Source organism: Cyclopterus lumpus, chromosome 3 (genome assembly GCF_009769545.1).
Source record: "Cyclopterus lumpus isolate fCycLum1 chromosome 3, fCycLum1.pri, whole genome shotgun sequence".
NCBI classification, from domain to species: domain Eukaryota; kingdom Metazoa; phylum Chordata; class Actinopteri; order Perciformes; family Cyclopteridae; genus Cyclopterus; species Cyclopterus lumpus.
In genome coordinates this window covers 20803679-20947857 of record NC_046968.1, presented here as the reverse complement: position 1 = coordinate 20947857, position 144179 = coordinate 20803679, and the positions used below count along the sequence as shown (strand labels likewise).

The window sequence follows — 144179 nt, the reverse complement described above, 5'->3', positions numbered from 1 at the left end:
GGCATCAGGTGTTTGTGTTCTGCTTTGGGAGGCATTATGCCAAAGGGTGAGGTTTTCTTTCATCCTAGTGGCGTAGCTGTTTGAATGGTAATGTTGGTCTGTCTAGCATTCGGTCCATCACGTATCACAACAACTTTTTAATGTATTAAAACCAAATTTTGTGCACACGTTCATGAACCCCAGAGGGTTACGCATGATGACTTTTGAGTTGTCGGAGTGGAAGCCGATGGTAGACAAGAAGCACACTGTGCTGCTTCTGCAATATAAAGAAGCAAAGTATAAATGAAATTGGTAAAAGAAATTCGCAAAGACTGTTATCAATATGGTGATTTTTTTTGGGGGTGGGGGGGGAAACATGAGTAATGTTTTTCGAAGGGAGTATTGATCTTTTATTTACAACACTGGAAATAATGAGCCAGCACGCATAGCTGATATGGGACTTTTTTTCTTCTTCTTTATAACCAGATGGAAGTGGTGCTGAGCAACAAATATTGTTATAGTTACCATATTTTCGGTTTATGGTTTGTTTCACCACTACGTTCCCTTGGCTGCCCCGAGCTGCAGTGGAACACGAGGGAGATTGAGCAGTTCCGCTTTGGCTACTGTGTTGAAAACTTAGCAGGCAGCATTGCCTCCGGAAAGGAAGTACAGTGGTTCATTTGCATTTCCTTAATATCCTTATTGGCATAACTTCAGAGATCTGTGAAAGGCTGCGATCTGGGAGATTGAATGACTAGTCAGACAGATAAGACCTCATCTTAACCGTAATCTTTGTCTGTCGAGGATTCTCAAATCAGGTGCAGCATTTCATATTTTGAACAAAGCTATGGCAATTGTTTTTATCAATATTGTGACCTATTTCTCTTATCAACACACTGTACTTAATAGACTTCGGGCATGATGGATCATGGGATGAAAAGGCAGATGACTGAAGATCTAATCTTTTTCCATGTTTTATATGAACTATAAGAATTACCAAAGATAACAAGCATTGCATTGCTTTTGCCACAGTGTAATTGTTTGGGAGTCTCAAGCATTTTTAAAGGCTTCTGACTAATATGCTTAGTTTGCAGATCTGATGTGTGACCCAGTTATGAGGGAAATTCTTCTTCTGGATTTACAGTGGAGTTTAATGCATCACAAAGTGAGCACAGTAGGTATTTACTACTCACTAAGATCATCATTTTAATATTCTCTGCTGTAAGATGCTGAAAAAAATTAATTAGTTTCACAGCAGCTTTCATCACATGAAACCTCTGATTCTTAATGTTCCCTTTTCTTCTGGCAGTCTTCATAGTGATCTTTAAGTTGTGTCTCCTAATGTCAAGTTGTGTAACAATGATAATTTTAAGGCACTTTAGATGCAAACACCTTTCAGGGGGTAAAATGAGAGGAGATTGTAATGGAGTCTGTCCCTTTCCCCAGGGACAGTAAATCCATGCGGAACGTACTTGTCTGAAGCTCCCTTTGAATACAATTGAAGTGTTCAGAATAGTTTCATCTCATCTCCATGTCTGTATCTGTGATGCTTAATATATTATCATCTTCATTAAAATGAAGATGGCGTTTAGCAAAAAGTGTTTGCATGAGTCTGAGGTATAAATGAAAAAGTAAACTATTAACATGTTTTTATTTCTCAAGGCCTGACCACAATTAAAAGTGCATTTCAAAGGATTCAATGTATTTTTATGTTCAGAATTACACGAGGGAGAAGCTTCTTTCACACTACACACAATTTGTCAAGGTGTGATAACTCCGTTTTGTTATCTGTGTGTCAGAGTATTCATTTTGAGTCTCTAGGCCAAAAGCTGTGTGAGACTGTACTTAGGCACAATAGTCATAACCTAAATGCTAAGACTAGCATGACAACATGCGGGTATAATGTTCACTATACTGTGTATACAACGTACTGGACAAATCATTCTGACCACTAAAATTGATCACCAAAATGATTGCAATTCATCCTAAGGAGGTCATGACTGATTGTGTCAAAGGGCAATCCATTGGAATAGTTGCTTAGACATTTCACTCAAAATGAAGTCATTCAGATTGATGAGTGGGAAGAGGAAAAAAAAAGTCAATACACTTTCTCCTACATTGCCATGTATAAAACCGCTTTGCAGGCAAGACTAAAAACACATTTAGTAACATGTATATCTTTATAATTTACCATGTTACCATTTAATTGGGAAGTTCCAATGAAGCTTGAATATATTTACTTTCAGATACCTTTTAATTCTAATGTGCTTGCACATTTTCCTTTTAATCAATCCATCAATTGATTTTATGGTTTCTCTGCATCAGAGCCTCCATGACTTATATTATAAAAGCAATGTCAGCCGCTGTGTCTAAAACTTCTCCAAATAAGTAATTAGCTAGAGAACCCCACTACAGCCCAATTATCTCATCAATTAACGTTCTAAAAGCAAGTGAGGATTTAATTAGGGAAGTGTCTATATTGGTAAGATGTTCTAACCCAAAGCTGTCATCCCCACAAGTGATGATGCATTCCAGTGTGCTTTTCACCATTTCGGTCTGGACCACCATCGAGTCTATCTCGCCCTAATGCAATTCCTCTGTTGATCCACTGCTGTCACCTTGCTCCTCAGGTAAGCCTCTCTACCTGGCTACCAATACTAGTGATGCACTGGAAATCTCTTCAATTTCAGCAGGGCTTTTGTTGTTAAATCTCCAGGGTCCAAGAAGTGTCTCTCTGATTCTACGCTGTAGTGTTGGAATTCCAAACTATGAATTAGATAGAGGGCCAAAACAAATCACAAGTAATGAGCTCATGGTTAGTATGCAAAAGTGAGAAGCATATAGTACTTTATAGTATCCATGTAGTCACATGTAGTCTCTATTTGAAAGTAAAATGGCCTTAGAATCCATATGTGTCCACATTAAAGTGGATTTGCCCAGAACACACACTCATGAAGAAGTGCTGTGCTTTATTAAAAATGCAACTGCATAGCCATATTTATTGATTTGCACTTTACAACCCTATTGACCTTTAATCAGTGTAAGCTTTACCCGACTCAATTCTCAGCTGATACCATATGCAGGTTTTAATTTTGGCATGATTTGAATGTTGAGTTGCTGGCTGGATCAATAAGTCCTGAATAAATCAGGGATTTATTCACCGAGCAATAAACTGATTCAGGACTGAAATAAGGAATAATAAGTGAAACATGTTGAAAGGTTTGGAGATAAACACATTTGATGCTGATTGATTTCTTGTTTTTAAACAGAAATCTGGACTCGAGGTTTCAAAAAAATTAATTCTGCTCATTCCACTGGGCTTTATAAAGAGTTGACCCTTTCTCTTGGCCAAAGAAGAGTGTGATACAGCTATTATGTATGCAAACATTATTCATGTTATGTTTCATCTGGGGTTTTTTTAGGCTCGAATCAAATTGACTTTAAAGCTGCCACGAGTAACTTTAATTTTGTGTTGATTTTTTGTGGTCCCTGTGGACTACTGCCTTTTTAGATTTTGCAATTTTACTGCAGCAGCGTCCGACAGTCTGCCCGTGCAGTTCTGGTTCATGCACACCACCTTTCCCCTCAGCAGGGCCCAGCAATATGGCATTGTCTTCCAGCAAGGTGGTGTCAGTGTTGGCTTCAACGGAAGGCGAGCTGGAGTCTGAGCTGAAGGAGTGAACCTGAATGACTCTCTGTGTTTACGTGAAATCCAACCAGGTAGCACTAATGACATTACCTTGCACGGCAGCTGGATTTTCGAGATTTTCCGGAGGTTACTCAGTGACTGAAGCACTTATAGCGTATAACAGAATACATTCATCAACATCAGAAAGGGAAGCGTGGGGAGTGGACGATCACAGCCCACCACCACCCAGCCAGAAAAAAAGGGAAGTTGAGCTGAGATGGAAGCTAAGCTAACTGACCTCGGACTTACCGCTATACTCCATTACCCAGCCGACCCCTGGCATTCTGAGGTTTGGTCGTAGGAAAATGAAATGGGTGAAATAAGACTTTAGGCTAATCCAGCAACGGGTAGAGGTTGACTGTTGTGCCCACATCTTTCCAGAGAGCTGGCCATTAACGGAGGGGGGACAGCAGGACAGAGAGCAGGACTCTGTTTACATCAACGATGCATGGTCGATACATGAGTTGATGGACAATGTTTTCCTGATGTTCAAAGTTTAATGATAAAATGTCGGCCATGTCATCTGCCTAGAGAACTGTTTTTGTTTCTGCTGTGTGCAATTGCAAGTGCTATTGCAAGTGTTAAGAACAAATGCACTCCAGGATTTGTTTTTGCTTTTGTTTTGTCTTGTCTCTTAATTTTCGTGTGTTGTAACTGGGCCACAAATGCGTTGTGCATCCGTGTGTTGCATAGTGGTGATACATTATCTTTGAATGCCTGAATCAGAGTGTCAGATGAAAACACATCTTGTTGGGCTTCAAGCCATGCATATGTGTCCGGCAAGCCAGTGCACGGACCAATCAGTGTCCTGTGAGGGCCTGGTTCACGTGTGTGAGAGATGGCAGAAGAGAATATTCTTTCTAAAATACAATGGTGGCTCCTAAAGAGGATAGCATAACTGCTGTGATAACATCAGGTAAATCAGATGTGTAAAAAAATGTATGCATAAAAAAAAAAAGAGCAAAGAATGGCCCTATAAGCTTTTCTTGATTGGAAAAGGTTTGGTTCATTCAAATCACCAATAATTCCCAAGAATGGCTTTTCAAATAGTTATGAAACAAACCATCTGGCAGGTCAGGTTAACGATGCATTAAGAATAACTTAAAACAAATAAACAATCTTCTTGCTAATGGCCTTGTGTACTTCTGTAGGTCTGATAATCAATTTGGTTTTAAAAGTAAACATAGCACAGACTTATGTATATATGCACTGAAAGAAGTTGTTAGTAAGTACAGGAGACATAACACCACAATATTTATGTGTTTCCTAGATGCATCTAAAGCTTTTGATCGAATTAATCATTCCAAATTGTTTATCAAATTGCAAGAGCGAGGGGTCCCTCCATATTTGATTAGAATGTTGCACTTTTGCTATTCACGTCAAACCATGCGAGCTAGATGGGGTAAGAGTGTATCTGCACCCTTCCTAGTGACCAATGGGGTCCGACAAGGTGGAATACTGTCACCTGCTCTTTTTAATCTATATATGGACGACCTTTCTAAAGAGTTAAAAGAGTGTAAGACAGGATGTATGGTGGGGGAAAGTCTTATTAACCATCTGATCTACGCTGACGACTTAGTGGTCCTGTCCCCTTACAGCGCTGGTTTACAACAATTGCTCAGAGTCTGCTCAAGATATGGGGTGCACTATGATATCAAGTTCAACTCTAAAAAGAGTGTTATCATGATAGCTAAAACCAAGGAGGATCAGAAGCTACATTTTCCTTCCTTTTTTTTGGGAGACCAGGAGCTAAATGTGGTGCAGAAAGTCAGATATTTGGGTCACATCATCAGGAACGACCTCAGTGATGATGACGATGTGCAGCGGCAGTGTTGTAAACTTTATGCACAAGCCAACATGCTGGCACGTAAATTTCATATGTGTACAGAAGATGTTAAAACTGCTCTCTTCAGAGCCTACTGTACTCCTCTCTACACAGCCCACCTGTGGTGCAGTTATAGTAAAGCGAAAATGAAAAAGATTCAGGTGGCATTTAATGATGCTTTCAGAATCTTGCTCAAGCTTCCCAGATGGACAAGTGCAAGTCAGATGTTTGTGACTCGTAATGTTCCCACTTTCCATGCTGTGTTGAGGAATTTTATATACAAATTTAAATGTTGATTAAATGACTCAGAAAATGTAATTATAAAAGTCTTAACTGAGCCAACACAGAGTGATACAAGGTATTTTTCCCGTTTCTGGAAACTTTGGAACAAGTGTTTGTATGTTTTTAAACCACAAGTGACTTTTTAACTGCAGTAATTGTACCTATGTCCCTGTATTGTATTGTATTGTATATATTGTTTTTGTGTTTGTTGCTTTATGGACTCATGAGTCTGGAATAAAACATATATATATATATATATATATATATATATAGAGAGAGAGAGAGGCATCAGTTTTAAATTGGGAATTGGTTCAAAGTTCCTCAAACTGTACTGGATGACACAATTACTAAAGCAGGTAGCAATGGTTGTGTTCCTGTTTGACCCATGACTCAGGAATTCAGAAGCAGGATTTATTACTTTTTTTTTTCTTTCTGAGTGATATGCTTGCACAATCTCATACATAAATAATAATTAGGATTAAAGAACAACAACAAAAACAGATTTTTAAAGATTTATGACCACCGAGTTAAGATTTCCACTGAAACAGACATCCACTTCTTTAAAAGTTCAAGATGACGTTATCTATGTGTCTACTATTCTCTAAGAAAAACATGCCTATGTATTTGAGTCGTCAAGATCATGATACTGATGATATTCCTTGACCACAGTACTGCAGTAAGCATACTAGAATGTCAACAGACATGTGCAAGCCTTCATCAAGGTGCTACACATTTTTCATTTACAGCACACAGGGAATCAGAGAACCCACCATTCGAAACTCCAGTTACACAATGTCTTCTGCTGCCCCCACTTCACTGTCTGCGTGCCTTTCATCCCATCATCTTGGAGAGGGACAGCGGATTCTCTTTCTTCTGCTCCTCGGCCCCTCTGTTTGATCTCTGTAATTCAGCTAATGAGGCTGGGCCTCTGGCAGGCAGCTGGCACACACTAAAGGCAGCAGCACTGAGATGTGCCCCTAGATCTCAGTTAGCCGCATAGCGCCACCCCATCTGACTCAGCAGCCAACTCTGAAACATCCTGGGCGCCGTTGAACAAGGTGGAAGAATCACACTTAATTACCTGCCACTGGAAATTCTGCAGAATTTAGAAATAATGGAATCTAGGTCAGCTTGATCTCAGCAGTAAAATTACAGAGAGCTGCAAGTTGAACCTGTCGAGGAGATGCCAGCAAATGCATTCCACTCTTAATTTTTTACATGTTTTAGAGTTCATAGTGATTCATCTTATTTTGCCAACAAAATAGAGAACTGGGCAATTTGTTCCACTTTATGAAGTAGTGCTCAAATGTACTCCTGTGAAGAATGAAAATAAATGAATGAAAATTATGTTTAAATTTGAAATGCACAGTCAAGTGTCCCATCGGTCACGCCCCTGTTATCAAATAGGTGGTGTCCTCATCAATTATATTTTGGCTTATGTCAGCAGCAACCTACATTTTCTGAAAAAAGATATTTAGTGTGGAATATGAAATGTGCCAGACAGATTTGTCTCCGGAGTGCTGTGGAGAGCTGGGGAACATCTGAGTCAGCGGTCTTTGAGGCAAATGCAAACCTCTCAAATGTAAATCTTTGATTTCTTCCAGATTAGTGGGTCTCAAGCTGAGCTGTAGATGCAGAAACACAAGTAGCTGGCAGCCATCCTGCTATGTCTCCTAAGCATCTGATTAAATGTGAACCTGATAATGTATCCTCTTATTAATGGTTTTGAGAGGACACCTCTTGCTGATGTTACGATATATGTTTTTCTCAGCTTGTTTTATCAACCAGTTTTTATGTTGATGTTATCTACATGCAGAAATTCTGCATCGCTTTCTGAGCTGATCATGTCAGATGGAGGCACATATGCAATCTGCCCCCTGATTTAACAATGTGCACAGATGTCTTGAACACTACCCAGAGATATGTTGTTGGCACTCCATAGTTCATATTGGCAGTCTCCTCACAGTGGCCCCCTTACAAATAACTGCAATGGTGTCGCTAACAGCAATGAAAACAAATAGCATATCCGGGACTGGGTAGAGGATGACGTCCTCATTGTTAATATGAATGCCATGTCTACTTGCTGTGGTAGCCATCTGACCTGAGGTGTGTTCACTCAAAGTGAAAGCTTCCAGCTTTTTTGGAGTGAGAGTATAGGAGCCACGCCTGCTCTGTGCCCTGCTTGAATGCCATGTCCCAGAGCCAGGCGCAGATGGCATGAAAGAAACCCTGAACTGCAGAGAAAAACCTAAGGCATCCACCTGGGGCTTCACAGGGTGGCCTCATGGTGGAACAAACTCAATGTTTCACACCACCAGGATCCAGCTCTGCCACAACTCGGGGCTTTTTTGAGCTCTCGTATTATAGCAATCTCAGCTTCACTTTCTCTTCAGCAAATGGGGAATGTGATGCACATGGGTGGTATGGGAAATTCCATAGTTTACAGTAGCATTCACAGGTGCAGCAAACAAGTACAGCTATCCCTCAATTAGAGCACAATGTTCTCACATGAATTCATTAAAAAGTACACAAAGTTGGCAAAAAAAAACACAAGTTTTAATGAATTAAGTAGTTCATTTGTTTAATCAGACATGACACGGTGATCTTTATTTACATATTTATTCGACTGAGAAAACATTATGTCAGAGCCCTCAGCACAAATGTCATCAGGGGTAGAAATTTGAAATTCCAATTCTCTGCATGAGAGACATCACCAAAGGGAGTAAAATGGGAGAGAGGAGGAATGAGTAGATAATCTGATAAAGCATTTACTCAGCTCCTCGCTACAAGTCTCAGGTGACATATCAATCTTGTTAGGTGGAAATTTCTCCCAGGTGTGTGATTTTGTAAAGTCCCCCCAAGTACAGAACAGACAGAAAACATGGAGTGTTTGATGACAAAGAGGAATACAGCTCAAGAGTCATTCATGCTTGTTTGTGCTATCATGCTATGTAGTTTAAATACCAGAAGTTGTTCAACTGTCCTATAGTTTGCATATGATTGAGTACCAGTAGGACAATCCAGCTCTATACAAATATCAGCTATGTTCTTGAAAGTAACTTTCATATGAATTACGTGAAGATGATCGTGAAGGGCCAAAAGAATTTGCTTCACTCTAACATATTGTAACACGTCAAAGTGTTTTACTGTTTACAATTGTCATGTCAAGTCCCCTCATCGTCTTAATCTCTAAATTACAAATACATACTTTTTTTTTTACATGCCAGACGATGCAATGTTGAATAGGGAACCAAAATGATGTCATCTTAAATCCTACATCCAAACCATCACGCAAAAAAAATGGAAAAATCTATTTAAAATGTGTCAAAATCAAACACTTTCCCAGTGTCTTTTGCTTTGGGCGAATCTGGGAAAGGAGGTGGTTCAGTTCCCATATCCAAGGTTCAGTAATCTGTATATTTATCAGGTTCAGTTGTGACGATCTCTTGAATGCAAATTCTGCAGTTTAATTACATTAAACTGATGAAGTTCGGGGTGGCAGAAGAGGCAGCAGTTGTGGGTATGTAGGCGTGAAGACTTAACCATACATGGCTCCACAATAATGAGTTGGAGCGGGCCATCAGTGGGTGTGGTATAAAAGTGCTGAGCAGGGAAATTGAAGGTGAGCCCCACAGGACTCATTTGAGAGGAACATGATGCTGAGAGCAGCTCAGAAGCCACACACACACACACACACACACAAAGCACAATTGCACGTAATTACAGCTTGAACACTGTGGGCAAAGGGGCTCTTTATCTGCCTATTGGCTCAGCACTCCACAGTGCCTCTAATTGCTACTCTCCTACTTGTGCATATCGCTTTCTGCGCCAGTTGCCATATAATGGTGCGACGTGCAGAAGGCATACCTTTTAGTATTCTCCACTGTTTGAAAAGCTTTGAAACTGAAACGCGTTGTTATGTTTTCCCACAACTGATGTTTGTGGGTTCTCCATATCTGTCTTATTTGTACAAGGGGCATGCATACTGCAGTGTACGCACCTGCAACAATCTCAATAGGCCTAATATTGGCTTGTCTAGAAATCTGTCCTGATGTTTTTTTTGTGCACATCTAGAGTATAGATGTGTGTGCTAACACAGCGATGGCAAGGGCTTTGAGTCCTAGTGCAAGCAAGCATATACTGAACATGTCCATTGATACAATCTCAAAAGAGATCTAGAAGGGAGACAACCATTTGTCAAGATTGAAAAAGTCAATGTTAACATGAAGCAGGAGATGAAACCCTTTGACTTTTTAAGTATTGAACTAAAACAAAAAAATGTTCCTCACCCAATATCTAGTTGCCTTAGCATCCTAAATTTAATGTGGATGCACTTTAAGCGTCCATCCATCTCTCCTCACCGTTGTCCTTAAACCTCTCTATTATAAATATATTCACTTCACTTGTTTGCGATGCTTCACATGTTATACCTGACAAATGTTTTAACCTACAGTATGTCATGTGTGCAGGTTTGATTCTTTTCTCTAAACTAGACTCCTAATATAGTTAGTTTCATCCTTCAGCATGACCTACATATATCAGTACATTATCACAACTCTTTGGCAATAGTTAACAGTTTCTAGTTTTCATACAAGTGACAGCTGTGTGATACTACAGTGTCTAGTTTGAACAAGCTACACAAGCCCATATAATGTGGTACTTTTTTTATCATCTCTATTAATACCTGACTTATTGGTTTTCTTATTTATCTGATTTTTCTTCCATTTGGTCTTGCGTTGTCATTGTTTTCCCTGTGTCTCGTATTACCCTGACACATTTGCTCCCTTCACAGCAAAATCCAATATTTGCAGATACGCTCCCTGCCTCAGCCTCTGTAAATATGTTTTCAAAATCCCATTGATGTTTTTTTTCTCTCTGCGCAAATGGAAGGCTTGTAATTAGATTGATTGTTTTTATACATCCAGACAGAATTAAACCCTCCTGCAAAAGAAACTAAAATGTAGTAGTCATGAACTATATAGTAAAGAGTTTCCTATTTCTGTGCCATGGATGCAGCCCTCCATGACAATATTGTTATCGAATACAGACTTAGCATTATGCATGCAGCAGTGTTGAATGAATAATGTGCGTGCCTTTGGTCTCTGATCTGAGGCGTTAGTGACATAAATCCATCTGTCGCTTGATGGAAGAAAATGTAAATCTTGGAGGCCTTTGCATATCATGTCTAATTGGTTTCAGTCTTCAAACAACCTTTTAGATAAATCTTTATCAGATTCATAGTCTGGCCCTCTCGTTTAATAACCCACTATCAGATCCCAATTGAACAGCAATATCTTAGAAGACATCCCCAATAAATGTGCATCTAAAAAAATAAATGCTGTCACTGTCCAGTTGGGTCTACCCAAATACCATATACCCCTTTTCCAAATGCATACAATGTAGATCGTCTATATGAATAGGAGAACAAATAAATAGTTGTCAATTGTATCACTTTTAGATTCCTGAAGGAACATTTCGGCAAACTAAAAGTAACCAAATTTATCAACAATATTAGTTTTGATGTTTTGACCAGTTAAATGTAAAGGAAATCATATTGCAATAAATGGCACCATATTAACCTATGACCACCGAATGATGCCTTTTTTCAAACGCTTGTCTCTGTCTTTGCTGTGGCAATCATATTTTGAAGGGACGGAATAAACATAAAAAAGGCATACTTAAATTTGTTATGTTTATGTCTGCTGATTTTTGATATTATAACTTGAATTTCTGCAGTGTTTTCTTTTTATTCTTTGTTGCCATTTTGTTGTGAATTAAACTTGAATGGAACAGGTACCCTTTGATGGCAATCTTAGTCATAATAATGATGTAATCTCACAGACTCGCACCATCTCATGAACAGGTATCATTCATTTGGCTGAAACGAACAATATACAACCCATTTACTCTGTTGAGAGAGTTTGGTGAATTCGACTTGGAACAAGAGTAAATCTCACAAAACAAAGGATTGTTTAGCATGACAATTTTAATATATTCTTGAATGAGGGCCTACCTTTAATCCAGTCTCAATCAAGGCCTGTGGTCCACGCCTTAAACACCAAGGTCACCAGGGCAGCCCTTAGTTGCCGGATTCAACCAAACTGTAAATGTTCTCTATATTACTTTCAGAGCATTAATATAGCAGTAAATAACTTTATTCTGTAATGATATCGTTGAGTAATGTTTACCTGAGTAGAGAATGAAGTCACTCACCTGCTCCATTCATTGTTTACATAGCTGAGCTGGCCATGGTGCCTTTTAGTGCATATTAGCATACCCTGTTGGCTAGCTCATAGCCGACGCTCTGCATTTCACTCATATGGCAGTTACCACTCATAACGAGGTCCCAACTAATGGCGTCTTTGTGGAAGCGTAGCATACAACCTTTGGGTTACCAGGTAAACACTGTTTGCAATATCAGCACTCTGGCAGATCAGAAAATGCTCTTATGAGTCGTATACGGACCTCTAAGACATAGGTAAGGGCCAATCACAGTCTCTTCCCTAATTTAATTTTTCAGAGTTTGGAATTTGAGAATAATTAAATGTAAATTCTAATGTCAGCCATAACATTTTAATTATTTCCAGTCTTGGTCCTTAGACCAGGCTGGGTACATACTGTTCTTGAGGTCTCCTGCAGGGAGTTCCCCATCTCCTTATCACTTTCACAGTGCTCAAGCAGGGGGAGCTGGGAAATCTAATATTCCGCTTCATGGTTATGGAATAGACCGGGCCACTGCTCATGGTTTAGCAGTCTTTAATTGCATCAGGGAAAACCATGAAATGTACATTTTGCTCCCTAACTCCAACTTATCGAGTGTAATATATATATTAGTGTAGGCAGGTGGGGGAGTCAGTGCAGCTACAGCTGTCAGCATTACTACAAGGTATGAGAGATTGGAGCAGGGGGTCCCCACAGGTATTTAGATCTCATGTAAACGGCTGCATGTTTTATTGCAAAGCCTCTCCAGCTTTGCCCATGATACATTTGCTTTAGTCTACAGTAAATAACATGCAGTGGTTTCATATCTAAACCCAAAAGTGGTAGTGACAATTAGATAATAAGCAGCATTATCAGCAACCGTGTGAATTGAATATGTGATTAAAATAAAGTGCTCTGTGTTAAAGCACCGCTGCTTCTGCTCTGTGTGAGCCCTCATGTTTTTAAATTTGTTTTCAGCATATTCCATTGACTAACAGCTGGGCCCTCCTCACCATTTCACAGAATGCACAGCAAAAGGGTGACCTAGTGTGCACCCACAGATCATGAAACGGCATTATGGCCCTTAAGAGGTTACAGGCCTGCTTTCTTGGCCAAGTATCGCTTTGAATGTATTCATAACCTCTACTTAACGGTATTCACCCAGGTCTAGTGCACATTTAGAAAGGGGCGATGACACAATACATAACTGAATTGGAATTTTAACATTGGTTAAAGAGGATTTGGTGAGTGATAATCTGGAATGGTTGATAACTGGCTGCATTCTGCATCACCTTTATTCACTTTGTCCACAAGATGGTCAGAATGGTACATTTGAGAGAAATGCTAGTTTAGCTGCAGGATCTGCACTTGCACCTTAAAGAAACAACCTGCACACTCAATCGTGATGGAAGGTTGAGAACCTCACACTACTGGCATAGGTTCTTGCATAATTTCCCCATTTCTCTTTGTCTGCTAAATCCACAGTAAGCCTGTGTGGTGCTGTGGTCTGTCTGCTTCTTATAAACAACTTAAGTGGGTAATGAGTAGAAACCTCACCTGACTGGCCACCAGTGAACAAGAACATGTTGTAGGTTTTGGAGCCCATATCTATAATATCCTCTCTGCGTTGGTGGAAGAAAACTTGCTTTATCTTCTTTTATTGTTTTTCTGGACTATTTTGCTGAGGAGAGGGACTCGAAATAAAAAAGCTGTCCGACAGAATGGACAGCCCTCAGTTCCAGAACTATGGGTATGCCTGCAGCATTTGCTTACGCCTGCTTGAGCCCTCAGGGATGTATCTTTTGCCACAATGGTGATGCAAAGGGTCATTTTCTTGGTTCTCCCACCCGAGGAACACTAACTGTAACCACCTGGAGATGAACACCATGATTTGAAGGGGATTCATCAGACTTCCAACACATTTGCATGAGGGCAAGTAGAACCACCTGGACTAATATTTACAAACCATGTAATAACAATTCACAGAATTCAGTAGTTTCTGTTGTCACTGTGTTACTTTTGGTCTTTCATAGGGCACACTTCGGGGGTCACAGGGCTACCAAACCCGGAACCCATTGGCTATCAGTCATTTAATCTCTGCGGGCAATGTTTCGGCCGTGAAGCCAGCAGATATCTGGATAACGGATAAACTTCCTTCCATGAAGCAGTCATTGTTTTCAGTCTGATTAGTAACTTGAGACACGAGAATGGAGTTTGAGTTGAGAAAAGAGGCCTACGATTCATATGCAGATTTATGTTAATAGAGATGATTAAAAAGCTAAATCATCGTCAAGTTATAGCCAATGGGTTCCGATACTGTAAGGAATGTTTACCTTCATGCAACCAAAGCCTGCTCAAACATGATTGGTCATTACTACTCAGACTACAAATGGAAACCAAAAGGCTTCTGATACCAGACTCTCTTGTCTTCAGATACGCATTTATATGCAGATATCTCTTTATAGAGATTACAGGGTCCCTAATGGCTGGACTGCAGACACGTTACCCGTGCTTTGCAGGGTGAACAGAAATGGGCCGATATTCATAGTAACAGGCAATTTCGAGACTCTTAATGATACACAAGATCATTTCAAAGCATTAACATAATAAAATTAATCAGATCCGTACAGCAAATGAGGGACTCTTGAATAAAACTATCTCTCCCAGACTTCATATGGCCAGAAGTAGACATTGGGTGTTGTGGGCTGCTCCCAGGGATAGATATGGTTGACAGTAAGAATATGAAACGGAGTAATAAAAAGCATTAAAATAATAAGCATATTCAGCAAAATGTCACTGAATGTTGTAAATTAAACCTCTTTGTTCAGTTGCTACTTTGTGCACTGGCTCTGTTTGTTGTATCTGTATGACTACAGATTTTTTTAAAGAACACAGGGCCGTAAAAAGAGGTGCCCTTTTAAAATGTGCATATAAAACATGTATATTACTAGCGATTTCAATCAAACAATACATAAGTAGAAAGTCTTACCTTTAGAATAACATACTGCGAAACAAAAAAGTTGGACCTAGATATGTTGTTTGCATAGCTAGAAAAATAATGCAACAGAATATTGCCAATGCTGTATGTTTACTCCCAACTTGCTTTTTGCCTGTGTGTGTGTGTGCATGCATTCTACCGTTTTACATATATTACAAAGATTCAGATAAGAGTAGATGTGTTGTATGCAGTTTTGTATTTAATTTGGTGAATCCTGTTTTGTATCTGGAGAGGGTGCAGTTTTATAATCCAATTTACTGCATTCGGCATTGGCATCCCTTCAATAAATAGATTATGGTTTATTAAATGATGTGAGGAAGAAGCCTCTGAACATCAAGAGACAATAAAGTTTGGATGGTGTGTCCTGCTACAGTAGCATGATAACTGTTGATGGTGAATAGGTGTCTTCCCATGCATGTGCATATTTGTGTGTAAGCTAACACTTGCATTGGTTGTAGATGACCCAGATCTCCTCCAAGTAGCTGCATCTTTCATTGTGTCATATGGTCTACACTCGTGGGGCAAATTGCAAGCAAATGAGGTGACTAATAAGTGCTTTTCACTCCAGCTAGTACTTCCCTACTGATAAGTAAAGGCATTAGGCCCTACTCTGGTCTTCTCTAAGTGTAATCAGCCATTTGGAAAAGCCCTGTGTTTAGATGGGCCCTATACCAGCACTGTGACAATCCTATTAGGAAAACACAGTGTGTTGTTAGTTTGATGCAAACTGGCTACAAGTAGGCTGGCTGCTCTCCAAGCATGACTCAAGGTGACGGCAGCAGCCCAAAGGCGCAAAGTTACTGTCCAGATCAATACAGGCATATTGGAGGCATAGGGCACGTAGCCACTTGTTTAATGTGGTACTCTGTAATGAAACTAAATAGGAGTAGAAGCCAGACCAACAATGTTTGATGTTCCCATGCTGCTCAGTCAAGAACAAAAGAAGCAGATCACTATCGAGTCTGTTCCCATCCTTTAGCCAGACATGAGATCCCCAGCAGACATAATCACTTCTCAGATATGTCATGAGAGAAGGGCTCAGTGGGCAACAATAAAACACTGAAACGCACAAGGCGGCACACACAAACTCGCCCTCCTTCTGAACAACTGCAGAATAGAGATCGCAAGTGCAGATACACTTGTATGCAGTGTGTTAAGGGAGAACAATGACAGAATAGACATACTGTACTCTTAAATTGCAAGGACTTTTGAGGCATTTCCTGTGCTGCATGACCATCTTGGAGCCAACAGAGAAAGACCCCAGACGCCACAACAGAAAGAGACAGAGTGCAGGGTGAAGAATGGTATTGCAGGTCAATGCTTGCGTCATGAAAAGAATTATAGTTCATATCTCTGCAGCTACGCTTGTGTTCCCCTTTGTATTCAGTTCTTCTTCCTCTTTCTTTTATCTTTTAATGCAACCATTCGTCTCATTGTCTCACATTGTGGCAGAAATAAATAAGACAACATCCCATTTCCTCGCAAGGGCAAATAAATCATAGATTCTCCTTCACCATGCCTTCGTTTAATCTATTCTAAATTCACGTGTGTTTTGCACTTGAATGTCATGCCTGCTCAGGCTGGGTCAGAAGTGGAATGGCAAAAACATGTCTGATGTCGTCAGTACTTTGTACTTGACATGTTGGGCATGAGGTCAGCTTCCACACACAGAAAAACACACAAGCTTATTTTCTTCTACACATGTGACTATGGAATTAATGAATGGTCACCATTTGTTTTTTTTCGGAGGGAAGCACTTGTCCTGCAATTGTCAATCTCCTTTTTTGTTTTTTTGCTAAATCTGCTACTTTGGTTCTCCGAGGACCAAAGCAGGAGGACTGTTATGACTCTCATCCAATATCATTTGCCTTCATTATCATTTTCTGTATTATTTTTAATTTAATTTGAACAACACTACTGTTGTGGTTCATTCTTATGGCTTTGTTTGCATTGTTTTGCAGGGAGAAAAAGTTAGCAAGATGGTGCCCATGGTGTTGTGTGTTAATTTTACATAATTGTGTTTTGCTAATAGTACTTCAATATTGTAAATGAGTATATTTAGTGTTACTTCTTAAGTAAAGGATTTGAATAGTTTTCTACTATTGGCATGCGCACTGTTAGCTGTTTTGTTGAATTGTTGTAAAACATAAAACATAAAATTCCTGCAGGATTTTAATACTTTTAGGACTATTAGAAAATGTGACCATGCATCAATGCATGGTCACTGTAATGCCATTGATTTCATCAGTATGAATGAGTAAGTTTGCAATAAATAGATATGGAAGGAGACAACGATCAAGTAAAAATAATTAAAGAGATAACTTTCAGTCGCCATATGCTCAGTGTATATCCCTCAGGTGCATACAGTGCAGCGCTAATACTGGTTTTCTAGGACAATGGTGTTGAAACATTTATATGCATGTGTCTTGTTACAAGGATGTGTGATTTAAGTCAATGAATATGCATGTCAATGTGTCCTTTACATCATTCATGTGTGTGTCAAAAGGCTGTCAACAAAATTGTAGATACTTGTAAACCATGTCTTATTGATATTGAACCTTGAATATTCTAAAGATGGAGTGGAGTGCCTTCTGAAATATTAAAATACAATTCAAGGAAAAGTAGAGTGGTACCTTCAAGGCATCGACGCAATTTTATTCATAAAGACATTTTTTTTTTTACTTCCTGGGGATACAGGAATATATAAGTGTGTGTTCTTGCCTGGTAAGGGCTACAAATACATTACAAATACAAGATCATTTAAAAAGTACATTAGCAAATTATTAAAGGTAAAACAAATTAGACTCTTGAGCAGAAGCTATACTTCATTTCTTCACAAAATCTTTACCTCAAAAGTGCCCTGAGCCAAACTACTGACAATTCTACAAAATCATTATTTAAATCTGTTGTTGCGTTATCATTAGATGATACCAAAAGCTGCTATAATATATGTTTGTATCACAATGGATCACATGCTTACTTGTATGTGAAATTATGACTGCAGATATCCTCAGCTCAATAGAGCTTTATAGCACATTTCAGTTGATGGTTTTGTATTTCTGGCCCACAGGCTACTGTTGTGGTTCATTCGTTTTGCAGAGAGAAAAAGTTAGCAAGATGGTGTTGTGTGTTATACTCTAAATGGAACTCTAAAAAATAGATGTAATGCTTTGTTATTATTATCATCAGTATTGTTTTCTTATTGTTGTAGTAGTTATGTATATTATTCTTATGAGTTAGTGTAGAGTGAAACTGGAGCAAAAAGTAGATTGAATATTGGACTTGATTTCATCAGGTGACCAGAAACACAACTCCAAATGAAAGCTAACCTTGCTCCGAATCTGCCGGATGTGTTGTTCACCATTTCAAAAAGGTATAATAATAATAATATGTCACCTTTTTCTTTTTTATTATAATGCCACAATGAATCATACAGCATACAGTATTTGGCAATGTGTGGAAAGGAAAATGTTTGAAGTCCTCCACCATTCACGTCTCACACAAGGATTGTTGTTGTTGTGTTTTGTTTTTTTAATTAAGCCGCAGCTTCATTTAGGCCTGTTTTGATGAGTGGGCTGTCATTGTATGAGTAATCACTTTCGTTAACACTTTTGTTATTGACCTGGCGAATGCAAAAAGGGGGACTTAGTTCTTTGTTTGTGTAATCTGGAATGAATAGGCTTACTGTTTTTGCCATTTCTCAGTGTTATGTGTAATATTAAAAACAGATGTCGTCTTGATGTTAAGCTAGGTATCAAGAGAATGCTTTTAAGCGCACACATTATTTAGGGGAAGCCAGTGATGGAGAAACAGATGAGGCACTCCTGAGACCAGGATCTTTGGAAATCCAGGGGTTTACCAGAGGTAAGTTCTAACTCCGGGGCTTCGGCTTACTCCACTTTAATTTAGCAAAGAAAGACAGAGAATATGGTGGGAAGAACTAGGGCAACAGAGTAAGAAGGAGTAAAGTGAGGAAAAGAGGAGGTCGGAAGAGGAAGATGTCTGGGTAAACTGCTTGGACATAGCTGGTTTACTTGATGATCTATGATCATAAAGTCATTTATTTTGTCTGTGTTTTGATGTAATTTCTTACCTTGATAAATACAAATTATTTACATATAATTGAGTAGGTTTAGAATCTGGAACATGAAATGCCTTCTTATTGAACACAAAGATGACACCTGGTAATTTAAGTTTGCAGATGCAGCATCTGATTTACTTCAGACTAATGGGAATTAAATTCCCCTAGTTAAGTACTGCCATTCCGTAAAATGACCAAATCAACATTTTTCAGACGGTTGACTTTGTTCTCATCTTAAATTGTCAATATTTTACCATTTCTTCAGGCCCGTCTACGCAACAGTTAAAAGGGGAATTATTGTATTTGGAGCCAGTCCATAAGGCCATGTTTTTTTTTTCCAATCCAAAAGGACTGTTAAATCCATCATATTGAAACCAGTCTAATATTGAGGACTAATTGATCAAAACAATGTCATAATTACAATCATTGCGGTGATGGAGGCTCATTACCCCTTCTGCATGCAGGAATTTGTCCTAATGAGTGGGTGCTGACAGAGCCATGCTCTGCCTTTCTAGACTGCCACGTGTACATCATTTGTCTAAGACAGAAATCTATTCTGAATGGAAGGCTTTCATTAAGTCATCCAATAATGAGCCTGTTTGTCAAGAACAAATGCCAGGGTGCAGTGTGAAGTCATTGAAGGGCACATTTTCCATGGGGCGTCAATATGGTGCTCTGTTCACCCAATATAAAAAAAGAAGTATCCAATATCTGTCTTTCTGTTTACCTGAAACTAAGAAGATGTGTATGTACTGTATATAGGTGAAATTATGCCTCTTATGCTGCAATTTTGATTGTTTGTCTTTTTCATTTTCTCACACAGTATACATTTTTAATTGACCCCCCGGGTCTGCTCACATGTTAACAGTCTATTTCCACTCTGATGGTACTACCTGTTAGGATGGCCATATAGCGGCTGAATTGTGGAAGCAGGAAGCTTGACACAGGTTTACGAGGTGGCCAACCAGGTGTTTATTTCACCAACATTAACATAAACAGGGCAGTCAAACTGTACCACGGCAGCACTTGGTCCCCAGCAGCAATGAACCCACGGTCGATGGCATGAGGCAGCTTATATAGCCTGCTACTATAGGCCCTCGACCCCACCACAGTACAGGTAACACACATTTACCTATACCCTAATACATACATTTATATACACTCCTATCCCCTAATATCAATAACCTGCATGATCTCTATTGTCAGCCTAGAGATCATATAAAGCCCAAAAGAGGGAAATCAACTTTACATCAGAACAAAACCCCCCCTCTACTAAATACCACATGGTCTCTCCCGGAACCATAAATTGGTGCTCAGGTACCCAAGGGACTCTTTAGATGAAACACCCTGGAGAGGAGACACAAGAGGTACATTACTTGAACATATTGCATCTTATTTGGCTGCACGAGGAAACGGTTTATACACATTCATTTGCGTAATGGGTCTCCATTACACTAGCCCATCTGATCAATACACCAATCCCAGTAGGGTGCCTGCCAGTAGCTGTCAGCAGGTCATCTTGCAGCAGTGATAACACAGCTCTGATTTTCTCTCTCTGTATTGGAAAGGCCACATGCCAGAGAAATAATTAGCCTGTTGGACAGTTGTATTTCTGCAAGAAGAGGTGTTCAAGACAAGACCTGCTGATGAAGGCTTTGTGAACGTGCAAACCTTCTGCTGCATCAATACAAAAAAGACCATGGAGTCAGCCATTAAGAAAAAGCTTGAAGTCATTTCCCATTAACTTTAACTGACAGTCCACTCACTCCCTTTACATTACGTATTGAATTCTGTTTACAGCAGTTCTATAAATCGCATTGCCATTTTCTGCTTTCCTATAAAATTAGAATAGTATTGTAGAATACTGCAAGGAATGATGTACAACAGTATAGTAGTTTCCCCACATCAACCAAACCACACCCTTGGGCAGGTTAGGCTGACATATTACATACAGTATGTGCATCAGTCTCCAATGCATCATGGGTCTATGTAATATATTACACCTCTGAAACACAAGGGAGACAGCAAGCACATACGTGATGTGCATGCTGTCGAAGTTTGCAACAGAGCACGTTCTGAATTATTTAACACCAAACAAGGCCTGGATGAGCGCTGAGGATAGCAGTTCGATTAGATAATACATGTTGAGAGCACTGTCAAATGTTCTCCGAGATTCCTTCTCAACACATCCAAAAAAATAGAAGTATAAAGCCACATTGTATGCTCTTGGGAAATATTGCAAAAGCCATTAGTTGGGAAGGCTCTTAAAAATAGCCTAGTTTAGGAAAAATTACGTGTGAAGATCCTAAACTCTTCCTTGATGGACATTTGTTTTTATTAGTGTGGTTTTAATACACACAACTGCATCATGATAGCCTGATTTACAAGAATGGGTGTATACAACTTGTATATCTTTGCTTTTCTAGATGGAAGTGAAGGCCATTTGTGGCAAGGTCTAAATCTCCTGCAGCCTCAGGTGGAGTCCGGTATCCCTGACAAGCATGTGACTGAATGAAAAAGCTATTGAGTACCATTCCTGTGCAATATACTGTATGTCCAACAGGGCATCCCTAACTAAAATAAACAATGTTTCATGTCTGGGGCTACGCTTGCTAAGCTAGCCATGCTTTGCACCGTAAACAAGTCGCCAGGCGCAATAAATCCCAGACTAAGATGTATTTCCTGCGCAGACAGCACAATCCTAATCTATCCTAATACGCTATCACAGGGTATCGGCTCTGTGTGGTTCCTGATGAATCACCACACTGTAGTGAACAGAGTAAAGAGATGCAGTCTGAAATTAAATAGATAAGCGTGTGTATGTGTGCATGTCTGCATGTCTGCCTGAGCGGTGTCCCTGTTGGTTTTTTAAATGACAGCGGGCACTGTTGCCCAGCGGAGATGAGTTTGCTTTGGAGGATTTTTGCATCTCGGGCCTTTCATGTGCAAGTACAGCGTAGGCCTACCCGGTGTGTGCAGTGTTGTCTCAGCTTAATGCTCGCTCCCAGTGTAACCACATCTCTAAGGTCTGCTGTAAAACACCAGGGGCTCCACAAAGTCATTTTACTTTGCTTATGGTGCAAATTTGCAAGCGTGAGCATATTGTCTTGCTACATAAGACAGCAGTCAACCCGCATTTTCCAAGTGTCAGTAAAATAATTCACTCATTAGGCTTCCAATTCTTATCAGTTGTTTATGAGATCACAAGAACCAGAACTTTATTGGTGGGTGATTCCCACAGGCAGTCCCTGGCTTTTATCGGGGCCTGTATCTCTGTATCTTGTGTTACACTTACTGTCATCAAGGAGCCCTTTCTCATCTCCATCCACAGTAGTTATCACTGTCTCTATTAACACGGAGCACCAGTGAAAAAAAGCCAGCAGCCTCCAACGGATCTTATCAAGGTCATCCTCTGGATAGCGTCGAGGAAAATAAAGCAGATAAGAGATCTTCCATAACTTAATTAGCTTTTTATCACACAATGCAATTACAAAATTGTCAAGCCGTTTGTGTAAGAGGCCAGGAACACTTTGAAGGAACTAACAATAACAAAGTGGTCAATGCCACTGGGAGAGCGATGGCCCTTTTTGGTCTCTTCAGCTATAGGCTGTACATTAGTACTGAGGGTAAATCAGAGGAAGCAACGTGGTTTATTTAGTGTCCATTGGTAGCCCAATGCAGAACATACCATTCCGGGGACCAGAGCACCCACTGAGATGCTGATAAGAGAGATTAATGGTGTTGTCTGAGTGGCTGGCATAAGATCAGTGCTTGAGCAACCCAAATGTGTCTGCTATCTACAGCATCTGTATCCCTGAAAAGCACTGAGCTGGATGAGGCAAAAGGACAGGGTGTCACATGAATAAATAAAGCGACAAGAACAGGAGGGTAAAACAGCCCTGTGCCCGTACATTCTGGTCAATGCACAAAACCTGCATTAAGCCAAGTCATAAGAAGAGATGGAGGGATGGAGCAAAAAGGGGAAATAAAAAAATACAAATGTATAAATAAATCAAAAGGTTAAGCAGAGTAAACAGAGACTTTGAGTCACAATCACACAGAATATGGAAATCTTTTTGTAAGGGTGCTTAAAAATTTGCATGGAAATTGCATTTTGGTCCCATGCTCTATTGTGTGATTGTGTGTATGTGGCAAGAGGGTGGTCTATTATCAGAGTTGTAATCTCACCACTGCAGAGAATCACTGGGTTGTGGATGTGATCTAATTTTTCTTACACGGTCCATTCAAGTTTTACCAACTGTGCCCAGTGCGTTGCATTGGCAAAACACAGTACCAAGCAATCAATAATGAAATGTTGTCATTTGCAGAGGAAATCACATTGCGCATGTTCTTTCTTGCATGTCATGTTATATTATTTCAGCAATAGTTGAATGCATAAGAAGGAATATCATTTCAATACAACCAATGTAAAATACAGAGACAACTCCACAAGATGTATTCCTGATAATGCAGTTTATCCTTCAACCAGTCACTATTGCAAAAGGCATTCTGTGTTAAAAAAAACATATTAAAGTTTCAGTGGCTGAATTAAAAAAAAAACAGAAGATCTAGAAACCGAAACATCTACATTGTTTAGTAACTAAAGAGAGAAAGAAAACTAGTATGTTTGTTGGTCTCAATAGCTGAATAACTGAGTTTCCATGGTGACTAAAATGTCCAGTCAAACCTAAAAAATCCTCACACTGTGTGCAATAAAGAGCCCCTATGATTTCCTCGAGATTGGGAGCAAACACTGACTGCTGGGAAGAGTGGCCAGCTCAACAACATCTGGGCTGGCTTGAGAGCCATGATTCTTGTCCCACAACAATGAATTAGAAAATGTCAGCAAAATCAACTGAACTTTTTCTCAATCCGACTTATTGGACTGAGACCGCTACATTATGCAGAAAACAACATCCCACAGTAGTGTGTTTTTATTTCTATTATAATTATACAGGCATAACAGGCCCGGGGCCAAAGCCCTGTCACCAGATTATCAAGGTTGTAGATTGATTTATTCCCTAAAAGACCACTAAACTGTCTTCTTATTGTCCCACTGCCAAATTCCAAATGGGTGAAGCTTTGAGTTGATCAGATGCTCATCTGAGTCGCCTTCAGTTATTCATGTGCACTCTAAACATTTAAACTTTACAAGCAGTAGCAAGATTCCATCTCTCAGCCAACCTACAAGCTGCCCTGCATACTTGGTGGAGGTCGTATGTGCTGTAAGTAGCCGGTGTGGAAGGCCCACAATTGTTCTGCTTTTTATTGACAGATAATTCTGCATCTATCTAAGATGATAATTCAGTAAATGAAACATTGTGTATTGACTTTAAAACGTTAATGTTGAAATGGCAGTTTGAATTTGAGCTCCATCCATCCATCCATCCATTTTCAATACCGCTTATCCTCATTAGGGTCGCGGGGGCGCTGGAGCCTATCCCAGCTGACATAGGGCGAAGGCAGGGGACACCCTGGACAGGCCGCCAGTCCATCGAGGGCACATGTAGGGACATACAACCATTCACTCTCACATTCACACCTATGGGCAATTTAGAGATCAATTAACCTGCAGCATGTCTTTGGACTGTGGGAGGAAGCTGGAGAGCCCGGAGAGAACCCACGCTGCCACGGGGAGAACATGCAAACTCCACACAGAAGGACCGCTCCGACCGGGAATCGAACCCGCGGCCCTCTTGCTGTGAGGCGACAGTGCTAGCCACTACACCACCGTGCAGCCCTGAATTTGAGCTCGCTGTATGCAAAACTAAGATCTCTCACTGGTGAAGCAATGCCTCTTGTGGCTCAAATCAGAAATCAACTCAGCAGGAATTCATATACAACCACGGAAATAGTGCTCCTATACAAAAATACTATCCATAATAATCATAATTATCACACATCATGTGACCACTCTTTGCTGTTTCGTGAGGGCTACCGGTCTGTTGCTATAGTGTGACAAGTTCTGACACAAGCCCTCACTGCCAATGAGGAATTAGCCTGGAGACAGACTGTCATGGCTTGTAAACAAGATGGGTGATGTGAGCTCACTGAGGATGCACTATTTGGCATGAGATTAATCTATTTGATAAACTATTGAACAAGTAAATGTAGGAACTTCAAATACTAATATGTCATCGATCTCACACTGGTTGCTGCTTTTAAAGTGTGCTGTGTCATTGTAGAAATATGTGACCAAATGTGTTGACCTCTTAAATGCAAAACGTTCAGAGGGAATCTGTTCATACTAAATCTTCCATGACGATGTAATAGACCACTTACCTGCTTTAAAATTGCAATATGAAGTTGACTTTCAGTGAGTCCCTTTGCAGTGTGTAGAATATGTATAAGACACTTTCCATCAAAGACCAAAACACTAGTGCATGTCTGTGAGTGCCTGTTGTGTTTTGTTTGTTTCATCCTTATTTCGAATGGTCTTATCTGTGCTGCCCAGCCAAAGAGGTTGGAGCGTGTGTCCAATGGGTATCACTTTCTTCTTTTCAAACTACTAACTTTCGATAGATGCAAGTGGGGAAAAAATGTCAGAGCTACTGTTGTTGTTACGTGAACATTCAAAGCATTAGATCCTCTTTTAAAAACGTTCATATTTTTAAATTGGACAAGTGATTCGACCAGTGGGGACAAAAAGGGATGTGTTTCCACATATAGGGCAGCTCAGCAATTATAAGAGTTGATAGTACCTTCTAGTTGGTTTCAGAGTGTACAGTTTTCCCTCCAGAGTCAGTTCATTTGATGTGCAGCAGGTATCACTGGCTTTATTTACGAAGGGAACCTGCGAGAAACACCGGTGCTCCGTGGCAAATCCCTTCCTTTTTGTCTCTACCATAATCTTGGATCTAAACGTTGCTACTGTAATAATTGAAGTGCTAGTTGCACTGATAACAGTCTGCCCCACTGCAACTGCTCTTTACAGTATGGAGGCCTGTGGCGTGAGGTTGGCACCCCTTGAATGCTCCTGATTGATCACTCCCCAATGATAACAATATATTCTCTTCAGCACTGTAATTTCCAGTAGTATTGGTGGGGCGAAGATTTAGTGTACATTAAGAGCTCAGCCATGTTCTTGACAATCTGCATCCTGCTGGTTAGCTGATCATTCAAATCCATAAAATAGTATGCTATTGCTTTGAGGGAAGTCTGTAAGTGTCCTCATCAATACTTAAGTGTTGTGCTGCATTCAGGATGCTTTACAATGGTGTTTAGATTATGCTTTACGCATACAGTATGCGGTTGCAGATTTATGAATCCCTTCCATGCTCCGCACATCCATTGAGAGTCCCTGATTACCCTGATGCATTATTCATAGTCGGTCGGTTCACATTGTGAAGAAACAGGGTGTAATTTAAAGGGTGGGAAATGGAGGCTTGGCCTGTCTTGGAGTGTATCCTAAGGAGCATGTTCAAATGAAACCACCCTTTTTGTGATCTGTCTGGCATTTATCAGCAGCATTGCTCTAATGGGAATGTCTTTGGAGGAGGAGAGAAACCGTCTCACTGGGTTTCAGAAGAGGCACCATGATGGAGATGGAGAGCCGTTTAAAGATTAGCCATATCTCCAAATGAGACCTCCAGTCATATTAGAAGTGAAATTGTGTTTCTTAATCTGGGTCCTATTTATCATATTACACTAATGACTGTATCCAGGCCGTACAGGCTGATGGTTTATTGGCTTCACTAAGTAACTGATGCAGGATCAGTCATCCTGAGTGTCCAGTGACTCACTTTAGGATCACAGCTGGTAGGTTGCATGATGATGATGATGATGACAAATTGATTTGTCATGGTGGTACATCGGCAACACACTGACAGGATGGTTGTAAAGAGCAGTGTGACCATTTCTGTCTGACAGAACGTTCCTGCTTACTGGCAGTACCCTGTGCATTTGGAGACATTACAACATCTGGTCAATCAGTGTGAATGACTGATTATCTGACATTAACTATGTAGTTTCCCATGCTGTGACAAGAGTGTGTAGATGAAACTTGCACTGGCTGAATTTGAGTTGCTACAGTGTCTTCAGTCCGTCTCCAGAGCTGACGGCCACTCACGGCAGAGTAGTTTACCACCAGTGGGGAGTGAGGTGAAGAGACCGTGGGGTGCACTAGCTTGCTAATTATTGTCTCATTTGTGGTCTGATGAACATTTAATTAATTAAATTCAGTGCCACATATTGCTATTTTCCAATTTTTCATCTCTCAGCCCTATGCCCACACATTTTCAAAATGATGCAGTGGGTGGACTTAGACTTAAAGTCGCACCTAAAGGGAAAGATCTAATCATCCCTTTTCACTGCAGACATTTTTACTTATAGCAGTCAGAGCACGGGTGTTAGAAATAAACTTCAAGATGGCTGTGTTCTCTTCCCAGTGTCCCAATAATTTAATGGTAAAAAATAATTTAATTGTGTACACCACATGTCAAAATGACTACTGTGGAAACGGCCTTTTAGACAAATACAATCACGTTTAAAATGTCAGCTTGACTTCTGGAAACTGAATTTGTAAATGCACAGAGACTGGATGAAAAAAAAGTCCAATTGAAAATCACGTGTTGTTAATTTGAAAACACAGCAGCCGAGATCACATGAATTAATCAAGGCAAACCTTCACTTAGTCTGAATACACCTCTAGGCACTTAGGCATCAGCGTCACCACTCAGAAACAAGTTGGTTGCTTGATACAGAACAAGAAAACACACACACACACACATTAACACACAGAATCATACTCCACACATACAGTATAATTTATATATGCTATTTCTTTTCAATTGACAGAAACACTTTGACTCCATGGAAAAAGAACTATAGTTATGGATAAGGAGATTAAAATTACTACTTTTGTGTCTTTTTCATCTTCTGCTGAAGCACATGAAAATTAGAATATTCTAAGGTGTGTTTTAAAGACATCAGGGCTGGCGTGTCGTTGACGCAGTCAAGGGCAATCTTGTGTAACCAACAGACGGCTCAGTCCCTGGCTAGGGGCTGGTGACAAAAGTCTCGACATTGTCGGCTTGCATCTGGATGGTGAGCAGGATGCGCTTAGGCTCAAAGAGAAAATTAATAGAAATCACTCAAAGCAGGGATCTGGATGCAACAGCAGACAAGCTCATACTGAAAGGTGCTTCAGCAGAGCGGATGCTCGATGCACACACTTGTTGTCTTTTGCTTTATACTCCCACGTCAGTCAATTGGATTGGGCCTATTATAGTAAATAAGAAAAACAACAAATCCTTGTGATAGTATTCAAAGTCATGAAGAGTTGTTGACGTTATTTGTATTATTATTTATAATGCCATCCCCCTGTTGGGATCTGGCAGGAACAAAAGACCTGTTTCATGGTCTTTTGTGTAATCTTTGATAACTCAGGTTTGCGATTACTAGAAGAAAATTAAACAAGACTCATAGTTTTGATAGTCCTTTTTTACGATCGTCATCAGTAAATTGGGTTACAGAGGATGAGCTTCTCTTTTTAAAAGAAATGAAAGAAAGAAATGTACACTTGTATTTATCCCCATGGAGCTTCTCTGCATTTGACCCATCCTTGGTTATTAAGGAGCAGTGGGCTGCAGTGAAGCGCCCGGGGAGCAACAGGGGGTTCAGTGTCTTGCTCAAGGACACTTCAACATGCAACTATGGGGAGAGCGGGGGTAGAACCGGGTACCTTGTGGAAAAAGGTTCCCTCCCTGGGGTCTAGTTGAGAATATAAGTAGGCACATGTCATTAACACACATGTATTGGGCTGTGAAATGACAGTTGCTGAATAAATGACCTGCTTGTTGTCATTCTTCTCATATCTGGTCTTATTACCCCCAGACATGGTTGTCTTCTTCTATTGTAATAATCTTATTACAGCTGTATATTCTGTAGAGTTGTAATGGTTTTTTACATATACTTGCACATGTAAATAGGAAAGACCAATGGTTTAAATTAATACATAAGAAAGATGTGATAATCAATAAGGGATATTATGAAGAATATTATGAAGGAATGTGTTAGGGAAACATTGGAGAGAAGTCACTGTATAAGTATGTTACTGTATAAGTGTAATCACTGAATAAGTATTATTGTAACTGTATGCTGATTTATTTTATGTTTTATGGTTATCATAACTATAAAGATGACTCAGGTATGAATGGAATGTATTGATCCAAGGAGGCGTAGTCAAAGTAGTGGTCTCCATAAGTGACCGGAAGATAGGCATTTATTTTGAAGGAGCCCGTCTTACTGTTTAGGGCCAAAAGGGAAGAGATAAGGGAAGTAGCATTGTGGTTTATTGCTTAGATAAGTCCGCCTCCTTGTACTGATAGGCAAATAGCATGCTGTGTAGTTGAGGTATAAGCATGCATACCTAATACTAACCAATAGAGAAGCTTTATGCTCAGTGTATGGATTGTACTTAACCTTTCGAAACTCTGTAAGGCGTGGCACGTGAAGGCGGTGGACAGTTAACTATTTTAACAGATTTTTATTCATATAAATCGTTATTATAGCCTGTGGAAACAACGACACGTGAGCGCGCCCGGCTGGGACAGAAATATATGCTTATGATCCTTATTCTTTTATTAAATACTTTATATTTTAAATTACTGGTCTCAGGACATCTTTCAAAGCGCGGGAATTTCGGTTGAACTTAACAGTTCCATAGTCATAATCTACGAGAATAAATTCTCAAAGTTTAAAAAGTAAACTATCCTATAGATGGTGTCTTGTATCGGCCATTTCACTGAAAGACATATTCCTGATTGACTTAGAAGAAAAGTGTCTTCATTCATGATTCTAGATTCAAAAGGTATTTTGTGAGGGACCTGGGGTCTACATTTTATGTCAAATTCAAACTATCTGAAAAAATGATGAGCAGTCAAAGGTCATTGATTGACATCCAACACCTCATACACTTCAGCTTTTCAGTCACTGAATAGCTCAATCCCCCAAAAAAGTAATTATTTACTTAACTTTTCAGGGTGTATGTGGACCGTTTAATCTTTTTTGAGTGCTAAAATCTTGGCAAACCGTGAAACAGATTTGCCGTGCACATCACTTTAACATGGTGACAGATTAGTAAATGATGTCGCAGTCCAGAGTCTGACAATTGCTACTTAAGTCGGCCAACCTGACCCAAGAAGCAACTTCTTAACTACCCATCACTGCCAAGCGAGACGGATGGGCTACAAGAAGCTGAAGCGTAGAAAATAGCATCTTAACAAAATGGCTTGGCAGAGTAATGGAAACTAATTTCACAAAAACCAACAGCTGTTTGCCAAATCATCTGTTAAAGAAATCATGGAGCCACAATTCGAATTTAAAACGAACACGTTAATGCCTCTCATATATAACCGCTCACTGAACAGATGCTGGCTTCTTTTAATTAAGCAACCTCTGAGTTGTGTTACTTCATGGTAAGAGCTAATGCAATCTGCTTCACAAACCTGTAACTACAAACGCTGAACATCCCATTTTCCACGTTTCTGAACTGGTTCTAATGGTCATCGATAATGGCCTATAACCATATAACGAAGTTGTGAGGCGGTGAAGCCAGCAGTCAACAGGTTTAATCTAAGTTGTACACTCAAACTTTATTGTTTGACTTTAAAAAGTTATTATTATAAAGTATGCAGTCAAAAAAATATACATTGTTGCTGCTGTTATTATACATTACGGAGAGACGTTTGATCTCTTCTGCATTCCAGTTTCAAATGTTTAGGGTACTAAATGAATATAAAAGACCTAATTAGTGGCCACTAAATAGTGATGATTGTCAGCTCAAGGTACATAGCCATGAGCAATGTGTTTGTAAAGTAACTTTAGATAATGGCATTTCTCTCTCATTTTGAGGTCGGGCAAGGCAGCAGTGCCAGCCCCTGTGGTCTGTGACATTGTTTGCAAGGCTTAATTAAGTCACAGCCCTTCTTGATAGAGTTAGTTAAAGTCACAAGCTCCTGTTGACTTTGGAATGGCTGAGTGAAGCACATTCCTGGTGTTGCTTTGATTTGTTTTCAGTCTTTAATGGATCAGGACCCTGGAGAAGTTAAGGAAAGGGTACGGGCAATTCTACCGCATCCAAAGGAGACCATTATCCATGGGGGCCTGAGTAAATCCATTGGATTACTGGAGGCTTGGTCCCATTCTTCAAAATATAACCTGATTGTTGTTAATAAGTTACTGTACCAAGCTTAATATTAATCAAAAGGGAAAATCATGTTTATGATTGGATTTGTGGGAGTTTTCAGTCAATAAAGGTGTTAAAGATATCATATTTTATACATATATTTGCACACTAGTCCTGTCAATAATCAGATTTGTTTTAATCAAAATATCCGCTAATTAAATTTCTACAAATAATCAATCATAGCATTAGGCTTATCTAAGTGTATGGTGACTTTCTGCAAGGTGCACACATCTTTTATGGACTCCTCAGCTTTCCAGCATCTTCGTCATTTTGAACAAACAAATTATTCAACAGACAAGACATAATAAATAGCATTTTCTTAAGCCTTGAGACCAGCTTTTTGTCACAAAGTTGATCCATGCACACATTTAAACACAATTAAACTCTAGCTCAACTTCAACACATTTGACTTATTTGAAGACAGTAAACTCCCATTAATAATTTGTTCATGCATTTACGACAAGCTTTAATCACAGCATTGACATATTATCACTTTATAAAGCTGCTCTGGGAGACTTCCAAGGGACCTGTATCAGAGTTTGTTGGTTATGTATATTTAGATCATCCTTTTGATCACATCAAAAACATTTCAGTCACAGACTTTCTGGTTCACAGGTATCAATTATCAAAGTGGTAACACTGAATATAAATGTTATTTTCTCTGGTAGCACAAGATGAAAGATGCCTCTTGAGGACCATGGAATAGGGCAAATGGGGACAGTAAGCCCGTGGGCTGCGTCTTAGCAGGCGGGTAGACCACTCGTGTCTCAGTTTCTTGGCCTCGGGTCAGATCCTCCTGCACAACTCCTCAGCTACAAAAGAAAGCTACCACACTTACCCATGCAAATCTGCCCAGATAATGGTATTAATGGCTGCACCTACAGGCACAACAGTTTCTGTACGACCTTGATAACCCTGAAAACTCTGTACGCCATCGTAGTAGGAGTAAGGAGATAAAAGATTAAAAGACTAAAAGGTTTAAGATGAACACGCGTGGTTGGAAGGATTACATTCATAAATGAAGAAGCCAACACTTTAAATCCTGGAAGTAACAGTATCGTAATGCTTTGGTATACATGTCTTCTATACAGTAACTGAAAATTGTGCCGGACACATATTTAATAGAGGAAGCCAGTTGGCGGCCATAAGTCTGTGTTCAAACAAGAAGGGAAAATAAAGTGGTGAGCATCATTCTGCCTCTCTCATGCGCTCTTGATCTCTCCCTGTCTATATGTTCTGGTAAAGCCGAGGCCGGTTTGGCTTCATTTGCAGTACAAGCCTCTTAATCCCTGGAGTATCCCGAGTAGAAAGGGGCTTGAGGAGCATATGGAGGGCCTCTGATCCTTATTAGTACATGGCGCAGACAGACGGAAAAATCCAGGTAATTTTAGTAAGTTGGAATTTGTTTTTGCATTATTTCTCCTCACGTCATGGCCAATGAAGCTTCCTTTCTTTCTTTTGTAAAATATTTCTTCAATGAAATGTGTTCAGATTTTACCGAGAAGATTAAAGGTGAGATAACACATATATATATATATATATATATATATATATATATATATATATATATATATATATATATATATTTACCTCACGTCTACCCTAATATTTAAAGTTAACAATTAACTTTCAGATTTTTTTCTGTGCATGTGTTCCTTTCTGCAGAAATGGCCTACTTTACGCTCACTGCTCATTCATGTATTAGAGCTGCCCACTAACACCACAGTCTTCCACTGCAGGTCTCTAAATAGCTCCACTTAAGCTTTTGGGGTTAGGCAGAAGGGATTATTCATTCACTTTCAAAGCCAACTTTGCTGGATTTTTGACCCATCAACCTTCTAGTCACACATTGCTACCATTGGCTTTCATTTGACTTCCTCTGGCATATCATGACATAGCTGTAAAAATTGGAAACAAGAGACCATCCAGCTTAGTGAAACCGTTTTCACAAATCACAAATTACTCCATCGTGTGGAATAAATCCTTCCACTCTGTCTGAGTGGATGCGATATAGCAACCCAAACACCACCTATATTTCTGTGTACCGGCAACATCACATGTTTAGCTATTAATAACATTTGTACCCAGAGTAGTTCAGCCTTAACTTCCCCCCGACTGCTCAAAACAATGAACTATGATTTACTGTCCTGGATGAATACACCTCTCCCAATCACAGGCTGAATATCTAGGACCACATCTCTAAAAATAAACCGTAAAGCTGTTTGCAATAATCGCAACCAAAACCCTTTCTCCTTGATTCAAATACAGAAATGCCAATATCTAAGCATTTTAACCTATTAACCAAATTAAACTATCTATATGAAGTATTGAATCCCCAGATTGATGTAAATGTGTCAGAGTGGATCCATCTAAGTTAGTCAAATACCATTTACTTAATGGTCAGACTATTCTCAAACACCGCTCATGGGGGTGACGGTCAATACCCATAAAGAGTTCATCCAGGTCAAAGTCCTGTTTGTTTGACCTAACTAATCTTCACAGACTTGTTTGCTCTTTTTGACTGTCTAATAATGAAGCGGATGGGTTTTCATTGGAGTTAGTTGAAACAGTGCCTATAGGTGCGTCTCTCATAGTTTGGTGTGAGAACTCGGTGCATTGTCAGGTCAAAAATTATGATATGTACATTAATTTGGATTTCGGCCAAATACCTCCAAAGTACGAATTAGCAAATCAAAGCTTGCTCGCATGGCTGTAGACTCTTTTTCCATTTGTCTCCACAAAAAACGGACACATACATTCATATAGACAGTCGCATACATTTGCAATATTTGACATGCACATGTCTGCACAAACAAAATACATAACTTTAGATTATTCTCCTACTTCTCTTGTTAACATGACCACATCATATCTCCTATGTTCTGTGCCGCCTCATATACCTTCGATCACATTTTCATTTTGTTGTTACTTCTCTGGTCTGTGATTTAAATAATTAAATTGTACTTGTATGTCGTATATACATTATTGTACAGTGTGGTATGTGCATCACTCCTCACACTGAGTTGGACATGTCACTAAATGTCGTGGCTATCACGAGTGCCGATCTACAGCACTAACTCTTTCGCCTAATACAGGACTGCAAATGGTTTCATTACACAGTTAGAAAACGGAACGGAGAGCAAGGGCAAAGCCCCTCATCATGCATCGTCATTCAGAACACTCTTGCCCTAACACTCCTCTGCCACAGTCTATAATCCACAGCGTTATTTTTGTTTATCTGTATTTTCTTTAAATTTATCATGAACAAGATCTTGTCTCATGCATTCATAATTTCTGTGCCCTCAGAACTTCCTAACGGGGGCAATGTATTATTATTTTTTTCTGTGGTGTGATCATTTGCATAACTAATCTGGTATTTACATTCATCAATTGCTTCATTAATTAGGTCAGTGATCAAAGCAGGGTTTCTCTATCACTCTGGAGGGGAGCAAAAAACACATTTTGATAGCTCTCTGCTGTAGCTATGCGCAGTAACAAAAAGAAATAAAAGCAGGGAGTTTGGGTTGAGATCTAACGCATCATTTCTTATGGAGAGCCTGCTGAGAGATACTGCACTCTTATGTAACTCAGCAACATCATTATGAAGACAGTCAGAGAGACGGCAGAGAGCCTCCATCTTTAGCAACTACCTCTGGCAGAACAGTCAGATCGCCCACGCCATCTACTGGTGGATAGGTGGAGGGATTTTAACCACCTCTAATGACCACCCAGGGGGAACGGCCAGGGGCCGAGGAAAACTAACAGTCCTTTCAGGGACTAGATTTGAGGCTTTGAACACTGATGTCATGTATGATACACCAACGGCCAGTATCATTAGTCATGTGAGACAAATCCAGGTTCTGGGACTGGCAGTGCTGCTCTCTGGCTCCTTTGTCCGTGGTGATGTGTAATTTGTCTACTTTCCACATTTATCTGACCTTCCTCTTGACAAGACATCGTCTAAAAGACAGGTTTGTGTGTGCTGGGCATTTGTGGTATCTTGCTGACACATACAATGTAACCATTGAGCAGCACTGCTGAGGGCCCTGCTCCACTTCTCCAATCCTTCATCTGCTGGCAGCACTACATCATAATCTGGAAACACTAAGTATTAAACAGGAAAAGTACGGAAATAGAAACTGCTGACCCTTCTGTTTTATATACAGTATGTGTAAAAAAAGACTTAAAATATATACAAAATGGAAAAAGGCGTGATGAATTTGATTGGCATGGTTTCATTGCCCATATTGAAGTTGTTGCGCCTCTCTGAGTTAAGCATCCTATTATGTCGAGTTCACTCATTCTGTACAACCTGCTTACGATAAACCTTCTGCAAAATATATACGATAAACCTTCTGCAAAAAAAAATAAAAAATAATACACACACATGGTAACTGTAGTTATTTAGGTCATTAAAGTCCTAAACATGATACCCAGTCTCTCTTTGTTCTTTGTTTGCAGAAGATTTATATATATATATATATATATATATATATATATATATATATATATATATATATATATGGCATTTACAGTTATCAGCATGACCAATAGATTAGCAGCACTCTTTTGTTTTCATTTGAGCTTTATCAACAATGGAAATTGATCATCATGTCTTGCACAGCTTTGTACATAACTATTACCTAATTTTGTTCTTTCTTATCAGAAAAACAACAAAACTCCCTTAAGGAAGCTGTTTCAGTAATTAGAGGGAGCAGAACCCCACCCCGACCCCCATATTTTTCTCCTGCCCCTTCGCTTTCACCTCACCCTCCACAGTATACAGACCCTAGATACTAACGCAAGTTCTTCAGCAGGCTGCCAATTAATCCATTTCGACCCCATTGAGTCACACAGGTCTGCGTCTGCTCCTCAAATACCCAGCAGCCATCAGCGACTTCTTGAGGTCTTAACCTTTTTATAGAACAGAACCATTTTTGACCATGCAGATTCATTTGTTTGTGGTTCGATGAACAGCTTGCTGTCAGCCATGGCTCACTGACCTGTTCTCCTTTGTAACATCAAGAGAGGCTTTGCAGATACTCCTGTCACCATCATATTTATGTTTTTAAAACCTTTGCTGCATAATGTTGGTTATAGTCCCACATAAATTAACTCAGTTTCCATGCATATACTTTTTAGAGGTAAACTTTTGGTGCACCTATTGTGAAATAAGGAACAGAAAGCGCTGTCTTTTTTGGTAAAGATTAAAAAAACAAATGTGTAGAATATCTTCTGTTCACTCAGTGTTGCGGCATCTTGCAGCAACAACAGCCACAACTAATCTAAAATCCAATGAGTTGGAGGGAGCTTGGGCTGTAGTAACTACAAATGAAGAGGGAAGATGGTCGGATGAAATGCCATTAGATTACCATGCCGTTAAGTAAAATGGGAACAAGTGTGGTGATTGCACATCCCGATAAATCTATGAACATTGTGATGACATATATTGCAGATATAGTTGCACGCTAGAAATGCTAGGTAGAAAGGACTTGAGTACTGGGGTTGCTATGGTGTTTGGAGAGACTGGAGAAAAACAGATCTATATTCCAGGTTGTGAAAATTTGAAGGTAAAAGTAAGAGAAACATCAAAGATCAGGCAGCATTGTCCGTTGCCACCGATTTTAGTGATGGCTCTGTCCCAACAACAGGTTACACCCTACAATTCTCTGGTGAGCTGCTGAACTGTAATTGCCTTCTGTTGCTCTTATCAAACTCCTGCCACTTTCATGTCGAGCTTCCTTTCGCTGCCCTACTCTCACCCCTGGGAACCTTTTTTAGAGTCAACAGAAACAATGCAGTTCTTCCTACCCGAGCAAAGACTTTGCAAAGCACCACTGATATGTTTACAAAGCCAGAAACACTATTGCAAACATCCTTCTCTTAACTTTGACCACTGAGAACCTTCAGCGATGCGAGAGGAGGGTAGATGCTTTGCGTAAATAGGAGAGGGTAATGTATTATTTCACCTTATGCAGTGTGGGATAACTAGTGCAGTGAGACTAATAAGAAACTGAGGAACATGTCTTTGTCACTGATGTTAAATGTGGCTTTGTGCTCATTACTACCAATGTGGTTTGTGTTCCTCTGACAGGACCTTCTATCTCAAGAGAAAAAGAGGCTTCTTTATTCTCTCTCTACAGTGAATTGGTTTTGGTGTCGGGTTACACAGCGACTGCACTTCTCTTTGGGGTAGGGTAGGTACAGGCTTTCAATTTTAGTGTCTTTTAGTGTTGAAAGGTCATGGCTTGATGCAACTTTTTCAGACAGAATAGTGTGCCGTGTGTGTGATTTTTAAACACATGCTTGTGATTATTTGTTGGGATCGATTCACACGTACCATTTGCAATGAATGAGAGAGACACCAAGAGAGGAAAGATGAGGTAGAAGAGGGGGAGGGCGATGGAGCAGAAATTGAAGTGTTTTTGGGGGGCGTGGAGAGGGCTAGGGGAGTAAATAGGAGTGTGGATGACACCGATGCACCTCACTGTATTAAGTAAACACATCACAACCCCATGTGATTTATTGCAGGGCCAGGATGACATTTTCAGCTGCAGGACAAGGAGCCAGGGTCCTGTTTTTTTATTTATTGTTTTTGGGTGTTTTTTAACTCGGAGGACAAATCCTGCATTCTTATTCTCGGATTTCCCCGGTGAAGAAAAGACAGTCTGCTTATCGGGCATAAAGAGGAGAGTCCAGCCACTTGGGCTGAAAGGTGTGAGTGGTACGGCATTGGGAAATATGGAAGGGATGATGCAGGTTGATAGAGAACCAAGAAGTGCACCATGAAAAGAATCATAAGTTGTTCCTGTCATTAGTTCCTTTGCATGTATATTTATTATTTGGTTAAGAAATACCACCACCTGCAAAAAGAGCACATTGAAGAACAAAAATATTCCAGATTTATCACAAAACACTTGCAGTCTGTCTTTTTTTTTTTTTTTACGACTACTCACTTTTAATTTGTTTTTTTAAGACTGAGATTATGGATCATTAAGTCCACAGTGTGTCTAAATGTTCATGCACATTTTGTGCTTCAAGAAATGTTCTAAAATGCAAATCGCAAAAAAAAAGGCAAACTAATTATTCCTTATGTGATTCATATGAGCTGTTGCTTCGACAGAGCAGGCGTTGCTTTTAAAATAAAGTACAGAAACTGCTATTTGATTCAGACCTGGACTCAAAATAGTTAAGAGAGGAGAGGTCTTGCAAAGCAGACCTCAAGCCAGCATTCCAGAGCAATTATGCCTGCTCATACGCAATAAAACTAGAAACAGAACGGTGTTAACAAGTGCTTAAGTAGTTGAATGCACCCATGCTGAAATGTGTACATTAAATAATATACTGTAAACTATATTTAGTAGCTATCACATACATGCAGAGGGTGGTGTGACACTACACAGCCTCACTGTGCACAGTCATCCTTGGACATCCTTGGCATGCTATCACCTCATCAGTGCTATGTGCTTATCGCTCACCAACAAAAGCACAATGTGGGCTCATTGTCTTCATCCATAGAGTGCAATTCATCACATCTAGCGACAGATAAGACTTCTGCATTTTGGGGATTTTAAAGTGTGAATAATGCTAGTTATTCTATCGCTTATTTGAGATTATCTTCATGATGACAAAGAGGATTTTCCTTTTCATGACTACAGTTGACACAAGCAAGATAAATAAAAGTGTGAAAGGATTATGAGGGGATGTGTGTTGAAGGTACAATTCTGGGGACCAATAAAACGCCATTCTGCTCTGTAAAAAAAACTGTATAAATCATTGTTATTCAGATAACTTTTTTGTGACAAACATTTATTGACGATGTGAAGGGGGCATTAGGGTCGAAGAACTCTTTTAACCATAAATAGACCCACAAGGGGGCAGTAATTTGTTGATGTCCATGTCAGTTTAGATGTGGCTGTAAGGGAAGGTTGAGGAGCATTCCACTGCACCAGTAATGGGTTGAAACAAGAAACCTTGTCAGACCATTAAACTCTGACCATTAAGCTGAGCATGTTATTTGTCATCCTCCTTTTCCATCAATAGGGTTTTATCTTAAGCTCATTTTATAGAGTTGTTTTTTTGGTAACTCAAAAGAGCTGTTTCAATTAATCACATATGGGAAAAATAACATACTTACTTTAACAACTTCTCAGACCCTGTTTAGAATACCCCACCTAACTAATCCTTCAAGCATTCCCACTGAAAATGACTTGTATGTGATCCAATTTCAGTTAGAGGAAATGAATGGGACCCGACACAGGGAAGAGAGGGAGGAGAGACCATGACCTCACATCTTCATTTCTTTCAGGTCTTGTGCATAGATGTGTCTGCCAACATGTATCCGCCTACAATGTGATCATCAGGAAATGCCTGGGAAGTGTTTTAACCTGCCCATCTTAATCCAAAATGCCAGAACACTAAATCAGGCAGCCCAGAGCAAATATTCCAGTTGTGTTTTTGGCTTGGCCTCTGCAGTGGGTTTGCACAGCACTCTCGCTGTCTTTCTTTTCTCTTAAGCACTTTAGCATTGATCCCGCATAGCAGCATACATTACAGAAATACTCTGCCATCCCACTGGGCCAAGGCAACATGTGTTAGTGAAATATGTATTACACACCCCTGCTTTCCTGCAACTGTAGTGCTCAAGAGCAAGGCACCAAACCCCTCCGTGGAGCTGCACAAGGGCCAACAGTAGAAGACTGTGTGGACTTAGCAGCTTTTAGGTATGACTGCATGTGACTGTGAAGCAGGACATTATTGCAACAGAGCACATGTTCTCAGCACAACCCTCCCAGGATAAATAAATGTTTAAAAAAACACACAAGCGTTGGCTGACTGTATTATGTGTAGCAGAGAAATGCCGTCATCCTGACTATCCAGCATCTATTAGTTTAAGATTGATTTCACATGTCTTGAATCAATGTGAAATTAGATTTTTAAATATTGTTTAGTAATTGCACTACACAGTACATTGGGGCTTGTATTTGTGGAGAACTTTATTTCTTTGCTGTAATCGTTGTGAATAATAAACATCACGTCGTCAACCCCTCTGGGGAGTGTAAGTTTAATCATATGGGTTCTTCCCAAAGAGGAATACAGTTAAGATTTCCACATCGATTGTCCTAACCCCTGACTTTAAGGAAGACAAGGTTTCAAAGGTGGAATTTCAGAAAGAAGCTCCACATTCAACACCTGAGAGAAATGACTAAGATGCTTCACATTTCTGAGCAGATTCTCTCCTTTGGATTTTAGACTCACTGCTGACCATTGGTGTGGAATTTCCGAGCCTATAAGCTGTAATCAGGCCTCAGATCAAAATGAATAATGATATCTGGCCAGGGAGGCTAGTTCTTCTTTTAGAAACACAGCCTCCTGGAAGAGATAAGGGGAAAGAAAATAGTTGTTTCGCTATTCTCTTATCAGTGAGAACTGCATAATGTAATCTGACTCAATGGCGTATCAGATCAATCACTCTGTCTGGGTGAGAGGGGGAGAGAGAAACAAAGAAAGAAAGAAGGTGAAGACACTTTACAGATGTATGAAGTTGCTACATTTACCTTCTCTTTATTACCATTTGATATAACACAATACAGGGATTTAACTTATAAATATTGAGATACTATGGAGATGTTAGTGATAACCATTAGTATACATACCTACAGATTATTTGAATTACCATTTGTTAAAAACTCACTGGGAATTATCAGTGGTTATCATTCTCATAGAGATGGGTCAGAAGAAGTCTGCTACCCTTACTAGTAGGTTCAGAAGACCGTGATCATCTCTTCACACGGTTGATCACCAATACAAATACAAGATGACGCTAACCAACCAAAATAAAGCTATGTTGGTAGTTTATTTTAAAAAGAGACTATGCATGGAATGAACCGAAAATGTACATTTCCTGCGAACACAGAAGTTTATTTTGAAAAGACACTATGGTGGAAACATGCCCTCCCTGAGTACCTCCAGTGTCACAGTTTGAAGCGTAGGGACTACACTGTTATTTGACCAGTTGGTAGTGACAATGTGTTGCATATCACGTCAATCTGTCACGAATCAGTCACATCCGTCAGCGGGGGTTTCTGTTAATCACTATGAAACAGGTCGGAGGTATTTAGGTTGAAAAGTTTTACAATACAAATAGTTCCAATGGCATGAAGAGTACAAATGCGTATATCCTTAACTGGTGTTACGGTTATTAGAATCATTGGAAACATTGCTCTTTTCTGTCAATGTTTTAAGTCAAAACACGGTTAAAATAAAATAAGTCAACTAGAAATCGTAAAAGTCACCAGGAGACAATGTTTTCACCATGAAGGTAATGTTTGCGTCGTTAGCTAGCTAACTACAGCTGATAAAAACGGACAGAAACCAACCAGCTAAATCAACGGTTGCACGCTGGAAATGAGGAGCTTCAGTTTGTCCACCACTTTCTGAAATCAAGCACACCAAAGGATCATTATCCAGTTGTTAATCTGCTCCCAGCCCAGGCATTGCATCACACAAATGGCATAATAACATTACCCTGCCCTCTAAGTGATGATTCACTCCACACCTTCACAAATCCACTGAGCGAAGGCTTTTCCATTCTTTTTGTACATTATTCTGAATGTGGGTGTGTTTGAGTGTGCCGGCCTTTGTGTCTGTACAGAGGAGGGCCTTTGATGACACTTTCTCCTTGAACAATATCAAGCGGAGGTGTGAGATGATTTCAGATTCAGCCCGTTGTCTGTCTCTGTGCTCTGTAACCCGGCTCAGCCAGGATCTTATTACGAGGACCTTGTTGTGTTGTCTATAGAATGTAACAAAGAGGGGACATGAGAGTTGAGAAAAGAGAGAGAGAGAGAGAGAACAGAGGAAGCGTAGTTATGTGGGATGTGGAGACTCCAGCACACAACACATCTGTGGAGATGACTCTCTGGGGACCAGCTGTGGATATCTCGAGCTAATTGAATAGGCTGCTCTAACAAATTTCCAGGCTCCTCTTTCTTTGCGAAACGCATGACAATGGATTTCTCTCTCTTGCATCCCTTTCCCCCCGTCTACACCACCGTACCCATCTTGACTTTGTTTTCCCTCTTTTCCTTTTTGCTCGATATCTCCCAGCAGTCATCACGGTGCATAGCGTGTGCGAGAGGTGCCCACAGACAAGAGGTAGGTGCTTACTATGCCAGTCACTTCCTTCCATCCCCACGTCCCTGAGAGACCTAATTGATATTCCGAAAGCAGGATTGAAGCTGCATCTCAGGCTCACCTTAGTCATTAGTGAGCCCCACAGGGCTGTTTGCATTATAATCTCTGATTTAGATTGTGAGTTGCCTCCATGTCCTTCCCGCTAGGTTGAGCTGTGTGTGCAAAAGGCCACCGTCATTGGGGATCCAAGCTCAAATTAGCCCCTGCCTCTGAAGTTTGTAACTAAGGTGAGGTTTACAGGTTGTGAACTCACACTTTACGAGATCAGATGAGCAGATTAATATCCCCTCCATTTCTGAACAGCATCTAAAAAGGTCCTTTGAGATGTTCGTATGGTCAAGAGGGAAGTAAAAGTGCTCATAACACAAATCTGATGATTTGTTGAGGGAACACAAGAGGAATGATGAAGCTTTGGGATATACTGTACTATCTGTGTTTGGATGTGTGAGCCAGCTATACGTGTGTGAATGCACATCTGTGCATTGCTCAACTGCATGTTGTTCTCGTCAACATGCAACACTCTGTTGGGTTGTTCATCAGTGTAGCACACCTATCAGCACCAAACTAGCACAGATATCACCCACAGCTCTGGGTTCCCTTGGCTAACCTCAGAGTTTAACATCAATCACATCACTCCTTCCCTCCCTGGACTCAGCTTGTAGTCACACTCACAGCTGAATTAAACACCCATTTTTAAGGTTTTGGGTATCAATACAGCGGGACAAACTTCCCTCTCTCCGGCAAGGAAACTTTAAATAAATATCAGAACCAAAAATATTTATTGATCCCCCAGGGGGGGGGAATTTGGGTTACAATTGCACCCATTCAGAACCGAAATATGCCATAGAGGAATTATAAGAAGGTATAAATCAGTAGGTGCAAAGTATTTGCATTATATCACAATATAACAACAGTACATATACAAAATATGAATAAGAAAAAAGTAGATATGTATTACTGCAATATTTAACAAAAGTGCAAAGAATAATACAGAACAATTGGATATATAATTAGGTGTAAATACAAGTTTAACAGTATAAATAAACTGTAAATAATTAAACAGTGTTAATTACAGAGTAAATTAGCATTGAGACTAAACATGTTAACTGAAGATATAAATGGAGTTATAGCTGCTTATTGGGATAAGCAATAATAAATATATGTTGTATGCATCTTGAACATGTGGTCATCAAACCATTTGTACAGAGCGTGTTCCATGATGAACACAAACCATCCTTGCACATGGTCAGTAAGGGCAGCTGGTTAAGTCGGCCTCAATTTAGACTTGTTAGAGGGTTTTATAGCATGCAGTGTGGAGGCGGTAGGAGACGGTGTATGAGCTGGATTGGATTGGCCTCTGTGTTTTCCCTCCTCTATCCTTACCCCCTGATTTCCACTGCATCAGGTCAGTATCATCTGGGGACTGAATCATCTCACTTTCTTGGCACACTGTATTTTGAAGGCCCTGTGAACTTGATGCCCTAATTACAGATGCAATTAGGTCATTTGTTTTCCTTCAACCAAATGTGTTCCCTATTTCTGAAGAATAGTAGAGACTGATCCAATTGATTACCAGAATAATCTAAACAACGTAAGCAGCACTAATGTGTCCAAAATGATCCAACTGGGAACAATCAAGACATTCTTGGCGCTTCCCTCCACAGTCATACACAGGGAGGAAATTTGAGACCCAATTTAACTCAACTCATGACTCAAACATGAGAATACCACATACAACATGAGGAGTTTTCAGACTGACACGTGCAACGTTATATGTTGCTTTAATGTGTACTATAAAGCAAGTGTTACTGTCGAACAATATCTTAATCTGCCTAGCTGCAGGGGTATTATATTACACATATTCACACCAAGTATTTAGGACCTCATAACACAGTCCTATAGTTGTGTGATAATAATTTAAGACCTTATAAATATTCAGGGTGAAACAAATAATCCTTCTTAGTGTCTTTTTTTCTTCAAAGTTTATTTGAGTATTTTCTACCTTTCTTTGACAACGATCTTGGGGAGTGTCAGGAATTGTGTTAAAGAGACTTGTATAACATGCAGAAAACGGCCCGGCAATTTGGGTTTTCGAATCGGGATTTGTTTCTCAAGGTGTTTTAGCCCATGTGATATGTGCACTAACTACTTGCCTCTCTGCATTTTGTTGAGTGCAAGTGCCTGATGACTCTCCTTGAATGAAAATTGAATTAATGGAAAGCAGGTGGGTACATCAAAGGCTGGCTGCTCCAGCGGTATGACCAAATGTGCTTGCAAGCGCCAAACTTCAGCTGTTGTCTCTGCAATGGTGAAGTGGAAGTAAGGATTGTGAATGGGAGTCATTAGTTGATATTGGAGACAGTGGAGAGTAAGCCAGATGAAAGACAATTGGGATCTGATGTGTTCCTCTGGAGCCAACAGTTATTACAGGTTCTAACTACAGATACCGTTTCTATTGTTACATTTACTGCTTTCACTGCACTAATAAACTCATTTTAGTGCGGCCGTGTTTGAATAATTCAACTGACCTATTTTAACACTTACATAAAATCAATGCTTCTTAACAGCTCAGGCACTTTCCTAAATGTTTAGATGTAATAATCATAATGAAAAGAATCCCCTCCCATGACCCAAAACATTCTTTACAAAATAGCTGGAAATGTTCCACAGAAAATGCAGCCACAGCAAACTTTTAATGTTTTTCCAGCAGATTACCGATGGGAAGGAAAGCTGTAGGACAACTAAATGCTGAACATGTCAAATTCCTAACCAACTTTAGGAAGTGGTTTATCATCATGTCTGACATTGAATACACAAACTTTGCCATCATATAACTCTTCGGTTTTTAACAGGTTTACTGAACCGTAGCTGCATTGTTCCATTCTAAATCCTACAGTATGTGGATTTGGTATGTGCAGGATAGGAGCTGTTCTACACAGGCAGCAAGTCTAACTGTTGTTTGTCATCTATCTTTCATTTTGTAGATCAGACTATTTCCTCTTGGAATAAGGAAGGATCAAATAAGTATATTGCAAAGTGCAACTCTTGCAACATCTGACAGCTGCAAAGTTGAAAGATTGTCACATAAGAAAGAGATATTTTCCCTAATTATGAGATCCCTTCTCTTTATTTAATATTGTGTTGTCAGCTGTCAAAATTAGCATCAGATCTGCACCGCTCCAAACCCATTTCCATGGAGAACAGGCATCTCTTTTGACAGAAAAAAAGAAGAAATGTGGTATCTGGCCTGATTAAAAAAGGTAAAAACCTTTGTCAGTTTGATCACAAAACTATGATTGGTCGGTGTTTGAGGCAATCCTTCTTTAATTTCCTTTTATCCATCCATCCATCCATTTTCAATACCGCTTATCCTCATTAGGGTCGCGGGGGCGCTGGAGCCTATCCCAGCTGACATAGGGCGAAGGCAGGGGACACCCTGGACAGGCCGCCAGTCCATCGAGGGCACATGTAGGGACATACAACCATTCACTCTCACATTCACACCTATGGGACATTTAGAGATCAATTAACCTGCAGCATGTCTTTGGACTGTGGGAGGAAGCCGGAGAGCCCGGAGAGAACCCACGCTGCCACGGGGAGAACATGCAAACTCCACACAGAAGGACCGCTCCGACCGGGAATTGAACCCGCGGCCCTCTTGCTGTGAGGCGACAGTGCTAGCCACTACACCACCGTGCAGCCGAGGGCACAAAACCAGGACATAGCTTGATACATATTGTATTAGTTTGTACTTCTATTATATTATCGTCCAACATTCTTAGTTCACTAGAATACTGAACTAAAAACACTCAGAAATGTGTTGTCACATATGAGAACTTCCATCTACTATCTTGATTCAGAGAATGAATGTAGTTCCAAGTATATAATATATTCTCTACAGCTCTGAGACTGTGCTGCTGAAGGTGGCTCTCAGCAGGATGCCGACTCCCTGGGCTTTCCTCCTGTGCTGCATAGTCACTCAGATCAATGCCTTCTTTCACCCAACTTCACAGAGTACATGGTGTTTCCAGCAGACAGGAGACGCACACAGCAGTCACACAAAAACAACCCACCTTGCCTCACAACTTAGACTAATCTCTGTGGAATGTTTCAGTGAAAGGGTTTCAAGGCTCTCTGTTGGTCTGCCTCTTTAAAGAAGCAATTTCTGTCTCTTGAGGAAAATCCCCTGGGATCAATCTGTAATGAAGAAGGAAAAAAAGCCCGAAAGGGGATGTATTACTAATGCAGGAGCCAGAGGTCAAAACGAGATTGATCCAAAAGATGGCAAGAATCCTGTCTTTAAAAAAGTACTGAACAAAGTGGGACAGTGTAAGCCCAAAAGAATATGATAATGTCCTTCCTCGAGGAATTTCTCCATTTTGTGTCACTTTCAAGCTAGATCCCCTCCATAACAAAAAGTGAAAAAATAAGAAGATACTTCACCTATCACATGGCAATAGAATAGATGTTAGTGGTGGTGTTTGTAAAATCTGAATATAGACCACAAGCATAAAAGTTGTTTAAAAAAAAGAACGTTATTCTTAGTAGCAACAGGCTGATTTCGTAGAACTAATTGTGTTTAAGTTGAAGAATAAACACAATGTAAAGTGAATAACATTTGATCAGTCATGAGTGTCAACTTTTAAGTTGTTGCATAGCTGTATGAGAAAGCAGCTCATGTCTGTACACTCGGATGTATTACATATATAGTAATGAGATCATATCCATATTGATGCTCTCTGCTCTGCTCGGCCAACTATTTTCCCTGAAGACTTCTCCCTTCATTCCATTTTGCAGGAATGATCCTGATGGAGCTTCTCTTGTGCATTTGTGGGAGAGGACTGAAATTGAAATCAGCATGTGAGCATCGGGTGTTTTTTCCTGTTTCAGAGAGGCAACATGGATGTTGACTGCCTACAGCCCTAAAGAGATGTTGTCCTCTATTTGGACTGTGGCACATTGTGGCCATTGCCCATGCAATCCATGCCAAGGAAAATACCATGCAAACTGCTGACTTTGATAATGGAGGTTAATCAGATTGTGTCTGCATCCACTCACTCTATCAAGGCAAATGGTAACCAAGCGGTTTTAAATCCCACATGAAAATGTTTATTAATGACTTTTCTCAGAACATTTGTGTAAGTGAGGGTCTCGGAGTGCAACAGGGCTTTTATAGTATCCACAGACAACAGCACACACAGTGTTGTCTTTCCACGGAGCTCTGCATGTATGAATGTCTTTTGTCCATTCAGTTTGCTACAAGCAGCAATGGGAGTGAGGGTTGGAGGTGTGTGTGTGTGTGTGTGTGTGTGTGTGTGTGTGTGTGTGTGTGTGTGTGTGTGTGTGTGTGTGTGTGTGTGTGTGTGTGTGTGTGTATGTGTGTGTGTGTGTGTGTGTGTGTGTGTGTGTGTGTGTGTGTGTGTGGTGGGAGGAGGGTTTTCTACCTTCATAATTGACCTCACTTTGATATTTCCTAGGGTGTAGGATACAGACCACATACATATTGACCAATTGTGACTCATTTTTATTGGTCATATAAAGTCACATTACGGATTACCAGAAAATATATGAGAGATGCTCATTGTTTGTGCTAATGTTGCCTTGTTGTACATCAACATCGCTTAATGAAAGGTTTTACTTGAGGGTCAAGTAAAAACTACCTATTGTTTGAACTGCATCAGTATGGTTCTCTGTGACAGTGCCCCTGTTACCAGCTATTTCCCAGCTGCACATGGTCATTGGATTTCTTTGAGGTTTAAAGGCAAAGCAAAAACACAACAAGCCTTTGAAACACCTTTAGAAAAATCACGGTCATGTTCTGAGTATCTCTGCTTGTAGTGTACAGGATGAGAAGAGAAAGCAAAACCCTTGAAAGTGAGATGTGTTATATGTCTGAATGCCTTTGCAGATGGTAATGTTGACTGTGGAAGCCTCACAGAGCCCTGGCTGCTGCAGGCCAGGAAACATCACTAGCACTAGGGCCATGTGGGACCTCTGCTTAAAAAAGTTTGAGATTTTTTCACAGCCCATTGTAAGCAATCAGGCAAATAGAAGCTTGCAGTCGTGCAGTGCACTGACAATTCTTTCCAGAAGGCAGAAAGCAATGTTCAGTTTACTGACAGACAAGCTAACAGACCGACAAGAAGTCAGGACATATTCTCACAGCAACAGACGGTAACACCACCAGTTGGTCTTCTGAAGCTCACTTTCACTCTCCTGGGCGTGATTGCTACTTAAGACAATTTCAACCTCCTCTACTGCTGGCAGTGAAGACCTGCAGATGCACTCAACCACAGGCTTACTTTTTAACCCTGTGTCTATCTCAACGCTCTCACCAAAGCTGTACCAGCGGGAAGAAGATACACATGCTTTATTGACATAGCTACAGGTGGTTTGAGTTTGAGCTGCTGGTGGACTGGAGGGCTTTTTTTACCGTGTGGGGAGCTGTGGCATCTTTAGAGCCAGTATGTCATCTATTGTTGTGGCATGTTTGGTATGTGTCCTGCTGGGCTCAGGGCAGGCTCAGGTTGCCACACAGACTCAGGAGCAGAGACAGAGTCGGGGCCAGGGGCAGGATGCCTCTGCCACCCCTTGGAGGCAGGTGATACAATGGGAGAACAATGGCCGGCTGTTTAGAATGCTGAATAGTGGAGCTGAATATGTCCCTGCTGGAGCAGGGGCCCAGGACAGAGGTCCCAGGGTAGTTGTGGCAGACACTCGTCCACGTTCTTCACATAGACCCCAGGGAGGCAATGTCCGCCGACAGGCTCCCCCAAGAGGATCCTCTGAAACTGTCCGTGGGCAGGCAAGACATCCTTTTGGATTTGGGCAAGTGCCTGACAACTGGAGACAGACTGCAAGCAGCACAGGGGGTAGTCAGTTCCAAGGATCCTCTAGTACTCGCTTTAGGCCCTCCACAGGATCTTCGTCATCGTCATCATCATCATCCTTTTCTTCATCCTCATATATACCATCCTACCCACAGAACCCATTTCCTCAACAGCCTCCCTTCCAACAAGTACCTTACGACCCTAGTTTTGGAGAAGGAGCCGTCAGGAACTATGAGCCACCTTTTCAGCCAGTTGCAGGTGGAGGATATGGCGGTGGGGGATATGGTGGTGGAGGATATGGTGGTGGAGGGTATGGCACTGGACAGGGTTATACTGGTGGAGTGTATGGAGGTCTGGCCCCAGTGCACCCAGGTCTGGCCCCAGTGCTCCCAGGTTCTCCCACTGATTTTACTGACGATAGCTACCGTTACTACCAGTCTTATGGCTATGGGCCCAATCCTGTGGTGCCTGCACGTGCTGCCCAACCACCAGTTGCAGATGGTCTGGACCACAGATACACCCACAGTATCTTCAATGGGGAGACTGGTCCTGCTGTCCCTGCTTTCCCTGCTGTCTCTGCCCCTGATGCCAACCAGGCAGCTCCAGTAATGGTGGACAGGACAGGAACAGCTGGTCAACCACAAGTCAGGAGCCCACAGTATGAACAGTTTCCTCCATTCGGAAGACCCCAGCCTCCTTTCCTGCAGCCCGTTTCAACAGGCAGAAATTCTCCAAACTCTGGCCTCGAGAACCCCAGCATGAATGTCGGGAGTGTGTACAGGACAGAACAGACAGGTACGGTAAGCTTTTTGTTTTTGTTTTTGTGAGCTAACACAATCCTTTCAAAATGTCAAATCTTGATCATATTAGGAGAGGCACGTGGGTGGGAAGTCTGATTTGAAGCCAAATACCAATGCACTTCAAATGTTTCACATTTTCAGTGGAAACAGGGAAGGTATTCACTTGTGAGCATTCACCCTAAATGTATTTGTCTTTGATTTGATTTCTGTAGTTGGTGGACACATGCATTTGAAATACCTAGGGGAGTGGAGAGCTCACCACCCCTCAAGCATGTAGTCATGTTTTAACAATATTCTTCTTCATGTTTGTCAGATATTTGGAGTAATCAGAATAAAATGTCCACTCAAAGTTCGGCCTATTTTTCAGTTTACAAAAAGAGCACAGTGGACACAAGGTTCATCTTTTCCCACTTGTATAGTTATTGAAACCAGGTGTTGTGCAAACCCTGCCAATGTACAGAGAGCACACAAGAACCACTGTGTTTTTTGTGTGGGGAGGTCTGTGCTACACAAAAATAGACTGGTTCACGCGGCGTGTGGAATTGGGTAATGGCAGTGGTGACCTCATAGGGGGTCTGGTGACAGGGGGTGTTGGTGGGCCATGTCTGCCTCCTGGGCTTGAGGACAGGATAGGGGAAACAAGGAAGGGGGATACAGTAATTCACCACTCCCTAAGGGGGAGGGAGAGTATGGAAAGTCCCTGTTACACATGGGGTCCATTGCTTCAGCTACAGGAAATTTAAAAAATCAGAGTTTTGGGGGGAAGAGTGAATATTACAACTGCAATACCCTGGCTTAAATAATATAGCTACATGACGTGTTGTTAAGTTTCTTGAGCTAATTATCAATGCTGGAGGAAAACATGACTCAATTAAATACAAAACAAAGGTTTTCTATGCTCTGACCACCAGAGGCTGCGTCTGGTCTGAGCTGACAGGAGATGAGGACCTCCAATGAATTTCTCAGACTCTTAATAATGTAGATGTACCTTTTGTGTTACTCAATGATCTGCCTAACTGTGCTGCAGTCTCTCTAGTGTACTGTGTGTGTTGCAACCATCATTCATTAGCCACTCCATTGCTGGGAGCCATTTCTACAGCACAAAAAGCCAACATGTGTGCAGATGCCTGAGTGCTCCCAGTAATCACTGTGATAACGATTCCACCATTGGGAGCTGTTGGGAAACTGACATTTTTATTGCACTGCTTCATGGCACATAATTAAGCTGTTACAGTACCATAACTATTGTGATCTACAAGTTTTAGATCTACCTTTAGTCAACAGACGAGTATATTTTTTTATCGTATTAATGCATATTCGAAGGACAATGTTGTGTCCTATTAGAGGTAGTAAAGTACATAAGATACACTGCTAAAAATAAGCAGAAATAAGTTTCAATGAACACGATGCTCCAAAAAGTATATAAATAAATTCTGAACAAATGTAATATATTGTATGGCCATATGTGTTCAATGCATGCAAATACAAGAAAACCGGTTTAGCCTTGGTGCGCTAGTTAGCAAGTTTTACCATTCACAACCAACGAGATAACTGATTACTTAGTTTAGGGCCATTAAACTAGTTTCAGTAACCATAACCACTTTCCAGTCATTGCTTTTAACTGTCAAATGGTTGGACATACAAGTTGTTCCTAGAATCACACACAAGGAATAGGGCTTGACCCACAGCCATTAGCAGAGTGTGGCATAAAGAAAGCAAGAACATTACACAGTACACTGTATGCACTCTGTGTTCAAAGTGTTAAAGAGAGGGTTTTTTCTCAATACACATTGGCTTTCACATCAGTCAGCAAGGTCCTTTTACAAAGTTCTAATCCTAAGGTTAAATAAATAGATGGTGTCCTCCATTCTCTTTTTGTTCCCCAGATAAATCCCTGTATTGTGGTATCAGGCAAACTGACAAAGAACAGACTCTGATCAACAATGAGTTCAATTTGAGAATACATTCAGATGAATCAAATCTATTCACATGTGTAGTTTTCTCTGTTGGTAGTACTCTAGCCCAGTTGCTGAATTGGATTGTGCAGGCTTTTGAGTGTAGCTTCGAAAGGTTTGGTTTTGTAATTAAGTATAATGGCAAAGATCAGTTAAAAAGGTTTGCATATTGTCCCCACATCATTTCAACTCACCATTAATTGCTCTCATATTCTGTGATAAAGCCACAAGCAGTCATACATGAGAATAATTAGACTGTAAGATTAATTAATTAGGCAGCTGAAAGGCAGAGCTGCTGTTATTTCAATCATTAGCTTAAACATCATATCTTCAAATTAAGAAAAACAATTTTAGCATCTCACTATTGCTGAACTGAATCTATAATCTACAGACCAAAAATAATTATGATAGGATGCACACTGTATTAACAACTGGGCATGGACTGTAAAGTAAACTACCTAAAATAATCTGAGATATACTTTATACTTAATCATGAAACGCTATTCTGAGTTTTCATTTTTAAATTACCTCAATGAAATTCAAGTATTCCAATTTGTCCGTCCCCTGCAGCTAATAGCCAGACGCTTAAAGCAGGAGTATCTAGAGCGGGAGTCCTCATGTATTTTATTACGCTATATTAGATGGTATATAAAGCTTGGCAAGATTGAGTTTCTTTCCTCCGTGCCCCACTTAGAGTGTAATGTGTGGCTTTGTCACATGCTGTCGAGAGCTGATCAGCTCTGGCTCCTCAATACACTGTATCCCTCTGAAAGACACCCAATTTCACATTTCAAAAGATTAGGAGGCAGAGAACAAAGCCTTTCTAGGGTGAGGAGGGAAAACAAATAGCTTGAGAGTGCTGCTGGAAAAACTCTGCATTCACACTGGTCTCACAGTGTTTACATCATGGTCTGCCCCAGGAGGCTTCCCCTGTTCTTTAGGTCTGCCTCTGAGAGAGCTGTCATATAGGATGTTTACAATATGTTTTCAAAGGCAAGGCCCTTTTTCAACTTGGAGCTGAGGGAGGACTTGAGCAGGATTTGAAACTGGGCAAATGTCAAATCTAAAATGTCCTGTTGCTTAAACCCTTTGTATTAATCCAAAATCCAAAGACGGTGTGTTTATTTCACCATCTATTTTCTTTGCCATGGTTTAAGAAGGCTGCAACAGAAATTCAAGTTGTACATAATTGTGATTTTATTAACACTTCAAGGCTGAGAGGTTGGATGGTCTGACTTTCAATTGCTTGTACAAGCTCACATTAAAGTGTGGCTGGCCTTTGTATGCTAAACAGAGAGGGGTGATACATTTCTCCAGAGACCCTTTCTGGCATGGCCTTTACTGGGAAGACAGACAGACATTCACTCTGACAAGTGAGGCCTGCTTTTTTTAACTTATTCCTCAGGTTTTCTGACAGACTTGGTCAGTCGCCCACTTTCAAAACAGCCGTGGTGTGAGATCACTGTTGTTTTTGCCCTGGCGCGCACATTCTCCCTCTGTGTCTCTGTCTGGCTCTCTTGCTGTATCTATATGCGGCTGTGCTTTCCCTCATCTCTTCATCTCTGTCACTTGTTTGCAGAATCCAAAGTATGAAACACACAGGGTGCATTGCAACAAGCCCTCCTGTGATACTGCAACTCAGATACTTACACGTTATAGCCTTATCCCAAACAGATATGACTCGTCATTCCATGTTTATTATATTAAAGGTTTAGTTCAAGTGAAACATTCATATTAAGACATGTGCACATTGAAGATCAAATGACTTTAGCCAAGAAATTATTGGTATAAAAAAGGTTCCCTTTTGCAAAATCTCAAAACTCAAAATAAAGCTGTGGTGTGGTCTGACTGGTTTACGGAGAATAAGTGTCTCATTAGAAAACCATGATAATAATCTGGAATTCACAGTAATCGCTAGCGTGACCTAGTCTTGAACTGTGGGCCCATCGTATCTGCCGATCAGCATTCCCATAAATACCAGGTAATAAAAGGTTGATGACAAATATGTGAATTTGCTGGCAGTGACAGGCTGGAATTCAAAGAGATCAAAAGGTAACCTGTCACAGCTTACTAATCATTGAATCAAGTCAAATCACAGTGAAATACCAGTGTTGTAAATGTAGTTTCTCAGCATTAACTATAATTTATAACATTGTTTAAATATGGCATATACTATCATGTTAGAGTCTAAAATATCCGTTTGACTAATAAGTGCTCTTTTTTTGTTTTCAGTATTTGGAGCAGATTTATATGATTTCAGATTTGTGGGGTTTGTGAGCAAATAACTTTCACTTGTTGAAGCAAGGTTGTGTGTTATGAATTACCATATAGGTTGAGCAGTCTGTCTATCATTTTAGGTTTGCCTGACCTGGTTCCTGATCCCAACTATGTCCAGGCTTCCACATATATCCAGAAAGCCCACATGTACTCTCTCCGCTGTGCTGCTGAAGAAAAATGTCTTTCAAGGTAAGCCCAATTATGGATGTCCTTTGCTGGCTTAGTTTTATTAATTTCTCTATATATTTCTTTACTTTTCCTAAGGGTTCATTCTACACAGTAGTCTCACAGTATCAAAGATCTCTGTCCCTATAGATTCTGTTTCCATGTTAATATTTTCATGTTAGGATCAAATGTTCTAATTGTTATAGTTTCTGAAATGTCATAAGGTCAGAACCACTGAGATTGGTGGCTCAGTGGTTTGCACCCCTGGAAAACAATCAATTGAAGTATGCAAGAAACAATGAATTATTTCATTTTTCAATGTAGCCCTCTGATGTCCTGTCCAGGTTGTATCCTGCTGCAGATCATGCATTAACAGCAAAGTGCATTTGTTTCGTGAAACAATATTCTATATAAGCTGCTCCACCTTTGGGCAACATTAACCAGCCAGTGAACCAACCATATGTCTAAGGGAGCCTTCAGGATCACACCAGTCCTGTGCAACAATATCTGAAAAAAATAATGAAAAAAGTTGACCAACAGCACAATTTAAGTCAACCGAATCCTGCTCACCTTCTGGGATAGAGAATGTTAGTTTAATGTATCTGTGTTGTGGATAGCATCCCCTGAGCCCCGGGCCTGGGCCCTTTGACTGTCTCTGTACTAAAGACACTATTGAAATGATGGAAGTGTGCTGTCCCCATGGCTGCTCTATTTGCCCTCTTCCCATCACAAGCACAGCCATCCCTCAAAGCTCTTTCATATCCTGTCTGAGTTTGCAGCAATCACCGACAGATGGGCTGTTGTAATTTGCCATACACTCCAATGTCAACAACAGCCACAAGATGGATGGCTTAGATCTTCAGTGGCATTGTGAACTCTAGGTTGTTCCTCCTCTTTCACACAAAGTGAATCGTGCAACGGCATGTTCCCTCTCTCCGTGTTGAAACTGTGTATGTGGAGAGATGGTTGTAATCTGTAGAGTGAATTATTTAGTAGATATGCTCCTACCTCCGAGCCTTTCCGGTCCTGCTCTTTTTTTTTCTTTCCTTCTCTATGTTTTAAGAAAACAGACTTGCGGACATTCTTTCTGCAGCCAGTTGTACAGTTGTTTTCCTCTGTGTTTTTGTTCCTGATATATGTGTCCGCCATTCAGCTCTGCATATGGCCCTGAGACCACAGACTACGATGTAAGGGTCCTGCTTCGATTCCCTCAGAGGGTGAAGAATAAGGGGACTGCCGACTTCATGCCCAACAGGCCACATCATACCTGGGAGTGGCATAGTTGTCACCAGTAAGTACTTCATACTAAACAGATTTCACTACATCAGATAATGCTTTACTGGCTATATTGTTGTCTGTTGTGGTAACCAGGGAGATAGCTGGCAGCCATCTTTATCTGATTTTATTCTTACAGACTGTAATTATTTATGTAACTAATATCTGTAAACATAAGCTGGTCAATGTTGATCACCTCACATATTCATGCTCAACACTCAACACGTTGCAGTATTTTCCATAAAAACTAAATATACTGTGAAGAAGGAAAATGGTGTTACGAGCAGAACGGCGTAAACCAACCTCCTCAATGTTGAAGAGAAATTATAACTAACTGTAAACTCATATTCATGGGCATACTTAATCGCATTCATATAATAGCTGTAAAGCTGTGATGACATCATCTTCTGTCTGCCACGTGTACTTTGTGCCTGCATCACTGCAGCAGGCTCAAACCAAGCATGAACGCTGGTAGCACCATGCGCTGCGAGCTGTCGGATCAGCCGCTGCCATATTGAGAGCCTTTGAGAGGAAATAGAAATGCTCCCAATCTTATATGTAACACCTTAAATGAATGTACCGAACCATGATGGATGATGTTTTGCATTTCCTGTGTCAATCAATATGAGCCGAGACACAAAGGGAAAGGAAGTCAATTTTATTTATATCACAAATTTGCCTCAAGGGGGTTTGACACCCTCGGTCCTTGGACCCTCGCTTTGGATAAGGAAAACCCACACTAAAGGGTAAACAAATGGAGGGAACATCTGCAATCGAGGAGGTATCAGTTCATGTCCACTAAGTTGATTAAGCACATGTCAATGGAAGGTAAATGCAGATTGGGTGTCACAGTGCCCCAATTAGATCCATAGTGTACATACAATAGAAAAGCCAAGACTTGCCCAGGTTGGTCTAAAGAGGAGATTGAGGTGCCAAACTGACAGTATGGAGTCCATTAGAAATTAAACAGGATACTCTGTACTCAACATGGATACTCGACATTAAATGAAAAATAATGGTATGTAGTTGTGTAGGTTGGATCACTTTAGAAAGCAAATGTCTCATGTGTCTTTCTCAGAGAACAGATTATAGTTGATTTAGAAAGCCAGTCGTGGCTCTAGGGGACTACTGATGAGGTGATTTGGGGGGTTTCGTCAGTGTTTTATGACAATATATTCCATAGACTGGCTTTTATCTCAATTTCAACAAGTCCGCCCACTGACATTGGTGCCAGGCCCTGCTTTACTATTCTCATCTTGGAAGAATGTCGACTGCCCGTCAGGAGATTGGCAGTGTTGTTTCTGTCTGACATCAGTCTGCATTTACACATTGGTTCCCAGGAGGCAGAAAGCCAAGACAATCATTCCACTGGCTGTGTGATTGGAATGACAAATCAGTCCATTTTTCCTGTCGATCTGTGACACCAGATCACACAGCTGCTAAAGTATGATGGCATGGATATGGGTTACTGGGACACAGTGTTTGTTAACAAAGAATTCTCTTTAGGGGAAGAAAAGCTCTAGCCCAGATTCTCACAATAAACTTTTATGCCCTACCTACATTCCTGTTGAATAAGCTGTGTAGTTGACAGTTTTGCTTTTCATTACACTCACCCCCATCTTTTTCACTGGAATATTAGAAGCGGGGAAGGGAACGGCATCCTCTTGAGTATCATGGTGCTGTGAAAATGTTGGAATTCTGTATGTTTTGTTTTACACAAACGAGGACAAAGAATTCCATTAGAAAGTATTTGTGTATGCCAATCATTGTGGGAGACAAGTAGAAGTCATTAGAATGCCCTGCTTATTTGGGAGAACATTTTTGTCCCTTATGGTCCAACTTTATTTACGTTTGTGACCTTAGTGGTGAAAGATCATTGCTGCTATTTGTGCATGGGCTTGGAAGCATTTGTCTTCATATCCTGGTTGCTGTTTGTAGAGTGCAAATGCCAGGCCACTGCTAAATAGTTCTCACAGAACCGACTATATTTCTGTGTTTTACAACTTGTGCTACAATTTGGGAAACCCTCAAAGTCTTGTTTTTTGCAACACAATTGGCAAATGACTCGCAACTTTAAAGAAGGAATTGCATGTTTTGTATTGTATTTGTTACAATTACAAACTTCTCTTGTTAAATCCTCTGTGTCCTTCCCACTACATTCTCTATAGCTGACATAGTCAGTGAGGTGATCCAGGCAAGGGACCCTTCCAGGAACCTCAGAATCCAGCACCTCCCACTCTGAATCTTTTTATTTGCATCCCGCACTCTTTCTTTCTATTTCACACACACAAATGTACTGTTGATTATCATCTCAAGACTGCCACTGAAATGAACGTCAGTTCCGAGAAAACTTCAACCTTCGAGGCTCTCCTGCCCTGATTCAGGGTTTGTACACACACATATGATATGAACAGTGTGACTCACACATGTATTGCACATAATGCACATTTGCCCCTGTGCCCCATATAGAATAAGCCTGGAAACACACTCAGTCTTGTGCATTAGCATGTTAGTCAGAATTCAGATAGTGTTTACCTGCAGATAAAAACTGACAGGTTTCTACCTGAGAAGTTCATAATTGGTTGCCTCTCCTGTGGAAAAAATGAGTCCTTGAATGGTCACTTACTCCATTACTGTAAAGTACCCATGTTTCCTTCCAAGCCATCCTTCAATCTCTAATGAGTGTTGCAGTAAAAGCTGTTGCTATGTTGTAACATGGGCTATGAAGTAAGGCGAAAGGGCAATATGTATATAGAGTGTGTGTGTGACTGTACGAGATCCAGCGCTTACCTCACCTGCTTCAGCAACTAAAGTCAACACCACTTACATTTACTTATGGAGTAATTTAAAAATCAAAGGATAACGGAAATACATACTTGCAATAGCTGCTAGAAGGTGTATTTAGATCCTGTAATGTATTACATTACATTATTGGTGTCCCCTTTAGGAACATTGTCATATTGTTGTTGGCCATGTTGTATCTAAACAACTCAAAGTGCAGCTAATGGGATCATGACTACATGTCTTCATTCCACACTGAATGAAACATGTATTCAGGTCCACACAAAAACCAGGGCATATTTGTGTTGTTGTTGCTTTTTATATACTCCTTGGATTGCACTTAGTTATTTGTGGTTTTATCAGAAATATGTCCAAATATGTCGTTAGGTGATGATATATGTCATAGACATAAATAGTATACATTTTGTCAATATGGGTTGAAGAAAATCTAAGAACACATGATACAATGCAATACTATATAGTACAACATTCTGTAAACTGAACACAGAGTTAGATAAACAAAGACGAAGGAAAGCAGGGGTGTATATATATGAGGGGAAACCACAGTGTAGGGCATGAACAATCAGGAGACACAGGTGGGAGGCAGGGGCGTGGCTGAGGGCAAGTGAAAGGAATGAACAATCAGGAGATACTGGGGAGACACACACGAGAAGCACACCGGGTGTTGCATAAACAGCAGTTCAAAAACCAATGGGTTACGTCTCGGAGGCTACGTCCACTTCTCTCATACACTCTATGATTCAACTGGAATAGATTTAGCTCATATTTGCTTCACCAACAGCATACCAGTTAGCTTAAAGTTGATTGTCGGAACCTTTTATAAGCTACTGTATGGAAAGGCAAAGGTTGCTCATGTCGTCGGAAGGGTATTCTTTGCCATTATGTTGACTTTTTCACTTTGCGACTGCACAACATGGTTCACCTTTGGTGTTTTGACGTGTACACACAGCCTGCTCAAAGGCCTCCACCGTCATCCCTGTCCCCCCAAAACCAAAGATCACAGAACATAATGACTACATTTAGCCCTGACCTCTGTGGTTGTGAAGTCTTTTGAGCGCCTTGTCCTGTCCCACCTCAAAACCCTCACCAACCCACTCCTGGACCCCCTGCAGTTTACCTCCAGAGCCAAAAGGTCTGAAGACGACACAGTCATCATGGCCCTCCACTTCATCCTCCAGCATCTGGACTCCTCAGGAATGCCAGGATCCTGTTTGTAGACTTCAACTCTGCCTTCAATACCATCATCCCTTCTCTGCTGCAGGACAAGCTCTCCCAGCTGCACGTGCCCGACTCCACCAGCAACTGGATCACAGACTTCCTGTCTGACAGGAAGCAGCATGTGAAGCGCTGCAAACATGTCTAAGCCTCTCATACCATCATTACCGGATTCCCCCAAGGCGCCATTCTTCCCCCCTCTGCTCTTTTCCCTGCTGCACCTCAAGTCATCAGTCCGTCAATATCCGGAAGTTCGCGGATGACACCACCCTCATTGGACTCATCTCTGGTGAGGATGAGTCCTCCTACATGTGGGAGACTGACCATCTGGTGACCTGGTGTAGACTTATCAACTTAGAATGCAACACTCTAAAGACGATGGAGATGGTTGTGGATTTCTGTGGAGTCCTTCTGCTTCCTGCGCTCCACCATAACAGAGTGACCTCAGAACATCAGCTACATCACCAAGAAGGCTCAGCAGAGGATGCTCTTAATGAGGCAGCTGAAGCAATTCAACCTGCCAAAGACAATGATGCTGCACTTCTACATTGCCATCATTGAGTGCATCCTCTCCACCTCCATCACTATCTTGTACGTGTTAATCACTCTGCTTCACAACTTGTTTTCCTCCAGGGCCCTGCAGCGGGCAGGAAAGATTGTAGCCGACCGCTAAAAACTAAATGGCATCCCGGGTCACTTGGATATTTGGGAGAGGTGCTAGCCATACAGCTGTTAATATTGCAAATGATTTCAAATGGACCGGCTCTTTGTCGGAGTCACTTGGTTCATATTCCGGATCAGTTGAGATGATCAGTGGCCATGGGCATCCAAGCATTCCTAAGCCGCTACAGCTGTGCAAACAAACACACATGCACAGATATGTGCACGTACACATGAAAATAGCCACAAGTGCACACACGCACAGGCTTAAATGTGTACACTCTCTGACACACAAACACTTCTGATCTTGCCGACTGATACATGCTAATTAACAACATGTCATACATCATTAGGGTGTTAATGTCCTGCTTCAGCAGTACTTTATTGTTGCTATTAATTAGTATCCATTGTCCTTTGATACTTCGTGATGTGTTCAGTCAAGGTGCAACATCACTTGTTAGCAGATGAGGTCAACAGGTCAGTCAATTCACTGATGGCCTAAATTGGCTAAATTGAAACTAAATGACAATGTAATGAACAAACTTAACAAACTGATTATATGTTCTGCCCAGATACTGGCATGCTTAACAGATAACACTATAATTAACTCGATATCCCACCTAAATGTAGGTGTTTCTTTTACTTTTGTGTTCATTGACAGTCTTTTGCTCATTCCGACAGGCACTACCACAGTATGGATGAGTTCAGCCACTATGATTTACTGGAAGTCAGTACTGGCCGTAAAGTGGCAGAGGGACACAAGGCTAGCTTCTGTCTGGAGGACACCACCTGTGACTTTGGCCACCTGAAGCGCTATGCCTGTACCACTCAAACTCAGGTAACACAGCAAACCAAAACATGAAATTAGGAATTTAAGCTTAATTTGGTCACCAGCAATATTCTTGTTAGCACTGTTTTTGACTCGGATCAGTATTCCTCATAAGTGTCTCACCTCCCCTTTGTTTTTTCAGGGTTTGAGCCCAGGCTGCTACGATACATACAATGCTGATATTGACTGCCAATGGATTGACATAACGGACATTCAGCCTGGAAAATACATACTAAAGGTAACAGTTATGTGAGAATCAAGTGTGAGCCGACATGGCAGCACAATTCATGGAAAACGGTGAGGCTCAAGGCCACCAAAACAAATTGATCGGGGTAGTAAAAAAGTGATGAAGTTAATGACATTTTTAGGTTTCTAGTTATCTGCAATCATTTCGTGGCTCAGTTGTTTCTCACCCATCTTCTTGTCTATTTTCCTTGCATATTTTATTTGGTCAGTGTGACTGGACACACAAAAGATCTACAGTATATGTGATCGTGGTTATTGTCATCTATCTCAAATACCCTCATTTTTGGAGTGTCCATCAGTTGTTTTGTGATTATGGTGAGTTATAATGTGCCTTCTGTCCTTCGTCTCTCAGCTCCAGGTTAATCCCAAATTCTTGGTGCTGGAATCAGATTTCACCAACAACGTGGTCAGGTGTAACATACACTACACAGGACGATTTGTTACAACAAACAACTGTAGGATAACACAGTAAGTACGACTCTACCAAGACACTTTTAACACATAGTTGGTAATTGATTAGTAATTTATTAGTAATTAGTGAAGTCACTAGGTGAGTGTTACATTGATGACCAATGTTCTCATTTTCTACTGCAAGTACAGGCTGGGCAGTTTTCAAATATTTGTGTATTTGTAGAATGTGGACTAAAAGATAAGCCATAAATCGTTTTGTGTCATGTTCCCATAGAGTTACACTGAACCACATGGCGGGTTAGGAGCTAAACACAGTTTTAGGAAGAGCCTTACAGTGTTTTGAATTACTTAGTGGACTTAATGGGTTCCTGTCTGAAATATTTGATTGAGAATTATGTTCTCATTCTCCAGTTAAGATTAATAGTCTCTGAAACTTTCATATTCTCCCTCAACGGGAGATGAAGGGGTGTTGAACTTTTGAATTAGGAAGTGTATCATTGCACTCAGAATTACTATCATATCCTCTTGAAAAGACTTTATAGAGAGTGTCTATACAAGAGGAAAGCATCATTAGGTTCAAGTGCACTAGTTGGTTTCACTGGTACAGTGAAAGATACACTTAAAAATATGTTTGCCAAGGCATTTTTGGAGTTAATGAAAGCTGAATATAATAGTTGGGTAGTGAACCCAATATACATTAGCAGATGCCAGAAGCCTTATTTCCATCATTAACGTCTGATATTTGAAAAGATTTAATATTTGAAAAAGAATCAGGTATATAATTATATCAACACTAATTATGAATACAGACATTGTCTGCTCAAATTAAAATACACAGCAGCAACTAGAAGTCTTCATTAGAGTTTATATAGCTGCCGTGTCCTGCAGTTTGTTAGATTTCCAGCACCCCCGACCAAACACATTGGTTATACCTCAACGTAAAAGCTTTTTCGCATGTCATGTTGAAAATATGAACGAGCACTATATCCACAGGTTGTGTTCAAATGAAATATTAGCCTGATCATACGTTTGTACTTCTCATACTCATAATATCAGGTATAAGGATGCTGATTATGGATATGCAACTTGTGCCTTTTTAAGACCCCTTTTACATGTTTCTTGTCGTTTTAAAACTGCCTGCGACAGTAGTTATGTTGCCAGCGAGAACAAATGACAGCTTATGTCTACCTCTGCCTAAAATCAACCTATATATACGTGTATATATATATAAATATATATATATATATATATATATATATATATATACGTATATATATATATAATTATTATAATTTTTTTTTTTTTTAATCCCTCAAGAATAATAGTGGTAAATCCCCCACTAATATATCTGTAAAATGCGTTGTGTACAGTGCGAGAACATAAAGCTTTATAGGCACAGCAACAGTAAGTAAGGAGGGCGGAGCTTAATAAACAGTAAAACTTCTCACCAATTTGAGTGTTTCGTTAACCACAATTAATTAGAGCACAATAAGAGCCAATGTTGTTGTATAGTTTTGGCATTACTCCTGTGAACAAGATGGTATAAACTGTGACATAAATCCTCGGTCTGGGATACATAGGATTTTCTTCTGTACAGCATCTTATATTCCATGAGCCTGGAATGTCAAAGTTCCTCTAACAGTGTTGAATGTTGTCTGTTTATTTTTGCAGGTCTTGATCGGGCACTGGAAGGCTGCCATGGGTGACCCTGATTGCTATTCCATTGAAATGTGAATGGAATCCATTTGTTGTTGGTCCATTGTTGTTTGTCTCAACTATTTTGTGCTGCATGTCTCGGTATCCTGAGCCCATGGCAAACAAGGGTTCCACTGGCACTGAACATAATTTGGGGGTTTTCAAGTGAACATGCGCACACACACACACACACCCCACACATACACACAATTTAGCATAATGCATAATTTCTTCTTGAATAATTACTAATTCACATTCCTTCAATGTACGTACCACAAAAGATCGTGCTTCCAACTATATTTCTCATATTACTACCAGTCTGGTTTGGTTAATTTTGGAACACATCATTGAATTTAAAAAAAAAGGTGTTTACTGTATCTGCGCACAAACATATACTCACTCCCGGCAGAATGACTCTATTTGAATTATAAATTATAAAATAAAGCGTGAAATGGTGCCGGTGCTGAGTTGAGTGGACCCGACAAATCAGTGTTCCGCTGCGATCCAATTAATAAGATTAGGGGACGAAGTCTTCCCAGCAGCATTCATCCATGCCGTGTGGGGACGGACAGGGATGCCCAGTGACTCAGAAGAACTATAATGTGTGTTAGTTTGTTTAGTTTCTTTTCTCTTCACTGCCCCAGTGTATACTGTGGTTCTCTGAGCACATCCTGTTTCATGTTGTGTTAACAGCAAGAGGAAAACAGCAGGTCATATTTGCATTTGTCAAGTTCATCAAATGTTACGTCAACATGAAAAAAGACCATCAGTACTGGTGGTTGTACTCCTCTTAAGTCCTTGCATATTTGTGTCTCGTCCCCGTCCGTCCTTTCTTATTTCAGTAAAACACAAACAGGAAGCTCAACTGGCAGAAAATGGTGCTTTCCAGAACACAAGACTCACACTATGTAAGCTGTATAATTACACTGTTTCAGGGTCTCTTCTTCAACTACCAACACTGGTCAGATGGAACATAGGTCATATATACCTTTTTTAAAAATGGATATACAAATATTTTAGTGATGCATGATTTTAATGATGGAGAGTATCTTACTGTAACTGATTGTACTTTGTTTATCCAGTTTGACCTGTTACTGTAATTTGTGAAATACAATGAACTCGTATTTTCTTTGATAATCTGAATTATTCAAATAGTGGCTTCAGACTGAGCATCATAATGCAGAGCGTAAGAAAGCCATCTCTACCTACCTCTCCAATTGAGTGAGCTGTTTCCTGTTAAGTGTTTCCATTGCAATGGTTCACTATGGCCTCCTACCACTGTGTTGCAGCATACAGTTAAAACTCACAATTCTGTTGAACATATCAATGATCACACAATGTTGGAATGCAAACAAATAATAATTCCAATATCCTTAATTCTTTATCGGGTACTTAATCAAACACTCCCTGAGTACCTACTTTGTAAGCAGCAGTACATCAGCAGAGCAACTTGTGTATCTGTTTACAGTGGAACCAAACATACCAGAGTTTTATTAAAGAAGTCAGTCAATAATTGGACTTCCTCCGTGATGCCATGAGCAACTGTGATGTGATTTTATCGTAGTTTTCCACTCAACAGCAAAGCTCAGTAACAGGAGTTGGTTATCTTGCTGAGAGGTTGTAGTACAGCCTGTCGCCTGCAGCTCTTCATCAACAGCTCGCTGACTGACTTCTTGTTCAATTCACAGATCAGCTGCAAACTTGCTGACATCTTGTTTTGTTTCTCACATTTTTGTCTGCGATCGTCGTTAACACTAATCGTGGTGACAAAAAGATTCCTAGGACTGTTTTACAATAAAGGTCTCCCCATTTGTGTGAACCAGCAGCAGTAGGAAATAGTTGGTTTCGCTTTAAAAAAGCAGTACTATGATATAACAATGTAACCTACTATATAGAGAGGGAATTGTTATTGAATGTTAAAAACATTGAATAGCTATTGCAGAAAGCAATGCCGACCATAAAAAGTATGAACAATGGGGTTTGATTACACTTTAATATCTGCCAATTCTGAATAAACAATGGAAAAGCACCAACAGTTATACTGTAGATAGCCAGCTCTTATATTTGATCTGCATTTTTCTTGTGTGCGTAGCTCATGATCATAACGTATACGCTCGATGACGAGATGCAACAACATATGATTCTGAACAAGAGTAGCTAACAGCAATACAGCATCTTTGGCATGTGGTGATGACATTTGTATGAACACCTGTCAAACATGTCTTTTACAATAAATACATTTACACATCTGCTGTGTGCACTCATTGGAATATAAACATGATGTGCCAGCAGTGGATCCCTGTGCTTCATATGAGGTTTACACAGAATACTGTAGTGTCACGGGCTGTCTCTAGGACAGGCTAGCCTGGGGCGGTGCAAAGAGAGAGATGAACACAGGCACGTCCGAGGGTATTTAACAAAAAGTCCAGGTTTATTTCCCATCCCACCAGCAAGGTAACATCCAAAAAGAACAAAGTATCAAAAAAAAGGTCCAGTTAGATAACACAAAACCTCCCGGAGGAGAAAGTGGTTAATTAACCAAACAAAAACTCATACCTGGTGAATCCAGGCTACGAGGTCCTCTCCCTTGTTGTCCTCTTCCAGGTGCTCGTGGGTTCACCTTCCGCTCTCCTTTCCAGGTGCTCTCCCTTAAGTCTCCCAGCCCTGCCTCAATCAGGTGCCTTAAGCAGCTGCAGCTGGGTGAGCGGTGAGGCAGGCTGGGAGATGTAGTTTTTGCACTGGTGGCCACTCTGTAGCGCCCCTCCACTACCTGTCCCCTTGTGATGCCACATATCCCTTTCCCCGGGCCTGACGTCCTCGGCAGGGTGAATGAGCACCAGAAGGCATCACGGCGGGACAGGGCATCTGCGTTGCCATGGCGTCGCCCTGGCCTGTGAATGACAGAGAAGTTAAACGGCTGGAGGCTTAAAAACCACCTAGTTACCCTGCTGTTTGTTTCCTTATTTTTTGCCATCCATTGCAAAGGTGAATGATCTGTTACCAGAGTGAACCTCCTTCCAAGCAGGTAATATTTGAGGGTTTCCAGGGCCCATTTCAACGCTAGGCACTCTTTCTCCACTGTGGCATAGTTCTTCTCCCTTGGCAGCAACTTCCGGCTCAAATACAGAACGGGGTGTTCCTCACCTTCCTTTATCTGGGCTAAGACAGCACCCAGGCCCATCTCAGAAGCATCTGCCTGGACCACGAACTCCTTGCTAAAGTCGGGGGCCATCAGGACTGGTTTCGAACACAAGGCCCTCTTCAGGTCGTTAAAGGCCTCTTCTGCCGCCGGGCACCATGTCACCATACGGGAATGTTTCTTGGTCGTCAGTTCGGTGAGAGGGGCCGCTATCACAGAGAAATCCGGGATAAAACGTCTGTAATAATTGGCCAGGCCCAAGAAGGATCTCACCTGTTTTTTGGTCAACGGCTTTGGCCAGTCTTGGATGGCAGCGAGTTTCGCATCCTGGGGTTTCACAAGGCCCCGCCCGATGGTGTACCCCAAGTAGTTGGTCTCCCCAAACGCCAGCCTACACTTTTTGGGGTTGGCGGTCAAGCCTGCCTGTCGGAGGGAGTCGAGGACCTTCTGAACCCGTGGTAGGTGGCTCTCCCAGTCTGGGCTCTGAATTACCACATCATCCAGATAGGCCGCTGCATATTCTCGATGGGGTTTCAGTACTTGGTCCATCAGGCGCTGGAAGGTGGCGGGGGCTCCAAACTGTCAAGGCTGTCTTCTCCTTCGACCCTGGAGACAATGGAACCTGCCAATAACCTTTGGTGAGATACAGGGTGGTTAGGAAACGTGCCTGGCCCAGGCTTTCAATTAGCTCATCGACACGAGGCATGGGATATGCATCAAATTCAGAAATGTCATTTACTTTTCTAAAATCATTACAGAACCGGGCTGTTCCGTCCGGTTTGTCAGCCAGGACGATGGGGCTTGACCAGGCACTCTTGGATTCCTCAATCACGTTCAACGCCAGCATCTTCCTTACCTCCTCGTTAATCAGCTTCTTGCGGGCCTCCGGCACCCGATATGGCTTTTGGTTCACCGTTTTTCCCGGCCTGGTGCGTACTTCATGTTCCACCAGGTGGGTGTAGCCTGGGAGGGATGAAAATACCTCCTGATTTCCTTCTACCAGCTCCTTTGCCTGCTGCCGCTGGTGCGGAGAGAGGTCCGGGCCTAACTGCACCTCGTCCCAGGCGGGTTCTCTCGACTCTCTGGGGGGGAAGGCCATTGAACAACACCTCTCGCTCATGCCATTTCTTTAGGAGGTTAATATGGTAGATTTGCTCACCTTTCCTCTTCCCTGTTTGTCGTACTTTGTAATTGACTTCCCCAACCTTTTCAATTACTTCAAAGGGCCCCTGCCAAGTAGCCAAGAACTTACATTCCACAGTGGGGACAAGAACTAGGACTCTGTCTCCTGGGTTGAATTCCCTGGGTTGTGCTGCTCGGTTATAGGCGGCCCTTTGATCCCTCTGAGCCTTCTCCATGTGTTCCTTCACAATGGGGAACACAGCTGCCATCCGGTCCCGCATCGCCCCCACGTGTTCAATCATGGTACGATGGGGACAGGGTTGCTCCTCCCACGTCTCCTTGGCGATGTCCAGAAGGCCCCTGGGTTTGTGAGAATACAACAGGTCAAAGGGTGAGAAGCCAGTGGAAGCCTGAGGCACCTCTCTTACCGCAAACAGAAGGTAGGGTAACAGCTGGTCCCAGTTTCTTCCGTCTTTGTCAATGGCCTTCCTCAGCATGGCTTTGAGGGTCTTGTTGAACCTCTCCACTAGCCCATCTGTCTGGGGGTGGTAGACCGAGGTTCTCACCTGTTTCACGTGTAACAGCGCACACAACTCCTTGGTGACCCTCGACATAAAGGGGGTCCCCTGGTCGGTAAGAATCTCCTTTGGAATCCCCACGCGGCTGCTGAAGAGGAACAGTTCTTTTGCTATTTGTTTAGCATTGGACTTTCTTAAAGGGACGGCTTCCGGATAACGGGTGGCGTAGTCCACTATGACCAAGATGTACTGGTGCCCCCGGACACTTTTGAGCAGGGGACCCACAATATCCATGCCTACTTGTTCAAAGGGGGTTTCTATAATAGGCAAAGGGATAAGGGGGTTCCGGTACGTCGGTTTCGGAGCGGTGACCTGACAATCTGGGCAGCTGCGGCAGTAGTTCTCTATCTCCTTGTGGACTCCGGACCAAAAAAACCTCTATAACACCCTCTCTTTAGTCTTCTCTACGCCCAAGTGCGCTCCCAGCAAGTGAGTGTGGGCCAACTGCAGAACTGTGAGGCCGGGGCACAAGTAGTTGCTCAACGATTTGGTCCTTACTTCTTGTTACCTGATACAAGAGGCCATTTTTCACTGAAAAATGAGGGTAGGAAGGGGTCAACCGGGTTCCCACCAACGTTCCCTCTAGGACCTGGACGTTTCTTAAGGCATTACCCAGAGTCAGGTCCTGCAACTGTGCGGTTCCATACTGACCTTTAAGGGGCAGTGTTTCTCGAGGGCCATCAGTGTCCTCCTCACTTGGCCCAGGTTGGGGCTCAGCGTCATCAGACTCAGCTCCACTAGAAGCTTCTGCCAAGGCTTGGACTGACACTAGAGGGGACAAGCATGGTTTGGCAACGTTAACCCAGGTTTTACTCAATTGTGGATGGTTCGACTTACGTTTGCGGGGCTCCCGACTAAGCTTCTTTAGGGCTTCCCTCCACAGCATCTGGAAAGCCACGCCCGATCAGGACTGGGACCGGGAGGTCCCGGATTACTCCCACCTCGACATTAAACATGCCCTTAGTTGTGGTCAGTTTCACTACGGTGGTTGGATACTCTCGGGTATCTCCGTGGACACAAACCACCGGGACGGGATCGCCTTGAGCCGGGGACGTTGCCTCAAACTGCCTCCTGGACTAGGGTCCTAGCACTTCCTGAATCGAGCAAGGCTTCTAGGTCCCGTCGATTCACCTTTACGGGGCACGTTGGTCGCCGGTCCCTACTTTCGCCCAGGAGGGCAGCAAAGTGGACATGGGGGCCGCTGGCGGACTCCGCTGTGGGCATGGGCTCGTCTAGCCTTTCACACTGCCAGGAGATGTGGCCGAATTTGCCACAGCGATAGCACTGGCGGGGCTCTGGGTTCCGGAACGCTCGTGGCTGTCCAGGTGAACTACCGCCTCTGCTGGGTGGGTCCGAGTGAGGGTTGGCCAGGGCCGGACCTCTTTGGCGGCGCGTCACAGGGTGATTGGAGCATGTCCGAGGCCGCCTGGAACTGTTCTACGGCTTCTACCAACCCTGTGGCCGTTGTTAACTTTTGGTGGCAAATTATTTTTTTTGCCTCGTACGGTAGACCCCGTAGATACTTGTCCATAACCAGGGTTTCTATCATGTCTGCCGGGCTGTGTTTGTCCGGTTCCAACCACCTTTTCGCCACTCGTATCAACTCGTGCATTTGGGACCGGGGCGTCTCTCCGCTTAGGAAAGTCCAGTTATGAAACCGTTGGGCCATGCTAAATTTGGTGAGCCCCTGGCGACTCAAAATCTCCCCCTTTAACTGGTCGTAGTCGTGGGCAATATCAGCCTCTACATCTCGAAATGCTTTAAGGGCCTCACCGGATAGGAAAGGCGCCAGAAGTCCAACCCACTGTCTCTTTGGCCACCCTTCTCGAGTCGCCGTAGCTTCAAAGGCATGAAGGTAAGCTTCCACATCGTCGGTCACGCCAAGTTTAGGGATGTAATCAGCAGCCCTGGGCTTCGACTCTGGCCTCTGCCCGAGCTCCTGCAGTTCATTAGCCCTGATTTGCTGTGCCAACAGGGCACCTCTGATTTCCTGCTGCGCCCTCTGGCTCTCCAACAGCATCTGCATCAGTGGCTCCATTTTGGATTGGTGGCCTGGGGTTTGAAGTTCTGAAAAAAGTTGGGACAAGTCGTCAATATCTCCTCTCTCAATCATCCGCACTTTGGCCCCAGTGCCCGCATTCTCCACCACCTGTAGTGTCACGGGCTGTCGCTAGGACAGGCTAGCCTGGGGCGGTGCAAAGAGAGAGATGAACACAGGCACGTCCGAGGGTATTTAACAAAAAGTCCAGGTTTATTTCCCATCCCACCAGCAAGGTAACATCCAAAAAGAACAAAGTATCAAAAAAAAGGTCCAGTTACATAACACAAAACCTCCCGGAGGAGAAAGTGGTTAATTAACCAAACAAAAACTCATACCTGGTGAATCCAGGCTACAAGGTCCTCTCCCTTGTTGTCCTCTTCCAGGTGCTCGTGGGTTCACCTTCCGCTCTCCTTTCTCCTTCCCAGGTGCTCTCCCTTAAGTCTCCCAGCCCTGCCTCAATCAGGTGCCTTAAGCAGCTGCAGCTGGGTGAGCGGTGAGGCAGGCTGGGAGATGTAGTTTTTGCACTGGTGGCCACTCTGTAGCGCCCCTCCACTACCTGTCCCCTTGTGATGCCACAATACGTATCAGTAGATTCTGAGGAAATACTGTGTGACAAGTGTGACAAGTTACTGAAATCAGCCCTCTCATAAGAGATTAGGTGTAATATGTTTAATTCATTAAGGCATTTTCACAGCTGCTGTGTGTCATTTGTCATGCATGATTCAGGCAGGGTTGCAAATCTGAACTTTATGAGAACAGGAAAGATGCACACTGCATTAAAGATGCCTGCAAAACGCCAAACAGTAAATACAACAACTGTGTGTTGGCACTATGGTGCTGTGCATAAATGAATAAGTCACATTCATGTTTATGTTGCATGTAGACAACCTTAAAAACAATCTGCTTGGGTCACATGCTGTCACCACACTGCCAAAGATACATTCATTTCAGTTTGAAGTCTTCTGAAAGTTGACATCATGGAGCAACAGTGAGAGAGGAGCTCATACTATATTCAAGCTAAACATAGAAGTACACAACAATGATTGGAACCGAGTCATGGAGGCAGGGGAGGGGCGTACACCTTTAAATGGTTGTATTTTGTATGTATATTAAATACATGTTTTTCTTTTCAAGTGTTTTACTGCCGTATTGTGACAGCACTCATTAAACGTGGTGTCTCCTACCCCTCCTGCTCCACCATTAGATGTGGTGTATGCATATACCCACCTGGGTTTGGTCGTGTCGGATGCGATTATTCCTCACAGTCCCTACAGGGAAGATATCCGCTCTTCCAAATCACCCATTTATCTTGCATTGCATTTCAGACTCTCAGCAGCTGCCCATTGGCTACACAGTGCATGTACGTTCTGGAAGGGCAAACGACAGTGACTATTATAGGCTGTTCTAAAAAAAAAAAATAAAAGAAGATTTTATTTTTACAGCCGCCATGCCAACTGGTATTATCCGGGCCGCTGCTGCCACTGTTGTGTACGTTACAGTTTTCATGGGGAAACGGTCATTAATATGCATTGCTTATGTTGGCTGTGTTCATGTGTGGATGTGTGGGCTTATTTAATTTTCTCGGGTTTTTTTGTGGTAGGGGAGGGGGTTGTCATGAGCCCATATTCTGCTGAAGTGCACACACAGCTTGTGTGATGATGTGATTATCTGTAAGGAGGATTTGCATTTGCAAGAAATTAGCAGTTTGTTTTTGTTCCAAAGCTGAACATCTCATATATCGGCTACTTGTGCAGTAGCATAGGAGCAGAGACAATTAGTTGGGCTTGGTTTGCTTTTTTTCTCAACCAAGGAAGGGAGGGTCACAGGGCTATGCCTTCAGAGTCACGGTTCACTATCAAATGAGAAATAAACTGAATGTTAAATCGCGTCAACATGAATGAGAAAAAAATAGACATTTGTGGTGAGTTATATTTGCAATGATAACATTTTATTGCAGGGCTATAATATTGCATTCATTTGTGCAGTGTACCTTATACATTGGTAACAGTATAGTTAGTTTCAGTTGTGAAATATGATATTTGAAAAACACATAGACATTCCTCGTAGAGGTATTTCTTCCCCCCCCCCCCCCCCCCCCTCCCCCGCCCAGGAGAGTGAGAATCCATTATCTCGTTGTTTTGATACGCTGTTCTCACTCTCATATTTGGTCTGTCCTAACTAAACCCTGACCCCCATGATGGGACTTCATCTTGGTATGGGCTGTCTGTTCAGGCTGTCCACATGAAATCACCCCATTCCAGCATTTCTATGCCACATGATATTGTTTTGTGAAAGTGCTGCAGTACACGCAGCCATGAACTCCACTTTGACCATGTGTGTTTATATAAATATGTTTGCGTGTTTCTGTGTATCTATTTGTGTGTGTGTAAAAGAGAGAAAGACAGATCGGTAACTCCAAATGAGGGGACGGGAATCCAAATGATGCAATCCATTGTTTTACTGAGAGGTATTACTTTTCCAAAAGTCTGTTTTGTTGAAAAGTCTTACTGTTATATATCGTTTTTTGATAAGCTAGCCTCTGTTTTTGCTTCTATGTGTTCTCGAGCAGCTTTTGGCTAAGCAGCTTAAAGGAAGCCTTCTAGCCCTATGTTGAGTACAGCCAGTAATACACAATGTCCACTGGGAGCCTCTTTTACAGTGCTGCAATCATTTTAATTTCTTAAATGATTTAACACCATTTCTTGAAACAAATACATATGCAATTGTATTCATCAAGAATGTGCTAGAGGATGTTTCCCCAGTGAATCCAAACAGTGTGCGATTCTGAGTGGAGCACATAAATATACCCCAAGGGGCGTACGGAACAAAATCCAACAGACGCATACTGTATAACTGAGATATGGAATATACATGATGCACAATGCCAGAGATGCCAACGTGAGCATGGTCTTAAGAAACTAGACCAGGAGGAGAATAAGGGCACAAATAAGCACAACTAACTGCATGTAGCAGGAGGCAGAGTTATATAAAGGGTCAGAACAGTTTGTCAGATTACAAGGTGATTGTAGAAATCTGATGATTCTGATGAGGTGACGGGAGTGTCACTGCTTTCCCCCGATCCAAGAGTGGCATAAAACATTCTGCACTTGGGGACTCCATCCCAAGGGAATTCAAGAAGCAGAGAAATATCTTGAAACTGCCTCCTTAATAACACATTTTCTGACTATCTGTAACAACATGCATGTTGTAATTCCCCTTGAATGTTGCTGGCACCCAATCAAAAGAACATGCAGCAAGAGTATCATGAGAAAAGGGAAGGACTCATACAGAATAGGTTGCGACATGATAAGAGCAAATCCATTACATATGTAAATACTTTGCTTCGGGCAGGAAAGTGTTATGTCTGATCGTCGATAAGCGGAGGATCTGCAGGGAGGGCTATCGACAAATAACTCCCCTTCACAACAAGGCACATTTACCAGCAAAACCTGTGTAAAGCAACAACTGTGTTGCAGCTGCAAGCCTGCAACCTAATTGAGGGAACTGATCAAGTGAAGTGAAGCAAGACTGATTAGATCTTCCAGCGTATTCTCAGTGGCGAGACGTCATTGACTACACAGAACCGCCGCGGAAACCCGGAGCCACGGGTGTAATGCTGCTGATGCTGAAAATGGAAAACCACGAGGAAACACCCTTTTCGGTGTTTGAAGTTGTCAGTCGCGACCATCCGAGGGCTGGTTATCATGAATGGCTTGTTGCTCACATTTCTGGCATTAGTAAGGCACACTGATGGTGGGTCATGACAGTCAGCACTGCCTGCACAGTGATGGAGCTGGAAGAGGTGGGACCTTTGGGATCTATGATGAGGACGGGCAGATTGTGGAGGTTGTTATTCCCGTCATGACAAATTTGACCTATCATTATTTACTGAGTGCAGTCCCTTTCCAACATCCATCATATCTTTGACAAAACATAATCACTGTGTATGTGGCACAAATGGTAATAGACAAAAAATAATTAATTGAATACAGTAAATAAAGTGAATAATAAAAAATAATACTAATAATAAAACAAGCCTCTCCTCCCAATAACCTTTCCCATCACTTTAAAAAATGCTATTACAAAATGGCATTTGTGCTCCTATCTTCTCTAGCTTATTGTTTCCTCTCCCACATAATAGTTTAGTTGATCTCACATTTATTTCACTCATGCAGCCCATAATCATAATTTTATGGTGACACTGATGACAAGGTGACAACATTCAGCTTCAGTAATTTGCTCCCCCTTTCCCATTCTAGCCACAGTGTGTGTATCAGTTCATGGTGAGGTCACGTCATGAGGGAGTGTTTCTGCTCAAATTACAATTATTATTTGTGTTTAATCAGACTTTTTTGTCTGGCGAGCTTTGCCTCGACAATCCGCATGTAGCATGTGAAAGAGCTTGATTATGCATACATTATTACTTAATAGTTAAGACTATCTCTCTGGCAGTTTTGTATTGTTTGTGGTATTTGCAAGATGTATATATGTAATCCTAAATACCTCATTCCCTCTAAAGCAGAGTGTTCAACTTACTAACTCCCTCTTTGTCCAACACATTTATAAAGTTGTTTAGACATTTGTTAGACTTTCCCTTATATCAATTAATAGAATAACTATTGATAAAGACTCAAACCCCTCCACCCTAAACAGCTTGCAAAGCGCTAAAAGACATAACTTGAGACCTTCATTCTTCACTTCAGCAGGTTTATGTGAGGATAATTGAATTTAGTAGAAAGAGAGAAGAGGGACTATCTATGAACCGACATTGCCAGAAAGCCCACCTCCAGACTTGAGGTCTAATTTCTGCAGAGCCTACTGTGTAGAGATTCTGTGGCACAATATCAAGACCACAGGTAATTCATCTTCTGGCTCCAGCTCTGCTTTTCAACCTAATTTAATGAATAGAGATGTGAAGAAATCTTCATTTCCGTCGGGATAAACACATTGCGGAAAGGTTGGCTTTGTAAAGGGAGAATAGAGGCAGATTAGAAACCACTGGCTGAAGACTCTTAAATAGTGAGGGGGGAAAAACTGTTATGATTTACATGCAGTTGCAGTTGCTGGCTCATTTGTTTTGATAATGCCTCATCCTGTGCACACGTTATGCAAAGTTGATTCCACCATATATTGTGTATCTGAGTTAAAAAACATTTCCTTTCTTGTGTTAACGCTCCACATTGAAAGCTATGGGCGTTATACGAGACAAAGAAGCAGCTTATTTCATAGACACAAGACACACTTGAGTGCACTGCCTGACAGTTTAAATACCGCCTGCTTCATCACTGAAACATCTGGCTTGTATTTGGTGTCAGCTGCGAAAGAGAAAAAAAAAGAGCACTCTCTCTATCAGCTTAGTTTGCTGACTTTCATCAATTTTAAGGAGTATGCAAATGTGCAGTTCCTCCAGCATCCCTAAGAGTCCACACGGTTACAACAACAGGGCAATAAATTCTCATTAAGGCTTTCCTTCCACGAAAGGCAGAAATTGAAGTTGGGATATTCGTGTTTATAGTCCCAGGCAATTGGAACAAATGAGGAGATCTCGTGGAGGGAAGATAGGCTTCCAGCGTTAATCGGGTCCCTGCTATAGCCCCGCACCCACCCACCCACCCACTCCTCCACTGGCTCCGTGGGGAGTGTCAGTGATGAAGTCAGTCACGGGGAGCGACGGCCCTGCACTGCTGTGCTCAGGCCCCTCTGACAGGCCCATTTTTCTCCAGACTCATTCTCCAACCTCCACTGTCACCACTTCCTGTGTTGTCAGGGGGACGACTCCCATCATCAGATCTGTGATTTCACAGGCTGGTGGCAGCGGCTGACTAACATGGCCCTGCTCCAGACAGCTGGGTGACCCCTCCTTAGTAGCTGGCTGGATGCTCTGATTTCGCTCATCATGCACATGTAAAGAATAGATGAATTAGGATGGGATTCTTTTCATGTATTTATTTTCTTTGCTGCTTGATGCCAATAGATTTTGGGAGCTTCTGATGTGTCTGTTTCTTTGTGTCAACACAAATATCAGAGTCAGCTGGGACTGCGCCCTTGTTGTATTACCAAAGCTGGACAATGCCAGAAGGCACTGTCAAAAGACTATTACCACGTTTTGGGAAACCCACTCCTTGCAGGAGTTAGGATCAATACTGATCGATTCTCAGAGAGTGGCATCAATCTACTCATCTACTGTATCTCTCGCTCTTCCTAAAATGTGAAACTGTTACATTAAGGGGAACGTAAACACCTATCCATTGTCAGTGTTGCAGTAATTGTGCATTTTACTACAGTTAGCCAAATTCAGCACTATGTATATGTCCATCTGGGACTGGACTTTAAGTAACATGTGTTATGTCCATGTATGTTGTGATAAAATATAACATAATTCATAGTTGAATTTTATATATAAGGATTATGAGGCTACAAAATCCTAAGTGACACTGTTATATCACTTTGCATCTTCTATTAGCACATTTAAACTTTTTAACAGTATGACATACATTATGTTACTATTTCAGGTTACAGCAAAACGTTTGATGATCTTAGTAAAAATGATTTGATTTGAGTTGTTATTATGTTACTAATGACATCTTGCAGTGAGATTAAACAAAGACAGAGTTTCTTTGGGTCACCAGCTTTAAAGGGCTATAATTAAAAGAGACCACTTTACACAGATGCAAATGGGCAATTTTGCAATCAATTATGAACATAATAATTGTGTTTCTCCCCTTTAGTTTGTATTCTATTTCAAGCCATCTTGATCATTAACTGCTCAATTTGCAAAACCTCAGGCACATTGACAGAGGCAGAGAGGTAAATGACTCACTCCCAGACATTGATTCCATTCGGTTTCTTTAGGGTCAATTGGTAAATTCAATCCAAACATTTGTTTACGATTATTGTCATGTGCTCACCATTAGTCTTAGTCAACTTTGCCTCCCCTAGACCAAAAGAGGAACGTCTTAACAGGTAACTGATAGTGAATGGAAAAATGGCCAATGAGCTATATTTACACTATATAGACACTATTTGAATTACCATGTTGAGCAGAGAACACTTCCTACCTCGCCTTCTTCCTCATCTCAACTCTGTTACATTTCATCCACAAGGAGTCTGAGAGGGTCCGTGACCTCAAACAACTGTTTTATAGGATATGCGTCGGGTGGTGGGACCCCAACTCCATGTGCAGATGTGTATCTGCGTGTGATACACAAGCATAAATGCATGCCTGTGTGAGTGCATGACTTTACGTCTGTGTAGCTTTGTCCAGATGGTAAGGTGTGTGTGTTTAACAGCCTGAAAGGGCACTTTATCTCCATCTCTCCTGAGGAATTAAACAAAGGCCCTCTGTGCTCCGCCAACTTGAGGTCATACTGTGCCCTTTATGTGGACCTCACCTCCTCCTTCCTTCCTCCAACCTCTCTGTTCTCGTCTGTTGACTGATAATGAGGAGTTGTGCACCAAATCATTCCTATTGGTGTAAATGTTGCATTAAAACTAGGCAGACAATTTATTTTAGAAGCATTTTTTCTTATATTTGCTAAATCTCTTTACATCGTGATAGCAATGACAGCTCCTCTCCCCAACCCTCTCTCGTGGACTTGCCCTCCAGGAGTAGTCAAGCAAGTGCACGTTCATGAGTTTTGTTGGAGTAGCTTTAAAGGAAGGTCTGAAGGGAGGGGCAGAGATTATTTCAGTTGAATACTTTTAAAATCGAGCTTGCTCTTGCTGGTTTCTCCAAAGTTGCCTAGCCCAACTTTAAAGGCGCTACATTTAAAATTCAGAGCATACCTAGTGCCTCCACAGGGTTCTCAACATGTCTGACAGTGCTAACACCAGCAACAGCTGACCATCTTTACCTGACCGGTAACCAGAGGTTAAAGCCTAGGCTTCACCAATGATGCGGTTGGTGGAGACTGGGTTATCACTTGTAAATAGAGTATGAGCCCAGTGCAGAGGGGTGGGCTCACAATGGGGCATGCTCACATGCGCTAACATGCTCATTGTTTTAGTTTTGAGGCCCCAACGTTACTGCTTTGGTTCACTCCAGACACAGCAGCATATAGTATGTCCATGCAAAGGACTCAAAACAGCTGTCGGATGACAACGAGATAAAAGTTGCTACTATTGTTAAAATAAGTGGGTTTAGAAACCCTAAAACCCTCACTACATAAATGTTGTGAAACACAAGTGGAACACCAGACAGAGTGTGTTGCTTCCTTCACCCACAAACGCGTGCCCCCCTTTTCCTTTCCCAAAAAAGAGTGTTACAATCAAGCCAGTGCAGCAACCCCAACACAGTTCGGGGCTATACAAGATCGTAAAGGACGCTCAAGAGTATCTTGGCTTGTATGGGATTCATAAATCATTAACCAACCAGTTGTGACATTAGCCCACAATCAGCAAGAAATATGATCAGATCTGCATTCTTTGTCCCAGACAGATTTAAATGATGAGCGGCATGCAGTTGGATGCTTTTACAAGTGCACATCATTGAATTTTAAAATTAAAAGTATGCAGTCTTGATTTGTTATGAATCAATGATTGTGTTGTGTTGCTGGCAACCAGTCCTGTATACCTGAAGGCACAAGCCTTTGCTGTCACCACTTGTCACAAGAGATTTCCATGTGTACAGCAATTACAGTGTTTGTTGGTGGCTGCTGGTCGATCCTCTGGGTATATATATATATATATATATATATATATTGCAGTATAATTTAATTTGCCTCTCCACAAAGTATTTATATCACTCTCACAGCACAGGGACAAGCAGACAGTGGGGAAGAGGACACCCACAGCTAAATACATTTAAAGTGTATTTCGAATCGAATCTACGATGGTCACCTGCTTACAGCATGTAATGGGAGAAATGGTGTTGGCCCTAATGTATGTTTAAAAAAATGTAATTGTAATCAGGCAAGTATCAATTACCCTACACAGTATCTCAGATATCGTATGCGCTTGTACAGATTATATAAATAGATCACTGGCAAGAGAAAACACGGTCATATAGTGCCCCTAGTGGACAATCAGTGTGACCAAGAGACAATATAGAGAACCAACATTACCACCTGAAGGCAAAGAATGTGCCTCCTACTTTTATTTAAATATGGCTGCAGTATCATTTGCTGTGTGTAATGTGTTGGAAACATTTTCATTTTAATGATTGAGTACAATGTCTTGATTAAATGGGAAAAATATAACAAAATACTCGAACAAACAACAAACCTCCTTGAACAAACTGCACAATAATAACACAGTATGTGTGAACAATAAGGGTTTTCAATAAGATCTCTGATCTCAGCCTGGTTATGTCCGTTACAATGGTGGTAACGTTACCAGAGGTCAGAGATAAACTATATACATGTCCTTGAGGTGCCTTTGAGCAAGGTGTTCAACAGCCGCCTGCTCTGGTAGAGCTGCTTAGCACCCAACAGGTCCCCAGCTACTTCCAATGAACATGTGTGTAACTGAGTCAAAGTGATACAGAATACGATTAAAAAATAGCGCAAACATAATACAATACTTGATGTTACAATGATATAATACCTTGATTTCCATATAGTACTCATTCAGTGTGAGTGAGAGGGAGAAGGTAAATTGGTGGGACTGATGCAAAGAAAGAGACCGAGGAAAAGAGAGAATCAGGAAATAAAAGGGTTTATCATAAATACAGAATATGATCTGTGAAGGATAAATGAAGGTAATCTGTAAATGTTGGAGCTTTTTATGTCATACTAAAAACCATCAGCGCCTCTCTGTGGTCAAACAGCCACACTGCAGGGGTATATTTTTATTAAATTGACATCGAGTACATGGGTCCGATATTTCACTTGTTTTCTGCTTAATGTAAATAGAGCCATAAACACTGAGGTAATTATTCTGAGAAGAGCAGATAGAAATGTCAACAGGAAGATCCAAGTACATCAAGGAGTCAGCATCAAGTAAGTATGCATGTTCTGTGGTTTTGTTCCAGCTGAAGTCAATAATACTGTTTCTTATTGTGACACAGACATACTACTATACAACATTAGAGTGCAACCATTGATAAACGGTATAGAAATATGGTGAAACACTGCTGAGGTCACTTAAAGTAGCATGATTTAAACTAGAGGTACTGTAATACATAAGATCTTTGGTTTATCTTTGACTACAAAATACAATAGAAACTAAAGTAACTGTACACCCTCAACAATGTATCATTATACTGGTGCATTGGTAAATACATCACAACAAAATGTACATCAAAAAAATAATATTTTTTCTTACTTTTGTAAAAATTGCAGGTCAACACAAAGAGGAGTTAACACACAGCTCTCTCATAGTCACTAAAGTAATACATAAAACTAGTTTCATTCCAACCTCCCAAACAGAAAAAAAAAACATAAAATTATATAAAACACTACAAATAATCAGCATGCCCTTTAATACAAGGAGATGAAAACCAGCAACCCACAGATGTTCAGAGTTATTTGTTTGCAAAATGATAAAATTGCTATAAATTACTAACAATTCTGCCTAATCAGTGATTTGTTCTAAATGTAAAAACTGGAAATGATCAAATATGTAAGTGTTTTTAACCTAATAATCAACAATATTGGGGGAAATTGTAATATTGTCCTAATCCGGTTGATCACACTTTGGCATAAGTGCCACATCATTTCTTTGACAGCTCTGTCCCGAAAAGGCTACATCTGGTTGTCGTTATATTGTGGGCTGGTGTGCTGGTCCTGCATGGCTCCAGCAGCTGCCCCCATGGCCGCCTGCTGGGCCGCTGCCTGGACTTCAGGGTTTTTCCAGGCTCCCGTGGTCCATTCCTCCTGAGCTTTGGACATGCTGGCCCCACTGCCACGGTAGTAGTTATGGATCTGTAGGCAAGGCGGTTTCTCAAGTTATCAACAAGCCTTCACGTGTGGAAGGTAAGTGGTTTTCATTACTTTAGTGATTGTTATCACTTAGATTTGTTTCCCCCAATTTGTTAAGGGAAACAGTTATTTCAGGGACAGCAAAGGATTTATTGTAATTCTGGCCTTTATAATTATATAACTAACAACGCTACTTCATTGATATCTAAAATCCTGGACTGAAAACGGACTGTAACATTAATTTCTACCACAATAAAAGAAGTTGCATGTCTACGTTAAATTCTTACCCTGGTGAGGGCAATGAAGGACAGTGAGGCCACTGCAGTGAACATGATGGTAGGGACCAACATGATGAGGGCAATCAAAATATTATAGCTAAAGAAGGACAAGGTAGCCAACCAACCGCTGAAAATGAAACACACCACCGTTAACACAATTTCATTTAAAAAAAAATTAAATTAAAAAAAAGATTCATTTTAGAATTTGAACACAACATGAGAATCTGTTAGTGGACTGTCTGGTGTTCCTCATCTTGACTCCACCACTGAACAGCTGTTAAATGCCGGTATTCTTTGTGGACTTTAAGTACTGCAATATAAAGTTTCAACGTTTTATAGCTTATACATGAGAATATCCAGTTGCACATGGTGACATTTATAAACTTTATGGAGGCTGTCATAACATTAATTTGTGATCATCAGCCTGAGTGAGGTGACATTTTGAGGATCTCTTTAACAGCCTTTAAAAATCTAATGACAGTACAATCATAAAAGTTATATGAGAGCAATTTCTGATGTTCCATCACTCTTGTTTTAATGAAAGCAGCGCACAAGGTCTTTATAAGAAATAATATATATATATATATATATATATATATATATATATATATATATATATATATATAGTCCTTACAGGATGTATTGCTTGATCTCAATATGTTTCATTCAAAGTAGATTTTGTAGTTTGATTAAAACAACTTTTGATATGAATTAATGCTTGACAATTAATTAATCAAATATGAATGCTTGTGGAAATATCTAAACTTCAACAATGTCCCTGGTATTTGAGTTGCATTAGACTTGTTGGCTCTAAGTATGAGTTTGTGTTCCTTATTGTAATGGCATTCTCATTTTAACCAACATAAAAATATCTATTTTTTACGAAAGATTGATAAACGTGCAAAATATCAGATTTTTAATCTCATACCTTATTAAAATCTAAGTTATTTAAAAACTATTTCAGAGAAATATTTGCAATTCATTTTCAATCTTACCATACTCCCCATCCAGGGATGCCAATGCTTTGGATGATGCTGATGGCGACTTGGGCCATGAACACAAAAAAGAACTGCATGAAGTTGAAGGAGCTGTCACTCCTACATAAAAAAAGAAAAGAAAAAGATGATCAAGAAAATGTTCACATTTGCATACAAAACTGTTCATTACTATACATCTAATCTTGTATGTACATGTTGTGTCTTACATTATGTTATTCATGTTATCTATATATTTGGCATTTAAGCTCACAGGGTGATATAAGTCATTCCCACTCTGCACCATGAGGAGTAATGCAGACAGGCTTCATCCTCCATTGTGGCTCTATCATCGCTTATGTTTAGGAATACACAAGCTGATAATGTCCAGGAACAATAAGCCCAGAACACAAAGGAATGATTGAAGAAGGCCATTTACACTGCCCTTCAGTGAAGGGATAGTGCATGTTCCTATATGGCATTTGATAGGAAATATCATGTGAACAGTACTAGTCCTCTGATCTAACAAATGTGCACATATTTTTAGCATATGGGTATATAAACCCCAAAAGCCTACAGCAATGATCACAGAAGTCAGGAATAATCTCTGAGTAACTCAGTGTTACTTGATAACATATATGACACAATAGTCCATTATTAGTACAGTGTGTTTGCTATTTAAAAAGGTTATTAGTGTGTTGCTTTGTACTTTAAACAACAGCTACAAAACAACTTTATAATAAGTCACCGCTGGAGTACTGACTAAACAATACTGATATAATGTCACTACTTCATATTTGACTTACTTGAAGGCCTTGTACAAGGGCCTGAACCAGCAGACATAGGAGCAGGGAGTGAACATGATTAGCCAGATGATAGCCAGTCCAAAGTTGGTCACTCCACCTCCCCCAAACATCCAAGCAAAGCAGCCAATAAGATTCACAGCGAGAGTAGCACTATTCACTGGAGGAACAAAACGGACTGTTACACGCTGTTACATTTGGTATGCAGACATGAACATGCAGAAAAGCATTTGCAAAAGGTTGGTGTGTGGATATTAAAGCAAAGAAAATGGATTGTGTTCCCTGAGTAGCCTTTTTTAGTAGCAAAAGAAGGCCAATCAGCTTCACATTTTAGAGAATTCTGAGACCAAACACAGCTGCAACATGACAGTGATTAAGGAACAAAGTTAATACTTGTAATTATTTTCACACAGGAAATAGGAAAGAAAAAATGACACGATGATCAACATACAAATGTGCAATTAATGCGCATGCCATGCATACAGAAAATAGGTACAGGAAAAGAGAATAATAGTACATCCTGAAGCAGATTGGGAGTTTGAATACCTGCTTGAGTTTATCGTTTACTAAATAAGACGACACCTGTAGAGAGAAAAGAGTTTAGTGGCTAGTTTAGAGTAACAATTTATTGTTGCGTATAAATTATTATTTCAAATGAAAAACATATTTGTGTTTAGTTGACTGGGCACTGCAAACACAATCATAATCAGCTGTGGTTTACAGCAGGTATATTGGAGTGGAGAAGCACCTCTGCCCTTTGCTATATTTTCTATATACACCTTTGTTTCCATTATCTATGTATTGATTCATTGACCTACTCCTAACTGCCAGTGTCACTGCACCTATACATAAATGTTGCAGCAGCTTTGAGTTGCACTCTACCTTGCATGCCTTCATGGACAGGCAGGGAGCTTCCAGACCAAAGCAATATCACAAACATCATTGTCCCGCTTGTTTATAGTATAATAAACTTTGATGAAAGTGCCTCTGGCTGAAATAGTTTAACACAATCTCAATGTTAACTGCTCTGCTTAAACCAAGGCCATCTGGTTAGCGCTATGACTCATCAGCAAATAAAGATAGAATAACATTCACAGCCAATAAAAATAATATATTTTTGGACCATCGGGAGTCTTGTAAACCATTGCCCTTCTGTTACATAGTTCTTATTAACCTCAGAGGTGAACACAGTTTATGGTAACTTGGAAAATCCTGGCTTCTGTAATATTGGTCGGGCATAAAAAGTCGGTAGTTGAAATTTAAGCTCCAAAGTTTATATGGTAGCCTGATGCAGGAATTCCCATAACTATTGTAAAAATACAACATCACTTTAAGCCACTCACATATCCACAGGTAGTACATTTTCTTGCACATGCTGCGGTGTTGTTCAGGGATCTCCTCAAAGTCCTGGTAGAAGCATGGCTTCAGTGGAATGAATCCCGGCAGTGGGGGGAAGTTGGGCTCTGGGACAAATAATTCCAGTTAGACAGTTAAACATAGCAACTTGGGGATGGTTATTCTTTCCCAGTATATTGTTTTATGATCTCTGACCTGCCATGTGGATTAAGTGAGGGGTTTGCCGTTTAGATTTACTCCTTCAGTCCCTTGAGCCTGTAAAAAATGAAGAAACTGGAGGTTAGGGTCTCCTTGTTGAGTTTTTCTGTAGGCTTTGTACAACCCACCTAGCAAACAGTTAACCTTCACAGAACGTGTCCTGAAGGTTAACTTTTCAAAACCTTTAGAGAACTTTCAAATATTTTGCTTTTTTGATGCCCACAAAATAATGAAATTCCCTTTTTTATTTATTGAGATTGAATGTAATTAAGTGTGAATGGAATGCTGACTTTGACTCCTATCAATTATGCAATACATAGCCTACACATTCATCTTCCTCAAGTCAATACAGTTGATTTGGCGAGTTTCACATTAAAACAGCTTAACTCTGACGGAAACTGATGACCTTTGGATTATATTACTTACAACAAATGTATGTTTTAGTATTCAAGCAGCTGTCATGCATCTTTTTTAGGGTTGGTGATGAATTACAGTGTTTGATACTCGTGTTAAATTAATCGTAGAAGTTCTTGAAATAGTTGTAAATATTATTTTAGTTGTTGTTGACAGATTGCGGGGCCGACAGGTGGAATGGCACCTCGACTGCCTTGGAGAGAGCAGATGATATTCATATATTATTGTAATTTGCTGGTGCTTTGCCCACATTTGTCAGTAGAGCTAAATCTCTGTAATAAATAATAACAATCATAACCATAATCATCATAATCTATTTGATAAATACTGTCCAATAAATCCAATTATGTTCAGTATAGGTTTACCTATTCTTAGACTGACAGATGGAGCAAACCGTTTTAAAGAAGGAAGGATTCTATTGGGAGCACTGGGGTATCAATCAGGTGTGACTGTGTGGGGAAATCGCGTGCATGGCCCATCATGGTCAGGGACGGGCCCCAGGAGGTCAGGGCGAGCTGCGGGTATTGCTGATGAAGAAGGTGGGAGTTTAGGAGAAGGACACCGCTGCCACCACACGTGTTTTGAAATGTGCGCTGTTTTGGGAGCTGATGTCAGACGTACACCTCGAAAGCACTTGACCGCGTGTCAGTCATTTCTGCTGCCTTTTGTTTGAAGCCAGGTAACGAATCATAGACTATTAACTCTACGTTATGCAAACAGAACGTCCCCGGAACGTAAAACGATGTGGAATTATGTTATCTGTGTGGTGGCATTAAATCCTTAGCAGAAACATAGCCTACTTTATGTAAAGAGGGTGCATTAACTAAGCGTCGCCGTCCAGACGTCCTGCCGGGGGATTTAATACGTGAGCCCTGCAGGTCGTAAGAGTTTAACGACTGAATCCTTCCGGTTTCAGGGAAACCACAAGAAAACGCTAAACCGGAACCTCACGCGCTTGTTGCAATCGCTCGCGAACACAAGTCCACTGGATGAAGTGAGCAGCAACACTCGCTAAGTGTGTGAAGACGGTTGGGTACTTTGACGGACGGTTGGGTACTTTGACGGAGAGCTGGTCGTCCCATCCAGGAATTACGGAATCCACTTTAAACGTAATCTGCTTACCTCCTCCGGAGAGCGTCTCCGTTTAAAATGTACCGTCTCCAATGGAAGCTTCAGGTCGAACAGAGCGGGACTGCCGAGCGCACGAGATCTGCATGTAAACTAATAGACTATTATAATACTTTCTTCTTTATGACCAGAGCTATAAATCCCAACTATCCCGACCCTCCACCAATCACCGTGCGTGAGTCTGCTGTCACTTTGATTCAGACCAATAGGCAGATTACCCTAATCCTTGACGTTGTTGTTTTTGAGCCAATCAGAGTGTAGCTCTCTGTCCATGGTGCTGAACCTGGCTCACCGGTGGAGGTAAACAGTGTGGCGTTTCACTGTATACTACCAGCCTCACTGCTGTCCAGTTCCCCAACAGAATCATGTCAAATAACCACTTTGTATTTACAGTTGATCAGAAGTTATGTTGTCACACTTCCATTCACATAGTTGTGTGGTTTTGTATTTTATATATGTTGTAGGTGTCCAGTGAGCGAGCAACTTAGCCTACATACTTGGCAATAGCAAAAGAAAAGTATACATTATATGTCACGAATCAAAACATACTTTTGTATTTTCATACTTTATATACTGCTGTGCAGCTTAATCTGTGATAATATATCAATTTTTTTAAAAATATTATGTTCATGTTATTTAGTATTGACAATCTAAATCTTTAAAGTAACTAATGAATAATGCTATCAAATAAATATAGTGGAGTAAAAAGTACAATATTTGCCTCTGATATGTAGTGGAGTGGGAGAAATACAAAAACAAAACTCAGAATTGTCCTTAAGTACAGTGCTTGAGTATACGTTGCACCACTGCATACAACTAAACAGAAATCAAAATATAATTGGCCCAGGGCCTGCACACTATGGCAATAATACCCAATTTATCAATCACTAATTGTAATTTTCCCAGTTACTTATTCTTCATAGAGCTGCTGTAATTGATCAGGGGATTGAAGGATTTGTTTCAGGGTCAATTTTTTTAGAGTTTGATATAAATTGAGACACAACAAACTAAACTCATGATTAGACCTCGAACAGATGGGTGCTCGATCTTTAATGTAGATGATATACCTGGTGACCCAGAGAGCCTGGCTGCTGTCTTAGATTGTCTTAGACGTTAACTGCTGGATGGCTCAACAGTTTCTTCAGCTCAATAACTCCAAATCAGAAGTCATATTATTCAGTTCCCCAAACAATTACACCAGTCTCATCAAGAGTCAATTTGGTCCCCTGGCTGCTTATTTAAAACCTGTTGCCAGAAATTTGGGTGTAATGTTTGACTCTCAATTACAGTTTGAATCACAGATCAAAAAAATTGTCCAGTCCTGCTTCTTTCAATTAAGAATAATCTCAAAAATCAAACCCATATTGTCACACTCAGATCTGGAAAAAGTCATTCATGCACTCATTTTCTCTCGACTCGACTACTGCAACTCCCTTCTTTCCGGCATGAATCAAAAATCCATCTCCCGCCTCCAACTAGTCCAGAATGCAGCAGCTCGGCTTCTGGCTGGTTCTAACAGACGCATCACATTACTCCAGTCCTGGACTCTCTCCACTGGCTCCCTGTTAGTTTTAGAATTGATTTTAAGATTTTGCTGATCACTTTTAAAGCACGCCTGGGTCTGGCCCCAATCATTGAACTGTTAGCCCCATATGAGCCAGCTCGCAGCCTTAGATCCTCCGGTGGGGCCCTTCAAGGCCCTTCAAGGCCCTTCTGGCCGTTCCAAAGTCAAGGCTTAAATCAAAGGGTGACCATGCTTTTGCAATCAGAGCCCCTCGACTTTGGAACGACCTACCTGAGGGGATAAGGCTAGCATAATCAGTAGCTTCTTTTAAATCACTTCTTAAAAAACATTTTTATAGAACTGCTTTTAAGTGATGTCGTCCTTTTATGCAGTATCCCCTTGTTTCCCCTATTTTAGCTTATTTTTTTCAAATAATAACCAAGATTACAGATTACTCTATCCAGGGTGGAATCATATATACTATAGTATATTTGATGGAGACTTGCAAAGTATACAGGTACTGAAGAGTTAGTTTCATCGGATTTTTTTCTTTTAAATATCATCCATCAAATGCTTTTGGGTTTGGAAAGCTAGAAAAAATGGTCCTTACCTTAAACTGTCACTACAGCTAGTCTCTCATTTTCTCTCGCCTCTCTCCAGTGATATTTACATTAAATTTGACAGGTTGTTCTAAGGCCACTATGACATAGGCCTTAAATAGAAATCCACAGAAAATGTGGCTTTAAGTGGTCTCTCTTTCTTGCCTCGTTGTCTGTCTTTCGCACTCCGACTCTCATTCTGCTTGTCTTGTCTCTACACCAAACAAGACCATTAATGACAGGACCATTGAGAGGAGCTCCTTTCTTTAACGCCTTGCTATTTTTAACTAAGATTAAAAATCTACTTTTTAAGCTAATTAGGACAAGAGCGGCTTCTTTCAGAGAGTAATGGTCCTGCTCTGCATGTACAGAGCCCGGCGTCTCCCTCTCAGTCCAGCTCACCAACAGTGCTTCACTCTGCATATATTAGAATGGGAAAGTCAGATTTCCCCCTGAGCTTTCCAAACACACCATTGATGCAACACAATGAGTCTTGTCTGGGTCCTCTTTGCTGGGTACTTTGTCATCTTCCTGGATGGCATGTAGACAGAAGGCAGGATATTAAGTATTGCGTAAGACAGTGAGAGAATGAAAGGGGTAGAAGGGGGGGGGGGGGGGGGGGGGGGGGACAACAGGGAGAAGAAAAAAGGAAATGAAGGGTGAGAGATGGGCCTGACATATTAGCATAAACATGTATCAGAGGCAGAGAGATAGTGTCTTTATTTCATTTTTTTGGAGGGAACATTCTTACTGTGCTTCCCTTCTTGTTGGTTAAACCACAATACATCCATAAATGACAAACAATTAATACAATGTTTCTTATTTGTTAATGATCTATGTTCATTATCCAGTTAACTACTTTCCTTTAAAGTGTTTAACAATTCTGTTCAGCTGCTCAGAAAACGTTGTTACATTTTGTCAGTTAAATCTAACACACACACACACACACACACACACACACACACACACACACACACACACCACACACACACACACACACATGTTTTGCATTTGAAACAAGAATACATGTATTTATCTTCACCATTGCTTGTGTAAATGCACTTTAAATGATATAAAAATAAGTGTCTGTTGTTCGACGCTCAATATCCCGGCTTGATGCTCTCAATTGTGGCCCAGCACCAGTGCACCCTGGTGTCATTGTCCCCCAAAAGAAAACCACATTTGCCAACTCGTCCTCAAAGCCCATGTGCCACCGTTGTCTTGGTTTCTATGGAGACACTTTCCTCCAGACCAGGCATGTGGAGGGCACCCTTCCAGTGGAAGGAGGTAGAATAACATTGTGGCAAGGCAATCATACACCAACCTCATTTACATATCCAAACATGAACCATGGACCGTAGCTTACAGTGTTTGTTCACTAAACAGTTCACATAAGTGACAAAACCCAGCTATGATCTATGATTACTATAATGTTTTAGATTCTCACATTGTTTGAGTAAAAGACCAGCTGAAGAAAATAAATGAAAGAAAGTTAGAGTGAAATACAATAAAAAATGTTAGAAGAATTCTCAGGGAACATCTTTCGTTGTGCACTGGGATTGTTCAGTATTCAGGTCACCGTTGCTCCCTTTGTACCGGTGACATGAATGATGCATGCTTGTATTTGGACCTTCTGTGGTCATTCCTCAGCACCTCCAGCTGGGGGCGCTGTTTCATCTGCCTGTCAGTTAGTCTGTGGTATTTTTTTTACCTATTCAGGAGACGCTCTGCTGTCAGATGGAGCTCTGTCTCTGACCTTGGGGAAGATGAAAGACAGGCACCACGGAGACCTCTGTTCTCAGCATTCAGAGTCAAGACTGTGGCGCTGGTGGCCGAGGGACAAGGACACAAACAAAGAGTTGGACAGGCAAGGCAACAAATCACTTATTTTGGCTTTGTTTCAAATGACATGCAATTAACAACTTTTTTCAACTGACAAAAAATGAAGCTCCATAAAAATAATGTAACCGAAAAACAGGAACGTTTTCTTACTCCTTGTATTACTTGCGAAATGGAAAGGTTCAATGATTGAAAGCCCATAATGGACACAAGAAACAGAACGGCAACTAATAAGCATTTACATATTTCACTGTGGCCGTAATTAGAGCGGTGACTGATTTCTATATAATCCAGCACTGAATCAAACAGTGGGACCCCGTGCTGTAAGGATGACAATAATGAAAGTAAGTGTTTTAACCAGTAAAATTCTCCTTTCCAACTCTTTAATGGGGAAAAAAAACACATAATGTCAAAGACATTTTAAATGAAAGCAAAATACTGAAATACTCAGTTTAAAGCACTTATTTAACACATAAATTGTATATGTATCGTTTTGGCATATGACCACGTAAAATCCCTGCACTACATAGTGGCTAATGAACCTCATAATGACATCATCCTTATATATTTCTCTACACTATTCCTTACCGTAAAATACGCTCATTGAGTAGTGCTTACATTTATGACGCTTCATGTCTTACGGGTTGTAATGTATCACTAAGCATATGTGTGCTTTCAGAATGGCGGTGATGACCAATAATTGTGTTATCATCATTAAACAGCCCACTTAATGTGCTATTATCTTGAAAGATACAGAATATAGTTGAGCTATTAACTTGATTATGTTATCTGCATTTGGTTTTGCTTGCTCTACACTCAGATAGATTAGATTAGATTAGAAAACTGTATTAATCCCCAGTGGGGAAACTCATTTGATTTTTTGCAAACAGTAATTATTTTTTATGTAAAAATGTGGGGCTTACACAAGCTCAAGTGGAAACTAGAGGGCGAAAGTCTGCTGTGGACCAGCAACATCATGCAGGCTTGCAAATGATGTAAGTAGTGATAATTACAGGGTGCCTAGTGCCCACAGAGTCAGAACCTGTATTGATTTGGAGCGTTGGCTGAGATCAATGGACCAGAATGCCATTCTGCCCAGAATCTTGTGGTCACTCATGGTGTACCAGTCTCGCCAGTTGAGGCCCTAAAGATGGAAATATGTTCTCAAATCAGAAGCAAGCCCCCAAGATCTGGGCTGAAATCTTTTGAACCTTTCCAGATCAACACTCCCAAAGAGAAGGAGAAGCACTGCCTGGTTCAGAGGAAGGCGAGAGCAGCAATAGAGGGGGAGATGTCATGCAAGATGGTAATAATAGGGCACCAAGGTGCCTGCTGGGACCACACGCTGGAGAGGGAGGCTGATCTGTGCAAAGCTGACCCTCATCACATCAAGTTCTTTAAAGCTCAAATTAAGTTCAAGGGCACTAGGAGAGGGTCTATACTGTTGGTGCCATGATCAAGTCCTGAAGGTACAGTAGCTACAGAAACCATCAGCACCAGAGTTGAAGGAAACAAGCGGTCCCGCCTCTCAAAACATTTCTTCCCCAGGACCAGGGAGCAGCCACAGTCCCCTCATTCTGGACATCCGCAGGAATCTTGGCCTCGGCAGGGGACTGGAAGCTGCTGGTGGATTTGGAAAAACAAGTCAAGTTCACTCAGCACATCACAGTCACCACCATGAGACCGGATAGCATTCTCATGTCCGAATCCTCCGGACAAGTTATCATGTTGGAGCCAACAGTCCTCTGGAAAGATTACAAAGGATGGGCCTTTGAGATCAAGCTCACTGAATATGAGGGGCTGGTTGGTGAATGCAAGCAAATTGCTGGAGGACAAGGTGCTTCCAGGTTAAAGATGAATGCAGGGCAATCCTTGGCCACACTACAGCACAGAAGCGCCATGTCAAGTCAAGTGAGTTTTTTTATTTATAAAACCTTATTTAACCAACTTGCCTCAAGGGGCTTTGCAATATGTACAATATACAACACCCTCTGTCCTAAGACCCTCAATTTGGATAAGGAAAACCTCCCAGAAAAAAAAAAATGGAAGACATCCCAAGAAGGGCAACTGCGGAGGAATCCCTCACTCAAGACGGAGAGACAGACTCGCAATCAATGTTGTGTGTACAGCCATCCGCAACACCACGGATGTGACAGAGAGAGCATCAACATGACTGTGGCCCAAGAGAGTGGCCCCATGGGGTTAACAGCTAGAAAACCATCTGGACACAGGGTGAGGTCTGATCAGCCTCAGCAAGGTTGCCTGGAGGTCTTGTATGATGTTTAAAAAGACCTGTAACACTCGATGATGGCAGATTGCATAGCTTCAGTCGATTCAAGAATATTCTCGATACCGATTAAGCGCACTGGAGACGTGAAGTGGAGACCGTAAATGCAACAGTTATAAAGATGGATATTTTTTGGAGCGTAGTCCTCGCCAAACCATTTACAATATTGTCTTTGGGAAGAAAAAAAAACATTGTTTTCAAAGAAAAACACCAACGTACCGTTTACTGCCAGGAGAAAAGCAGTAAAACCCTGTTGCTGTTTGACTCAAGCCAGACAAGTTTACTATCCTAATTGGTCTCAGTGGGCAGAGCATCAAACGTGTAAATAATTTTCTCCACACTTGGCCTGCTCTATCTTTAGCTATCCTGGCTTTCTTTCTTTGACTGTGAAAAGCAAGCTGTTCCTGTTGGAACAATATGCTGTGAGAGCACGTTGTTTTTTTAAATCTTGAACAAAACTGCTTTCATAAATATAGTAATGAGAGACTGATGTTGAATCACATAGCCACCAATCTTCTAATACATTAACACAGAGTGCATGGCCAGTAATGTCTGTCGGGGGTAGTAACACATTACAGATGGGGATCCAACTGTTGCTGCAGCATGTTCAGAGGGATTGTGCTCTAAGGGAATCAGGTTACTCATAATTAAGAACATACCTTGGAGCAGGTCGTACGCCCCACCAGATCAACTTTTGTGGTTCTGACGGGACAAAAGCCATTTAACTTCTGTTTGTCTGGACTGTTAGCGCTGCAACATGAACTTAGTTTCACACTATTCTATTTCACACTATTATCACGTTGTGCATTGCACACTTGTACTGCTTTTAGTTGCTGGCAATTTGTACAGTAGATATACAGTAGAGCAACACACACTGTGTGATTGGATAGAAGCACACAGCCAAAACTCCAGTAAATAGTGTCAACATTTTATAACAAAACAGAACGAAAGCAATTTATTGTAGATGTTTATTGCATTCAGAGCACAGCACTTTTGTACAGTGATTTGCGAGCAGCTGGTAGTTTGTGTTCATTATTTTACAGGAGCTGGGGAGGAAAGAAAAGGATCAGCAGGGAAATTACAACTTGACCACAATCACAGAGGACACAGCAATGCTATTAGTTTTCCAATGCAATCACATAATCCGATGCCCCAGAAATGTGCTTTAATCAGACACCTGGGAAATGCATCCATCCCATTTCATTTCATCAGCTCAAATCAATCTCATATCAGCATTAAATGAAAACGCTGAGACAAGAGATCTGAGCGGATGAGATATTATTACAAAAGGGAACTCCTGCATGAACTTCCTTTTATGATCGTCTGTCTTTCTTCTTCATGGTGTCGGCAATATATAGAGCGTTCTACCCCTACATGTTGTAAATCCATTTGGAAAAAACAAACTAAAGGAGGCTGTATTTAAAAGCACAGATTATTTTTACTCAAATTTCAATAGTGCACGTTGACTCTGGCTTTCGTTTCATCCCAAAAGGTAATTCAAGAGTAGATGTCACATCAAAAGCTGTATATACAACTTTGAAACTTGAAAGAACAATGCTCCGTTCATTACAGTGTTACAAGTAGCAGCGTTGCTGTACTTGTAAACTGCATATAGTGTAGCCACTGGATAGCCATATCTGACTGGTTAAAGCTTGTGGTTTTCTCTCCTGCTCTATCTTTGTGTGAATGTGGGGATGCTGCTGGTATCAGTGATGCTGAGAGAGAGGGCTGCACGAGGCGAGTCTTTGTCTGCTCTGGGAAGGCAGGGCTCCAGCTGGCTCCCGCTATGTGCAAAAGTCAGTGGGTCCCTCAGCACTCATTGCAGGAGGCGAGCTGGTTGATTGATTGGGATGAACACCCCCACCCCCCCCCCCCCCTTCTTTCCCACCTCCTCCTCCTTTTGCCTGTTCTTGCTCAGGGAGCACATGTGCCTCTCCTACTCTCCTTTTCCCCCCCACAGACCTGCTTTATTATGCACACGTGCATTCATGCAGGCATGCATACCCGTCTGTGCATGTGTATAAACAAAGGTGCATGCTCTCTCTCTCTCACACACACACACACACACGTTTGAGAGAACTACAAACACACGAGGATATCTGGACCACATACGAAAGACTGAGTGTAGATATTGCATGATGTGAAGGTTCTCACTGGAACATGTGTATCTGGATGCGGCGCGTGCTCATTAAAACGAACAGTGTCTGCAGCATCGAGTTCATGCGGGGCAACACATTTGCAGTCATTACAGATAACTGCTTAGCCAGATTATTCTCCACACTTCGTGTTGCTCTCTCGGAGGAATCCCTGACGAATTGATCATTCCAGAGAGAGAGAGAGAGAGAGAGAGAGAGAGAGCGAGAGAGCGAGAGAGAGAGAGCGAGAGAGAGAGAGAGAGAGAGAGAGAGAGCGCGCCTGGGGTAACACGAATATTTTTTTGACAGATTTGGTATTGCACGTGTTTCTACTGACGCATTCCTTTCATATGGATTTCCCCAAGTCTTCGTGGAAAGCGTAGAGTTGAACCAAAAGAAGGCAGAAGGGGTGCGTTGGAATCACCGGCAGCTTTTCAGGACTCCGGCGACGACCAGCCAGCCAGTGGCTGGTGAGCGTGCGTGTGCGCAAGCGCGCCCGCCCGCGCGCGTGTCTGTGTGCGTGCGTGCGTGCGTGCGTGTGCGTGGACCAGCAGCGAACACACACACTTAACATTCGCTCGCAACATGGCGTTGAAGCGCCGAGAGACACGACGGCTCTCCCCCGACTAGTGGCAGCTTCTTGGGGAAAGCCAGGGGACGGTTCGCCAAAGAGACCCGAAACATTCACGGGAGAGTCCGTTACGCACCGGGCGGAGACAATAGCGGATTCCAACATATATGCATGTCGCTGTAACGGTATCGCTGGTTGGAGCCTATAGACGTACGCTGCTACCCCACTGGTGGAAAACCAAAGGCTGTACATGGCGGTGGAGAGCACAGTTTGGCTGTTCTGTCTTCTTTCGCTGTGTTGTGGTCCATCCGAGCAAGGTAACGCGCTCACTTTAACGATCTGCATGTGTTCACTGGCTTTTCCTTCCAGCGGAGTGCATGCGCGAGGCAGCGGGCCACTCGTGTTTCACTGAAGTGCAGTTGTACTCACTAACACCAAGTGGGGCTGTGATAAAAAAAAAAGAAGAGAGAGAGCAGAGAGCTGCTCGGCTGAGAGCTCTCTCCCCTCCGGGTTCTGTGTCTCACCTCACGTGGCCTCTCCGGTTCGCGTGTGGGGGGGGGGGGGTACGGGGTTGTATGTGCCTTTTCACTTCACGGGGCGTTTCATGTCACCCGCACGCGCGGCGTGGCTTTCGGCGTTGCGAAGTTGGAGCAACGAACTGCCGGAAGAGCAGCTCCGAACGGGGCCACAGGGCGGCCAGAGGGCTTTGAACCCACCGGGGGGAAGTTTCCGATCGAACATGGGATGCTGCTCATTATAAATAAAGACATGTGGGCTCGGCCTTGGTGTTTAATAACACTGGAGCTCCCTGGAAGTAGACCATTCTTTAAAAAAAAATTGGAAGTTTTTTTTTTTTTTTTTTTCTCACGGTTTAATAACCGAGAACGACTGTGTGAGAGTGAGAGTGTGTGTGTGTGTGCGTGTGTGTGTGTGTGTGTGTGTGTGGTCTCATAGCCACCGGCTCGGGAAGTTGAGTGAGAGGATGTTGTGGAAAAGAGTAATAGTGTCATCAAAAGAACGTCGTGATCCGCGATATTCATAACCCCCTGAAGAACAACGTGATGATGGTGAAAGATGCACGCTGTGTGAGACATTGCGGTGGCTCCTGAGAGTGGAAGCGTGCTGGCTGGAGGGGAAAGTCTGCCGACACAGGCGACGACTAGTGGTTGAAAGACCGACCACAGGATTTACATGACAAAGACCTGTGTAGGATATCATAAGCTATAACATAAAATTAGTGAACCCTGCCATGCATTTCTTTTCTTCAAACTTGTTGTCAATCAGGACCCCCATTAGCCATCAACATACACATGCGTTGACCCTTATGACATCCTTCATGGCTGTTTAAAATGAGTAAAACAGTGTATATCCCCCACATTGTCTTTGTAGATCTATAGAGAGTGAATTAGGGCTAAAGAAAAAAACCTGTAGAAAACGTATAGTACTCGGCTTTCATTGAGGTAAAAGCATCAACAGGTTGATATGTATCTGTTAAGAGTTTATATACCGTGAGGACCAGGCAAAGGTGATGTTGGTATGTGTCAGTGTGAGAAAAGAGATGGTACAACACACAACTCTTGAGGTGTATCTTCTTTGGACTAAGATCTCCAAGAGGTGGCATTCATGTTCAGGCTGGGCAAATGGTTGACTTAAATAGCTTCTGGAAACATACACAACTTCCCTTAAGTCCATCCTGCCCCACAGTTAGAATTCCATCAATAAAATTAGTGAGTAACTATTTTGATCATTTATGAATTGCTTCAGTCTTTTTTTTTTTTCGAGCAAAAATGACAAATGTTCTGTGGCTCCAACTTCTCACATGTGAGAAAAGTGCTTATTTACCACATGTCGCCACATTGGTTTCTGACATTCAATTCATATGTGAATCAAGAAAATAATTGGCGGCTTAATCAATTAGAAAAAAATTGTTAGTTGCTGCCCCACTTTGAATTGCCACCCAATTGTTGTGGATCATAGGCCCCAAATTAAGTGAACTGGAATAAATGTATCTTTTAATCGTAACATTTCCTGATCAGAGATCAGATACAATTGGATTACCTTTGACTATACCTGTGCCCATTACCTGTTATGTCTACCATTTCCTATGGAATACGTTATAGCTCATGCAAATAAGACACAAGGCGTTGTCCAGTTTTAAAGCGCCCCGTTTTGGAAGCTGTATTCGTTGTCATATTTTTGTTGTGTAACAAATGGGCTACAACTGCATTTCGTTGAGCAACCCTGCATGTGATGCACAATGCTGATGAATGTCCCTTGAACCCTTACAGATAAACATTGTACTGTAATGTTGTTAGTGGGTGTCGCCTCTCTTCCTGTAACACATAAACACACACATAGAAGAGCAAACTGCTTACCACAGCCCTTTGGCTCACTCATCAGCCAGCGGGGTTGTGTTTAGTGCAACCCATTATGTGTCGGTTTAGTGTGTAGTGCTGCATTATTTAAGTTTTTTTCACTGAGTACTTTATCCTTCTCTTGTGTCTGGAGATTTCCTGCATGCATTTTTGCTTGCTGCTGCAACTCTGGTATGACATACTCTGCAGTAATTTCGCTTCCGACACCATGATGAGAAATAAAGAAATATCGTGCACAAGAATTGATATGCCGGTCAAAAGTGGCGGAACTAATATATCAGAAACTCAAAAGTAGTTTTGCACATCCATAAAGACACCACCTCCCTCTGATATATACTGTAATTGTATCAGGAGTCCCATTATTCATTGTTCAATTATGCATATATAGGACTTAAAAGGGAGGCAACTAGAGGTATGCCTCCTCGACTTCCATCTGATATAATGGTAGAAGGTCAGAGGGTACAATTTATATAGAGTTAGATTACTATGCCCCGCAGACTCCAGCAGAGACTATAAGGAATCACTCCCCTTGAGATCCTCCTGACAGGAGAGTGAGTGCCATACTGGGGGCGATCACATCCAGATGATGAAATCTCATGCAGGTAAATGGCGGTAGTGATGGAGATTGTCTGTGATAAGAGTGGAGTGGAAATTGATTTATTTGCCCTGTGAGATTCATCGATGAAAGTTGGTTTCAAACGCTTTTGACGTTTTTGTCGCCGTCTAAAAAGCCTCGGAATTTATCGAACATCTCAATTACAGAAATGACTAAAAGAACATTAAACAAATCATAGACTAACATCCGTTTAGACCTTCGGGAAGTGTCATCTAAACGTGCCTTGCTTCAGAGGAGAGGCCACATGTGTATCTCTCATCAAACCCTGGCTGCAGCATCATGCATGTGGTATCACTAAATAATTCCTGAGCATTGTTATCAGTCATTAAGACCCGTAAACAACAGTCATTAAGGGTGACTCGGGGTGTGCATGTTTCTCTGTGTTAGCGTTTTGTTGGGTTTAGAAAGTGGAGCATGAATGTTGCGGTTGTTGGTAGTTGTGGGAACTGACGGGTGGGGGGGGGGGGGGGGAGGGGATTGTGGGACATGGATGAATTAGCGGGTGGTGGTGGGGCAAATTTGAAGGCAAGGGCCATTGCTACATCCACAAACAAAGAGCTTGTTTTGTCCATTCTGAAGATCAAATGAAAGTATGTCAACTTCACTTAACATATCGCGAGCGAATGAATTAAACAAAAGTGCCTGAGTGTGTGTTCACAGCAGTGGCGCTCCCACTAACGGTCCACAGGGGTGCACAGATGGGGCCACTGAAAATCTTATGGCAGCACACAAGAATCAGTAGAGAGAAGTATTATATGCTGTTGTAACAATGTCAAAAGGAATTGCATCCTGGATATTGATATTAACAGTTAATGTTACTAATTGCCTGCTTGTGCACAGACTAATACCAGTATAGTTAACAATTTGAGTTCCACAACAATCCTTTTTTAATCTGTATATACATATGTGTTATACGAATCGTTGTTCTTCAAATAGGCTATAGTTGTCCTGAAAAATACAAAAATACAGCTTTAATTTCAAGGAGTACAAAGATGTTTAGAAACACCACACAGAATCCTCCCGTATTATGCTGACGCGCCGCGTGAGAGGACCGTTCCCCCTCCCTTGCCACCCCTCGGCCGCCACTGGTTTACGCTCCATAGTTATTAATGGACATAATAAAAGAAAACATCTGCATCACTCCAAGACTTTATGAGCAAATTAATCGGATTATTGCAACGCCTTTGGCCTTTTTATATGCACATGAGAATTGTAAACACTGCAACAGTTGCAGGGTGACACATTGGTTTTACACTGACTGACAATGTCACAAGATCATTCTCCATTGATCCACCCAATTACTGTTTACTGTTTGCATTAACATTCTGTCACATGCACTCCTTTGTGCATGTGGGTGTTGATTGAGCTCATATGGTGCTCTTCTGCACTATATCCAGCTTATGCAGTTACACGGTTGGGATGCATAGTGTGATATGCATTGATTGAAAGGAAAAGTACTTCACATTAATTTATTTCCCCGTACCAAGTAGCATCCGTTCTTTGAACTGCTTATTCTGCATTTCGATGGGATGAAACCACGGTGTCAGCAGGAGAGCAGTGGGCAGATACAGAGAGAACTTACAAAAGCCACATGGAAAGCCACTTAGCTGCCCATATGCACGTTGATTCTCACACATTCCCGGTGGTATCATAGATTAAACACGCTCAACCAGGAAGAAGAAACTAAGCTGGAGCAGTTTGTCTAAAAACAATGTCAATGCTTGCGACCCCTAAGACCAAGTTGTTAGGGGTCGCAAGCATGGGCCGAGGTTCAAATTCATTTAAGCCTCCTGCTGCGGATGAAAACAATGCTATGAGAAACAGTCAAGTTGAAATAGAGTCTAATTGCTTTAAAGGTCAAACTCGACAACAAATATGTCCAGCAAAGTGCTAGGATTAAAATCAGCTTTTCTACTTTTTGTCCTTTTCACCAAATAAACCTTTTTATTGCCTGGTTGCTAACATGTTACAGGGTTTACGAAGCCAGAATAAACCTGACTGATCTTTATTGCCAGTGTTTTTATAAGCCCCGATGGCGTTTTCTTCTGGCTGTGCATTCTATTTATTTTCACATTGTGAAATTAAACTGAAGGAAATTCAGGAGCCTGTGAATTAACGACTGAGGAGAAATGTGGACACTGAAGCAAGAAACGCCAGGAACCGTTGAAAAGGAAAATCTGCAGTTATATTCATGTGTCTCTGACTACATTAATTGTTTATCACAGCTTCCCCCTCCCTGTGTTAACTTGTAATGTTACACCTACACAGACAAACACAGTTATAATGTAGTCTAGTGAAAAGATAATGTGTACTTTGGGTAAATCTGTAGATGAAAGTAAGATAAATGTAAGGGGACAAATGGCCAACCACAAGCTTTGTATATTTGAACACAGTGTCACCCAGTTTAGCGAAAGTGAATACTATGATGACCTTCATTCAAAATTAATCTAAATCACCAACATTTGCTCACATGCTCTTAGTATCACCACACTGCTGATGTCTTGTTTTTAGCTCGCTTTGAAATCACCTCAGACTACTATTTAGTGGGATTTTGGCTCTAGGAGGAATTAAATGACATTATTTTATTGCGAAATTGATATATATAACTCTACAACTAAACATGTAGCTTCTGCTTAAGGCAAACACAGTCCTCTAATATTCTCAGGTCATCTCAGCAGCTTGTTTCATACGCAGTTAATATTTCGACTGAACACTCGAGGAACACAGCTCTAGGAAACGTACTGCTGAGTGAGTGACCCTGTGCAATGTTAGGCATGGTGGTGGGAGGGACATGTTTCTTTGAGTCAACCATTTATTCCACGCGCTACACGAGGGCACTGTGGGGCAAAGTCCACTCTAAATATGCTGCAGATGTAAAGTTACACAATGGGTTACATTTTCGGCTTGGCACGGTGTCAGATGATGATATTTTGGATGTAGTGAGGTTGGTGTGTTACAAATAGTATCACTAAAAAGAAAGTCTGAATAAGGTTTTTTTTGTCATGGAGATTAAAGCTAAAGTTTTCCCACAAAATGCACAAAGTTTGCAGCATTTCTCTTTCGACTTCAACTTTGCTTCTGTTTACCTCCATTATGTTGCCTTCGAGCCGGGGACGGCCAAACACTGCTGACATGTGTGTGTTGATAAATAATTGATTGTGGGACCGTTCAGAGAAGATACTAACTCAAACCTGTGGGATAACAAGTGCATTCAATTGTCTCATTATAGAAGCAGAACATTTGAATAGAAAGTGGAGCAAGAGCTGTCAGTAGCAACACGCCTTTCCTTTCCTTTCCTTTCCTTTCCTTCAGACACGTTCTTATGGGGAGCACTGTGTAACATCTACAGCAGAAACATGGGCATCCCACATTTCACCACGTTTTATGGCATCTCCAATACTCCTGTCTATTGGACTCTATCGGAAATCCAAATATGGAGAAGAAATTCTGGCTCAGAAATGAAAAGGTCCTTTAAAGCTTGTGTTATTTGTTTTGTTTCTGGCGCTAGTTGTCTCCCTGCTGACTGCTTTAGTCGAATAATTAGATGCTGTTGCGCCAGTCCACCAGCCATTAGTACGCTAGTGGTATTTTTTGGAGGTTATCCTTCATTCTACAGCTTCCCATACTTGGTATCAAAGTGGTATCAGGACTAAAAGGTCATGGGTCCAGTTTTCAGTCAAATATGCATGCATAAAGAAGCAGATGCCACTGTCTCAAACTGTAACTCACAAACGAACATAGAGCGGCAATCTAAACGACAAATAGATGTCAAAATAACCATAGAAAAATAAAAAATGTCACATAGAACTAAATAAACAGCCCCTCCGGTAAGCTGAACTTCCTTTTCCACTTTCGGAAAGTGGAGTCAACGTTGGTCTCCCCCTTTCGGTCCCCTAAGAGTCGACCTCCATGTCTCCTCCTGAACTCTGTTGTTATCTGTAGACTAATGTCGAGAGTGTGCTCAGCTCCAGTTTGTTGTGTCTACAGCAGAGGGCCAGCTGTTCAACCTCCCGTATAGTGGCAGCTACAGAATATTAAACATTGGATTTGTGGAGGGATGTATGCGGTCTGTTGAACTACTTGCATCAACCTTTGTTACTGCTTCGTGTGTCTTATATCAGGGTGTAATGGCTCTAAGGGTCTAATGTGGACAAGTGTGGAGGAAAATACATTACACTCATTCTCAGCTTCCGTTCTTTCATGTTCTGTCGGAGATTAAAGAGATCTCCTCTTTAATGACTTCATGTAATTGCGTTTCTACTTTAATTGATGTATAAGTAGTATACTTCTGTGAATTGTACTTTTAACGGCTATGTTTTGTTAGCCTTGTTTGAACACAAAATAATTGCAGCCTTCTTCTTCTGTGAGCATACAAATATCTCTTGAGACATAAAACCAGAGTTTGTTGGCCAGCAGCGCCTGTGTGGAATAGCTCATTACGCATTAGCGGTAAATTAAGTGTGTGTTTGTTGGGGTACATTCACCCCGTGTGCTTGCCTGTGTGTACACGCGTGGGTGTGTCAGCTGCGATTTGTGAGTGCATCTTGATCCCCTCCCCAGAGACTGCACGCTAAATTAGGATGCATATTATTTAAAGATGCCCTGGGCTGAGTTTCAGCTGGGTATATTTGTGCAGGGAATATGTTGATTTGTATGGTGCCCTGTGTGCACACCTATTCATGCTGCCAGGGAGGGAATCTTAAGCACAGAAGTGTTTGTATGAAAGGAGAGGAAGTCTCGAGCTCGATTTAGTCTGCAACAAATTCAAATAATTTGCTCTCTCGGGATGTTCAAAGCGCCGTGTTGTATTTGTTTTGTTAGTTTTTTTATTTTTATTTCTGGGGTGAATACAACCACTTACAAATATCTGAAAATAAAACCTTGTGAGCTAAGGAGTTGCATGTTGCGTTAAGTATAGGCATTACTGTACACATATTTATAACTAGCCTGCGTTGGATCTTTGGTAAAAATAAATATATATTTTTTCCCCATCCAAAACCTTTGACAGATGCTATGATAGTAACCAAAATAATATATTTAAACACAATAGACATTACCGGTACATTTCCTGATTTTTCTTCCTCTGTTTTTTTTATTGTATTGCAAAATGATACTTTTTTTTTTAATATCAACTATTTTTAGGTATGGAACATTTCACAGCTAATATCGTTTGGCATTCACACGTGGGTCTCAGTGATGGGAAACGTTCCATTTGACAGGAGGGTTACAGAGCTGCTTCAATGGTATTTGGAATGTGGCCCTCAAGACAAGCTCGGTACCAAGGTGAGATATTCTGGATTGCAATGTGCTGCTGAACTATCTTGCCTTCTGAAGAGTTGTGCTTTAACTTGGCCAGCACACCAATATCCAACTATTGTTCCAAAAGTAGTGTCGCTTGCATTGCTCGAAAAAGTCACATTTCAGAGTAAAAGCTTCACCTCAGCAGTGTATACAAAAAATGTCATGTCGGAGCACTGTAATCTTGAGTGTGCCTTCACCAGCAATGTTACTGCTTTTGCTCACACTTGAGCCGTAACAGAGAATTCCCATTGCAGATTGTGTTGCACCTCTATTGCGTACGGAGATCAAATGTTTCCAAGTCTTTGGTCATTTGGCTGGCTGTTAAGTCTTTGATCCCAGTAGCACAAATTGATATTACTGCTGCAATGACGCAACTCAGATGGAATACAACTATTTCCTCCTGTTGGCTCACTAGGTAATTGAGGTTTTCCACATAGTGTAATTGATAACATTACATGATGGGATTTGAGCGGATGCTCAGAGTAGCGGCGCTGCTGTACAGAAGGTGGTATTCAGTATTTTATACAGTATGTTATCCAAGAAAGCAAGCAAGCGCTAAATGCAATCGACGACCTAATAATAACCTTCTATGAATCCCAGCTCTTGTTTAATCTGTATACTCCCCTGACAGCGGTGGTAGTGTTGAACGTGATATTCATGTTGAAGCTGCAGAAATATTTCGTGGAATGAGGTTACCGAACATCAAAGGGAGGCAGACAACCAGCGCCTTGTGCTAGTGGTTATGCTGTCATGACACACATTTACTCAGGGATTTTTGAAGTAGCATTCAATCAGTAATAAGTCAACGTATCACACTGGTAAGCTCTATATAGCTGGTTCAACATGATGTCTCACTTGATTTCATTGCCTGGGCTTTTTATTCTACCAGTGTAGCTCTATCTTTGTATGCGTGTGTGCTTTTGTTTAAGAAGCAGCAGTCTGACGGCGCTCACTTGATCAACTAACCTGCATTCACATTCCTTCCATTCCTCTGCTCGCTCACATGAGTGCAGAGGAGTTACACTGAAGCTGGCCGTGCAGGTGGGAAGACGTGGGCTATGCATCTACCGATTTGTGGTTTGCAGAGGGGAAAAGGCAGTACGGGAAATGTCAATGCATATGAGTCAAAAGAGGACTGCCTGATTTAGTGCAGCAGTATATTGTACCTTGGTCCCTGGATTACTCATATTTAATTTAACCGTCCTCCAATACAGACATTGGAACATTGTGTGCTTTTATACTGAGTACGCTCACCCTTTACATCTCATTCAGATGCAGTATATTACACAAAGATCACAGCACAGCTCTCTCACATCAGTGATGGAACATGTCATTATTGTGACCCCCATTGTGAGCTTAATAATACTCCCTCATTGGAGTATGCCCTTCTTGAGTGCATGTGCCAGGTAGTGTCGCATAGCAGTCTCATTCATCATTCTGACCTTGTTGGAGATTCTCAACTCTGACCCTTGCATATGAGCATAATAACGTACATGTGCCTCACTTCAAAGCGTTGAGTAAGAGGAGAATGTTTTCCATATAATACCTTCCAGTGTGTCCTATTGTCCTGCGTTTTTCTCCAGATTCTGGGAACCTTTACATAACCAGTGTACCATCGATGTACCAATATCACCAGCAGCAATGCCTGTAAATTCCTTGCGCTGCTGCGTGAACAAATATATTCTGATTTGGATCTCCAGTGTTACTCCCATGTTAGTTTTATTGTCTGCTTTGTTGACTCATGCAAGTGGGCCTGGCTCTTGACATGGCCATGTGGAGGCCCCATGCTGCTGGGAGGCCCTGCATGCAGGAACACTCTGTGATTGGAGGAAGCCAGACTGGGATGAATGAGCACTGTACATAGAGCAGGAGGCACGAGGGACTGCACTGGTACGCCCCCCCCCCCCCCCCTCATTCCCAATCCCTCGCTCTCTGCTCTGCTCCGCTCCCTTTCTCCCCTCCTGTTGTTCACACTCATTCAGTGGGACACAGGAGCCATGCTTGTCTCACCACAAATCAACTTTTTTTCATTCCACACTTTCATGCCATTTGTTATTTGCTGGCTTTGAGAAGAAAGCTACTGTATGATTGTGGTGGTCGTAAATGTCAACTCAATGATTCATTACTCGATGCAAAACATGGAAACCTTTCATATTAGATGTTGGAAAGTAGAGCTATTGTATCTAAGTAGCGTGATAGGTGCAAAGGCAGGTTGACAAATCATTACACAAGTTTGGGTAACATGTACTGAAGTAATGCAGAGTAATTTCTTAAAAAGCCCATAATCCACTGGTTCCAACTTCTCAAATGTGATTTTTTGCTGGATATTTAATTATTATATGATAGTAAATTAAAGATCTTTGGGATTTTCACTGGTTGGACAATGCAAGAAATTTGAATATGTCAACTTGGGCTTATGGAAACGGTGATGGGATTTTTCACTTTTAATTACTTTATAGACCTATTGAATTAAAAACTCAGAGCATATCTATTGCATAGACACATCGCTCCACATGGCAACGGCCGAGCCGGCGGCTCGCAGATAACGATGCTTACAGTGCTAGTGTTAACCTGGGGGGATGGCTCCCAGAGGTTGGGTGTTACGCCTCCGTGGCAATGCCTGGGGTCGAGACGGCTGTATCAGCTGTAACCGTCAGTTTGAGGGCGGTGCAGACGTGAGTTAGCCAGGGAGGCAACGCTCACATGCACACCGGCCTGGCAAACAGTGTGCACAGAGAGGCTTTGATTACGACACACACACACAAAGGGAGAGTGGCTTAATTCTCTGCTCAGGTCGACATTATTGCACTGTGATCTGTAGTGAATAGTAAATAGTTGATTGATGCGCTAGTTATGCTCTGACTATCGTATAGAAGACCTTTATGAAATATCAATAATGTGCATTTGGGAAGTAATTAGATGATCGTAATTAATATTTGTTTGTTTTCATGGTGAGGTAAAGATTTCCAATGTGACATTTTATCTCGAGGCCAGTGACAGAATATTCAATTAAGAAAGATACTTCAAACTGTCTGAAAAAGTCACATTAATAAAGCAAGTATTAATATTGCATCCCTGTCAAAACGTGTAAACTCAGTCAACTCTCCAATGCACTCCAAGTCTGAAAAAAGAAAAACCCTTTGATTCATTGTATCAGCTTTCTGAGAGTGAGTGTTTTTGTGGTTAAGATGACAGGGTGTGAGAAGAACCCTGCTGTATCGTCATGGGAGGAAACACAGCTTGAACAGTTAACACCTGACACGGCAGCTGTTCAGATTGTGGAGTGAGTCACATCCTCACTGTGGAGTCAGTGAAATCTTGAGCCCTGTGGAAAAAGCTTTGCTTAACAAGTAAACAGAGAGTTTTATTTGCCATCAGACTCATCAAGAGGATTAATTGTGTAGCATGTTTCAGACTCCTGATGACGATTTACATTACTTTTCTTTTTAACGTGGAAAGCCCACTTGATAAAATCCAAAATATTTCGTTTTTAGTGAGGAGCGGCCATCGGTGGGACGGTTTCTTGTTATCGCACGGGCATTTCCACCTGCGAACCCGAAACCTGAGAGCCCCTTCCTCCCTGCAGGGTTAATCGCTAGCTGCTTCTTTGCTGAGATCAACCCAACTGTGGCTTCGAAATATCGATTAAATCACACACCGGATAGTTTTTAGCCGCAAGCATGTGTAAGTGCCTGGGGTATTTATTTTTACGTTGTTGTTATCAATGTAAGGTGATTGAATTAGCAAACAAAGGTTTGAATTGTGGCTTTCCACACAACACACACACACACACACACACACACACACACACACACACACAGGAGGAGTTATCCTGCAGTAAATGGCAGAGTGCTGTCATTCAGACCATCTGACCCGGTCCACTCAGCCTGTATTTAGGTTTCAGTGCATTGTGATGTCCGACTACGCTGTTTTATGTGAGACAAGTACTACCTACTTACATGTACATTGCGACATCATTCAGGAACAACTCGTAGCAATAATAATTTAGTAGGAGGTACAAGGCAATCTGGTTATCACTGCTTTTGAGTGCTTCAGCAGTCCCTCTTCACAAAAGCATCTATAATCACATTTCGATGCTCTCTGTCAATTGAGTCTCGAGGCTGCCCCAATCTTATCTGCACTGTTCAGTCCTGTATTTCATTCTTTAATTCCCTGGGTTTCTTTCTTTCTTTAGTATCCTTTCTTTCCATCTCTTGTTTGTGACCTGTTTCAGCTTCACTTGGCGATTGGTAATGCTACACTGTAGTAGGCCTACTTGTACCAGTTGTTAGCCGTGCTCGCAGTGTCGCTCTGTGGTTGGCGATGTCGGTCTGTTGATCGTTCCACCAATTTGGTTCAGACTTGGACTGAATTCAGGACAAATTGTAATAGCTTTGGTGATCCCTTAGAGGCGCTCAATACTACATTCAATGCATCTCCATTGCTTCCACAAGGCTTTCAGCACATTGACTGCTGAGCCGGTGGCTAGCGGCTAGCAGTGCAAACACAGCAACAGTGATGACCGAGCCAACAGTGTTTACCCGAGGGGGTAACACACTGTTCCTTTAATGCTCTGACTATTGTATTGGGAATCCTTAACTTTTCACATATAGCGCAGCCATCTTCTATACATTTGTCCAATACTTTGATATATGAATGGTTACATTAAAGACTATTCCCATGAATCTCAGCTTTACTTTGTGTAAGGCTGGGCAATAAATTAATAGGATCATTTATCATCTTTCAAATAAATCATATTATGTCACACACAATATTAATAATAATAATAATAATAATAATAATAATAATAACACACACTTCTCACATCTCTCTGAACATCTCTCTGAACATGAAGTAAATATATACATATATGACGCACTAATTTGGACTCTTTTAAGCGAGCCTTGTTTGTGTATCTGTAGTTCTAGAAGGGCCAGAGGTATTGTTTAGGTTTACTTTACAGACTGTAGAAACCTGAGCTGGCTCTGTTGATATTGAGCAGGGCCGGTTAAAATATTAACTGAGTTGGATCACTCTACTCCTCCTCGTCCTCTTTCTTATTTTATTGTGAATAGGGCTACAAATCAGTCTTTAATCAATCCATTTATTCACCTGATTTATAGCGGTAGGTACACTAGACATGTGATTTAATCTTACAAAATCTTGGGGATTCTTTATCCACATTACTGTTATTGGCCCAATGAAAAAAGCTATTACGAATGCAGATACGTTGTCAAAATCGTCACTTATTGGCGACAGGCACACTGTAACATTTATTTGAGGTTCGCTTCTTTACCAGCCGTGACAAAAACGCTGGTATTGTTTTCACCCTCTGTCTGTCTGTGTGATTCATCGTTGCAAAATGTGGTCCTGGATACACCTTCTGGAGCAGGAACTACCACAGAAGCAGTTTTCAGATCTTTGCTAGGTCTATACGTACATAATAAGTCTGTCTGTAAACAGAGTTTGTCACTGCAATCGTGTCACAACTGTGCACGATGTAGTCACAGAACTTTCAAAAAATCAAGGCAGAGTTGAAATATCGGTGTGGTCGGAACAACGGCCCTGGAAGTAGGGAGTAGGAAAAGGGGGAAGGGTCCATTGGCCCCCCCCATTTTACACCCTTGGTCTGATTTGGTGTCGTGGGTGCCTTGATCCCACCCCAAGACGGTCCCAATTGTTTTGTCCATATTTTCCTGCAGTCGGTTGTGCTTTAATTCATCTTCTTCACCGTTGTGTACACCACTGTCCTCTGTCTACTTAGAGTAAGCTATGAACCTCTCGGCGCAGTGCCATCACAATCCATTCACTAGAGCTCAGTGAAACCGCACAGCTGCTCCTACATCCCAGAGTCCACCCTGTCATTTCCAGCAGCTCCCAACTTTTACAGTAAAGTGGCAAAATGCCCCACATCCCACCACCCCCATTTACCACAATGTGTCCTTATGAGACACGGGCAGTTAATCTGTGGGCGTGCATGCGTGTGTGTTGTAATGAGTGTGTGGGTACATATCAGGGTGTGAATATGTGTGTATGCGTGTGTGTTTGCTGCACATGACTACAAATCTAGGGCATGTCAAGCTTTCTGGTGCAAATGTGTGTCTCAGTATCAAGTGTTTTTATTCCTAGATATAATCGCCACGACTTGAAATATGATGTGCTTACCATGCCAAGTCTTTTTTAAGGATAGCAAGTCATGCTAGTCCTGTAACCGGACTTTACTGTTACAGGAAATCTTTTAACCAATCATTTATTTCATCTTATTATAAAAGTTTGTCTTACCCTAAAAGAAAAATAGTGTTTTTCCTGTTTTTTTTCTTCTCGATTTGCATGTTCGTCATCACATGTCTCCACCAGTTTTGTGAGACGTAATGGCTTCCATATCCAATGCGGAACGATCCCCAGCTCTCATCAACTGAAACCATTGGCAGTGATCTGGGAAATGGCTGCTAACGTTTTAATGACTTAATGAGACCTAATTAGTTGAAATGAGAGTGAGGGAGAGGAGCATGGGGAGGTGTTTGTTGGCGCGCTTGCACAGTAGTCTTTTTGTTCCTGCAAGATTAGGAGTGTGATCTAGTGTTCTTCACCTGTGTGTCTCTGTTTGTATGGGTTTTGGGTGCATGTGTGTATAGAGAGCAGTTTCAGTATCGGCGCTGTGCAGTCTTTCTCAGCATCACCCAGGCTCTTCATCAGGAAGTGAACCCTTGGTCAAGCCTCATTTAATCAAGGAAAAAAATTCCATCTCCCATTAACTTAATTAATCCAACACTGGAGAAAGAGCTGAAATACACCCGCCTATGTGTGTGTGTGTGTGTGTGCGCGCGTGTGTGTGTGTGTGGAAAGTAGAGGAGAAATTAAAATGGTATTACATGCATGTACAAATGACTTAATGGAAAAGACATTTTAAGTGACTTAATACTGTAACTGTAAAGTATCATTCTTACATACAGTCTGTGTTTGTTCAGGCAGATCATTTACATCTCTTGACGTTAGGTTTTTCTCAGCGGAGTGTCAGAATTGCAAATTTGCAATGCCAGAAAAATGCTCATATATATCTAATAATGTCTTCACTTGTAAAAGGAACTTCAAGGCACGGCGTCCAAAATGTAGTAAAACGTCAGCCATTTCTGACATCGGAGAGGCAACGGTAGTTCGCCTAAAAGCGACTCTGATAACTGCCGACTTACAGCCAAATGCGTCTGGGGTTGATGTAGTTATGATAGCTGTTGAATATAGAAAGAGAACACGTCGCTGTCCTTGTGAATGCTGCATTGTTTCATTTTTCATTACAGTGTAAAAAACGCTCTCATATACAGTCTAACGTCAACTTTTTCTTTTGTGGTCTCCAACACAAATAGGCTTTTTAAAATCTGTGAATTCAAAACGTCATTGTGGCGCTGCAAATCAATGAGAAAGGTGTTTGTGATGTTCTAATGAAGTGACAACATAAATGGATAAGTATTCTTAAAAACTAATACGTGTTTAACTTTTCTAAACGCATCGTGTCAATTATTTGGCTATTTTTACTCCTTGAGTGTGCCACTGTTTACATATCTCAAACAAAAGTGATTGTCTTTTACTTATTAAGGACTGGCGGCCTGTCCAGGGTGTCCCCTGCCTTCGCCCTATGTCAGCTGGGATAGGCTCCAGCGCCCCCGCGACCCTAATGAGGATAAGCGGTATTGAAAATGGATGGATGGATGGATGGAATTCTAATTACCTCAATTATTTCACATGTGTGTTCTTGGCTGGTTGCATTTGGTCTGAAAAACAATTTTCTTTTTCTTGTTGCCTTGATTGTGTATTTCCCCTAATGACAACATCACAAACATCTTCCTCTTTGATTTGCAGCAATACAATTACGTTTTAAATGAACAGATTTAAAACAGCCAACAAACCAGCAAATGTCTACTGTTTCACTTATTAGGCTCATTTGAGATGCCTGGAAAGTGGCCGAGAGCAGGCGGCAGCAGCAAGGGGCATTGACAAGAAACTCCGGCCAAGTCGGACCGTTTTCAGCCGCCTTCAAAGAACACACAGGAAGTCAAAGAAACGGTTACATCCTGTTAAATCTGATCTGTAGGCTACTTGTGGTTTGTAGACTTCGTTAAAATGTATTCACGTGTGTTTGTAAATATATATTTATGTGGTACTTGCGTGTATCTGCATTGTATTCTATCCTTTGTTCTTTTTATGTCTGCCTGTGAAACACTTTGATGCTCGTTATGTGTTGTATAAGTAAACTTTATTATCACCAATCACACACGATATGTTTTTAGATTAGAGACTAATAGCCAACAATTTATGTATTACAATCACACCAAATAGGATTTTCTACAAAACGTGGTGTTTGTTGTCAAAACTAAGAGCCAATCAGCTCTTTGATCTTGCGACGGCCAGGCATTTCCCAGCATGCCCTGCGGTGCCTTGCTCTAAACACTGCGTCCGCCTCGATCTTGTCATTAAAAGAGACTCAACGTTGAAATCTGGTTTCCTGTATTTTGAACATAGATGGTATATGAGAAGGTTTTGACACTGTAGTGAAAAACTAAACAATGCAGCATCACGATGACAGCGACGTGTTCTTTTTCTATTTCCAACAGCTGTCATAACTACAACAATTAGTTAACAGGGTTGCTTGATAAACCGAAACACCGGCTCAGCGACCCGGGCGGCCGGTCTCATTTTCCATAATCAGTGTAGCGTTACACACGCATCACGGTACAAGACGTTCCTCTATCTTCTGTGGACATCAGCACCTTACAAAATCTAGTTAATCAGTTTTAATGATTGTCTCGCGATAGCAATGTGCTTTCCAACTCTGAGACAAGAGTGCATGGATGAATATAATAATATAATAATGTCAAACAAAATATGTAGAATTGAAATACTTTGGATTAAAATGTCAAGATAAAGACCTGAATCCATCAACAACACTACTAAATATCCATATACATGGGTTTTCAGTGGGAAAAAAAGTGGTTTGCGGGTTCAGTAATTCGTATTTCATCGAACAGAGGGGTGACTAGCGACAGCCAACACATCTCTGCTTTCACTATCAGTGTAAATGTGTTCAGTTGAACTCTGACTTTGCAGTAATTGCCACTGCACTTGAGAGCAGGACAAATAAATCAGCCGCCATGTGTGTTTATAGAGGAGGTCAGACAATAAGAATACGTATATGTGATGTTTTATCACAAGTGTTACTTGCTGTACTGTACCGAAACGTCTGATGATGAACACTATGTGCAGTCTACTGTAAGTAAGAGCAACCTAGAGCTACTATTGACCCTTATTTTTCGTATAATGCCATCCAGCCTTTTCAGCTATAATTAACTACTTACGTGCCATTAAAGTTTTGAAGTTTTAATATCTTTTTTATCTCCCATCGGCAATTCCCTCTTGATCTTTCCTTTTTTTTCTCATTAATTCTCTTTTCTCATAAGAACTTTAACTATTTCCTTTCCTCTTCTATCCATACTGAATGTTGAACAATGTGGGTGAAAAAACACAGAGACAATACCAACTGTGTAGGTGAGATATAAACAAAAGAGATACTGCAGGTTGTGGGTTAAAACATACTCAGCTAGACCATAAATGCATGCATTCATTTACAAATCATTCGCAACTTCCTTTTCAAACTTTTGTTTTGTAAGTTTTTAGTATGTTGAAGTTGCTGGGGTTGAACAACAACATCTTCTTTGAGTGCAGTTTATGTCGCACTCCCCTCATCTTACACCAGCTCATCAACGTCTCACTCCAGGACTTCCCCGCTCTCTCACATACTTTAATGTCCTGCTGCTGACATACAAATCCCATCAATACCGCTGCACCCAATTCATTTTCAGAGCTCCTCCTCCTCCTCCTCCTCTGATTCTGTCCTCTTCTCTTTCCCTGAAACACCATGCCTCTTGAAGGCACAACACATATGAATCTGTGCTAGCAACACTATTGATTCTATTGAATTCATGCTATAAAATGACAAATTGCCAAACGCTGAAATTGAAAAAGTATACAAAAATAGTCCAAAGTGACAAATGACGACAGATGTGTGAATAGTTTGATTGACGAAGAAGTACAGCACAATATCTAATCTATAGTTTAGCTGTCATTGTGTTCACAGAGCAATACAATGGTTCCAGAGGTTTACAGAGAAGCTCTGTATATTGTTCTACTTTAATCAACAACTACCAGTCCAGACCTAGAATGGGAAGAAGTTCTTTCCTTTTTATTACCCAGCAGACCTCAAACATAAGTCTCACTTCTCCCCCAGATTCTTCAATTACCGCTGAAAAAACCCAGTCTCATTTATACCAATGTCTCCATCTACACTAATGCCTATTTCTAAGCTCCCATTTTTAGCTACGGTTTTAGAAAAATGTCTTAAAAAGCAATATCTTAAAAAGATTCCAATCTGGTTTTCGAGACCGATACTGAAACTGCTCTTCTTAAAGTCTTAACTTACTTATTTCTGTCAGACAATGCTGGCCATGAATCCTAAATGCCTAAATGAGAGGAATAAACACATTGGTCAAGATGGTGCAAACAGCGAAACATATGGTTCACTGTTCTATTTAATAACTCTAATATATCCAAATCTCAGTTTATCCAAACATGTCAAATCAATGGTTAAATCCAGCTTTCATCATCAGAAACATTTCAAGGATTAGACCATTTCTTTCTCCCCAAAAGCTAGAAACCATTATCCACCCCTTCATAACTAGCTGAGTATGAAGGGATGGATCTCTGATCTCTGGCATCGGTAAAACATTCCTCTCCTGAGACATGATCTCATTTCACTGATCCTGGCTACCCATGCTTTTAGAATTGATTTCAAGATGTTTTTGATAACTTGAAAATCCCTGAGAGTTGTTTATCAGATCTCTTATTGCCCCGTATCCCTTCCCGCACCCTGATATCCTTTGTTGCGTCGTTCCAAGGTCAATTCAAACATAAAGGCAAAGGAGCCTGGTGCATTTCAACTGTATAATGAGATGCCTGAGGAGAGCATGGCTGCTAACTCGGTCTTGTCTATTAAATCACTTTTTAAAAGCTTTTTTTAAAATAATTGTCTTTCTTTTTTGTCTTATGCCATTTTAATTAGTTCTACTCGGTGTTTTATTATGTATTTAGTTTTGGGGTTTTACTTTTGTTTCATTCCCTTTTGTTAAAAAAAAAAAAAAAAAATAGAAATTGTAAAACACTTAGTTTTGTATTGTACATTTTTGGACAATATTATATATATATATTTTTTTAACAAATATTACCTTAACCTACACGAGTGCAGGTGCTGAGCATGGTTAACACACTTTTCTGTCTTTGTCCCACACAGCAAAGCCTGTTTCGGTGGAGCTGAGCTGCGGGGCTGGGCCCAGCCATGTCGTGTTGGAGTCAGGTTCGCCCCTGCTGCTGGACTGCAACCTTGGGGCCAGTGATGCACCTTTCAATATCACCTGGCTTCAGGATGGCCAGCCTCTGCCTTTGGGGGGGCGTGACTTCCTGCAGTATTTGGCCAACGGATCCCTCCTCCTGCTGCCGACCTCTCGGGATGGCCAGCCTCTCCGGGGTGTGGAGGGGGGCTACAGCTGTGTGAGTGCCAGTGCCCTTGGAGCCCTGACCAGCCGGACTGTAAATGTTCTCCTAACAAGTAGGTATCCGGCAGACACATTTGCAAGTCCTGCAGTTTGTATTGATTAGTGAGAAAGAATGAAAACCAAACCGTGCATGCTGCAAGTGTAGGGCCCTGATTCAGCTGAAAGCGCAAAATTATGTAATTGATGTGTTTTTTTCTTCTGTCTTTCTGTCACCGTGATAAATTGGTGATTTGTCCAGCGTGTGTCCAGCCTTTCACCCAATGCATGCGGTGATAGGTTCCAATCCCCAAGTAGAGAAAGTTCATTGGTAGATGGATGGATAGTTTAACAATGCTGCTTTAAAAAACAAAAATAGTAAATGAATCGATTAGTTGACCAACAGAAAACTTATTCACAACCCTTCTAATAGTATATTTAGAATTAAAGCTACATTTATAAAGTAATATTGTCCCAAATTTCCTGGTTCCAGCTTTTCACATTTTGGATGTGCTTTTTCTTCTATGATTGTAAATTGCATATCTTTGTTGTTTTTTACGCTGGGTTGGGTTATGTCTTTTTATTTCATTGAAAGTAATCCTAAAGTTATGAGGTTAGCTTACTGCGTGACACAATGACGAGGAATAAGAGAGAAAGTAGCTAATATTATGAAGGTACTCCTTCCCGAAAACATTTGATCATACCGTATGAAAATGCTGTGTACTGCAGCTACAATATTGCCAATACAACATGCATTATTGTGTCTGTATGTCGGGGCAGTCAAACTGCTTGAAATTGCAAGAAGAGGTAGATGTTATAAAATAATATTTGTTTGATTAATTCATCCATATAAAGCATTCAGTTGGGTACACACACACACACACACACACACACAAATGTGATTGGAATTTCCTTGCATGGGTGGAGATGAACTTGGTTCTCCTTCGCCTCAGATAGGAGACTTATCCTCTTGTCCAGCGCTAACAAGTGTCCTGGGGACAGGCACACTTTTAATCAAATCTGTTAGAAGACACAGAGCAAAGGAGGAAATGTGGGTGGAAATGAAAGAAATGAACAGGAAGATGCGGGTGTGAGGGGCGAGAGCACAGGCTGGAGCTTTCTAATCGCCCCTCCAAGGAGGCCTCTTTCTCTCTCACTCTTAAGTGGCAGTCTTTATTTAGTCATTAGCTTTGTGTAAAATGAGTCAGTGTCCTTTGTGGATGTCCCTGCTTTTGTCAGCTGTCACATGCCTATTTATGAGGATCTCTTGTTTGAGGGACAATAAGGACTAAAGGAGCTGGAAGAGGGGGTGGATGTGGGATGAATGGTGAAAAGGCGGAAAAGGCTGGAGAGAGTTTGCGGTGATGGTGAAAGGAAAGGCTGAAGAGACCATTAAGAATGACCTTCAGTCTGCGTGTGTGTATACACACTTTTGAATTAAATCCGCGATGAGAGGCCTATGAGATAGATGTGAGCAGTGTGCAAGGGGTCGCGTCGGAGCTGCCTCAACATTGACATTGAACCGACATTCTCATTTTCTACTGCGCCTTCGCCCGCAAAATGTAGCAGAGTTCACATCTGTGACAACACATTAGGAAACCCACCTGCTCCGGTTTCCTCGTCGCAGTACATGATGCATGTGGCCTCGCCAGAATCATGTGAATGTGTGGGGAAGGGCGAGACACAGTGAAAGAGACCGGCTCTGTCTCTAGATGGGGATGAACAGTATTTAATTCCCCTTAACTTAGTCTTCTCTCTACAATATGCCAGAGGCAGAGTACATTTTCCAAACATATCTGCTGGTAAATGATGATGCAGGAGAAAGAAAGCCTTTTAATGTTAATTAGACCAATTAACCTTTCTCATTATGAGACTGCTGAATGTCAATATTTCCTAATTCATACCAGTTTTTGCACCTCATTACAGTCAAATAGATGATGTCATAGTCATACAGAGTGTGCTCTCTCCTCCATACAAACAAGCTATGTGTACTTAATGCATTACTGTCTTTTGTTCTTTCTTTACAAATGGCGTTGTAGAAAATTCTCTTTTTAAATTTTCAAGCGAAAGAGAGTGATGTTTTGCGCATGTTTTTTGTGCACGTATCTTGGTGTTTTCATTCCAGTGAACCTCTGCCTCTTTCAACTCACATGATTTGAGTGAATTCTTATTTTGAGGCAGATATTAATGCATACAGTCTTCGACGGACTGAAAATGTCCAACTCTATACGTACATGAATACCAAAACTGTTAGAATTGAGCACCTTTATAAATCTAAAAAGGGACTGCGTACTGTTAATGGGAACATTTAAATGTCATAACGCACTTTCCTATTTGCTATTACAAATACCTGTTGAGGCTAGGGATATGCTCGTTGGGTTCTCACACTGTTAGGCAGCCTGAAAGTTGGGTAGCAAAGAGGTCACAGGGAAATGATCCGCTTCCACGAGCGGAGGGTTAAAAACGCTGCAATCGGATATCTGTGGGGCCGAAGAGTGGGGAATAGATAGAGGAACGGACAAAGACAGAGCGAGGGTCTGGGGTAAAGGGTAGAAGAGAGAGGAGCAATGAAAAAAGACAAATGAGAGGGAGCAAACAAAGAAAGGCAACATGGGGAGATGTTTATTTCGTGCCTTGATGGGTTACACACTTTCCATAAAGCAGTGCCTGAGGAACTGCTCTATGCCTAAGCATAGAAATCCATTGTCGCTAGGAAACAATTGGACATATTGTTTGGGCCCTGTGTCTTGATATGTCAACTTTTGTTGAGAATGTTACTCTGAAAAAAACGTCACGGTGCCGGGCTGCACTGTCATGAAATTTCATTACAAGGGGCTCTCATAGAGGCCTGGGAAAAGACTAATATGATTATGTTTGACAGAGTGGAGTTGGAAGCCCAGTCAGTCGTCATTGTTCCATCACAGCATGGGCAAAGTGTCCTTTTCGAACACCGCCCGCCTCCTTTGCATTAAAGTGTGCTCATGTGCACTCTCACTTATCAGCTGTTGTTCACCGCTCACATACAGACCCCCCCCCCCCAACACCAACACCACCACCACCACCCAACACTTGTTCACATAGATGCACACAGTGATCCAGTGATGTAGTCGATGTACAAGCATCAAGGCCCACACTAGAGTAAATACTGAGGTCAAGTAGCTCGGCACACATGAGCCAAAGTTTAGACACATGCACGCACGCACACACACACACACACACACACACACACACACGCACACACATTTTCTGGCAGTGTTACAGGCGGTGTGATAACACGAGGGCATCTTTCTGCGAAATGGCAAGAAGTGTCGGAGGTTAATCATTAACTTCTGCAAAGCTTACTACGTGAAAATCGTTGCAAGTTTTTTTCTGAAATGAATCAAATGCATTCTGCTACTACGGCCAGCCTGTGTGTACTCATTGAAAAACCTTGTTCCCTCCGTGCGGTAGGAAAACACAGATGGCCAGTTTGTTGCCATGACTAACAGTTGGTGTGACAGGGGTTAGGGTAATCACGGATAGTCCACCCTTTGTCTCCTCGAGCTTGTAGTGGTTTGGAGGAAATCTGGTTTGAAAAATTAGGGTTGCTTGAAATTTTGATGAATACATGTGATTGACTGCAAGTTTGAAAACACCCATAAACCAACAGTTGTGTAACACCAAACGGTGCGTAAGATTTAGTGGTATCCAGTGGTGTGTGGCAGATTGCAACCAACTAAATACTCCTCTGCTCACCCCTCCCCTTTCAAGCGTGTTGGGGGAACTACGGTAAAAGTTTTAGTCATTTCAACACCCTTTTGATGCATTTATTCACTGTAGTGAATCAGCTGATGTGTGGCTCGCTAGATACAGTGAATAAAGCTTGATGAGTGCATTTGGATGATATTCCTGATATGAGGGCGTTTGGTTTTCTCACATATTTGGGATTTCCACAACATGTATAAAGCAGCAATAGTTACAAATTGCCCATGTATGGTGGTTAATGGCTGACTGCAAAGAGACGTGCTGCAACAGGCGCATTTCTAGCTACGCGAGTATATAAATAACGAGCGTTCTCTGCTGCCAAAAGAAACACTTTCATAATCAGTTGGATCCAGTGCAGCACCGTCTGTAATTGTCAATAATAATAATTAATATCGGTAAAGACATTCTACCCTTCAGCAACATCTAATCTATTGTGGAAAGATATTGTAAAGGAGCTGTACAATTTGTTCACACTTATTCCATTGGGTATTGCAGCAGTATCGCTTTGAAATGATTGAATCGGCTTTATCCTTTCTGCGAGGTGGATCTCTAAAATTGTAACACCGTTGGGAAATATAATGTGTTTTCAGGCTCTGGTTGGAATCATTTCTGTGAGTAGCTTCACATGGAGACAATGATAACTTGATAATTTACTAGAATGTTTTACTAAAGACAAAATGCATGTGACATGGTCATTTCTTATCTTTTACTACATATTTATTACGGATTTGTAGCCTACTTATATCAGTTTCTCCCTCTGGTACCTTCCTGCTTATTTCTTGCCTCTGGTTGCCTTCTCTGTGTTCTTTCTCTGCGCTCTCCTTTGATCCACCCCCCACTCTCTGCTCCTCAGTCGGAGCTACAGGCAAAGTAGCTGGGACATGAAACCACTTTTGTTCTTCTCTCCAACAGTCTGTTGGGGTCAGAGGTTAGAGGCCCACAGACAGTGCTCTTTGCTGCCCCCTGGTGCTTGCTATAATCTATAGGAGGACGCTTTCCCCTGTGTGTGAATGTGTTGAGGCTGTGAAAATGGGAGCCCTGCCAAGACTCCACCTGGAGAGAGAAATAATCGAGCGAAGCCTGATTAAATCCCCATTTGTTTTCTCCTAATCAGGACATTCAGGTGTATAAGAACAAGTCTTTAATTAAATTACACCAATTAAAACTGTGTTGTTTTAAATCCCTGAAATTGCCTGTAAACAATATTCAGTATGGACAGATTCTGAACTTCATTAAGCTGTTTTTTGTTTTAGAGTAAACCATGTGAAATTACTTGTTTTAAATATTGTATTAATGCTTGAACCCACAATACGTGTATCAATTCCTTTTCCTCTGTGACCAGCTGCATTTGTTATGCAGTCCATTTTATTTGGTGTACTTCGTGTGTGTGTATGTGTGTGTGTGTGTGTACACACCGTGTGTTTAAGATAATCGCAGTCAGTCACATTATGTGTGACCTAGTACATCAAACAAACTGTCCTAGAGGACACACATTATAGATCATAAAAAAGATCATTTGCACAAACAGCAATTTATATATGGGCCACTGTTTGTGTCTATTCTCTGGGAAATCTGGGAAAGATAGATACCCCCCTCACTTGTATCATCTCTACACCCCCAGGTCTGTCTAAGTTCCATCAGGAGCCATCACCTCAGACGGTGCCTACTGGGGGAGTGGCTCGCTTCCAGTGCCAGATTGAGGGAGTACCCACCCCTGTTATTACCTGGGAAAAGGACACAGTGGCTGTCCCTGAGGAGACACGGTAAAGCCTTTGATGTGTTGTTGTTGACCTTAATGTTCTTATTATTCTATTTGCTCTTCTGTCTATTCTTAAATTTACAATCAATGAACAATGTGAGTACTTTGATCAGCTTCAACCCAGTTATTTGGAGTGCATATTGTTATATCTATTCTTTTGCTTTTCTGATACTTTTTATTTTTGCTTTGTCCATTACATAATAACATCATATCATCATATAATTGACATGATAAGTATGGGAAATTATGTTCTAGTTTAATTTATTTAAAAAAAAAAAATAGATTAAACCACAGTTTTTGTGAAATACTTCATGTGGGAAACACACACAGGCTACGTTCCACAAATGATCATAAAATGGAAGCACATGCCATATTGAAATTACCTTGTTTATCAGGCTTAGTTAGCTCCCTGGTATTATATTTGTTCCATTGAAACATTCTGAAACATACAAATATGTTTTTTTCACCGCAATACTTTGGATTTTCGTCATATAGAATTTCCTTTTATCCTTCAATACTACACAGAAATTAGTGGAAGGAGGAAATTGTCAATAACTCATAATGTTCCATGACATAGATTATCCTTGCGGTACAGCAAGGATTGCATTAAGGGGTTACTTATTGATTACACTTGAGTTTTTCAGTTTTCTTTTACATCCCCCTCATGCTGTTTGTTCCCAGCTGTGAATTGAGTGTGAGTAGGCTGATGGTTGGTTGTTGATTATCAATTATGCAACGCCTGTTATGAATTTCATGCTACAGACTCTTTTTTTTTTCTTTCTTTTTCTCTTGCTTGGTCTGTGCTTCAACGCCTTTTCGTAGAGTATCATAGAAGTTAACAATATGCTAAAATGCGCCTGATTGTGGTTATATAAATGTAATTAATGGATTCAACGATTCATTGGTATTTTGTGGGCTTCCATCAGCCTTTCAGCAAATAGGATGACACTCACAGATTGCAGTGGAAGATGTTTATTTGTTGTGTTGGTCCAGACAGCTGAGGCAGTGAGGAGCTCTCCATCACACCCTGCTAGTTATATATTCTATATGGGCAACCCACACCTGTGTAAAGTATATGTGTGGGGAACACTGCTGATGTCAATCGCTTTTGCATTTGTATAACTTATTATATTTCTGGTAGTATTAGGTGTTAGATTTGGAAATGTCTTAAGATGCATCGCGATGCTGATTTAAATGATTCTGTGTTGTTGTATCAGCAGTGGCATAACATAATCAGGAGTTTGCTTTCATTTAAACTCAGTGTGAGTAAAGTTGTACTGGCATATTAGCTTATCGAGAATATAAACGGTTTGTACCAGGCTGGGAACATGTTGATTTCTGCAGTAAAGTGTTACATTTTAACATCTCTCGTCATGGGGTTAATGGGGATTGACTCACTTTTGCCAGCCTCTGGTGGCTTCATTTCTCAGCACCAGAGGTTGACGCTTCCTTTCAACATGTCGACGGCTGAGCCGGTGGCTTGCAGCCAACAGTGCAAACAACGTCAACAGGGCTGACGGAGCTAGCGATGTTTTACCTACGCTTCTGCGGCGGCCTCCGGTGTTCTATAATGTAACAAGCTGTAACTGTCGCATAAGTGCTTTGCAGAGTGTGACCCTGAGCTAACCAGTGGGGCCCGCTCACATGCACACACAGCCGACACCTGCTTTGCAAACAAAGCACAGAGAACCTCGGATTATAACACACTCGGAGAGAGGCTGGTACAAAACCTTTAATGAATGCTAAAGAAAGGGCTAAGTGTCGTCTAGCAAAGGGACTATTGCCAAGTAAATAATCAGGAATTAAGCAACTATCAGAACAAATGTTGTAGGTTATAACAAACTGTTTAATATCAACCTTCTGTGCTCTTCCAGCTAGAGAAAATATGTTTGTACGTACATCTGCTCCCACATCCTTGACAGATCTCTCTCTGTCAGCTCTCTTTCACAAATAGTCTCATTTACACACACACACTTAACAATATTGACATTTCAGTGTGACTCTACTGGCTCGGGCGCCTTGAAATTTGTTTCCAGCCTTATTGCACGGGACTATGTGCTAATGGCTGCTGTAGCCCTGCATGACCCGCAAACAGTTCGCCGCTTGTGAGGTCTTATTGGTGGGATGTGGTTCTCCGACCTCCGGCGCTGTTAATGGCCTCTCACAAAGATGAGACGCCAAGGGATGGCGGCTACATCACCGTCTTTTTTTCTCTCTCTCTGTTCTCTCTTGCTCTAATGGGCCTTTTTGTCTCTCTTTGGCTCTCTGCCATCTCTTGCTCTTCACTATCATCCCATTTACATCTATGTCTGTCCCCATTTTTTGTCTTCATTCATGGCTCCCTATCTTTCTCTCATTATCTCTTTTTTTTCCTTCTTATTCCAGGTTTTACCCATCCGCTGCCTCTTTATATTCTCCCTCTGCCTTTTCATCACCACCGCTCCACTCCCTTCCCCTTCCTCTCTTCAAAACAGGCTACCACTGGTCACATTTTGGTGGGATTCATAGGCTGTGATAAAGACGATAAGAGGTTGTGCGATGGCCCTGAGGGACTTAAGCAATGTGTCCAGAACACGACCTCTATAAGAGAGAGAGGGAAACGTAGACGTGTAGGATTAAAGTTGAGTTAGTGAATATCAACAGCACAAATATACATTGCACCCAGAAAGATAATATACACAGATGTGTATATACTGTTTCTTGGGGTATTATGTGCTATTATGAAGCATGAGTGGTTGTATTTGTATGAAAACTACTTTCATCTCTTTAGTCCTGTAATTAAGTCACATTTTGAGTTGCCTGCAATGTTTCATGGGAGTGGTTGCACACAATAGTCTCTCTCCTAAATAAAGATGGATGGAGTCCTGTGAGGACTCGTCAGGATGCCTGCAGAGTAGATCAGCTGTATGTCTTTCATGCTGCAGGTCACTGAGTCGTTTATTCAGTTGTTTTCTCTCTCTCTCTGTCGTTCTCCCTCTGCCCCGTCTCCTCTGTCTTCCCCTGTGTGAAACAGGTTCATTTCCCTCCTTAACGGGGTGCTCCAGATTCTGGAGGTGACCAAGGAGGATGAGGGTGCTTACCGCTGTGTCGCGTCCAACTCTGCCAGGAGAGACATCTCTCATGAAGCCAGGCTCACTGTCAACACAGGTAAGGTCTGTTGCTTTGCTTTATACTGTTTGAAAAGGCAGCCAGGCCCCGCTGGGAGCTGCCAGCCGATCCTCAAAAATCCAATGTGAGTTTGAGGACTTGAAATGTATTAGGTTTTTCTCCAGTGCATACAAAATGGCACACTCTCACTGTTTATTGTGGGTAAATCAGCTTTTGTAATGTGTGTTTTAACTATAATGCATAATCTATATCTATATATCTATATATCGGACTGAACGAGCAAAACTGTTTCGCATGTGCAGTTTGCATTATTTGGACTATGATAATAACAGGTTGCTATAATACTTAAAGATCCCCTCCAGACCTGTTTTTAAGATAACTTACATACCCTGCTTTGAATAATAATGTGTTACTTAATTTAAAGTTTCCACATCACACGTTGTGCAAGTTGTATTTTGAAGCATTATTGTCTTCCAAACTTGTCTTGTCACAAAATCACAATTGCACATACATGCCTTAAACTCAGATTTAAGGTGAGCAGGAAGAAACCTGTCCTCGCCAGCAGATAAATGTGAATACAGCTTTCTATTGTCAAATGCTGCGCATACATCATTCTGCATAGTTAAGGTCAAATGTTTAAGTGAAGCAAAACACATGGTTTGAGTGGATGATGCTATATCATGGCTTGCTTTACAATAAGACACAATGGCTCTGAATACATTTGTGGGTGTGTTTCCTCTGAGTATTCCAGGATTGTCATAGCTCCAGCTGTAGGAATAGGAAATGCTGCTTTTCTAGATGCTTTCATTGAATGGGGAATTATGTTAGTTTCTCTATCTATCTATTCCCTTCTAAAATAACAAGAAAGAGGGGGATAGAATGGGTGTAATGTGATCTATGTAAAAATGTGAAACTATTGCATTCATAGACCACATTACTTGATGTATACTATGATGTGGCTGATGGACCTGGGAAAGTGAAAATAGAATAGTTGAATATTTAATCGTTTCCAAAACCCACCTTGGCAACTGTTTTCCTTAAGCTGGACAGCAGATAAAAATAGGTTTTGACAGAAGGTGAACTACAGCTCAGAGTTATACATTTAGGAAAAGGTCAGAGACAAATTGCTTGTCTGAAGAGATGTCTGGCACTCAGTTCATCCGGAGGCCACTCTCCTAATTGCTCCCTTAATTAGAACAAAACAAAGTGAAGCAGAGTTCACTTACATAACTACACATTCTTTTTGAAGATCTGAGACTTTACTTAACTTTACTACCTGTGGTTGCAATGCAACACACACTTCGGCGACCTTTGCCATTGTCCTTTATGCAATGTTATTGCGGTATACTGTATGTCTCTCGCATTTCTTATTAAAAGCATTTCTATTATGCAAAGCACTTTGAGCTGCTGGTGTTTGGTATTAAATGCAAATGCTGTGCATTTAACTCTCCTGTCCTTGAGACTTCATTCGCTGCAACAAATAGAAATTCAAGAAAATTGTGTCGACAGTCAGTAGGCTCACGTTCTCAACGAGCCTGCTGGCACCGTTTGTGTGTCTCTTCATCCAAAGGCCTCATTCTCCCCGTTTGTTTGGCAGAAGAATGAAAAGAGCTTCAATGTTTCAATTCAGTGACTAAATATGATAATGACACATACCAAGTTATGCAATGCAAACATTATTTCAATTGTGAGTAAGTGCTGTAGGGAAACCATTTCTTTATGCACAGTATTTATGTGGGATTCACTTAATTGTCTTCCAATAATCTTTAACTGTATCACTGAATCACAGTGAATTGTGTCAGAGGGCTGACTCTACTTATCCTCAACCTCAATTCACTATGATCAAAATTATCTTAATACCACAGAGAAAAAAAAAATAATAATCCTCAAACTGTCATGTAGATCAATTCACAATAATATGGCAATAACCAAATTATGCATGTTGGTGTGTATTAATGCTCCAATCAATTTAATTCAAGGATGTCAATTAAATTAAATGAGTTATGCTGTTTATAAAAGAAATACATATATTTCATTCTCCAGCATTTGACAAAACACCCTTCGCTCTTTAATCAAAATCCCAGGGTGACTGCATCCTATGAGGAGTTGCATCAGTGGATTACGTGCTTTGAATAGTATCGTGAGATGTGATTTCACCATTATGCAGCCCACATTAAAGACATGTTTTATTATCCGTCTCTGTAGCGAGAGATCAGTCAACTGTAATTGGCTGCTATGTGGGAAGCATTGTGTCCTATTTGAGTCACAGCCTTTGTGTCATTTAAAAGAAAGTGTGTGTGTGGGGGGGGGGGGGGTGGGGGGGGGGGGGGGGGGGTGAGACAGAGGAGGCCAAAGGAAGTGATTCAAAAATGGGTTTTGGTCTTTCAAAGTTTTTTACACCATCTTTACAGCCACCGGAGCATTTTGGAAATGGGTTTGCCGTATTTTCCGTTCCCCGATCAGTGGAGGGGATGAGTTGTCTGTGTCCAGACCTTCACATCAGCACGCCTCACCGACTTTGAGTTGGATCAGTGATCTGATTTAGTCTAGCAACGTATCACGAAACGTCGGTTTTTGATATTAAAAAGTAATTGATCATATATATATCGGGGTCGGGGGGCGATTAGGAGTAATAATAACAAAAATAGAGACTGACACTGCTATTGAGGCTGTTCTAAAGCGATTAAAAGTACCAAACAGTACTCTGATGTCTGGGAACATTTATTATTGACCTCCGTCTTACTGCTACGATATGCCGGGTTGAGACTCTGGCAAAGACTCTCTTTCTGTGATGTCTTTGTTGGCATAAAACTCTGACTGCCACCTCTTCACAATACATTGTGAATCTTCAACCCTTACAAGTAATCAATGACATGAATACAAATCCTCCGAGACTAGAAGGCGGGACTATCTGAAAGAATTACCCCGACATCTCTGAATCGTTCACTCAATGGCCGCTCTTTTGCGCTTGGGCTGCTGAACAATAGATTTAAAATTAGATTTGAATCACATTTACACATGCAGCATGTCTTCTCAATATCGTCCGACATCATAGTTTTAGACTTTCTCTAAAGGCACTGGCACAAAGTATGTTGTCATGGTAACGCGTCACCTGTCGTCTGAGGCGGATACGTTGGTATAAATCTGTGTTTTGTTGAATTTGATGCAATTTGGACACGCGACATGTTGAATATTGATCAACTTTGACTAAATTAGCGAAAGCGCGCGTGTGTGTAGCAGCGGGGGTGGAGCTTCAGGGCTATGTCGTCAGCAGCGGGCCTTCACAAGCAGCAGTTCATTGCCTGGAGTTCGCTGTTGCTGCTGGATAGACTAACTCTTCTTCATCTCCCTGCAGCACGTCTGGGCCCATGAGCCACACATTCAGGAGGCAACCAATGGCCACGAGTTAACGAGTGGCCACGCCCCCAGACAACACTGTAAGCAGCAATAGGGCTGTTCCGAACGGAAACGCGGATATACTAACGTTACAACCAATGTGCTCTTCACCTCCCTGCAGCACAATGGGGGAGCCAACCAATCTGCCGGCCCTGAAGAGGCACACTCTCCAAATGGGCAAGGCACAAAACGGGCGCTGCAGTAGTAAACTTAAAATGCTCAACTCACAGGCACCCTTCCTCCAAGAGGGAGTACGTTTGCCGACCGTGGCACACGTGCAGAACATGCAGGCCGTACTGGCCCTAATGCGCCATCCTTAGCTCTCTCCAGCTCCTTTCACGTTCTATTCATAGTCGCTCTTGACGGAGTAGCGAAACATTATGTACATATACAGTATGTACGGAGGCGTTTACATTGTTCACTGTGCACTGCATTAATCCCCCAAACGGCAGAAGGCGTGCAACCAGATGTACTGAAGAGTCAAAAAGACCCAGACTGTAAATGTAACTGTCTGAAAGACATAAACGAAAACTCCACAATACCGAGGAGGGGTTGTAGTTATCTTTGAACTCCTATCTCATATTCATGGACTACTGTATTGCCTTGTACAAGCCCCGTATAGAAAGAATGACATGCATTATAGGGAAACAAATGTTGAATACCGTGTAAAGATTTTCAAGACAACCTGTTTCAAAATCATCTAAAAGCGAATTGGCATTCTTTCTTTCATCCTAAGACATGTAAATAGTGTTTTTTATCATTACATTACATTACATGTCATTTAGCTGACGCTTTTATCCAAAGCAACTTACAATAAGTGCATTCAACCATGAGTACAAACTCAGAACAACAAGAATCAAGCAAGTACAATTCCTTCCCTATTCAAGTTTATTCAACCTTTCACCCTATTATCAGTGAACTATTTGCCACCTGTAGAGGTGCACGACCAAGCGTCCCCTTGCCGTGATCACATCACACCTACGGTGAGAATAGTAACAAAAGTAACAATGGAATATGAACTGTTTATTTTACTGTTTTTTTCACACACCTCTGATGACAAGGAGGTTGATGTTTCAAGGCTTTTTTCACTTGCTGTTTTTCTTTCTGTTGTGGAACCCAAGAAAGAAACTACTTCAGGCTCCATTGTGAGCCACTACAAGTGACATATGTCTGATCTAATGCCATCACTTCACAATCCTATGAATATAATACCTCAATACCGCCCATCGCCAAGCGTTGATGCCTCAATGTTGAGGTACTCAAGTCCAAGTCCATGTTCAAGAGTGCTGCTACATTTTTATGTCTGTGATGGATTATGGTGATGTATTATATATGCATGGATCTTCTCCATGTCTTCACTCCTTAGATACTGTCTACCATGGAGCATTGAGGTTCATAACAAATCTTAAGGCTCTTACTCACCATTGCTCCCTGTATGCTAGGGTTGGTTGGACTGCATTGTCCATCCGTAGACTGAATCATTGGCATGTCCTTATTTACAAGGCAATTCTTAACGTACTTCCATCTTATCTTTGTACGTTAATTCATCAGAAAAATGCTGGAAGCAACCATCTTCTCTCTGTGACACATGAGCAAGGCCTCCTCTTGCTATCTGTCCCAAATGTCCGTCTGGAAATGGGAAAAAGGGCTTTTAGGTTTGCTGCTCCTGCAGCTTGGAATCTGCTGCAGACTGATTTGAGTCTACGGGAGTCGGTCTCTTTAGGTGGTTTTAAAAAGAGATTGAAAGAGTTGGAGGAAGGTTCATCTGGTCGTAGATGTTTTTCTGACTGAGGTATGTGCACCTGTGTGAACTGGGATGTGACGAGTTTTGGTTTTACTTTTTTTATTGTCTGTCACTGTTTTATGTTGTATGTCTGAACCTTTGTTAAATGTGCTTTTGCTGTCTTGGCCAGGACACTCTTGTAAAGGAGATTTTTAATCTCAATGAGGTTTTTCCTGGTTAAATAAATTTAAATAAATAAAAGAAAAGAAATGTACTTGCTGCTTTAAATATCAATTTCCATTGCTTCTTTCCTTTAGTCTCAGTTGTCTACATGTTTTATCCTCTATGCACAACCAAGGAGTTGTGTATATAATCTCAATGTTTAATTTATAATGTGTCTGCACCTTTCTCTGGAGGTCAATAGCATTATGTGCTGCTGAGACTGTCTGGTCTAAGGAGAATGGATAGAAGTGAGGCTCTCTAACGGTTGCTGTACCTTGGGGACTAATACAAAAAGATTGTTTGTGGTGCCTTCAACCCATAAACAATATGTTTTGAATAACATCCTTAGTTGCTAAAGAGCAGAGATGTGCCTCAATTCCATTATTGAGGCCGTTTTATCAACTTACGAGTAAGATTCTTACTTTTGCATTCTCTTTTTCTGCGTCATGTGTTTCTCGCCACATCGAACCATCGCCTCCTTTCTCTATCACACCATCTCCTCTCAGTCAGCCATTTGGTTCATTTATTCATGGTAATGTGCAGTATGTGGCAGATATGCACAGCTACCTGTAAATAAAATGTGTTATCAGGGCTTCAGGCCTTTTGTTTAGCAAATCCTCTCACATCAAAACCTCCCGGATCAAGATTTCCTATTCAGGTCATTTTCACCATCCACTAAGAATTGGCCTCAATCATAAAAGTCTCATTCAGATACAAATTAGCTATATGCTGTTTTAATGATGAAGTTACTCGCTGTATTAGAAAGTGGTAGTATTAGTAGAAACTAGACGCTGAACTAAAGGGCACGCTAGCAAATTGCTAACAGAAATCAGTATTCAGGTTATCAACTGCAATTCTCTTTGTAGGTCAGAAAGTCACTTGTTTCTTCGGCGGCTTAATCAGCTTTTGTGTCAAAACTGAGTGTTTTTCTCATCTTTTTAGCAGTTAAGATTAAGGCACAATATTGCTGCGTTTCATCTAGTTCTTTTTAAATATAAAGGTCAAAACTATTTCTTGAGTATTTCATGTTGGCAGTTTATTACAAACACATGTTACGGTAATTGGTCAAAGGTGGGCTATTACAAAAGCCATATAATCAGACTGAATTGCCATTTTGTTTCACATCACTGGTGAGGAATTATTTGGAAGTATTTGAATTGCGCCAGGCTGATAGCATCTCTCATACAGTCGAAAGATTCAAACGGACAACTTTTCAGCCTCCATCACAAAATCAATAAAATATTTCACTGTCCATAATACCAACGTGTAATCTTATTTTTTCCCCTATAGGCTCTACTGAAACCCTGAATGGAGTTGCCATCGTTTCACCCCCTCAGAATGCAACAGTCGCGCTCGGCCGCCCCGCTGTGATGGAGTGTATGGCACAAGGCCAGCCCAAGCCACTGGTGTCCTGGAGCAGACAAGGTAACGCTCGCAAAACGCTCTTTTCTTTTTGTGCTTCTCATCCTGTTTTCTATGTGTGTGTGTGTGTGTGTGTGTGTGTGTGTGTGTTGTTGTTTTTACTGTGTCTGTGCACTTACATAGATTATCTGTGTAACACTATTTGTCTCTCACAAATAGAAAGAGCAAACATCAACAAGTCAGGATCAGCTTTGAGTTCCTCTGATTTTACTGATGAGAGATGTCTCCTCTCAACTAGTCCTCTGTGGTTCTAGTGTGCATTGAGTCATGCTTTAAATAAGATGATTTGTCACGTTAATTAATTCACTCTGCAGCTTTCTCACTCACACACACACGCACACGCACACACACACACACACACACACGCACACACACACACACACACACACACGCACGCACACACACGTGGTTATAATGTCATGTGGAACTATTGGAATTCCTTTGGGCTGTGATTTCTAGTGCTGCATCTGAAATTCTTCCTTCATTAGCATTTAACATTTCACTCTTCAGGGAATTCTATACATGGTATCAGTTGTCAAAAGCTGCAGTACAACATGCAGGTGGTCATGTGCAATGCAAAGTGATAGCTTGTGCTCAGTCACCATTTTTTGGATGTGGCACAGTACGATAATTCACCTTGTAGGGGATCATTCTATGTCAAGCATCCAACAACAGCACAAAATGGCGGTCAAACCAAATAGTGTTCTATATGGTGAATAGTGATGAATTCTACACCCAGCCTTGAAGTGTGCCAATGCAGAAGCCCTGGTCAACGTTGACTAAGAAAGTCACAGAGCCATCTGTTGGTCAACCTGTGGGATTACAGGTCAAATCCTCTGCCGCCTCTCTCCCTTTTGTTCTGTTCCTCAGGCAACTGAAAGCTTGAGAAATGATCTTCACTTTTCTCTAGGCTGATCTCTTTGCTTCGGTATGATTTGACACTCTCCTGTTGTTCTTTGTTGCTTTCTTCTTTGATCAGATGGAAAGCCCATTTCTACGGATGTGGTCGTCCTCGCAACGAACCTGGTGATTAGGGACACGAGGCGTCACCATGCCGGCGTCTATGTCTGCCGGGCCAACAAGCCCAAAAGCAGAGAATTTATCAATGCTGCTGCTGAGCTGCATGTGTCTGGTAGGAAACGTGTTTTGTTTTGTGTATATTGACAAATTAGACATTTCTGAGTGCTGCTTCATTGAGACTAGTCTCTGTCACCAGCTTACCCGGTAACAGAAAATGTGCCACCTTTTAATGGTAAATGTAGTCCACTGAAGAAATAAAAACCACAGTGTGTGCTATATTGACTGCAGAGTGGTGCCTGCTGTGCCCGCATATATACCAGAATGCATTGAGTTTAAGCTGCAAGTCTTCTACTTTGGCTAAATAAATAAAATAAACTCACAAATATTCTTTCATCTAAGCAGAAAAATACAACCCTCTGAACACAAGTTTCTCTCCTGAAAAGATGAAGCTTAATTGAAATGTTAACTCATTCATTCAAACTTGACAGAATAAAACCAAACTCAGTAAACATGTCCTGGTTAGTCTTACCACTGTTCCGACAAGCAGCACTGCCGCCACTACACGCCGCTTTCCCCGCTCTTGCTCTCTCTGCCGTGCCGGGAATGACACAATAACACAAATGTAGCAAAGGCACCACCAGATCCCGTCAGCTCAGGTTCTGAAGCATCCCCACCATCCATATCCTCCTCCTGCTGCAGCTGCAGCCTAGAGTGGCCCCCCTCGGACTGAATACGGCAGCCAAAACGGGAGTCAGCCAAAACACTGTAAAATGCACACTGTAATTATCCTTATCTGTAGCATCCTCTACACACACATATTTTTGGATGCCATTTTAATCAGTGGAAACACAACACAAGCCTAGAGAAGTACCTGTGGGCTGTCCCTTTCATTTTACAGTGCACATAATCTGTGTCCCCTGTAAATCCCCGTGGATTTGTTTCCTCCTTCCAACAGCCCCTCCAGTGATTCTCCAGCCCCCGGAGACAGTGTCCCTCTCCCGGGGAAACACAGCCAGGTTTGTGTGCAACAGCTCTGGAGAGCCTCCTCCAGTCTTGCACTGGCTTAAGGATGGTCAGCCCATCAGGTCATTTCGACGAGTGAAGACCCAAAGCCCCGGAGTCCTGCTCATCAACCAGCTGGCACTGGAGGATGAGGGCTACTACCAGTGCATAGCCGACAACGGGCTGGGCACGGCCTGTGCCACTGCCAAGCTGACGGTCATTGTGAGGGAAGGTCTGCCGAGCCCTCCTCGCCACCTGTCGGCCACGCCCACCAGCACAACTGCCCTGCTCATCTGGGAGAAACCTGAGTACAACTCGGACCAAATCATCGGCTACTCTGTGCACTGCCAGCGTGCCGCAGGTGTGTCTCTATTTGTGTGTGTGTGTGTGTGTGTGTGTTTGTGTGTGGCCGTACAGTAACTATGTCCACATTTACTGACAATTGTATTTGATTTGAATATTTGTATCCATTTCAGGCTTGGATAACGAGGAGTACCAGTTTGCGATGAACAACGACACCACAGAATATCATGTCAAAGAGCTTCTCCCCCATACTGCTTACACATTCCTTGTGGTGGCTTACTCTCCCATGGGTGCCAGTCGCCCATCCCTGCCTGTCACTGTAGAGATGCTGGAGGATGGTACGTAATCAAACTCATAAACTCATACTGTTAGAATCAGCCCAGCCCTGGATGATTCACAGACTCACAGAGCAAAAATCATATCGTGCCAAATTTGTAACTCCTCCGGATTATTACGAGTTTCTGAATCATCGGTATCAGCTGTTATTTGAAGAGTTGTAGTCGTAGTTCACCGGCGACTCAACAGAGAGTTTTTGCTTTTCAAGAAGTGTCACAAGACTAAACCAGAAGTGTCACAAGAGGGTGGAGCTCAGTTTAACCAAACGCTGAATAAAACATTTTTAGATGACCAAAAAGGTAACTTTCATTGTTGTAAGACAATTACAACACACGTTGTAAGACCGGGCTAACACTACAAACCTGTCTAAAATGTCTTTGTGAAATCAGCAGTGTGTTAAAGGCATCCAGTAACTGTGCAGATCTATAGGATATGCCTTGAATGTGAGTAATCAAACAGTTCAGTATGTCCTTCTATTCCCTCCTTCAGTACCAAGTGCACCTCCTCAGCTGTCTATAGTCAGCACCTCCTCCACAGACATCAGGCTGATGTGGCGTCCATTGTCCTCGCAGCACAGTCGAGGGGCTGTTACCCGCTACCACATTGAGTATAGCACTCTGGATCAGGGTGAGTAACCGCTGCAGGACATCAAGTTGACCTGCCAGTGAAAGCACAATCCAGTGACTCACAGAGTTTAATTCAGGAGATTTCAGTTATTCATAGAAAAGGGACAAATATTTGCAGCCTACTTTACGAATGTTGTATGGTTGTGTTCTGTTTCTGATAAATAGTTCAGATTGGCTTAAGAATGCAGACGCCCAGAAACCATGGAAGCGTTTTCAAAACAGATTGTCCTTTCAAGACAACATCAGTTTTTTAAGTGTGTTATGTGTGTTATGTGTTCCCACAGTGGACACTGTGTTCTCTGTGGAAGTAAGGGGCAATGAGACTCAGTTCACACTCAGAGAGCTGCAGCCCAACCAGGATTACCGACTGAGGATAGCAGCTGGGACAGGCATTGGCTTTGGGGTTCCCTCTGAGTGGGCCCTGCACCAAACATTAGCCAACCACAGCATGGGTAAGGACGACACCTGTTTTGTTGTATGCCGAGTTCCCACTGGGTTTTGTAGTATACTTTTTGGAATTACATCATTTTGAGAGCAGGCAACCATAACTTCTCACTGTGAAACACTTTTTGAAGATTATCATTTTCTGCTTGGAAGTGACCATTTACAACAGTCATATTTAATGAAAGGTGAAATGTGAAATACTGGAATGTAGCATTATGAAGCGACAAAGTCCACATTTGCTTGTTGAGCATCACTAGATTTGCTCAACCTAGAGTTATTGTTAATTGCTTACCATACATGTGAAATGTGACATATCAACTATTAGCAGTACTATGTGGATTTTCCACAAGCAACAAGTCAAAATATAACGGGAAAGTCTTGTGGATATTGATAATGTTTTTTTCCAAACTTTTTCAGTAATCTTCGCTCCCACGGAGCTGAAAGTCAGAGCCAGAGTGGACATACTTAATGTGACATGGCACCCCTCGCCCAATCACACACTGGTTTCTGGTTACAAGCTGTCCTGTCGAGAGGTGGAGGCCGATGAATCGGACAATGGAGAAAAGACAACGCAGACCCACACCATCAGGCTCCGTAAGAAGGCCAGGTATCATCTCCTCACCGGGCTGGGTAAGTTGTTGACAGACACCTCTCCAAGTGTATTCTACATTCATATTTTCAGTCATTTTGCCAACTTTGCATTCATCTACTTTCGACTTATTAAGAAATCAAATGATGGCCACTTTGCTGTAGGTTGCAATAGGTTGATAAATAGTCAGCAATTTTGCACACTTTTGGAGAGCCTTGTTGAACGCGAGGTAAATACTTTTTTACCGGTGAACTTTTCCAGACTGTAGTATTTCATGAAGAGTTTCTTTCAAGCCTCTCATGAAAAGTATTTAATAATGCTACATTTAATTCAAAAGCATTTAGTAGCTCCGTAGCCATTAGTGTTACATTCTAGGTACATCATATCAGACCAAACATTGAAGCATTTAGATTACACATAGGACCTAATTTTGATATTTAAATGGCTGGTCTTTGTAACACCTAAAATATATATATATAAATAAATAAGTAGTTTTCACACTCTCTTTTGCTGTGTCTGTGTGTGTCAGTCCCTGATCAGCAGTACGAGGTCAGAGTTTGGGCCTTCAACAAGCAGATAGATGGAGCAGCTGCTGTGTGGAAGGGAAGGACAGACAAGACCCATGACAGAGGTAAGATTTATTTGACTGCATGTGTGTACTGTTGAGCGTCTTGTAAAAAAAAAAGAAGAAAAAAAAGGTATCCCATCCCTCCATCACCTTTATGGGATAATAAAAATGACAAATTGATGTGTGTGTGTGTGTGTGTTAAAGCGGCGTCGTTGTTGCCGCCCATGCGCCCCCCTCCATTGCCCCCAAGCAGCATCCAAGCCGCGGCCAACAGCTCCACCTCCATCTTGCTGCGCTGGGAGAAACCGCGGTTCAGCAACGTACGCATCATCAACTACACGGTGCGCTGCAGCCCAGCGGGAACCACCAACGCCTCCCTGGTCTCCTATTACACCAGGTCAGAAACCACTTTGAACAACACAAACGGAATAACACTCATCACCATAGTTTATGTTCAACATTTGAGCAACACTGCTTCCTGTGTAACTCTCTATTTATTCATGTCTACATCGCAAATTCCATTTTCACAATATTTGTGTGTGAACCCATCTTTAGTAATAATACAACCTCTGATAAAGGAAGCACCTTTAGAAGTAGCATGATAGTCCAAATCATATTGTGTCAATGCATTGCTTCACGAAATAAAGGCTTTCAGTGTACCTTTACTGCTGGAAGAGCCCGAAGGGAGTTTCTTTTATGAGATATTTTACCATCTTTAAGAGCACCTTAGCCTCTGCATTTCTTTGTATAACATATTTATTTACAATTTTTCTTGTTAGAGTTCTGTTATCTTTCAGGTAGCTTTGAGCAACTCCATTATTAACCATCATTCATACAGTAATGAAAATAAAGAGCATCATATTGTCCTTGGATTTATTTAATCCCCTATCCTTAAATTGCTACTATTAATCTATGTCAAGAACTATACCCTGTCCTCCTCCTGTCTTCACCATCATTGTTATGTAATATGTATTCAAGTATCTTAAGTAAGGATATGGAGTTATTGGGTTAAAGATAATAATTAATCAATAATTACAAACATAACACAGTAAATGATTGTCAAGTAGAATGGATGTGATAAAAGTAAATATTACGGTAATGTATATAGAAGCCTAGCGGGGTCCAACAGGCCCAGAACACAGACCATACACCACATACTCAGAACTCTCCCGTGCTGTTGTGTGTTGCAGCTCTGCCCAGGAGATACTACTTGGGGCACTGAGGCCGTTCACCCGCTATAAGCTGGCGGTGCAGTCGAATGGGGTGGACGTGGTGGGACCCTTCAGCGGCACAGTGGAGGAGTCTACCTTGTCTGACCGTGAGTCTCTGCTGTGCTCCTGTCAGCGCAGTCATTTCACTTTGTTCACCCAACAATCAAAGCCCTGAGGGTTTTCCTCTGGTATTTTGTGTCCTTTAAAACATACATAAAGTAATTTATTTTTTGCCATTTACTTGGTTTGTGAAATTAGTAAGTGTGGACTCCCTTGATATGTAAAACATTCTCACAATTGTGCAGTGGCCTTGAGCATTCACTTCTAAATAACTTAAGGGGAACTACACAATGCCAAAAAAAACAGAAGAGTGGACTTCCACTGGACAGCAACAGAACTACGCGTGTAGACATGTGGGACATGGTTGAATATAAAAGTAAGGGGTTACATTTCAGTGTCTAAGTCCTTTTAAATTAACTTAACATGAACTCCAATTACAGTTATTTGAGACCTGTTTATAATTAGGTTAACATTTGGTCTTGAAATTTATCACACCTTTGTTTTTTTATTGTGTCTGCTAAAAATATATTACCTCATGTTCCCTATAAATAATTTATTTCATCTTGTTCTTTAAGTGCACATTAATTTGTATTACATTTCATTGCATCACTTCAACCGTTGTCCCCAGCTAGCAAGGTAGAGGTGTTGCATTCTTGCTTTCTGAAGCCTCATTTGCAGGCAAGTGAGTGTGCGCTCACTCATGTGTGGATTAGTGTGCTGGCTGGCCTGGGGCCAGTGAACATGGGAATTTGTGGTTGGCATTGATGGCTGATAACTGGCTATAATGAAATACCCAGGTGTAGTAGATTCTCTCATATTGGCCAGCAGCTCTGCCTGTAAGCCAAGTAAAGGAGGAGAGTGTAGAGCGGGCTGCTTTTAATGACATTATTACCACCAGTCACTCCGTTATGCTCTCCACTGCCATGTATCATCACCTGAGCCCCAGCCCATTCCCCCATTGCCCTGCTCGTCCCCTCTCTCTTGTACCCAGGTGGCGCGGACACGAGGACGCAGATGGTTGTCACACAGCATGTCAAATCTCCCACCAAGACAATATACATTCCACAGCTGTGAGGCCTCATTTCTGGGCTCTAATTACTGACCTAGTCCTCCTCTCTCCTTCAGGGCCCTCCACACCTCCTGAGGAGCTGCAGCTGAGTGCTCTGGACTCCTCGTCTGTGGTGGCGAGCTGGCGCCCTCCTTTGGAGCCTAACGGTATCATCATCAGCTACAGGATCTTGTTCAGTGGCAACCTCAGCCAGCCTGAGCACTTGTGGGAAAACCTCTCTCAGGATGGTAGGTGTTGGCTGGCTTGACACAAATATTGAGCCCTTTATTTTTCATACTCCTGTTTAATACTTAATCAAATTGTGTGAAACTGTGTGATTTACGATGGGCCTTGACAATGTGTTCTGTCTGTCTTTCTCAGGGAGCATTACCAGTGTGGAGGTCCAGGGTTTGTCCAGTGACACTCGTTACTTTTTTAAGCTGGAAGCGTCAACTGAGGTGGGGCCAGGGCCTTTTTCCCCTGTAAAGGATGTCCACACACCACTTCAGATATATGGTATGTGCCAAAAAGTACATGCAATATATAGGTGACCTTAATAATAACAAGAAAAAAAAGGATAGTCATTTTAAGAGCAATGGCAGCAGTAGTTAAGGTTGTTGTAATAGAGGGAGTAGCAGTAGTTCAGTAAAGAGAGGTTACATTTGAAAATGGAAAGAAAGAAGCAGTCTCAGCATCAAGCAGGTTTAGGGATGCAAAATGCGTAATGAGAAAGGGACTTGTCGCTTTCTGAGGGGGAGAGGCATATATGTATCTCTCTTAAATAATATCTTTAAATTCCTTCAAGGAAATGCCACAATTGATGATTTTTATTCTATAGATAGTTTTTCGGCCTGTATTTTCCATGACCCATCTTTGTGTTTGTGCAACTAACCCGAGGGCTGTTCAATCCATGTACGTTTTGATTGTTGGAAGAAATCCAAAGTGGCAGATTCAAGAAAACAACCTGCCCCTTCGTTTTGTCCTCCCCGCGGCCAGGAGACCACCTGGACAGGAGGAAAGTGTGCACTGGGAGACGGACCCCCAGTCTGCGGCCCGCTAACTAAGTGCTAACTGAAGGTCCGTCCATCTCCTGGAGCTGCGCCCGCTCTCCTTTGGTTAAGCGGCCTCCCGGTGGTGGGGAGGACGAGACAAAAACACAAGTCACCGTCTCTTTTCTGCCACTTTGAATTCAATCCAATAAACAAACTACCAACACGCACACAGACCCCGTACCTTTGATTGATGACGGTGATTGACAAGCCCTTATGGCAGCTTTACGTCTTCGTCCTCTTACGATGGACTGGGGGGCAGACTGGACCCTACAGTGGCTCACTATCGCCTCTCGAGGTACAAGTGGTATTGCAAGACAGGACAGGCCTTTTTCACATTCTGTTAATAATATTGGTACTTATATTTTCAATGTTTTAAACGAAAATTATATTTTACATATTGCCTCTTTAAATATTCTAAGATTCAAAAGCTTACCGACATGTTTTCTTCCATAAGCAGACACAAGCCTCACCATACACTCACACACACATGCGCACACATACACACTTTTCTATTACTGTAAAGTGAGAAAGTGTAGCTTGGCAGGACACTGTTATTTTGCTTTTCCTGTTCTGGTGCATTGTGAGAAGAAGTGTCGGGATCAAAGGGGCGGCCTCATCATCTGCCACCCCCAGGGGAGATCTTGGAATAACTGCTCTTTGTGCCTTGCAGAAGTGCTGTGAAAAGCACTTTTTTTACTTTCATGTCACTGTGTTTAAGCATGCAATCTCATTACGCATTTTTTTAATTCCAACAGGCAGCATTTTTGCTTTACTTTATTTATTAAATACTCCTTTTGTCTTGAAACATAGGTACGCAACTATTCTGTGAACTATTATCCAACATGAGCCTGTTAAGCTCATTGTACAGTTCATCAGTAATAATATCAGTTTTAATTGTGGTTGGACCATTTAAGCTTTTTTTTTCTCTTAAGTAAGTAAGTACCAACCTGTAGGTCATATTTCTGGAATATCTGAACATTAAAAGTTCCTGACGCAATAATAATAATATTTTTTCTTGTATCCAAATCCTTAATAAAGCAGAGTAACAGGTGTATTTTGTCCACATTGGCTGTTATAGTGTTGCCAGTGTGAATGGGAGGGAGATGGCTGGTGGGTGGTTGAGAGCTTCCACCATCTGTTTCCTCTCCTCTCTATGTCCAGACTGCCAAAGATAGCTAGCATAAATGAATATCAATGAAGGTTTGCTGTCCCTCATATCTCTTCATTATTGCAACGTTGTCTTCTATGAAGGTCTTAATATGCAGTCTCGTAACATCAGGCCTGAGCCAAATAGTATTTCAAACTAGTATGTGATGTGCTGGCAACAGATCACATATGAAACTCAATATGGCGAATATTTCTTCCATGTGCACTTTTTTTTTGTCGTTTACATAATTCCTTACAGTGTTTTCCTCCTCTTCCATGTTGTGTGATGTTTGAACAGAGCTGGACATCCATGCAGTGACAGGCATCATAGTTGGTGTGTGCCTGGGACTGATATGCATCCTCCTCTGCATGTGTTTAAGCTTTCGTAATGGCAAATCAAGGTAAGGTAACTTTACAGTATCAGCACTCGTACAGAACCTATGCACATTTGAATGTCTATAATGTTGTACTTACTTCCAACAAGTGTTGTGTTAATAACTAAAAGCCAGCTAAAACAACCCAGGCAATTGTATTAACGGTCAGACCTATATATTACCCATCCCTTCCATCTCTCATCCAAGTAGGGAGGTGTCTGGAGGCCTGGACTCCACAGCTGTGACCCCTCAGTTCAGGCGAGGAGGCTGCCCCGTTTCCTCCAACGTGCCAGAGTGCAGCGATATCCACGAGCTGGAGACACTGATGCCCCCAGGCATCCAAGAGTCTGGTCAGCTGCCAGAAGAACCCCCAGAGGAGCAGAGCCTAATGGCAAGTGCTAATCCGTGGAAAGGGGAAGATGCCCCTGCACCTGATCCCAAGGTCAAAATCTGCAAGGGGGAAGCTCTTCTCCAGATGGGCCTTGGATACTCTGTTATTTTTTTTCACGTGTTGATAGAGGGATACTAGTTGTAATTTGGTGCATCCACTGTCTTACAGGCTGCTTGGAATGGCTCTGTGAGTCATAACTGGGCCAACAGAATCACTAGATACAGAGACACCATAACAGAAGACTCTCCAACACTCATTAATGGAGCTCTCAACATGCTAATTACTGATAATGGCACGGTAAATGAATTAACTAAATTCTATGAAAAATCTATTTTAGTTGTCAACCTCTCTCTGACAAGCAACTTTAGCTGTCCACCACAAATTAAATGACATGTTTAATTGACTGTTTGCTAAACCACCCGCCTTACTTATTACTGCGTCACGCTTTCTGTTTTTGCACAGCAGATATGCAGTATTCAATGAGGGTCATCGGGGCAGATTTACCATTTGAAATGTATGTCAACAAATTGGGCTATTTTCCAGCTGACTGGTTTGAACACACTTTCTATGAAGGGTTCCTAAATATGCACTTGATGGCTTCATATATGATGTTGTGCTGAAGATGGAGGCTTAAAATGCATGTCGCGGGGAAAAGGTTAGCAAATGTAATGCTATCTCAGTTAGCAATGCTATGGTATCTTCCCCAAATTCAATAAAGAGCAGGATTGAACTGCTAACCTTTCCCTGAAGTCTGTTAACACACCGTCATCCATGTATTGAGAAACAACAACACAACGGATGTGCTCGTCGTGACTCAGGCTTTTTTCAACATAACCTCTAACCTCACACACTAATGTGATCTTAGTTAATGTTGTGCTCCTTGGCCCTGCATGTAATATTTACTACAGTGAGCAGTAAGCTAGTTGATAGGACATGGTAATAGTTGAAACTTAGAGATAACACTGTTTAATCCATTGCATACACGTTTGCTCTTTGTTTTTGAAAGGGGGGAAAACTATAAACCACTTACCTTTAATCAAAATCTTGACAGGCCAGTTAGTTACAGTTGGTAAACTATGATTGGTCCATCACTGTTCGGTGGAGGGGTTTAGCGAACAGTCCGTCGTGATCGCTGCTGATATTTATGCAAAATTTCATCATACGCTGTAACCAAAAAAAATTCAATGTTTGAGTGACCTCGGTAGATCGACTAATAGGACAACCTGAAGTAAAAGTGATATTGTTGTGTTGCAGGACATAGAAGATCATCTCTGTACATCCCTGTGCAGCAACCAGATGGAGGCCGAAGTTATTGTTCACTCAGAGCTGTCAGACCCAGGAAGGGAGAACAAGGAGGAAGGCAGCGAAAGGGAGAAGGATTCTAACACCACCAGGGGACCCTCATTATCAGAGGATAGATATTCCCCTTTGAGTAATCCAAGCCCAACAGGAGAAGAGAACATTTTCGAAAAACTATCGCTGGCCCAAAGCCCCATGAGTCTTCCGTTGATAAAGTTGGTGGCTAATCACAACAGGGAGCTACAAGGCACGGGAGACCAGCTGAGTGCAGACATAGAGCCACAGAAGGACATGGGGCTAACCAATGGCTTCCATTCCCCAAAAAACGGGCGTTCTGTGCTGAGGTCAGAACATCTGGAGAACGGGGACTCCGGTCACTGCCCTTCGGCACCAGGGAAGGCCATCTCTGGTAGGATGTCCTCTGCCCCGTTCGTCAGCTCCGGCCTTGTCCACTCTACCTCAGCAGCACACAGTTATCTGTGCCCGTAGCCCCTGCATGTAGGGCAGCAACACACACAAAAAACACACACACACACAAACATCAGACTGGTTTTCTTTCTTTTACGTACCCAGGTAAAATCCCTAGGGATTGTTTTTATGTACCATAATTATTGGATTCCTTTCTCTTCCGTGGAAAGTTTGTATACGGTCCTTGAATCCATTGTTTCATAGGTTGGTATATACAGTATACATACTCACTATATTTTTTTTGTGGTAGAGTACTGTGTATGGTCATGCATTCTCTAGATATGCAACCATATTTTTCTCTGGGTATTTTTCCTGTCGTTAGGAAAGAAAAGAAAGATTTAACTTACCAAGCAGATGGAAGGGGATTGAAGGAGGCTATTCCCACTGTGTCGCACGTGGCTTTATTCTATGCGAGAGCCTGGAATGTGAGACAAGGTACCATCATGGATGTGAGGATCGGAAATGCAGGTTTGATATATTTCCCTTGGCTTTGCCGTGCGGATGTTACTTTTAATGTGGCACTACGCAGGAATAAGCCTTAAAGAAAATCTGCACACTCTGAGAGTGCAGAACACCTGCGTCTCTCTCCAACCTCCTGCTGTCTCAGGGTCCACACACACACACACACACACACACTCACACACTTTGAAACACACACAGAAAGCTTAACTCACCCATAAACACACATTTACACACACATTCCCTGACTGGATTGTGGGGGTCTCAGGTGCCTAATTATTGTAGGTGCGTTTATAACCTCTGTATATCTCTATGGATGATTCTGTTCAGTACAAAACACCAGTACAAAAAAGACTCAAAATGTAAAAAGAAATGGAGTATACACATTTGGTACACATGAAGTATTCTTTTCCAAAATGCCATATATCCACGTGGTGTGATTGTTTTACCAGGCGCACCCAGTTGAAAAGTAAAAATCTTTTTTGCTATATTTCAGATGGTGTATATCTCATTTTGGAATCAAAGTATTTACATGTTTATGTTGGTACTGTTTTAATTGTGTTGGTGGGAGAACGAGAGAAGATGTTATAACAACGCATCCGTAGGCCACTCTTATAAACTTGACTCATAATTAGGGATGTAGCAATGTGATACTGTGCCAAGAGTTGCCATTTGAACTCTGTATAATAATGTTCCCATGTGAAAAGTTAGCCATGTTTTTAATTCGAGGGGAACTCAACTTGACTCATCAAGTGTATCTGATTCCAGTTGTATGAGAACATTTCCACATTGCTATGCTCTTACTACAGTACCAGAAATCAACATACCCTGATACATTTCTGCATTTATCAGATAGGAAAGGGTTTTGATGAAAAAAATAAAATAAATGTGGTCAAATTTTTTTTTTTTTTACATTGACCCCAAACCATTTAACCGTTTATTTAAGTATTCAATCAGATTGCTGACCATAATTGACTGATAAGTGAAACTGAGTGTTTCAGTATTGTTTTTTGCAGTGTAAATGGGGAACTGGTACATCTCTACTCCTTATAAACAACACTACCTCATTTCTTTTCAGGACGGTTTTATTAGTTTTATGTAACTAGCACCTTTTGAAATATT

General features: G+C 41.4%; 3 protein-coding genes across 3 annotated transcripts; 2 read left to right on the top strand and 1 right to left on the bottom strand.

Annotated features, from left to right (window-relative positions):
* Positions 1-50006: 50006 nt before the first annotated feature.
* LOC117726542 (lysyl oxidase homolog 1-like) lies at positions 50007-63688 on the top strand. Its single transcript, XM_034526875.1, has 7 exons — positions 50007-50062; positions 54380-54488; positions 55618-55755; positions 61098-61254; positions 61388-61489; positions 61850-61959; positions 63574-63688. The coding sequence occupies exons 1-7, from the start codon at positions 50026-50028 to the stop codon at positions 63578-63580; spliced, it is 660 nt and encodes a 219-aa protein (XP_034382766.1). The 5' UTR covers positions 50007-50025; the 3' UTR covers positions 63581-63688.
* A 17471-nt stretch (positions 63689-81159) lies between these two features.
* LOC117725126 (secretory carrier-associated membrane protein 5-like) lies at positions 81160-84864 on the bottom strand (the record flags this gene model as incomplete). The annotated part of the gene is made up of 5 exons (XM_034525119.1): positions 81160-81339; positions 81624-81741; positions 82610-82711; positions 83395-83551; positions 84735-84864. Coding segments are annotated over 5 exons (687 nt in total), but the record flags the coding sequence as incomplete, so codon positions are not given.
* Positions 84865-95405: 10541 nt separating this feature from the next.
* igdcc4 (immunoglobulin superfamily, DCC subclass, member 4) lies at positions 95406-143969 on the top strand. The gene is made up of 20 exons (XM_034526790.1): positions 95406-95739; positions 115050-115364; positions 120653-120794; positions 123804-123937; positions 130530-130664; positions 131641-131793; positions 132637-133044; positions 133160-133324; positions 133812-133949; positions 134233-134400; positions 134810-135022; positions 135511-135612; positions 135754-135946; positions 136740-136867; positions 137946-138116; positions 138250-138384; positions 140365-140467; positions 140651-140882; positions 141000-141128; positions 142086-143969. Exons 1-20 carry the CDS (start codon positions 95673-95675, stop codon positions 142617-142619), a joined length of 3765 nt encoding a protein of 1254 aa, XP_034382681.1. The 5' UTR covers positions 95406-95672; the 3' UTR covers positions 142620-143969.
* Positions 143970-144179: the final 210 nt, after the last annotated feature.

What these genes read in the sequence shown, in the direction of transcription:
- LOC117726542 (XM_034526875.1), top strand. Translation starts at nt 50,026, where the DNA reads ATGAATGTCGGGAGTGTGTACAGGACAGAACAGACAG. An exon ending in GTACAGGACAGAACAGACAG is followed by an intron (nt 50,063 to 54,379) that starts GTACGGTAAGCT and finishes CTATCATTTTAG; the next exon opens with GTTTGCCTGACCTGGTTCCT. An exon ending in AATACATACTAAAGGTAACA is followed by an intron (nt 61,490 to 61,849) that starts GTTATGTGAGAA and finishes TCTCAGCTCCAG; the next exon opens with GTTAATCCCAAATTCTTGGT.
- igdcc4 (XM_034526790.1), top strand. Translation starts at nt 95,673, where the DNA reads ATGGCGGTGGAGAGCACAGTTTGGCTGTTCTGTCTTCTTTCGCTGTGT. An exon ending in GCTGTCCCTGAGGAGACACG is followed by an intron (nt 120,795 to 123,803) that starts GTAAAGCCTTTG and finishes TGTGTGAAACAG; the next exon opens with GTTCATTTCCCTCCTTAACG. An exon ending in GGAGTCTACCTTGTCTGACC is followed by an intron (nt 136,868 to 137,945) that starts GTGAGTCTCTGC and finishes TCTCTCCTTCAG; the next exon opens with GGCCCTCCACACCTCCTGAG.